At 37.7% G+C, this 144,179-nt stretch overlaps 5 protein-coding genes across 5 annotated transcripts; 4 read left to right on the top strand and 1 right to left on the bottom strand.

Annotated features, from left to right (window-relative positions):
* The first annotated feature begins 17,369 nt into the window (after positions 1–17,369).
* Positions 17,370–18,845, top strand: LOC139144119 (tripartite motif-containing protein 2-like). The gene has a single exon (XM_070714789.1). The coding sequence runs from the start codon at positions 17,370–17,372 to the stop codon at positions 18,843–18,845; it is 1,476 nt and encodes a 491-aa protein (XP_070570890.1).
* Positions 18,846–43,325: 24,480 nt separating this feature from the next.
* LOC139144108 (uncharacterized) lies at positions 43,326–48,842 on the top strand. The gene is made up of 4 exons (XM_070714781.1): positions 43,326–45,049; positions 45,605–45,871; positions 46,706–47,176; positions 48,718–48,842. Exons 1-4 carry the CDS (start codon positions 44,236–44,238, stop codon positions 48,840–48,842), a joined length of 1,677 nt encoding a protein of 558 aa, XP_070570882.1. The 5' UTR covers positions 43,326–44,235.
* Positions 48,843–58,203: 9,361 nt separating this feature from the next.
* LOC139135348 (tripartite motif-containing protein 2-like) lies at positions 58,204–77,423 on the top strand. The gene is made up of 4 exons (XM_070702699.1): positions 58,204–59,070; positions 59,584–59,769; positions 61,983–62,099; positions 75,294–77,423. The coding sequence occupies exons 2-4, from the start codon at positions 59,667–59,669 to the stop codon at positions 76,109–76,111; spliced, it is 1,038 nt and encodes a 345-aa protein (XP_070558800.1). The 5' UTR covers positions 58,204–59,070; positions 59,584–59,666; the 3' UTR covers positions 76,112–77,423.
* Positions 77,424–80,206: 2,783 nt separating this feature from the next.
* Positions 80,207–99,356, bottom strand: LOC139135340 (uncharacterized). Its single transcript, XM_070702686.1, has 8 exons — positions 99,017–99,356; positions 96,893–97,091; positions 89,831–90,022; positions 86,486–86,663; positions 85,948–86,081; positions 84,933–85,074; positions 83,549–83,715; positions 80,207–82,596 (listed from the first exon to the last, which is right to left on the bottom strand). The coding sequence occupies exons 1-8, from the start codon at positions 99,281–99,283 to the stop codon at positions 82,454–82,456; spliced, it is 1,422 nt and encodes a 473-aa protein (XP_070558787.1). The 5' UTR covers positions 99,284–99,356; the 3' UTR covers positions 80,207–82,453.
* A 9,303-nt stretch (positions 99,357–108,659) lies between these two features.
* LOC139144089 (tripartite motif-containing protein 2-like) lies at positions 108,660–111,628 on the top strand. The gene is made up of 3 exons (XM_070714764.1): positions 108,660–109,352; positions 110,504–110,605; positions 111,446–111,628. Exons 1-3 carry the CDS (start codon positions 108,660–108,662, stop codon positions 111,626–111,628), a joined length of 978 nt encoding a protein of 325 aa, XP_070570865.1.
* The last annotated feature ends 32,551 nt before the right edge of the window (positions 111,629–144,179 follow it).

Below are 144,179 nucleotides of genomic sequence, written 5' to 3'. Positions count from 1 at the left end.
ATTTACGAGTACTCAAAAAAAAAACATGGCGGCGCCCAATGAGAAAGAAGGGTACACTTCCGGTTACCTCGCATAGTATATTATGAATAAGCGCATGCGTAGTCAGTAAGCCGCTGGCGCGACTATTATGATCTGTTTCTCTCCTGATAATGCCTTCTATTTCATTTTCTATATCATCGGTCTAGTAATTTTTCACTAAATTGTGTGACTTTCTGTGTAAAATCGGTTTCGTTGTTGCATGTTCTGATGTATTGTAATGTTTCACCTTTTATCAGATCTTTGAATGTTGCTGCCGGATGGCATGAGTTTCTTTGTAAGAACTGGAATATATCTGTTGTTTTGTGTGTGTCTTGGTGTCGAGAATGTTCTGTTTGTTGTATCGACGACATTTGTCGATAGTCAGGTCTAAATATATGATTTCTTGAGAGGAGCTTTCAAACGAAAATTTGAAAGTAGGATGAATTTTGTTGATGTTTGATATAAATTCATTGAGGTCGTGTTGTGTTCCGATAAAAAATCAGAAAAACATCGTCCCTGAACCTCAGCCAGGTCGGTATTTGTTGTTTGTGTTTCTGTATTATTCTCATTTCTGTCTCGTGAAATGTAATATCTGCTATTTCCGGAGACGAGGGAGATCCCATAGAGCACCCCATATTTGCCGGTAGAGCTCATCGTTGAATTCAAATGCTTTTTAAGATTATTTGTAGCAGAGCTATCATGTATTTCGTTGGTGGCTGCTTGATTATGTAATTGTTTGATGATCTTTCCCGATTTAATGCTCTGTCGACTGATTCAACTGCCTCATTATTTGGTGTATTCTTGTACATTGAAATTCTAGTGTTACTAGTGTCACATTGGCCGGAACTTTGATTTTCTCAATTTTCCGTATAAAGCCTGTTGTATCTTTGATGTATGTTGGTAGTTTCTTGACGATTTGTTTGAGAAAGTGGTCAATGAATTCTGATATGTGAAATGTTGGACCGGAGCCGTCCTACGAGCTTAGTTCCTGGTGGCAGCATTTTATGTATTTTTGGTAGAAGGTACCAAAGTGGTGTTCTTATTTTGTATTGACTGGATTCAAATATTCATTATGGGTTAGTCAAAGTGTTTTCATTGTAACATTTCTGTTGTGAGATTGTGTATGTCTTCTATTGTAGTGTTTGTGTCATCTATTGCCAATTTTGTGTACATCGTTGATCGCTAAGTTGACATTGGCATTGATGTCTTATGTAATCATCAGTGTTTAAAACTGCTGTCCGCCATCCTTTATCAAACGGTTTAATGGTTATCTTCTTGCTTTTCGATAGCATTCCCAACGCTATTTGTTCTGCATGTGTCATGTTGTTTTTTTCCATTTCGAATAGGTGTGTTAACAATAGCCAATTTTGTCACTTCCAAATAATTTTCTAGTTTTAAATTCTCAGTTGTATGTGGGATCCATTTTGAGTTCATTTTGAATGGGTGTTGTACGGTTATCAAAGATCATCAAACAATTACATAATCAAGCAGCCACCAACGAAATACATGATAGCTCTGCTAAAAATAATCTTAAAAAACAAAACATTTGAATTCAACGACGAATCCTACCGGCAAATATGGGGTGCTCTATGGGGTCTCCCTCATCGCCGGAAATAGCAGATATTACATTTCACGAGACAGAAATGAGAATAATACAGAAACACAAACAACAAATACCGACCTGGCTGAGGTTCAGGGACGATGTTTTTCTGACTTTCATCGGAACACAACACGAACTCAATGAATTCATATCAAACATCAACAAAATGCATCCTACTTTCAAATTTTCGTTTGAAAGCTCCTCTCAAGAAATCATATATTTAGACCTGACTATCTACAAAGGTCGTCGATACAACAAAAAGAACATTCTCGACAACAAGACACACATAAAACCAACAGATACATTTCAGTTCTTACAAAGAAACTCATGCCATCCGGCAGCAACATTCAAAGGTCTGATCAAAGGTGAAACATTACGATACATCAGAACAACGCAACCGATTTTACACAGAAAAGCACACAGTTTAGTGAAATATTACAAGACCGACAATATAAAAATATCGCAATTATACGGTGTCGCTCACATTTGATCAGAATTGGTACATACCAGTATGGGTAACAAAGATCAACAATCAACATGTTTCTATCCGTTCAGTGCAGGAAAATTCTATGTTGATGTTATGACAATGATTTCTGTACAATACAACAAGAAAACACATTAAGAAATATGACGTCTGAAACTTTAGGTACTGGAGGTCAACTTTAGCAACATGCATAGCAGAAACAGCTAGTCCCTCTTAGTTTGAGCAGATCTGTTAATATGTAACAGTTCATAAACAATGACAGGAAATGACTCAAGGTCAGTGGAGTAGCCTGTTTCAGTCACTGGCATGCCACCACTCCTGCACATTTGCAGGATTTCCCTTTTTCTTACTCATTTGCACATTTTTGACACTGAATTGTTCATTTGAACGTCACATCTAAACCCTGCATCTACCTGTACACCAAATACTGAGATGGTAGCTTTGGCAGTATGGGAGCTTTTGCGTGTGACGGACATACATCCGCACATACATACCCACATACAGACATACAGACACCACCGACTCACCATATAAGCTCTTTTTGGTATTTATATACATACCAAATATGAGCTAAAAATGAAATAGAACGCATTATCAGAGAAACAGATCATAAAAGCAGAAAAAGACAGCTTGAACAACAAAAAGAAAGAAAGAACGCACCAACAATACAGTAGTCTTCATAACAACATATAGCCCGTACATCGAAACGACAAAAATCAAGCAAGCCCTGACAGAAAACTGGAGTGAACTTGAAAAAGACGAAACACTAAAAAACCTTTCCAAAATCGACTAACAATCACATATAGGAGGAACAGAAATATGGGCGATACACTTATAAGCGCCAGACTTCACAAAAGCGACAACAGCTCGAACTCAGGTTCACACAAACCTACACAAACACAACAAGACCAAACAGTAGATATTCTAGCTTCCCTACTTGAACAACAAACATATGTGGAACAACATACTGTACTACTAATCAAAACAATCAACCATTCAACACGTCTCACCAATCAAGAATGAACTTTAAGCGACTGATGAAGAAACTCTGTTTTCGAAACGTAGCGCAAAAGGATCACAGTGTCAAATTAGTCTCTCCGCTCCAGTGCGGAGTAACATCAAGGCACGTAGATTACGGGTACGTCTCGCCATGGCTAAGCAACATTTTACATAAAACAGCCAAACATGAGGTACACTTATATTATACACACTTTCATACACAAAACGCAAACAATCCAAATATGAACGATGTGTGGAGTTGCTTTCCCTTTACTACCTAACCTCGGAAATTGTGAAAATCCACATAAGCAACATGTTCCAGACGAAGAATGTGACAGTGATTATTTTTAATACATGTATAAATATGCATATTATGGGACTTATGATCACTTGCCTATAATCTAGATATGGTACGTGGATTCCTAAACCACTTAAACATGGGGGTAGACACAGACATCACCGGTCTAGATTTAATATTTAAGTAGTTATGGCCATTTTAAGTATATGGCGGCCATTTTGGACGCCATCTTGAAAATGACACGTTTCCGGTGGTCAGATTTTGGTAGACTTTTAGTATGTTATTAAGCACATTTGACTCTATAAAAACCGTTGAGAAACCTTTTGTAGCAATTTTTTAGGGTAAGGTCCTTTTTTTCATAAATGCAGCCGACTAATCTCGTATTCCCTTCCATGTTGGTCTGGCCTTGGGTATCTTCGGTGACGGTTTTTCCGGTCGCTTGAGTTTGTGTTGGTGAGTGTTGACGTCTGTGTGTTGTAATCCGGAAGATCTCAAGACGCCTTCTCTCTTGACCCCGTGCTACTTGAGTGAGCTAACCGTATAGAGCTAACAGTATAGAAAGAGTGTTACCCTGTGAAAGTTGCTGTGGGTGAGGACACTGAACGCCGAAACGTACGAAAGGTGTCTAGCCCTTAGCAATGCTGCTATTGTTAGTCGGCGTACTTGTAATGTGTAGCGGTATCGATAACCCCAGGTACCGTTGTGTCATATCGCGTCACAGTCTCCGACAATGTCCAGCTAATCATGCTAATAGGCAGTGCTCGCCACGCTCTGGCATGGCTCATGTTGTGAAACATTTCGTCACATTCTTCAGAAGAGCGCCACGTGTGGCCATTACTGGACAAGCTCCGACAGATTGAACCAAGTTGTACCACAGGGCAAAAAATCAGTCCCCTGGGGTGGGGAGGGACGTTTTTTGTGCAACGGTTTACCTTATTTGATTTTATAAATTTTGACAGTGATATTTCAAATAAAGAGTTCAACTCTAAACCGTCGGACTGCTTTCTTTATTACTACGAGTGGGTGTTGACTCAATCACTTAATCCGCCGATACGGACAGCGGATTAGCAAGTTATGGCGCGTAATGCATGCCAAAATTAACATCCGTTTTCTTACACCACTGACCGAATTTTTCCACTAGTCATCCACATTCGGCTTGCCGATTCAACCCACTCACTGAATTATTCAAGTGGTTAGCGATTTCTGAACCCACTTACTGCATCCTTCACGTGGTCAGCGATTTCTGAACCCACTCACTTACATTCAAGTGGTTAGCGATTTCTGAACCCACTCGCTGAATTCTTCATGTGGTCAGCGATTTCTGAACCCACTCACTGAATTCTTCATGTGGTCAGCGTTTTCTGAACCCACTCACTGAATCCTTCAACTGGTTAGCGATTTCTGAACCAACTCACTTACATTCAAGTGGTTAGCGATTTCTGAACCCACTCGCTGAATCCTTTAACTAGTTAGCGATTTCTGAACCCACTGACCGAATCCTTCAAGTGGTCAGCGATTGCTGAACCAACTCACCGAATTGCCTACATTCCGCTAGGCACCCCAGCAGACTTGATATTTTTTCTACCATAATCCGGTCACTCAAAAAGAGACCCGTCAAATTCACTCACGGATTCTGAAGGTGGCTGACCATTACGCTAGGGGGTCTTTATCAAAGCTTGTAAGATGTGACCCGGAAAGGAATCTTTACTGAGTAAGTAGCCTAATAGATACTGAATCGCATGGTTCGCATGCCCAGCCCGCCTCACAAAACGTGTACAATTAACAGTAAAAGGGGTGAAAAATGACTTATTGTCCGGACCAGAAGTCAGGCTTTCTTGACACACAAGACGAAACGTAATGACACCACCGTCAATCTACGCAAGCACAGTCCCTCTATGGATAGAGGGACTGTGACGCAAGTTTTGTTTTACTGTGGCGTCCATAGAAACCTATGCTCTTCGAAAAGGTCTGGTCAATCGAAACTGGAGACTCAGCCAAAGACGCGCAAAAGTTCGGCGAAATACTGGAAAGATATAAATATGTAAGTGTTTACAGATTGTTCCGACTATAATGAGCCGTGCAAACAAACGTCTTGAACAGCTAAACTAACGATGGAGGCAGTCGATTGTAAGCTTCATGCAACTTTGAGGCATTGCACGTTGTGACCGACGGTACGGAGATCAAGTTTGCTGAATGAATTGAGAGAGAAAAACATATATAAATAAAAATTCAATATTTCACCATCGTAATCATTGAATTAGTCGTTTCTTCCATTATGGAGTAGGCCTATTATGAAAATTTCGTTGAAAATAAATGACGGGACTGCTTCTGCTCCGTCTACTCAAACGAAGTTTGGTGTACGGCCGGGCTACGCTGTATGTACAGGATAGGCAATACATGTACAGCCCATCAACTTCGCATATCGTTGCCGTAATTGAAAATGCTCAGAAAGGAACAAATTATATCTTGAATACAGTATAAAAGTCTTACTTAGTAATTTAAAAGTATTTCCAAATAATATCAAACGTAACGGGTATCTAATCCTCATAAGGACTACCGTAGTACAATTACCGGCTAGATGCGAGCACAACATTTATGGCGCTCCAGGCATGGTAGAAGTTCGAACACAAGAGATCCCGGCCGGCCTCACTGCAAAGTCGACCCCGTGCACACCCGGCCCAACAGCAAACTAACCTCTTGGTGTGATTCTGTTGTTTACTTATTTTTTAAAGAATTCATGACACATATATCTGCACAATTTGCTTAGGCTGTAGTCTAGAGACGTTCGGAGTGAGCTATGGCGTACCGCTAAGCATGGACGTAGCCTAGTATTCGGTCCATGAGTAAGCCAGGCCCCAAATAACGTTCTGGCTATCGACACGATGATCGTGTTGGTAAGCAAGAAAAAGCACCTTATCGACACAATCATGATAACTTGCGATTAAATGCAAATTGTACACTTATGTCACCATTTTGCTGTATCAAGTGGTCTCAAATATATGGCTTTCGTGTTGAAAGAGTTTCCTCGTGTGACTAAAAGTGTGTTCTCCATAATTAGCCTTAGACCCACGTGTTCAATTGACAATTGAATTGCTGACATCCCTTGCTAAAATCCTATCGCTGTTTCATAATAAACAACCAATGAAATCGTGTTCGCGATCTCAATTTTGCACGTTTTCGAGACTCAAACTGCCCCCCTAAAATGAATTCGAGAACATATACAAACAAAATTGCAGCTTCAAACATACAACAACACGAGGTGTGCGGATGAATGCTCCCCCCCCCCCAGCAAGTGTGTTCGAATCCCACTCCAGATGAACATTTTTTTTTCTTTTTTCTCTTTCATTCTTTCCGTTATTTTGTAATTTTTCTCTTCTCTCACCCTCTTTTTTCCGATTTTTTCTCTTTTCTCGTTACTGTCATTGCATTTTGACAATGTCCGCTGATCTTTGATGAAGATTCAGAACTTTAAATTTACAAAGTATCATGCCTTTAGCTATAAGGAAGACAAGCATAGAGGCTCTAAAGACGTGTTTTCTTTGTTCAAATTATCGTCAACATTACCACATGATTTTATCATTTTTAATTATGAAATGAATTATCATATTTAGGCTTAATCTCCCAGGAAATTTGCTTTTATGATATGAACACAAATTGCCCTGGAACACTGCTGACTATTCCCCTGAAAATACTAGAAATTCAAGTGACTGTAAGCTGTAAAAAGTAAATTTTAGTTCATTTTTCAGGGTTTCCGGCCTTCGGTCGGGAGGGGGAACACCCCCTCCCGTACCTTCCCCCGACGACGACCGCTTTGTGGTCATGGCAGCTGCAAGTCGCCTACTTTTCCATTCTAGCCCCCTACTTCAAAACTTAATGAAACCCCTGATCACCACTGTCGATCACTTCACTGTCGCTGGTGCCATTGAGTACATGAACAACGATATCATTCTCATCATCACTATCTTCTGTATCATAATAAGTGTTGCTGGTAGTGGCAGCTACTTGCAATTTTTGCCCGGTTTCATGCAGTTCATATTTATTCTTCTGTAAAATATTTATTTGCTTTTTATTTAACATATATCAGAGTAATATATATATATATATATATATATATATATATATATATATATATATATATATATATATATATATATATATATATATATATATATCTTTCCCCATGAATCGCTTAATCAGATAATATCAATTAATTGATACGTTATTGCTTGTTTTGATGCGGTATTTGTTGACTTTTCTACGTTATCAATAGATTTAATCCGTTCTTGGTTCATTGACACGTTATCGGTAAATTTGTTGATACGTTATCGGTTAGGAAAAAATTACTACGTTATCGGTAAATTTTTACTACGTTATCGGTTAGAAAAATTTACTACGTTATCGGTTCGTTACTACGTTATCGGTAACTTTTTACTACGTTATCGGGTTTGATACGTTATTGGTTAGTTACTACGTTATCGAATGTAACATCAGGTCGTAAATAATGACGGTTTCCCTACTTTCTGCCAAAGGCCATCGCGTTCACTGGCATTCGATAGGCTGCCGTGCATTGCCAAAATATGTTGCTTCGATTTCGCAATCACCTTGCCGCTAATGCGGCAATCAGCTGAATTTTATTACTTTAAGTTACTCAATTTTGATAGTTATTTGCCTACAGAAGTGAGCCAAGTGCATATAGTGTCGTCTTGATTTTACATCGGTACCGGGAGTTCCTGTGTGACCTTGCGCAGGGTGCGCATCCGGCTCTGCCAACTTCAGTTGAATATCCGTATATAATGCACACATTGTACCAGAATAGAATGTCAGCCTCCTCTCCCAAAGTTCTGTATCCTCTGAAACACAGTAACAGTACGTTTTCGAACAGAGGAGAACAAAATAAAATCATTCGCAGGTTATTCAGCCAGCGACCGTGGACGTTTGCCCGGGCAGGGCGTGGCATGGCCCCAGGAATTTTTTGGGACTGTTGGCTGATCCGGGTGGCTGATGAGAGCCTCTATATACGACATTGACTATTCTAAGGTCTTAAAATATATTAGGCGAGAAAAAAAATTATCTGTTTAACGGGCCCGACCGACCCATATTTGGACCACTCTACATTTTTCTTTTTTTTTCCCGAAATCCTTACGAATCTAAAGAAACGCGGAGATGTTATTTAGTGAACATCTGTCTGTAAGATGAATGACCTTACCATTTTCGATGACATTGACTTGAGTGAGATTGATACAGGCTATGATTTGAAGAGTAAAGGTGGAAGCGCATCACAAACATTTGGTCAAGGTGAAGGGCAGGGTTAATACGCCGTGGAAAATAAACTATTACGCCACGTGTTCCGTATAGCTTAGACACTCTGTGCTGTATTGTTTCACCGGCATTTATTTCACGTCAGAGTGGTTGTACAGTCTATATTTTTAGTGTTCCTATTTTCAGTGTTCCTTAAAAATTCTTTATTGTTCTTTGAGTCATCACTCGTTCCGATTTTCGTCATGGCTTTCTCCTATCAAATGTGTGATTGTAAGCAGCAGTTCTCACTGCAGGACGGACATGATTTGTGTTTCCGTTGTCGAGAATGCACAAGGAGTCAACCTTGTGACATTTGTTTGACTTGACTTGGACACAGGACGAATGGTCTAATTTCGCCCCTCACTCGACGACGTCACCCCGGACATCCCCGGGGCTGACCCGTCAGTTTCTGAGTCGCGAGTTTTGGTTGTGTACCGTGCTCATATGGCTGGTGACACCAACACAGACATTCGCTCCGTTAGATTCAGGTGCCGCCAACGAAGCTGTTAGTGAAAAAGGTGTTCATGCGAAGTTTTTCAGCGGCGGGCAGATTTCAAAACTAATCAGCGGGCGGGGAGAAAATATCGATATTTACTGTGGGCAGGGAAGAAATTTCATTACTTTCAGCGGGCGGGGAGAAAACTTTTGACAGTGGGCACCGGAAAATACGTAGAGGGAGGGGAAGGGGAAAGGGCGTGCTTAATAGAACCTAACTTAGAGGGGAGCAATGTTCCAAGGTATACTGCTAACTGCTTGCATGGTTTTGTGTTGATCTGGGTTGCATAGTGGGCATCTAGTTGGCAATGGGGAATTTCAGTGGTAGGGAGAGGGCAGCGGGGAGCTTGAATTGTTGTGGGGGAGCGGGCAGACTGTAGATACCGGAGGGGCAGTGGGCATCAAAATTCAGTGGGAGAGCACATTTTCAGTGTATACCAGGGGGGGCAGTGACGAACAGCTCTCACTTTCCCCTCCAAATTTTAGGTCAGGGTCAAAAATAAGAAAAATCGGTATATCAGCCTTCAAAACAGGTTTTGTGATGATTTTGAGAAATTCATGAAATTTACCAGTTGGCGGCACCTGTAGATTGAACTGTAGAAGTGAAGGCAAAGAAGCTGTTGTGAGACAACCAACCCATATCAACAAAAAATTGAAAAAATCATGAACGTACTAAACAACATATCCAGTATATGTTATGTGACTAAGAAAAAGCATGAAACACACAAAAAGTGTTTATATTATATGTTCTGTTTAAGAAAAACCAAAAAAATCCAAAAAAAATCCGACCTACCTACCCAACTTTGAAGTCATCCCGCCCGTTGAACAGCTTTTTTTTGGCCTTAAGAACATTTTTCTTTTATCGTTTCCTAGGAACGTTCCTTGTCTACGATATTCAATTACCATATTGTCGTTTTTCTGAAACCGTACGATGACGAGAGCTGTACTTCCATGCGAGCGATCACTTGTGCCAGGCGTGCTGCAAGACGTATACATGTGCGTTGTCAACAAACCCGCGCGGCAATCCAACTCGATCGGGCAGTATTTAGCGTTTGTATGTCAGTACAGAAGCACAAATTTGGCTTATTTCTTCACTGAACAACATTTCAAGATGGATGAAAGGGAATAACATGTAATTTCGAACAAAAAAGGGTAAAAGTTAAAAAATAATGGGGCTTTAAGGCCAGGAAGAAAAAATAAAATAAAAATAATCCACTGACGGAGTGTGTTAGTTGACGTAAACGCACTTGTTGTCGACGTAAAACTCAGAGGTCAAAGCTAATTTCGACCCCTTAGCATTCTAGTAAAAATTGACACCACAATTTTTGTGACGACATTTGACGTAGGCATGACGCTGTGTGACGTAGGGGTCTTGTTTCGTGTCATAAATCGAAACCAATGAAGTTGAGCTTAGGGAGTTCAGTATTTGAAGAATTCAGTGACTTGGTTCAGAAATCGCCGACCACTTGAAGGATTCAGTGAGTTAGTTCAGAAATCGCTGACCAGTTGAAGGATTCAGTGAGTGGGTTCAGAAATCGCTAACTAGTTGAAGGATACAGTGAGTGGGTTCAGAAATCGCTGACCACATGAAGGATTCAGTGAGTGGGTTCAGAAATCGCCAATTGCAACTAGTTGAAGGATACAGTGAGTGGGTTCAGAAATCGCTGACCACATGAAGAATTCAGTGAGTGGGTTCAGAAATCGCTGACCACATGAAGAATTCAGCGAGTGGGTTCAGAAATCGCTAACCACTTGAATGTAAGTGAGTGGGTTCAGAAATCGCTGACCACGTGAAGGATGCAGTAAGTGGGTTCAGAAATCGCTAACCACTTGAATAATTCAGTGAGTGGGTTCAGAAATCGGCAAGCCGAATGTGGATGACTAGTGGAAAAATTCGGTCAGTGGTGTAAGAAAAGGATGTTAATTTTGGCATGCATTACGCGCCATAAGCAAGTTGCCAATGTTTCGGAGCAATTTCATAGTGGTTTGTACACAAGTTGGAGAGGAGATAAGGACTTGTCGGTAAATTATATAAAGCAGTCAAACGGTTTGGAGTTGAACTCTTTATTTGAAATATCACAGTCAAAATTAATAAAATCAAGTAAGGTAAACCGTTGCACAAAAAACCTCCCTCCCACTACAGGGGACTGATTTCTTTCCTCTGTGGTTGTAGGCAGGGTTACAGTGCAGTGCGCCACTGTCGACCGACATGCTCACTTCTAGCATTTAGTTGACAGTTACAGATAGATTCACTGTAGATTAAGTATATACTGCAAATTCGCTAGCAAAATATTTACTTATTTTTTGCATTCTTGAGTTTAAGGTTATCATTTTGAAGTATTGAACTGCACTATGTTCTGTAGGATTCGAAACTGGGTATTTTTATGTACATTGCAACAATACAAACGGTTTTAATGAGAATTTTTGCGTGAGAAGAATTTTACATAATTTTGGTGAGTTTGTTTCAGACGAGTTGAATTGGTATCGGGCGGGTTGGAATTGGATCTGGGCGGGTTTGAAAAGGTGCGAGTTAACTGGTAACCACCCCCCGAATTCGATTGTCCTTCGGAAATGTTTGGTCACTACGTCGACATCGACTTAAGGTAGTATGCGCCTCGAAAGTGAAAGACTTAAACTTTTGCTCAAACTTTTCTCAATGAAACTTTCAACCATTCTCTTACCAAAGCAAGAATAAAAATCAGGGGTCATCGTGCCAGCTTTGATACTAGAGAGACAAATTACTTGAAATTTCCCGATATTTGAAATTCAAAATGGCCGCAATCCCTGTGTTAACTCCATGGGGAAAAATAAAAAATTTCGATTTTCGAAAAACTAAGACGGTGAAAACTTTTCTTTCATCAAGAGCTTTAAAATGAGCCCCCACAAGTGGTAGATCAGAAGAGAATTGATAAAATTTAAAAGCCCGAATTTCTGTCCCCGAGGCGCGTTCTACCTTAATTTCAGCTGAAACAGAGAGATCAGAGATACCGTATAGCTCTAACTTTTAATTATCTGTTTGAAATGTTTTTTTCAATAAAACAAGTATACATTTTATGTGTTCTTTACAAATGTTCAACCTTTGCAACGACACAAGGTGCTGTATACAATTTGTAGATTAACGTTAATGCTGTTGGACAAAATAATTTTCGTCAAGACTTAGAAGTCAGTGATTACGACGTTTTTAAACTTAGCTCAAACCTTTGGTTTGTGATGTCTGACTAGGGTGAACGCGATAATTTTTGGTGTGTTTTCTTGTGAAACGTGTGAGTGGGGTGAACGCATGCACTGAGTGGAGTGAATGCTTTACAGGGGAGATTCTCTCCGAATCCGGCAGAAATTAACTGACTACCGCGCAGACTCAAGGGTAATGCGTTCAATTAATCACAAGGAAAATCTTGCCTGGGCTACCAAAGTCCAAATAGATTTGTATGAAATAGGAGAGACACAAGAGAAAGTATTACAAAATATTTTTATAGAAATTCACCGACTTAAACCAAGTCTACGACGTTTGTTACATGCCTCGTATATCGAACGTCACATGCTCGATAGGCTTCAATGGTAACTCGTCGATGATGTCGCGAGCCGCATAGTCATCAATGGACTGAAAGTAAACCGAGAACTTCAACTGGACAACTTCGGGATTTAAAAATGTTCAAATAATATATCTTACATGGGAAATCCAGATTTTAGAAAAGTAAGCGTGCAAAATCGATAAACTGTACAACAGCAATTTAAATATATCAATGCGCAGTGAATTCGACGATGAAAATCGTTCTATTTTATAATAGATTTTAGTCTAACGGGGAACTAAAGCATATGATTGCAAATAAACCCAAACATTTGGGGTGAAAACTGTGTAAGAGAAGCCCGTAGCAGAGACATTATAAAAGGGACAATGTACCCTCGAGGCAGGACACCATTTACCGGCCTGACGTCGAGCAAATGGTCACATCATGACTCGTTAGGATTCTCTTGCTTTATTCCATAAAATATTAAGTTGTTCCTTCGACTTCTGTTTTCTAAGTCGTCTTTTTCTCTTCGCAACTTTTCATTCTCCCTTTTGACTTGTATGAGTGATTCCTTAATGTCATCTAAACATTTCTGTTTCGTTTCAATCTCATTCATTTTGGATCGGTTTTGTTCTGCAAATTCTCTGATTTCGTGCATTTCATCTTCCACGTTGTTCATTCTGGTTTGTAGATTATCAAGTTTCGTATTCATCTTACTAGTGTCTCGTAGCAGCACATCAAGTTTTTCTACAATACCTGCTATATCTCGCTTAGTTGCAGCCTCTTGTCCTGTTTTTGCATCATCTGACCGTAGATTCGGGCCTGGATTACTTTCAATATTTCCGCCAAGTACCAAGAGGCTGAATAGGCAGAGCTTGACCATGATTGACAGCTTGCAGTTCACCAATGGAATGCGTAGGGCGGCCATCTTTGGTGGTTTTGATTGACGGGTCGGGTCGCCGCCAGCAAAGTTTCCAATTTTTGCCCTACACGTTTCACCATTTACACCCATCTTCGTAGAATTAGTTTCAGGGTCAGTTGCAGTCAATTGATAGTCTTAACAGATATAGTAGATAGTAGGAAGAAATTGTTAATTTGATTAGCATTTCCTTTTCAGCTTTAGTTACTAGCAATATGGTTTGGTTGATAATAATGGCTCTTGTTGTTAGATTTTTTTTCAGCCAGCTCTGATGAAAGTTTTTATTAACATTTCCAGTGTCCAGTGTAATTTGCTGCTCCTATTGTTTTTAGTGAGCCCCTGCTTTAAAAGGGTTGCAACAATAAATATATAAAAAAGTTAACAGCTGTCACAAAAAGAAATTTTCCAATTGTTTTGTGCATTTAAGGTTTCTGCTAATAGAATTGTCAGTTTTTAGAACTTATTCGTTGTCAGTTCCTGTTTCCACATTGCCAAGGTTCCATAACATAATCATCCTAATGACATCATTTTGACTGGCATGTCTTCGCCGAGTATCTGGGTGCCATACGTTGTGAATTCCAATACGATCGAAAATCTATTGAATTGTTCAGTCCTATAGGTGGATAGTTCTGCCGGTGAACAAAATTGTCTCCGGGGCCGTCTTTCGCCCAGTGAAGCGATGTATTCATTGCTCTGATAATGTTTGTGTGCGATGTTATGACAGCGAGTATGTGAATGCGAGTACTTCATGAACTCTACTGGTGGAGGGGATCGCAGTCAGAAAAGTTGTAACAACTTAGCTTCGTTATTGAACCGCTCTTTTTTCAGGAGAGGGGATTTAGCCAAGCGGATTTGCCTGTGGTTTCTTTGCTAGGTGACGTGTGCTGTATGTAATGAGTTGAAATCCGATCGAAAATCTATTGAATTTCATACATTGTTTCATTCATACAGACTATTTAAACTAAGGTGAAGACAGGGCCTTTCGACATTATTGAGGGAGTAGAATCAGAAAATATTTTTTTTATCACACGAAACAAATGAACAGGTGATAAGTCAGTAAATTTTCGATCGCAATTCGAACTCACAAGTAACGGCACCCAGTCATGTAGCGAATACACCGCAGTCAAAACTAACCCGCTCGGCTAAATCCCCACCCTGACAAATACTTCAATAACCGACCTAGATAAGTTGTTACAATTGAATTTATCACACATTACAGCCAAGATAGCTTTTTAGGAAACGGTTTTTTTTCTGCCATTGAATCCCACTAAGGGTCTTTATGGCTATGTATTTTTGAGTTCCTAATTTATTTTGTTATTTTCCAGAACTAAAAATTGTTTGTTTTCATGTGTCTTGGTCAATATTTTGCAACGTTCTGTTAGTTCACAATAGAGGTCCAAATCTGAGTATTGGATGAGATTTAGTTGCTTTAGTTATGGTCTTCTCAGGTCTGCGCTAGATTTTGCTGTATCATTCATAGTTCCTGCTCATCACCTACACAGCTCTGAGCAACAATTCCCCTGACAGTGCTTACATATCGGACCTGATGCACCTCAAAGATTCATCGTGAATTCTTCTATCTAATGATGACAATATGCTACATGACCTATCGGGGAGTAACCGAAAAACCTAAGGTAATCGTGCTTTCTCGCGCACTGCCCCACTGGAATAATGTTCCAGTAGAAGTGTGCCAGTCGCCCTCTCTTGATACTTTTAAGAATTAGAATTAGTCGCCCTCTCTTGATACTTTTCAGAATTAGAACATATGTTTAATAGAACATACTGAACAACTCTAACTGTGTCATTGGCGGTGACTAAATTTTAAAAGAATCCAAATGAAGCCTGCGATGCGGTGCGGACGGCTTTTGTAATTACGACAACCTATGAATGCCAGTAAATCAGCGAGGAAAGCTGCCTGATATAGCACTTACATGTAAACAGCTCAGCTGTCACATGACTCCTTGACTTACAACCTTTTAGACAACGAACTGCAGAGACAGCTGTACTTTGCCATCATTTTCAGACCCCGGCGGTGGCAGTCCCGGGTTGGTGGGTACCCATGCTTGTTACCCAAGTTTGAAAAGTATCCCCTTTCGTAGAATATTTCTGAGAAAAACACCCCTATTTGAGGCAAATCTGGGATAAATTAGCTGTAAAAAACATACCCTTATTTTCGAAATCTAGGAGGCTTAGTATATATGTTGACTTCCAGGGTTGACCCTGGAGGTAGGTTGACTTTGTATACATGTACATACATCACAAATGTCTGTCCTCACCTGATTTTAGTCACATTCATACACAATCATCTAGAGTGAGACTAGACCAGATTTAGTGTCCTAGGGAGATTATGAAAGGACTACCCCTAATCTCGGAGGTTACAGTGAAAAAGTACCCCTTTTTCTCGATTTCACGGACCTAGAATCTCCGAGATGACTGAAGAAAAACACCCCCTTTTCCGTGAATTTGGTAACGCGCATGGGTACCCACCAACCCGGGGACTGCCACCACCGGGTTTCAGACCAAGTAATAGTAATTGTAATTTTTTATATTAATCACATTTCGATTTCAACCTTTATCAAGAGATATTGTAAATAACGTTGACAAAACAAATAAAATTTAAAGAAAGACCAGGTTTTGCCATTCTTCCTCATGCCAAACACGCTGTCAGAGATGGTACACACAAAATCAATTGTTGTTAATGAAAATGGTAACCCATGTGGAAGTGAATTTACGCTTCGTATTGTATGATAATGATAGCCAATCGTTGAAATACAGGTTTTTCATCGAATAATATGAAATAAATATTTGTCGTCCAATTGAGTTTGATGGCAATATGATTTGCGTCGGATAAACGCACTGTTCTTTGGTATTTTCAAGGCCCTTCCAATCACCCAATATTTTATGCGCTCGAACCAGCTTAGTTGTTCTCATCCAATATTAAAACTAATGTTAGTTCGTCGCTTAAAACTTCGCAAAGCAAAATATGTACAGTACTTGTACTATATATTGTAAATATATACACGACACACTTCCCATTCCAGGTCGAGCGGCACACAAACGCAGAGGGCGTGATTTTGTTGTCCTCCGTGACATGATAGATCACAGGGGCTCATAAATGGCTATTTAAGTCAATATTACAGCGTTTTTCTTTCTTTTTCAATGTTGCAAATGAACCAGCTGAAGAGCACAGCACTTGTGTTGCTGTCTTTTGTGTAGCTTGTATTGGCATGTATAGTGCGTCCTCGTAAATGTGACCTTTAGTTCCGTGACCTCTAGCCATGCCTACTTCCTGCCCTGCCCTCGCTATGCTTACTGTACTATTAGTACAGTAAACACAGCGACGTCTGTTCGCATGGCCAGTAGGCATGGCCAAAGGAATTGGCTGGAGGTCACGGAACTAAAGGTCGTATTTACATATGATCACATTCCCCATTGAGGGCGCACTATACATGCCAATACAAGCTACACAAAAGACAGCTACACAAATGTTGTGCTCTTCAGCTAGTTTATTTGTAACATTGTAAAAGAAAGAAAAACGCTGTAATATTGACTTAAATAGCCATTTATGAGCCCCTGTGAATAGATGACAGATAGAGGGAGTACGCGCGTTAGGGAGTCCTGTCATCCGGTTGCAAATATGTCATAAAGGGCGTACGTCCTACTAGTACTCGTGTGACAGGCTTGCAACCACATGACATACTCCGGGTCGCGCGCGTACTGGTCTACAGAGATGAAGGATTCCCAATGCAATGGCGGAGAAACACTCAACGTTCCTGGAGGAAATGGACGGTAATTTTTTGTCCTGCGTTATTTGCTTGGAGCGTTATAAGAACGCCAAACTGCTGCAGTGTCTGCACAGCTTCTGTGAGCTGTGTCTTGATAAGCTGGCAGTGGAAGGGAAGACGATAACCTGTCCAATATGTCGGCGTCCACATCAGTTGCCCGATAGTGGCGTGACAGGTATTGGTGACAATTCATTTATCAACGAACAGGTTGAAATCGTCAGAAAACGAGAAGCTAGCTCTGCAGATGCGAGAATGTGTGAAGGATGTGCACAGGCAGAGAGTGTAAAACATTGTCTGGAGTGTGGTGTCAACTTGTGTAATATTTGTGCTACTGCTCATTCACGATTGCGCATTTTGAGATCTCACCATTTGATGACCTTAAAAGAGTACGAGGCTGCAAAGTCCGATGACCCCGCCTTAGTACAGCCTCCCGTCTATTGCACCAGCCATTCAGACGACCAGGTAGAATTCTATTGTGATACGTGTAACTTAGTAATTTGTTACAAATGTGCAGCCTTAGATCATCCAATCACAGAGCACCAATATAAACGCTTAAAAGACGCAGCCGCAGAATACTCCAAAGATCTGAAAGAAGAAATCGACAAAGTGAAAGTGAAAGAAATTGAAGCAAGTGACAGCAAAGCAGTTGTCATGGAAACTGTCAAATCACTAGAAAACTGTTACCAAGCTGAAGAAGTGAAAATTAAACTACACATCCAGAAGACAATCGATGATGTCACTCGAATGATACGTGAAAATGGTGATAAACTTCTCCAAGAATTGAAAGACGAGTATAACAAAAGGAAAGTAAATTTAAACGCACAGTTGAAAGAATTGGAGTGCCTAGAGAGTGACATGTCATATGCAAGGGAGTATGCTGAGAAACTGACGCATTATGGGAACGCTGCACAGTTGATGTCAGCCAAGAAAGGAATTTCATCTCAAATGGAAGAATTACTGAGAGTGGAAACAAAACTTGACCCGACTGAGACTGACTACATGGAGTTCAAACCATCTGATGATTTATGTCAAGCAAAAACTTTGGGTGTTTTGTATAGTAGTGACCTAGCCGATCGTTGTACGTTGGAAAACGTTCCTGAATATGTTAGAGTGAATGAAAATATCAGCATTACACTTGACGTGGCGACATTGCAGAAAGTACACAAGCAGTGTGAGTTTGAAGTGGGCGCAGTCCTGATGAAACCTGATAAAAGCCAGGAAACCGTTACAGCAACAGATAATGGTGACGGTAGGTGGAGTTTGAAAACCGTTGCCAAAATGGTTGGAAATCATGAAACCACAGTGTTTGTCTCCAAGAAACCGATCCCAGGCTCACCAGTGACAATCAAAGTCATTCCACAGAAAGGTTTGCCATTTGTAAATTTGGCAAGAAAGGGTCAGGTGATGGAGAGTTGGATGAGCCTTGGGGTGTCATGGTAACCAAAAATGGCAATATAAGGGTGTGTGATCAGGAAAACAAGAGGTTGCAGACATTCACATTAAACGGAGAACATAGAAGTATAACCACATTTAGTAATGTGTCCAATTCGGTTTGTCCCAATTTTTCGGTGGCATAATAGACGATGGTAGTATCGTTACAACTGATTCCACGAACAGTAAAGCAATCGTTCATGATGAAAATGGTAGAGTCTCACGATTATTTGGGAAAAACGAAATGAAATGGCCCTACGGAATTGCGGTTAGTCCTGTCAATGGCAAGGTATACGTTGCTGATAACTACAAAGACCACGTATGTATCTACCGCAGAGACTTTGCTTTAGAGAAGACTTTCGGATGCAGAGGTTCTGAACAAGGCTATATGTCTTATCCCACTGACGTTGCCGTGGATGCTGAGGGCAAAGTTTTTGTATCTGATCGGGACAATCACCGTATTCAAGTGTTCGATGCTGAGGGACGTTTTTTGTACAGCTTTGGAGAGAAGGGTCTGGTGATAATCAGATGAGACACCCAAAAGGGCTAGCACTCGACTCGAAGGCAATGTGTATGTGTGTGACAATGGTAATAGCAGAGTGATGAAGTATGAATCTGATGGTAAATTTATCCGTCGTATTGATAGCGAGGATAATAGGGTGGATGATCCTGGAGGTATCTGTGTGACCGATGACAAACCGTTTTGTAAAGTTGTCGTAGTCAGCGGTAAAGGATATGTGAAGGTGTTTTCACAGTGAAATGAGAATTAGCTGGTGATTGAACGAATGCAGGAGAACGGTAGAAATGAATGAAACAGTGATTTTTAAGAAGAAGAATCGCACAATCACTCAAAACATAAATATTTTGAAGCTGGTGTCATTAAAGTATTTGACCAAACGGCAAGATATACTGTGACAAGAGATAAGAAACCTTTGAAGATCGCACGAATAATTGCCGACATAATGCTATAAAAGTGTTCTTATCAACCCACCACTCTCGCCAGAATTGTGACGCTAAATGCCACTTACGTTCCGTAGTGGTTATGAATTGTAAATCCTATGTGCTTTATGTTTTTGTCACTTTGTCTGTTTAATTTCCGATATTTTCTTTGTAAATATTTCAACATACAAACGTATACCTTACTGTAATCGTATATCTTAATGGCTATAAACTTCTGTATATCGTCTTTAGATCTGTCGTCGTCAAAGCTTAAATTCACCTGCACAACAAAACCTACCGTAATTAAAAACAAATTGATACGTATGAACTTTGACCACAACAGCTTGTTTGCTGCAATTCCTCTTTGCGCCTACGCGACCCACAGACGTGTATATACACGTCACAGGTCTACGGGCCACGTAGGCGCAGAGCGGCATTGCAGCCAACAAGTGTACTGCGATTTTCACACATGTGAAACTGTAGACTGCGCGAGCAAGTCGCGCAAGGTTGTATTCTGACTTCCATCACCTTGTATATCAAGTCAGGTGTTGATTTGGTTGAGACTTGAAGGCGAATAAAGGGAAGCGTTACGATTGTAATTTTCAGGTAAAAGTCTTACACACGCTATATACTATAATTATGTTAATTACATGACGAACATTCAACTAGGTGGGTGGGAAAACAAACAATTGCAGTCGGTCAAACGTGGAAGCCCGGAAGCCCTTTCTAGTATCATTACCGGCATTTCTGTTGTTAACTTAAGTATCATTACCGATGTGTTGATTAACATACAATGCAAATACCGGTCGGCCAATTAAAAGAAACTGGAAAGCAACCAACAACTTTACTTTTTATTGAGTACGAACAAAAGATGTTTACTGACACTGACACTGGTATTTGAATGGACTCTAAGTTAAAACAAGTTGTGACAATAATATGGTTACGTCAATTAAGTCAACACGTGGTTAACTTTGGAATGTAACGATAGCTCATACATATATAATCAAATTATGGCTCCACAAATCTCGACCGTGTGATTTTAGTGTATACTATCATTAGGAGCTGGCATTTTATCACAAGAATAACATACAAACTAAAAAGCATCGGTTGCTATGCCGAGTCAGCAGAATAATATGTACATGTATGTCTGTAAGACATTCTCACAATCAAGTTTTTGAAATTTCGTTTCTTATACAATCATTGTACATTTCATACTTTTCAGCCAATCTACGAGTACTTCCCGTGATGTATTTTACATGATCAGATACGCCTTTAAAATTTGTCAATTTAATGTGAAATTTTGATGTTTGTAGGGAGACTTCGAGAGACTTTCAGGGACTTTTAGTACTTTCGGAGGCTTTTGGAGGCTCTTGGACTCCAGATTTTGACTCAATACTTTGTGGGGGAGGCTACGGTACTTTTCATACTTTTCAGCCAATGTACGATTACTTCCTGACTTTTGTCAGTCGAGGCGTCCCCTGGCCTCGGCAGACTTTTCGCTGGCCCCATCTGACTGCGTATCAATAAACTCCATTCACTTCAACTTTGCGGCGTCACTGTGTAGTAATATGCTAGTGGTACCTCTCGCCGAGCTAATTCCCTGACTCAAGTTGTCGATCGTAAAGAAAGCGGGCAACAGAAGCTTTTTTAAAATCTGTACTCCCAAACTGTCTCTTTTCAATCTCAGACAACTATACTGTGTGGCGTCGTAGTCGTCTGACCAATGAACCATCTACACGCTTTCCCCCCCCAATACGACACTTGTAGGACGAAGTGCGCCACCCACGACGGCTGGCTCTCTCCTCTTCTGACATGGAAAAATTGAAAGGTTGATGAGCAAGCCTCCATCCCAGACAGAACATATTATTATTGCTTTTTCCAAAGGTGACTTCATTGTAACTTACTCAGTAAGCTGTGCAGATTTTTTTAGGACTGTGACAGTTGTTCAACCGACATCAAATTCTGTAAAATATCAACACAAAAAATTTCGCTTCACGTCCAAATTTTCTTTCCCTACGGAAGCGGAGTCGAAGACATGTTTTTTTCAGCCGCTCTTTCAGTGTGTTTCAGGGTTTCATAATATAAAATTGTGACCAACTGCTCATATGTTCATCACCTATGGAGAATAAAGGGTATCAAATGGGTTCCCTTCAATTACTTTGAGTTATGCTCTGAAAATAAGGCTCAAATATAGTACGTCACAAAATCAAAAACACACATTTGAGAACAATACTGCATGTAAGAATTCAGTTTTCTCTGTCGCTTTTTAAAACTAACAGAAGCATATAGATATTATATTAACAAAGACCCCTATCCAATATAAAAAGTCAAAAAAATAAATTTGCATATCAAAAATTTGCTTATACATAATAATTCTAAAGTGAGCCGAAAGGATGAACGCAAAAAAGCACCAGAATCAATACAACTACGAATTACAGCATTCGTAATCCCAAGTAGACGTGCGCTAATGTTAAAAAGTGACTTGCGCTGGTGTAGCGAAGTTAAAAATATCCCTTTGTACACAAGTATTGCTGATACTGCAGACACCTTTGAGGTGAAAGGCTAATGGAATACACCTAATGAATCTCTACCATTTGGCAACCAAACATCTCTGTAAAGGAGTTAACACCTCTAATGTTTCCCCTCATTTCTCTTACCCTATTTTAAACATGTTTTCATGCAAAGCCTACTCAACGGTACGGTCGTACTATAAGCACAGAACAATAGCTTTATGGGAAAAGCAAGACAGGAATGTAACAGAGACATTATAGAAGGGACCATCGAAGCAGGAGACCATTTGCCCTCCTTATGTCTGGCAAATGGTCACCATATTTGGCCACATACCCTTGGGCACATTGTTCCTTATCTAGGTTGTAATATATGATTATCTGCGGCCCGGACAAGTCAAACACTAAGTATAGCTAGGGAATTGCAATAATACTGACACGCCGTGCCTGCATTTTGTCACTTCCAAAATGCGGCGTTTGGAACATACATTAGGACTCAAGTTGCATCAAGTCACGTGTACACCGGTACATACATGTACGGTCCAGACAATTCCTTAGGGAAAACACTCACTGGCGGTGCCGCTGTGTTTGTTTGTGCTTATGACCGCGAGAGACTACTTTAAGTAAACATAAAATGGTGCCATTGTTCCATCCTTTATACTATTTAGGCCCATATTCTGGGCCTAAGTAGTATAAAGGATGGATCAATGGCACTATTTTGCCAGGATGACATATATAATATATATATATATATATATATATATATATTATATATATATATATTATATATATATATATATATATATATATATATATATATATATATTATATATAACACAAATTACTTCAAGTACAAAGTGATAATATCTGTTACTTAAGTTTCAAGCATCCTGCAATCTTCAGACAAAAGTGAACGGATTCTTAGCTCTACACTCTCATTTATCTATTTTGGACGTACCACCTACAAATAGCATGGTACGCCAGACAAATCAATGAGAGCGTAATGCTAAGGATCCTTTCACTTTTGTCTGAAGATTGCAGGATGCATGAAACTTAAGTAACAGATATTGTACTTATAAGTAATTTGTGTTATTATATATGTATAATTCATTCTCACAAAAATCTTATTTGTAAGATTTCTGCGAAATAAGAGAGATTCTGATTTGTAAAGATATTTTACTTGATTATGAGTAGGTCGTGAATTTCAAATACCGACTTTTTAACTTGTTGAAATCATTACTGCAATTGCGCTGAACGATAACTACTGTAACAGTTTTTTTTTAAAATGAACTATGAATAACACATCTTTGTACGTAAGCTAGTTGATGCAGCGTGTGATAACTTCATCTTCATGAATTTAATAAAGCCTCTTTATCAGCCGAAATACCTTAACTCATCTATAATTGACAAAAGTTTCAGGCCACTGGGACTCTACCTGTACCTTTGCGTGATGCAGTTCGATTGTTATCCATTTTAATTTAGCATAGTTGCAAAACTGTTGCAAGGCATCTTAAGGCAACAGCTCTTCGCGGAGCAAAACAAAACTTTGGATAGCGACAATGATCGTAAGTGATCAAGAAATTTCATGTCAAAGTGACTTAAATCATGTTGTCTATGCTACAGAATTGCCAGATGTCTGCCGTCATTATTTACGGGCTGCCGAGGGGTGTCAGAGGAATTTCATCGGAAACTCTAAAATTTCGGGCAACCCCTTGCCAACCATGATGAATTTGGGTAGCCCACCCTCTCTGGTACAGAAATTTTAAATAACCCCCTCCCATGAGAAGTTAATGTCAATAATTGTCAAGACCTTACAAATCCTGTTGAGCTAAGTTATCATCGGTTATCTCATGACGGTTGAAAAAGGTGAAACCAATTTAATGAAATTCAAAGTCACAACAAATTATAGATAAAAAAGCTCACGCTATAACCAACATCCAACCATACAGTATTGTTAATTTGGATGGGTATCATGACACGGTTTTCACAAGGATAAGCTTATCTGACTGGGCAGAATTGAAGGTACAGGTGAAGAACACAGGAGAGGCTTAGAGCAAAAGCGTCAGAGGGGGTTTCCCCTATCTTGCATGGAAAATTTTGAAATATTGATGTGTGCAATGCTGCAATGTGGTGCAGTCGGAGAAGTGTTTTCACTCAGTTCTCTTTTTTATATAGTAAATCTGTTAGAACGCCCAAATGGGGAGGGAGGAACACGACAATTTGTTTCGCTAAGTATTGTGTTTCTCAGGTTCTGCGCAGAGGGCGTCATTCTTCGGGCACAGTGAATGATTTCGCAGAATTTACAGTCACCTGAACCTTACAATGAGCTGAGGGCATAGCAATGGCGGCAAAGGGGACAACGTTCCTGGAGGAAATCGATGATAACTTTCTTTCCTGCACTGTCTGTTCAGAGCCCTATAAGATTGCCAAACTGCTGCCGTGTCTTCACAGCTTTTGCGAGCTATGTCTTGTTAAACTGACAGAGGAAGGCACAGGGGCACAAGGCATTATCAGTCATAGCAAGAATGCCAAAAAATGATAATTTTATGATAATGAACACTGTTGAAAAAGAAATTAAATTTTTCTGTCATTTTTGTATACCTACAAAAGTGCCATACTGCATTCCAATCCTGAGTGATGACCAGTTTTCATGCCAAATTCGCCGTTGTTGTGTAGACCAGCTGTTATTAATAAATTTATGACCGTAATATTCGTGAAAAAAATTAATATTTCTGTCATTATTGTATGCTTACACTAAAGCACTCAAATCCTAAATGAAGATCAGTATTTATGTCGAATTCAGTTGTAGCACAGACCCTCAGTTACAGCAGAAGCATTGCTCAGTGACTTGATGCGCAGTCACAGTACTGACTTGGCAGACTCTCTAAACAGTAAATAACCTACTATTTACTGTTTAGAGAGTCTGCCGAGGCAGTACTGTGACTGCGCATCAAGTTACTGAGCAGTGCTGCGGCAGTGAAACGATATTGACCATATTTCTAAGTTTCTGTGCTACAACCATAAGGTATTTGGCATAAATATTGATCATAATTTATGATTAAAGTGCTTTAGGAAGTTAGGATACTTTTGTAAGTTCACAATAATGCAGATTATTAATTTTTTTTTATGAAGAATCAATATATTAATAAGAGTGACTTACTACAACTACGCAAATTTCGTATGAAAACTGGTCATCATTCAGGATTTGAGTGCAGTAGGGTAGTTTTGTAGGTATACAATAATGACAGAAATATTTAATTTTTATCAACAGTGTTCATAATCATCATTCAGGATTCCAGGACAGTTTTTAATTATATAAGTATACAATAATGACAAAAATATTAAATTTTAATCAATAACTTCATCATCATAAACTTATTAATAGTATATATTTTTACACGTTATTATGGCTGTGATAATGCCTATGGCAGTGTGGGTATTATGACTCACTTCAACATTTCTTTCCGATCGAGTAGACCTTTAAGTTGAAACAAAAGTCAAGTGCAAAATGCCAGGAGTTAAAGTCAAATAGGGTAAACTAATAATTGCTAATTCGACACATCTATAGCCGAATGGGAGAAAGCGTTGAACATTTTGTCTTTATCTGTAAGAGTTTACAAACTGAATCTCCAATGCCCTACAAACTCTTAAATTTCAAGTACGACTGCTCTACTATAAATAAGCGTATGGTCTTTTCATCTTTTTGATAAAGAATAGTATTACACGACCATTTGAACAAAATTTAATTAGTCTGAGTGTAATTAATTCACCGCCCATATCCCCCTGACAGTCAGGTTTAGCTGTAGTTTGTCATGCCAAAACATCGCGACTGTCAGAGATGGTGCACACAAACACAAGTCTACTTGTTGCAAATGTTAATAATGACCTATGTAGAGATAAAGGGAAACTCCGTTATATCATAATAATGATAGTCAATCATTGAAATATAGGTTTTTCGTTGTATGATATGAAATAAATGTTAGTCGTCCTTTTCAGTGCGATGACTGTGTGATTTGTATAGGATAAAACATTTGTGGGCTCTACTCGCTGTTCTTTGGTATTTTCAAGGCCCTTCCAATTACCCAAAATTTTATTCGCTCGACCAACTTTAATTGCTCTCATCCTATATGAAAGTCATGTTAGTTCGCCGCTTCATACGTCGTAACCATTGCCCATGCCTGGTAGTGCAGCACACGAACGCAGAGGGCGTGATTCTTGTGACCTTGGGGAAACTTTATAGTCACATGGTAGATTTGTTTTATTTGCGACCATGTTGAAATGAATTTATCTTTTTCAAAAAAAATATCTTTATAGTCACATGATGATTGCAAGTCACCTAGCTGCAATAGCTGTAGTCAGTTTGTTTGGCTACAATTATTGTACTTGCAGCTACATGTCAGCAACCTAAGAACCAGAAGCAGTGGGATTGGCGCACCAATGGCTGTGAAAATCAACGTTCCTTGAGGAAATAAACGACAATTTTCTGTCCTGAATTGTGGAAGTTGAATTCTACTGTGAAACGTGTGACTTCGTAATCTGTTACAAATGCACAACCTTAGATCATCCAATCACAGAGCACCAATATAAAGGCTTAAAAGACGCAGCCGCAGAATACTCCAAAGATCTGAAAGAAGAAATCGACAAAGTGAAAGTGAGAGAAATTGAAGCCACTGACAGCAAATCATTTGTCATGGAAAAAGGCCAAATCACTTGAATGTTGTTACAAAACTGAAGAAACGAATAACACATCCAGAAAAGAATCGATGACGTCATTCGAATCATCAGAAAAATGGCAACAAGCTTCTCGGAGAATTGAAAGACGAGTATGACAGAAGGAAAGTAAACTTAAACACACAGTGGAAAGAATTGGTGTGTATAGAGAGTGACATGTCATATGCAAGGGAGTATGCAGAGAAACTGATGCATTATGGAAATACTGCACAGTTGATGTGTGCCAAGAAAGGAATTTCATCTCAAATGGAAGAATTATTGAGAGTGGAAACAAAATTTGACCCGACTGAGACTGACTACATGGAGTTCAAAACATATGATGATTTCTGTCAAGCAAAAACTCTGGGTGTATTGCGTATTGGTTGGGTTTTTCTTGGTTTAATACCGTGAAGTATAGAATCCAAAATCAGCATGAACTCAAATCATACTGAAGATCATACATGGTGTGTGTCAAAGAGAACGTCGGTATATACCGTAGCGTACGAGCTTATATACAGGTTTTGATTACCGTCGTTCATCGCACATAAATATCTGTAAAACAACAGCGAGCCACGTCATCTTTCCCTGTTCTGCCCTCTCTTTAAGCAGAGTTAAAGGCATCATTTTTCAACCACTCTATCAGTACGTCTTAGGTCAATGATCAGGCAAGGTTTGAACAAATTATTGCTCAAACGGTCAAAATTGAGAGACAATAACACTTTCCTGTTTCGGAAAGTAAGACACCGTAATGGCTTTGTTTTAGGTTCGTATCAAGTTTGATAACGCATTACGTGTACTTCTGTCAGACCAATACTATGTAAAACTTCATTTTTCTCTTTCTGTTGATACGTAAACCTCTTCCTTTAGTGAAATAAAATGGATACCATTCAACTCTTTGATAACCAACCATCTCTGTGAAATAACTACTCAGATTTTCCCCCGTTTCCTTAAATACTTTCAAATGATATTTTAAACGTATTTTCAGGCAAGCCCTACTCGACGGTCTTGCCGAGCATAGAACTACCGTCTATTGACCAAGGATTTGGCTCGCACATGCAGCCAGTGTCTAGCGCGCTGTTGTCAAGCTAGCTGATCCAGACTAAGTTAGGCTGAAATTTCCAAAGACGGGAGAAGGTAATATGATTGTACGAATCATAACAGTATACCGCCACAATTACTGAAAGTGTTACGTTGGAAAGAATAAATATCGGGTATGATTTTAAAATTCTCAAAAGCGTATACATATTTTCTGGTTTCGTCATTTGTAGGCTCGATGCAACTCTTGCAGTGAAAATAAGGGCCTCGTAGTTTGTTTTTTATTCTTTTCACGAAACTTTCCCTTACCCACAGTGAAAAACAAAAACAAAAAACCCTAGGAAATTGGCTTTGTATGTTGCATCTGTAATTGACCCGCGAGGTATGGTGACAGACCGTTTGACAAAGTCGTCGTAATTAGTAGTAAAGGATAACTTGAATGTATTCTCACAAAATAAGAGTTAGCAGGTAATTGAAAGAAGTTAAGGCAGTGGAAACCGTAGAAATGAATGATACACATAGCGATTTTCAAAGATTGGAATCGCACAATTAACTCTAAAATTTCCTTTTTAAAAGCTGGAGTAATGCGCAAGTATTCGACCACAATGCTAAATATGCTGTGACGACGACATATCAGAAACTTCTGCAGATCAGACGAATAATTGTCTACATAATGTTATAAAAAGCATTGTCAACCCATAGTCGTTGTATGAATTGTAAATCCAATGTGCTTAACGTTTTTAACACTATGCCAGTTAGATCTCTAATTTTTCTTGGCATATATTGTAAACATATCCACGCATACCTTAGTGTACTCGTTAAATATTTTAATAGCTTTATGCTTTTCTGTTTTTTCAATGAACCATCCAGACAGCTCCTACGAAATGTCCAACGGCACTGATGGGACGAAGTGCGCCGCCTACGACGGCTGGCTCTCCCCTCTTGTGACATTGAAAAGTTGCAAGGTTTGTGAGTAAGCAAAGTTATTCGTATGACATGAAACTTCTCAGTATTCTGACTCTTTCCACCTTGTATGTCAAATAAAGTATTGGATTTGGTTGAATGCTTAAGGCCAATGCAGGTCAACTTTCTTACAATCAGTACTCCCAAACTGTATCTCTTTAATCTCAGACAACAACGAGGTATCTTAGTCATCTGACCTTCAATGAACCATTCAGAAAACCTCTACGAAATGCCCTATTTTTTTTGGAAAAAAGAGAGAAATTTATTTCAATACAGTCGCAAATAAAAGAAAGCTACATAAACTGTGAATGCGTTTAAATTACAATGCAACTTGTCTGAAAAAAAAATCAGTTAACTACAAAGATCATCATTTAAATGCATTCAGGATGCATTCTTCTCCTTCAAGTCTTACACGGCTTGAAAACTTTGTGATAAAATCCTCAGCTTTGTTCATCATCATGTAAGTGAGATATCATGTATTCATCCATGAGGAAAGGTAACATTTTAATTGCATAACATAGGATTGAAGGGAAACTTTAATCCCATCAAGAGCAATCGAATTTCGAATATTCCAAACTGTGTATTTTACAAAGGAAGTAATAAGTAAATAATGTCAGATGTTGCGTCATTATCAGTTTCGATTCCTGCAATTGCTAATCTAAGAAATGCCATGCGACACTCGTGGGACGAAAGTGCGCCACCTACGACAGCTGGCTCTCTCCTCTTCTGACACTGTAATATTCCAAGTTTGATGAGCAAGCATCTGTCCTGAACAGATCATGTCATTATTGTTTTGTGAAAATGTGACGTCATTGATACCACCCTGAAAGCAGTGCCTTTTTTGAGAACAGTTGTTAACCGGACATAAAATTCTGTAAAATATCAACAAATATATACTGAAGTCTCCCTTCACTGTCCGGATGTCCTCTCTGTAAGCAGAGTCTAAGCCACGCTTTTCCAACCGTTCTTTCAGTATGTTTCAAGGTCTGATAATATAAAATTGTGAACTATCTGCTCAAACTTCCAAAGTGTTGGGAGAATAAAGGGCCGAAAATATTTTTCTTTAATTACTTTGATTTTTGCTCAGAAAGTAAGGCACATATTTCTCTGAGGCCAATAATATATGTAAGATTTTAGCTTTCTCTGACGGTTCTGAGACAAACAGAAGCATATAAATATGAAATATACCAGAGGTCAAACTACAAAACGATGGAATCTAACTAGCGATATTGTCAGCCTACATGATTTGACGCTAGTCGGCGGAAAATTTTGACCTTCAGCTAAAACTCCTGGGTGTCGCTATGAACAAGCATGCAACATTTGAAGAGCGATAGCTTCACAAGGCGAAAATTAAGAACGGCAAAAATGGCAGATTTGATGGCCAGTTCATCAACCATCAGTTAAACGGTGAAAATATAGTGATTTAAATAGTAGGAGCGAGTAACACATAAAGTTTTCAAAGCCATGTAAGGAGGACTGGCTGTGTAAACTGGCCGCCTTCCCCTTTTATATACTTCTATTGTATACTTGATGCCGCGGCCTATCTTACAAGTAATTCACATAGTACCATGTTCAGTGATTTTATCAAGAGCTGCTCGGATCGATTATAGGAGCTCAACCCTAACGAAATACTAGCAAGTTTCATTGATATCAATATTTCATTATTTTTGAATAGTTACGAAAATAATATATTTCAGACAATTTACTGCTAGCTCTTCTGTTTTTTGCCTATAATACTTGTTTCTGTACAAGTGAAAACCAGGGTAGCTGTGGAAACGCAGCTCTGTGTGGCGTGATAGACGCGGCGGGGGTGACCTTTTGATAACCCGCAAAGACCCAGGTTTCGCAATCACGGATAGCTGCGTTTTCTCAGCTACAACCGGGGCTAAGGTATTTATTAGCACCGTTTGATCTAGCTGTGTGTCCATAGCTGTGGTGTTAGCAGACGTGATTCGTGCCTTTTACGGACTGGTTTCGACTTTTACGAGTTTAACCCCGTTACGGGTTAAAGTCGTAAATATCAAAACCAGCCCGCCAAAGGCAGGAATCCCGTCTGCAAACACTACAGCTATAGACCTACAGCTATGTTTGATCTAGTCGATGTGAATACAGAGAGTAATTTGAATCGAGTGCACCACAGTCACCTGTTTTCTACAAATCTGCTATGCGCCTTCGTGTGTAGGCGCAGAGCGGAATTTTACAAAACAGGTGACTGTGAGTGTACAAAGATCTTGAAAGAAATGTTCTGTCATGGGGAACCTATGCGCCTGATGGTGTGCAGAACCACATATTGATAATGGTATATGCCAGGAAATGTGTTGAATGTAAACAGCCTATAGAATTTCCGTATTACAGCTCAGGAATCTTCCCAACAGTCTGCTGTTACTGTACAGATAGCAGGTCAGCGGTTACTAGAGAAGCAGCCGCTGATGTATAACCGACTTTAAGCCATACCAAAGGATTCAAATTACTAAGCAACGGTTGCTAAGGGTAATTTCCGAAATCAATCAAAATGCAAAGTTTTCATGGTTTTCTTTGCATAATAAAGATTTACAGAACTATACGATTCTAAAAGACGCAGGTTTGTCGCGCGATTGGTCAGTGACGTCACACATATACAAATTTTCTCAGCTCTACTTTAAAACGTTTCAGCTCCTTCGAATTTGCACCAAATTTTCCAAAATTTCAGAATGTAACACATGAGATACCTGTTTAGAGCCCCTAGCATGGATTAGGTTATCTGTTTAAACGATTTTTGAACAGTAAATATCTACTGTGTCATTTTGTGAAATTTTGAAGGGTTTTACGGCGATATCTCATAAACGGTCCGGAATTTTTAGAAACGCATGCTTATCTATATTCTCATGTATGACTTCAATAAACCTACAAAAAGTCAGCTAAATTGGTTTACAATTGAGAGAGTTGAAAGATTGTGAGCATTTTCAAAATACTGTAGGAGTCGAAAATCCACAGAAAACAACGGAACGGTAAAATTTTGCACGTGCAAAAGTGCACGACTGGAACGTTGCCAGCGACAGCAACCAACGCGCGCTTTGAATCCTTCGGTATCGCCTTAAGGTAGAACGCACCTGGGGACAGACATTCGGACTCTCAAACTTTTACAATTCTTTTTGATATACCACATGTGGGGGTTCATTTAAAGCTCTTGGTGAAAGAAAACTTTTCACCGGCTTAGTTTTTTGAAATTCGAATTTTTTTATTTTTCGCCATAGAGTTAACACAGGGATGGCGGCCATTTTGAATTTCTAATATCGGTAAATCTTGGGTTATTTGTTTCTCTAGTACCAAAATTTGCACGGTGACCCCTATTTTTATTCTTGATTTTGAAAGAGAATGATTGAAAGATTCCTGAGGAAAGTTAGAGCAAAAGTTTAAGTCTTTCACTTTCGAGGTGATATTACCTTAAGGCACTAGCAATAGCAAAAAGCCAACGTACCTTAAAACTAAAGAGAAAGATGTTCTCAAAGAGGACAAATTGAACAGTTCATTCCGGTGCTTAAATAAACTTTGAATATTGTTCTCAACATGTAAAACTATAAACAGCTTATTGAACATTGAACTCCAGAGTCACAAGTGTAAAAATCATTGAGTTGTACAAAACATGAAGCTGCGCGCGCAAACCTTTGTCTCGTTGTTTTCATGTAGTCGGTTCTTGTGTGTTGCAGTTTAAAATCAGCAAAAGAAAGAAAAAGAAAATAAAAAACATTAAAAGTTCTAGGATCTAGAATGAGAGACAAATCTTTATTTTAGCCGAAAGGCTGCTAGCACGGTAACTTGACCTTTCACCTCCGACCTCCCAAAATCAACAGAGAACCCTTTACCTTTAACTCGTTCCCCCATAAAACAAGCTTATCGTTGACAGCGGGCAGTATTGTCGGCGTTATCAACTAAGGTTTGCCGATAAAGGTGACATTTGATTTTAGCCTTCACCAATTAAAATGACATTTTCGAATCGCTGCTATGAATTTATTCTTAGTCATGTAGCACGGTAAATACTACCTTAATCAAGCTTATCTAATGTAACTGAATTCTCGTTAGATTTCTGTTCCCCACTGAACATGTCCGCCTTTCAAAGTGGGCTGGATGTTATCGGCAGCCTAACCTGCCCATAAGTTGCTGCCGTTGAAAGTGACATTTTTCAGTTGTTTTTAAAGTAAAGTTGTGTTTGTGCGACCTGATAAAGGTGACATTTCTATAGGATTCTCGACCAAAGTAACGACCTGGCATATTTGAATTGCATTTGTAAATTATTTACTGTCATATATCACGGTAAATACAATAGCATTTTTGTGACTGAAGTCTCATTAGCTTCCCATTTCTCACTTTTGGTCAACACTGATGACAGGCAACGTTGTTATATATAAGTAGCTTCAGCTGCCGATAAAGGTGCCGCCGATAAACCTTACACTGCTTCGATCGTTTTGCAGGGGTGTTTGCCACATCAAATAGATTCATCGTTTGCTCCATAGATGGACTATTTCAGATTTTAAATAGGCCTACAATATATCAAATGCACAACGCACAAGTGTGTTTTTACTCACAGAAGGTATTTGTCTCAGACTAGTAGATGAGCTGTCTCATTAGGGCATCAAAATTAGAGTCTACGAGTTACAAACAAGAGCTTGCACTACAGGATTCTCGACAACAGAAAAGACCTGGCAGATTTGAATTTCACGTGTTATTAATTTCCGTCATATAGCACGCTAAATAGAAAAAACTACTGCTCCAGCAATTTTTTGTGATTTAAGTCTCGTTAGCTTCCGTATTACTGTTGGTCACCATTGACGGCAGGCAATGTTGTCGGCACCTTCGTGTGCACCTGCCGATACAGGTGCTGCAAATAAAGGGGCCATTTGTTTCAATCGTTTTGCAGTGGTATTTGCCACACCAATACGCAGGGATTTTAAGCCAGCACATCCTTGTATCATTGAAGGCACCGTTGCGTGGATGTGCACACAGCTGTACCAGCCCTGTGCAGCTACAGACAGTATACCACATATGTCAAAAATTTATCTGCTACAGCAGTGGTGAAAATGTGACAGCCATATCTACATTTCATACCGATGTGTCTTGCATTCTTGCAGTTATGTATAAGAGGTGTGAATGATATTACCAATACATTGGTTTGAACATGGTTAATCTGCCCCACAGAGTAACCGTGATTTTAAAGGTCTGGTGAAATGCCCATGTTGCAAAATCACAAAAATACAGTTGATGGTCTATAAAACAGTTGCATTCATTTCTTTTTTCGTTTAGCGCGCGTGATTATGAAATATGGCAAAAGAAAATGCAATGTGGGCGTGTCCCCGAGCCTCTCCAGTCGACTTTTTTCGGCTTTCCGAAGTTTGCCCGACGTCGTATCTCATAACGGGAAGTAAAGTATTTCACACCTCCATAAGCTCCCCACGGGGGGTAACTTCTAGGGTTTCCGCTTACATGATCAGGACAGTGTCCTCCTTCACTTGGGAAGACGTTGTTCTTTTGGTGGCTGTGACAGCGGCAAGAACATGAACGGCTCAACTGTAAACTTTTTCAAGTTCCCGTCAAGTGTGGAGTGTTTGAACCATAATGTGCTTGTCTCGGCTGGTTCGTACGATCGGCCACGGTCCCTCGGCTGAGCCTGCCTCGCTACTCGCTACACAGAAGGTTGGGACCGCAATGCAAGTCAACTGCATGAACACCAACACTGAACGTTGTGACTGCCATTAAAATGCACTAGTCTACAACACGGAACGTCGTGACCGCAATGCAAATCGACAGTAAAAAACGTAAATGGGACCGTGATTAAAATGCACTAGTACAACTACGACACGGAAGGCACCTCCATGGAACCACGATGCAAATCAGCTGCATGAACAGCAACACTGAACGTTGAGACTACCATTAAAAACGAACAACAACACGGAACGTAGAGATCGCGATACAAATCATGGAGGTAGAGTCCTCCATGATACAAATCGACAGCAACACGGAACGCGTCGTTGGGACGGCAATTACTGAGGCTAAATTGAAGAACAACGGGGAATACCGGACCACGAGGAACGCGATGCAACTCGACCACAACATGGAATGTTTAAGACCGTGATTAAAATGCACAACACAGAACATCTAGACCGCAATCAGTGTAAATCAACTTTAACACCGAACCTTGTTGCCTCGATTAAAATGCGTATGTCTGCTATGTATAGCAAAAGTTTCAATTCTCGCGAGCGAGCGTTCCTATGCCCGCTGTACACTGGACAAAATGACGTCAAATTTATCACAAGGGCTCGATTGCGTGTGTATAAGTTTCAATTCTCGCGTGCATGCTGTACACTAGACTAGATGACGTCAAATCTCTCGCGAGACTTGGCTCGATTGCAAATTCGTACGACGCGACGAAAGAACGCAATAATACGGAAGTAGACACAGTTTTTGCGAATCGCCGAGAGAGAAGCGCAGATTAAACAAAAGACAAAAAAACCCACGTTTTTTCTTTATTTTACCATATTTTTTAAACAAAAATCAGTTTCGCCACTGTGGCGAATTAGGATCGATTTTTTTTCGCCACTTCGGATTTCGATTCGCATTGGCGAACGTGGCGCATGGGCAGCGCGAAGCCTGTTTTGTTAGCGGATACCGCAGAGATAAGGCGGCGTTGGACCGCTATTCGATGTAAATGAACACACCTGTGACGTCACAGACGGCCAACCTTGACTCCCGCTGAGGGCGTGACCTGAGTGTCGCAAAATGACCCATGAAAGCCGCGCATAGAAATATCAAAAAAATTAACACTTGCGCGTACTTTTAGGTTGCAATTTTGTTGCGAGTATAATAGTATTGACCTCCTGGAAGATATTCTGTCACACGACCGGGACCATTTCACCAGACCTTTAACGTAAAGCAGGTGCAGGCTATTTTTGACTCAACCCTGTGCAACTCCATTTGCAGCAATCATGGAGCCTTTTTCACCTCATGCAGCAATGTAACAGACGTTGTTTTCAATATGCCTGTAACTGTCAGTTGTTCAGCAATGTGGAGAGGTATTTGGCACAGTCCTGTACCAGGGACAGTTTGTCACAGGTGATTCGTACCAAAACCACTGTGTGTCGACCCCTTTTAACTAGGGGTCAAAGGGCAGGGATCCCTATGAGATTGCTATATGATAAAATAAGACACTATGGCTGTTTTTCAGAAGTCATCGCAATGAAAGCTTCTATTATTGGAATTTTGTTTACATTTCTTGTATCTTACGACTGATTACTATTGATTAAATACCATTTATTTGTCTTATTTTGCCTTTTTCAATTTTTTTATCAGGCATCAAAATGTCATTTTCTGAACTGGTAATAAATTCATCAGCTTATAAGCTCTAAACTTTTGATTGAGTCTCATTGAATAATGATCAAGTGTATTATGAAAAAATGCATGGTGTTTTCATTATTTGTCGAAGAGCAAGGACAGACATTTCCTTTGAAGAATTGAACAACCATGATTCCATGGAGGAAGTGAAACACTTGCAGGTGTTTTGGTTCAGTAGAACGTTCATAAAAATTACACCACAACACATAGAACCACCCACATACAGATAAAGTAACCGTCATCATTGGTGTCAGAAATTTCCTTCACATTATAGCCTTTGCAGGTGAGTACTAAATATTTTATTTGGACTAAAACATTGGTAATAGAGCGTGATTAGGTCCTTATGTTTGTATTGACTTAGAAGCAAGAAGTAGTAGAACATGAACTTGAAGTTTTTATTTAACTCTTTACATGCAAATTTTAACAAACTCCAATTCTGTACATGAAATTTTTATAAACAAGGAATTGTTTAACAATTGGGAGGAGGGGAGGAGGTAAGCTATGTTCAAACGTAGCAACAAAGTGAGAATTTAAATCCCTTATTAACACGATTGGAACTAATTTGGGATGATTGGATGGTGAAGTAATGTCGATTTAATCTGCAAATGTAACCTCATCTGCTTTTCTTTTTAAGTTACACACTCGCTTTTATGAGTAATTTGTAACATCGCAACATTCAGCTATAGGGTACCTAACATTTTTGAGAGATTTGAAAAATATAAAGATCCAATTATTCCAAATTAGTTCCAATGGTGTTTATTATAAATTCAATTATGTTACAATTTATGAATTCAAGGGAAAGAGACAAAGGAGAAATCTTATAAAATTAATACGTCTTTTTTTATTTTGAGAAGTGTAAGTCCTTATTATAAGCCTCAGGGAGATTGGTAAATAACTGATGCTTTAAAGGACAGTGCCGTTTTCTTTTCAGATTATTTGGGTTATTTCTGAGAATTGAAAGTCCTTAAAGTCGTGGGGTTTGCTGTCATTGGGTTAGAAACTGATAATTTTGGTCTATAATAATTTGGTCAATCAAATGTTGGGGATAGGATATCTGACGGAGAACATGAAGGGAGGTCACTATCTCTTAACGGTGATGAATGATTGATTTACAAGACCTCATGCATGATAGCTTGGCTCCTCTCTTCTGAAAGATCATACAATTATGCTGCAATTGATAATTCTTAAATCTTCTTTAAAATCCTTTCTTGAAACTTCCTCTGAAGAAGTAAAAATATATGCAGGAGAATTGCTATCAGAAAATCAGGTAAAGAGTGATGATGGACCTGTCTTATTGTGTGAAGCAAAGACATCATACATCAGGGTAGCTTTCTTATCAAAATGAAATGCAGTTAGTGATTATTAGGAAGTGAAAAAATGGCACCTGATAATATTTAAATAGAATTCAGTTGTTATCATGGTCTCTCGCATTTGAGGAGGGACTATGTTAAAACAACCAACAACCAGATAAATGATAGTGAATGCATTTCTGTGTAATATCATGCACAGCACCTGAAAATGACGATTCCTTATAATATCTTTCTATTTCAGTAAGATTCTGATGCATAAATGTTATACTTTTGCAACATATACAGTTTTATTCATCAGCACTACACAGAAACATACTTTAGCATTTATTATGTACAGAATGATGACTGACTGCATGAGTCTACCATTATATGTGTAAAAGTCTTACCATTATTGTCAATTTTATCTTGTGCTGCTTGGTCTGGCTTAGACTTTTTGTATCTTGTATATTTGGTAAAAGTTCCTCTGTGTCAATTGCTTTATATTTTGCCATATATTGGTTTGTTCTTTGACCAGTATCTATAAACAGAATGAAAATTTTAATAACAAGTGTATTATATATTTCTAGTAACTATATTTTCTATGAAGGTTATTATCTTTATGGACCCCATTAAGTTACAAAAGCATAATTTTGTGATCGAAGTCTTGTAAGCTTCCTTCCCAATTCATTATTCAACATGATTATCTTTGAAGCCATGACTCAACTGATACAGATTGTAAAGATCTTCCATCTCAGATTTAAAGTTTACCTTCTTATAGGGGCACTGAAAATGCAGATTCAAATTTTTATAGTAGCCCTGCATATTCTACAATTTTAACACCATGCCAATCGCGTCCATGTCATTGGTAGGCATCATAGCTGGTGGCCAAGGTGTGGGTCCGTACTGTAGTTATGGTGTTTTCAGACAGAATTTCATTCCCTGCCTCATTTTGGCTCAAGTCAGTGATTTGTGCATGTTTGGGTCGGATGAAAACGATGATATCTGTGTTCCCTTTCCATATGGAACATGAGAGAGAGGTGAATATGATACGAGAGGGGTAAACCCGATACAAGGGAGTTCCACCCAGAATCAGACTTTGTTTTCTCGTACAATCTCAGTTGCTTTAATTATTCATGAGATGACGTTTGTATTTACTTAATATATATTATTCATTAGATGGCATAAATCATATTTTGCATATTGGGAGTAGTTACCTCTTGAATTTATGAATATGTACATTAAACTCACATGGCATTGTTGACAAAATGTTGAGTGCGACTGAGCAAAGTGAGCAAGATGTCTGTTGTATCACAAAATAGGTGAAAAATATCTGGCACTGCGTTGGTTGTTGGGCCCATGTGGCAAAATTAGATTACCATCGCCTGCTATTCAAGGATGGAAAGAACACTGTCCTGTGAAGAAATAGAGTTTGCTGATGGTGCAAGTCTTGACCCTTCTGCACAACATGTGTTGGAGATCGTTCAGCAATCGGGCAATGACTGAAGAGCCTCCTGCAGTTCCGTCAACAGTTTAATCTACATGGCGAACCATCAGAAACAAGAAATTATCAAGCGGCTTGTTACATGCAAATGCCACATTCTAGCAAAATAGTACAATTTTGACACCTCCAACACTGAGTTTATAGTGGTGCAGACTTGCTGGTGTTCTGGTGAGTTGTATGTGTCTATTGTCATCAGTTGTGTAGGTGTCCTTCATTGTTCATGCGCTAACAGCTCTTTGTGCTGACAAAATCTGAAATCCAATGTAGTGAGGGTCGGTCTTTTACATTATCGTATTATGGTCTTATTTCTTTGGTCCTCCCCTCACTAGTTTATAATCCCTATGGGAAACATAAGAAAAGAGAAAGTACAATGTTCCGAATGTAATGTCTGCTGCAGCACACCCGTACATCATTATTTCCATCAATAAAACTGATCTGGAAACTGTAAGGAGGTAGAATTCCATTGTGACGACAAAGGGTGGGCTCAAGAGGATGGCAAATCGAACAGCAGGCTGCACAGTATGTCTTTGTTGGTCTGGGTGTACAAGTCTCATGCTGGAATATCTTTGAAAGAAGCATGATGAGTTGCTACTGTCATGCGATAATTAGGTGGAATATTGGTCAAAGATGCAAGTTACAGGTGAAGACTTGACTGAGTTCCACAGTATTTGGCCCAAGAGGAAGAGCTGAAACAAATGAGAAGACAGCTGCACCCTGCCTGGGTACATAAAGATCACTATCTACCGGTATACAGTCAATAGTATCTAGTTGCCTACAAAAATCAGAGTTGCAGGTCATCATCTGTCAGATGGTAAACCCCTAGCAACTCCGTTGGCTGTCCCATTGAAGCAGTTTCTGCCAAGTGAAGACAACTTTAACTCCATGCTGGCGAAATTTGCCATGTACATGGAAGATACTGTTATACAACATTATTGAAAGTCATTAAGCATTTCCTTCCAAATTTGCATATTCAGTGAACTTTTCAAATTAGGAATATATATCTGGACTGACTGGATCAAATTGTTGAAACTTGCTCTATGCATTGAAACTATTATGACCAAAAGTCAGTTTAGATTTTTTAGAACATCTAATTACTAATTTTAGTATTCAACAAACTTTCTTAATTAGAGATATATTTCTTGATTGACTTAATCTTTAATCAAAGAAGACAAAATGTGCTATGTACATTCAAGATACTATGATTTCACATTATTGAAGTCATTGAGCATTTTGTTTTAGCTCATTACTAATTTGCATATTTAAGAACTTTCCTAATTGGGTTGTATATCTTGATTGACTTGACCAGAGGTGACGAACTTGCTATGTATTGTAGATATTATGATACTTTTAATTTTGTAAAATGACTCATTACTTATTTGCATATATAACATATATTTCTGTTAGGGATAAATCTTGACTGACTTAATGAAAGACAACGAAACCTGCTATGTACATTGAAAAATATGATAAAAATATTAATAAAAGTTGTTTTTCATTTTTACATTAGCAAGTTACTAATTTGCATATTCAACTCAGTGACTTCCGAATTAGGGTGTGCCAGTTCAAACATGGCCGCCATACAAAGCATCACAACATTATAAAATCACTTTGGTATTGTAGATTCGCTTGGTCAAGCTCATTTTAACATTACAGAAGTGGCCAAAAAAAGCTGGTAGCCATGACGCAGTATTACTAACAAAATACTGAGTGAGTCAGTAGGGAGATTGTAATTATCAGAATTTACTCAACTACAGGTTTTGGGTGATGACACGGATGCTGTAAGACTTAAGGCACATGAGATTCTCCTTTATTAATGTACATATAGGCCACAAATGTTGCATGTATTCAAATAATGCAGTTGATAAGCAATTAAAATTTGTAAAGTATTGTTGCACAAAAGGATAACGTGTTTAGAAAATCTCAACTCTTTATTTAATTGTTATCATTTTCGGTGTTTACAAACATCACAAACAAACAGGTACATGTATGTGTTGTATTTCAGTCAAATGAAATCGTCATTCACCTATTCTGCCATGCAGGCTAAGTCTGTTGGAAAAATTTTACTACTGTAATTGTGGTTATGTTAATTGTTAATGTTGGCTACTGAGAAGACCCCTTTTATGATGTCTAGATTTACAGCGCGGATAATGATTTTATCATGCTGGGTTCAAAATCTTCCCAATGAGTACTACATTACAGATATCGACAATGCCTCTAATTGTGAAAGGAACTTAGAAAAAATTAAAAACTGAAAAAAATGTGTGAAACCCTACAGTCATATGAAATGTTGAAAATACTTTACTTTGAAGGTTTTACTGGGCAAAGTTGAAATTTTTAACTCATCGAATCTTTACATTTCAATAGTAACTGTTACACTACCGTAGGTCACATAACCTTTCAAGCCATACAGGTCATGACATGGTTCCACAAGGGCTTCCATTGTATGAATATAGATGTACAAATATATCACATTGATATAGAATATTTAAGGTGTTTAATAACTTTCAACTTTGCTACAACTTTAAGTCAAAGCAGGGTCTAGTCAAACAATCAATAATCTTGATACAAGATAACACTGACAGGAACATTACCTACTACTAAACAGTTGATTGAGCTATGGTTCAATAACCTATGAAAATGCCATCTGTATCATAACTGAACTCTGTCCTTACCTTGTTAATAAGTTGCCAGGTAATAAATACTTAATCTGATTCCTAATCACGTGAGGTATGGTACTTTGTTGATGCATTAACAACAATCTTGCACTACAAGTCTGACTTCCTCTTGCCGTTTTACTGATTTTAGATCAGTTTCTCAGGTGTGAATTTGAGGACTTGGCGGTGAAAGTACAGATAATTATCCGAGACTTAGGTATGGTACACCTCGTTTCTTTGTTTCTATGTTGGAGCTTCAATCGATTATCATGACTTCTAGCTCAACTTAACCAGGTACTCTGATATGATATTAATGGCCAATGAAACCTTGACGGGCTCAGATAAAGTGATTTCACTTGTATATTAATGTAACAAGCAATTTAGTATAATATAGGTTATTCTTTCAAAAGTTCAAAACTTTAACTATGTACGTAAGTATGCCGTCTATTTTAAGCAATATTCACTATGAGTAATGGCAAAGCGTAAGTACAAAGGGCAAGCTTGTTTGACTTAAATGACTGTGTGACCTAAAATGACCTTTCTAAAACAACAAGAACACAGCAGCAAAATGGTACTGGAAATGCGGATTTAGTCATATACAGTTACTGTAATAGGTGATATATATTAACCTTTCTTCTCTGGCAGTTGCATTCACCTTGACTAAATCTATTAAATGATCTTCCTCTTGCATTCTAGCTGGTAGACCATTATTTTATATACTTTTTTATGACCAAGATGCATGAAAAAACAACATATCATCAGAAAATTGTATATATTGTATTCTGTTGCAAATTTTGCTAATTTGATTATGAAATACCATTCTTTTTTAAATAGTGTCAATAACACTCTCATTGAATAGAATACAAATAACATGACTTTTGCGTGGCTTAGACATGTGATGTGGAAGACATCTTTCAAAAATAATTAGTTCTTATCAGACAATTGGTTTCTGAAAATTCTGTTAGGTTGTTGACCAAAAGGGAAAACAAGACACTCACACTATTTGGAGATGAAATAAAGGTGTACATGGTTTCTTTACTGTTCACATTTTGCAGTCAGGAAATTCAATATACCAATGAATAGAGTATATTGACGCTACTCACTGTCGGCTAGTGTTGACACGCTTCATTTATTTATTATAAAGTGCTGTCCTCTTATGTCATAAAATGTCACCCTTAGCAAAATCAGGTGTATAAAAATGCCTTGCTAGACCGAGCTATTCAGTAACTGTAAAACTTATGCTCTGTAGACAATGTGTCTGCAAATATAATATTTGATCTACCATATTAATTCTGAAATGTGAGACGTTTTACAATGGTTTATCATGAACTGAGATGTGGGCAACAACTGGTTTTAAAATGAAATCAAAACATTGTTCCTGAACTGTCAACTCTACAAACAATATGATGCCAATATATTTTCTAAAGATCTTTTTCCTTGAACTTTAAAGCTTATTGGCCAACTGCTACCACTCTATAGATAGCATGTGACTTTAATGAAGATACTATTTTCAACTTATTTTCAGGAAGTTGATAATTCAACCTGGAATTTTACCAATAAACAAGATGGAAGGATCTGCAGCACTCTTTATAACATCATGGAAAAAAAATTCATATGGCCCAGCAAATTGGAACTGATCTCAGATTTCTGTGCAAACACACTGAAGAAGCCAGCTGATCTTTCCAAACTTCTCTGCACTGTCCTTGATGTTGATGTGGGTGACGAGGAAAAGGAAGATGCAGCAAGATATGGTGTAACTTTGATCCCCGCTTCCAGACCTGAATGGTCTGATCCTGTTGAAGATCCTCCTGCAATCACCTGGCTTCTCTTTCCTGAATCCTACTATCCAAATCTAGGAAAATTACAAAATGTAAACCATGTTGTTGCATTGTCTCCAAATGTCAAGAAGACAGCAGCCACACTTCAAGAAAGAGTTTTCCCTGTGCCAAGTTTCTTCCACCACCAGATCAACCCGCAGCAGCAGTATTCCTTTACGAAGCCTGGAACAAAGATGCCTTAGGTCTTACAGGATTTCACAGAACTCTTGTCCAAGATTTTTGTGAAAGGAAGGCCACAGAAGGAGAAACTCTAAAAGCTTATTCTACAGTACTTGATGTCAAAATCAGTGATGACCAGAAGAAAGATGCTGAAAGCTGTGGTGTAACCTTGATACCAGCACAGAGGAAAGAGAAAGCTGATCACAGAGATGATCCTCAAAAGTTAGAATGGTTGCTGAATCATGAAATCTACTATCCAGACCTGAGAGAAGTAGAAAATGTTCAATATGTAATTGGTTATGCTCCAAAGACAGGTCGTGCTGCAGCTGATATAAGGCGAAAACTCTTTCCTGGTGCAAAGCTGGTTCTTATTAATCATGCTCGTCCTGAAACAGCCTGCCTACAAGCTGAAGAGCATGGTCAGTTGGAATTTGAAGAAAAGATGCTGCAAATGGCAAGTGAGGCAGACATACTGTTTTCCATAGGACCCTGCATCTATGATTATTTTGAGAATGCATACAGGGCAGAAGTTCAGGATAGAGACTTATCAGCCATTCCACATGAGGAGATTCTTCCACGACCAGATACATGTTTCTGGGTGAAAGAACCGAGGGAAAAGCCGGTCACACAACACCACATACTAACATGTGGTCAGATGGATACACAGAATGCCATAGAAAGGTGCAAGTCTATTGCAGCTTCCATTGGTATAGCAGCTAATAGTCGAAAAGCACATTACAGCCGTCACCCAGAGTGGAAGATACAAGGAGTTTCTGAAAGAGCTGGCAAGACTGAACAGAATGTTTTAGCCAGTGCATTGGAAAGTCCATATGTGTACCCAAAACTCCAACCAGGGCACTCAACAAAATCTCTACTAACATCTCTACAACAGTCTCATCTCTGCCTACCTTCACCATGCTATTGGGATTACAGCTTTTATGGATTGGAAGCGATGGCTTTTGGTTTGCCTACTTCAGTCCATGATGATTCTCACCTAGCTCACTTTGTAATGAAACATTTAGAAATATGTACTGATTACTGTGTCATCAGAAATTGTGAAGTGAATCTGTCGAAGAAAATATTAGAACATTTAGAAAAGACATCTGACTCTTTCAAGAAGGCAAACGCTCTGAAAGCTGCTCTGACAAAGTGTGAAGCTATCACTGAAAGTTTTGCAAGATTTGCATCATTATTACACGAACCAATAAAAAATGAAAGGGAAGGTGACTGCGAAGGCCAGAAAGAAGTGAAATGCGGTACGCATTCATGTTCAAAATCACATATCTGAAAAGCTGTAAATCATACCAGGATAGCTGTTGGCATCATTTTAACAACTAGAACTTTAAAATATAAAATATAAATGTTTTTGATTATTTGCCTGTTTGCAAAGACAGGAACTTTATTCGGAGAAAATTGTTTCTGTCATTTTCTCCTCTACTGTATGATCCTTATATCATGATTTTCACAAAGAAATACCACATGAAAACAAATAGGCATAACTTCATCGTGTAAAGACTGGTCAATTTTGGAAACCAGTGCATAATGAAATTCAATATTGCATTTGTATCAGAAGTCAAAGTAATCAGAACATTTTAATTTTGCCTTTTATGGGATATCCACACTACAGGAAAATGACCAGATTATGAGGAATGGAAAACAAAGACATCCATTGTGACACTTCTTGTGGAAACTAATGAATTTAAAAATAAGCAGTTAAAAATAATATGCTATGAACACTTAGTTCGCATTAATATAAAGCATAATGAGAGTATGTTGACCATTTTTCTTTGTTTAATCTTATACTACACCAGCTGATGTAAAACCATCAAGCGACATTGGACAATCAAGCACACAATCAATAAAGCAAGTTCTGGAAACAGTGAATGGAAAAATATCAACACAAGCAGTGGCTAGAGATGGCAGTATTGGTAGCCAAGCAGTTGAAGAAACACATGGTGATGTGATGGATAAGGAAGACACAGAGTCTTGCCTAGCAGCGACCACACCGTCTGAGATGGAAAATGAAAACCCAAATACTGAGGAGGCAAAGGTCGGAAATCATAATGAAGAACAACAAGGTATTTTATCACCACATCCAAGTTTGCGTGATCATACCCTCCTTCAGTAGCTGAGCATTGCCTTGCAAACAGAACAGAGTGCTTATCACACAATGCCGTAGTTTGTAGACAGGTTACTATGTGTACTGTAATGGCAGTTTCAGTGACGCTATTAACATTCTACTTTATACACTGTCATGTCTACATAAGTCCTGAAATTTAGAGCTCTATCAATCAAGCCAACAATTTATGGTAATTTTAGTTGTTAGTTCTCTTCATTTTATTGTAGTAATCATTGTATTAAGCAGTTAAATTGTAATGCTGCACAAATTCTACAATATTCGGACAGTCTATATATATATGATAGCATTGCAAGTATCTTAATAAATTTGCAGCGGTGGATCAATTTTAATGTAAGTAATTTGGGTAATGTTTTGACCTCTGGCACACTATATGAAAATTAATGAAGAGCAAAAGCAATACATGACCAAGTCAACGACTACAGATATGCTTTCAATCATGGACATGTTTGCAGACTATTTACATGACAACATTTCTTCATCCTTTACATTCATCACTTTGCCACAAAAGCTTCAGGTAAGAAGAATCAGACATGTAAATTATTACCCTACAACATTGAATATTCAAAGTTATACATATTTAGGACTACTAACACCAGTTTGAGTTTAGGAATTGCTGGTATTGGTCATCAGTACAAATCTACCAAGTTATTAAATCCTTTAATTTGAGAACCTAAAATAAACAAAAAAGCCATGAATAACTTAAATGTATTATTATAATTTATCACCACAGTGTTTTCTGACTTTTTACACCATCTTTATTATCCTATTCCAGATTGCCTAGTTAAAGTAGCCTTGGATGAAAAGATACTCCAAAAACGTCTCAGAGAACTACAAGAAATAGAAGCCCTCTCTGTTCAACTTCAAAGGCTAAGGGAAAGGAAAAAGAATGAAGTGAAAGCAGCATGGGGAGAATGTAAACATAGACTGAAACGCAGCGTGCAAGCTGTGCTGGCAGATGATAGCAACTGCAACGAAGTAAAGAAAGTCTGCAAGGAGAAAGTTGGTCTGGATCCAACAACTGTTAAAGCAGAGTCTTTGGGAATCTTGCTGAAGATTTTAACACTTTATTATCTTTACAGGTTGAAGCAGACTTGTAGATCTAGAAATCTGGCCAAAGCACTAGAACCACTGCTAATAACAGAAGAAATGAGAGAGATAGCTGCCAAAGTTGGAATAACACTGCAGTTGAAAGCTACATATGACACAGTGAGGTTTGAAGAAATGGAACGTTTCTTCATCAACCGTAAGTTGTTTTATATTTTGCTCATTTAACCCTTTTCGTGCCAGACAGTATCACTTCCCCATCAGCCAAGTCGGTAAAAAGCGGCATTGAGCCAAAACATGACGTATTTTCACACACTTGGCTTGGTCTGTTATAGCATCTTTAGTCCAAAAAACTCACGTTTACAGTATTTATATTTTCAACAGCCTTCAAAAGTACAGTATTATGTTAAAATACACCATATTGAATATTGTGTTTCATTAATTTTAACCATCTTGACCTGATGGTGAAATATGGACTTGGCAGGAAAAGGGTTAAATCATCACAAAGGATGTTTGTTTGGCAATTTGCAATTTGTTTCTGTTAAATTTTATAACTTTTTTCGCAGATTTTATGTGATCTTTTTGTCAATCATAAAAAATTTTAAAGAGAAATTAACTTATTGTTTATTAATCATAAATCACATAGCCCCTCTTTATAATATACCATAATATACCATATATCCTAGTAAATGCAAGTCTAGGACACTGGTGAACAGTATTTTTGCTTATCTTCAGTTTTTTTTTTCATTTTAATGAGACACCTTTAGTACTGATATGACACAAATAGTTACATGACATGATTCTGATTACCTAAGAAACATACAATTCAATTAAAAGATAAAACAGCTAGCATCCCAATTTACTTAGACAAGGTGCATCCCAATTTATTTAGATAAGGAAAAGCTATATGTACCTGTACTTTTCCTTTGAATCTGGGCTGACATTATCTACTGGTACAGGAAACAAAAAGGTAAATACTGTAAAACTGTACAGATTATAATGTTAACATAAAGTTGCTATGGTGTAACCAGATTTTGACAGACAATGCTACAATGTATATGCAGTGAGCAAAATCATCTATAAATTGACACTTTTATTTTCTCTGACAATATGTCAAAATGTATTCTAATGATCAGACAAAAAATTACAAAATTTGGTGTAGCCACTTCTGGCACAACTATTTACAAGCAAAATTTCATAAATGCTTGTTAAATATGCACAGTACCAAATATCCAGGAACTGCAGTATGTCTTTCAGTGTATGGATATCTTGTTATTAGCAATATCTGTATCAAGGTTCATCAAATTTTATTTGATCACATCACCATAATTAAAATATAACGTCACTTAAAGTGATAGTATGAAATATAGAAATTAGCCATCAGCTCACAAGAAATCTAAATTTTACTATAACCCAAACGGAACTTCTTGAATATCACTTGCCACTGTCATGTCTTTGCATAGTCAATGAACAGAAAAAAAGTGTTATTGACTTTTTCAAAATCCTTCAAGGTATACATGTACCTCCCTTATTGTAAACTTTGTTAAAATGAGCATAAAACTGCTGCGACTTTGAAAACTGTCATATGATTTAAGGTTAGATCACATCACCTTAGCATATTTAAAAATGTCTTTGACCAAAAACAAATTTTTGCTGTCTTCCTAATTGTATACACTACATGAAGTTCAATGTCAGACAAATTTACAGTGTGCTAAAACAATTCATTTTTTTTCCTTTCAGGAGATGGTGGGGGAGTTCAGCCAGTTACATTTCATGGTGAAATAGAAGATGACGGTTATTGTAACATACCGGTAGATTCAGAGGTCAGAGAAAATACATCATGGATCTCAGACCTTCAAAGCTAATATAATGTGACCAAACCATAAGTACTTTTAAGGTTTATAATATTAGTTGGCCAAGAATGCTAAGTGTCCATTGCTGGTCGTGAAAGTTTATTGGCAGTGTTAAAAAAGACCTAAACTATTATTGAAGGTATATGGTGATGCTGCAATGCTATTAAAGCTCTGAGATAACACTAACAGGGAAAATTAAGAGTTAGAAAAAAATTAAAAATGATAATTAAAAGTCCATGTTTGGTATATTGCAAATTATTTCAAAGTGCACCAAGTGCGAACATGGGGCGCTTCACCATTCAAAGACTAATGTTTAGTTGTCTGCCAGAATGCTACTCTCATGGCTAAGCACACAATGTGATTTATATTATTATGTATTTTATACCCACTGTTCAGAATACTTGATACAAAGCATAAATTTTCATTCAATGACACTTGCTATATTCTGAAATCTGCATTCTCATTTTTGGTGCTCAATGTATATGAACAACCATTTTAAAATGCTGGAAGCCAACATATTGATATCATTTATAGTAGCTGTAAATTCCCCACAAGTGAATATGCCAGTACACAAAATTTGGGTAAATTCTCTTCATGTATAGCACTTCTTTGGGACACCTTGCCATACACATCATGCTCAAATATCATACTTGTCTGAATTAAGGGTTATTTGCTCAAGGAATACAGTGAGATTTTTTCCTTCAAGTCACCAAATCAGTAATATTAGAATGAATTGCAACAAACTACCATTTAGTTGAATGTATACATTCATTAGAATGCATGTAGACCTGGAAATGTTGTCCATAAATTGTGCTGTGCTGCATCGTATCATAGCCTAATATGCTACTGACTATCAGCAAGAATGTGTAAATGCTCATATCATTAAGGATTCTGAGGTGACATGTTCATTTGAATACCACATCATATTATGTCCATCATACATTTCAATGTGCTATCTGACAGACATATCGGCAACAATGGTTACAGTGATTCATGGGAAATGTGAAAGCCATGACAAACTGCTGTTACATCAGTACAGAAGAGAGTTTTGCATACATGTCTTTTCTGATATACCTGTATGTGATTTGTGTTTTAGGATGAAGAACCTCCCTTGTCACAGCAAACAAGTGATCAAGTTGCTGAACAAATATCCCAGACCAGCCTGGAACCAGGTGAGTATTCATTAGCGTTAGATAAAATCTTTGACCTAGCTGGCTTCTGAAAACTCACTTACGGTAGTCTTTACCAAATAATGTTACAGTATTGTTTAACCCTTTGCGCTCCAGTACGGCCTGAAACGGCCCAGCCAATCACAGTCCAGAATACCCGATTAGGCCTGATCCGGCTTCGTACGCACACGGTATTGAAATCCCAATCAGGCCTGAGACGGCCTGCACGTTGCTATGTTACACACAGAGTGATTACATCGTTATTTTTAGTCGTGACAAGTACTCAGAAATCACTGACGTTCTACAACATCTTATCTCGACGTCACCAATAATTGAATACATTTCCCGCCTCCCCTCATGAATAAACGATTAGTTTCCCGCCCCTTGACAGACGACCTCCTGACCTTATCTTTGAACACAGGCGCCAGATTTACATGTGTGAATATTCATTTAAAAGTTTGTTTTGAACTGCGGATGTCGACCCCGGAAGTACGAAACGATGGGTTTGGGACAGGTTTGGGACATTTTCTTTGGGGATTCCGATTCCGATAGTGATTTTGAAGGCTTCACCACAGAAGAAATAACGGAACAGCAACTGAGAACGGAAATTGCCCGGGAAGCCTATCAGCGTGAAAATGGAAGCGACATCGACCCAACCGAGCTTGCCGAACGCCTGTTGGAAGATCTTCACGCTGACGATATTGATGTGGCCGATCTGCAGTGGTCAGAAAATTCCGATGATGTGACTTTATTTAATTTTAACGGTGATGAGTCTGGGCCGTTCCACGATCTGGTTGTACAGGCGATCAGCTGGATTTTTTCCGGCTGTTCATGACAGATGATTTTCTGGATCACCTTGTCCGTGAGACCAATAAATACGCGCAGTTCAAGCAGATCGCTTACAGAAAGTTGATGCCGATTGGAGTCCGGTCGACAGAAATGAAATGAAGGCGTATTTTGGTGTCATTATCTTAATGGTATCCACTCTTTACCCGAGATACGCGACTTCTGGTCAACAGATGATCGTCTCCATGTACCTGGGGTAGCGAAAGTCATGTCGCGAAACTGGTTTATGAAGCTGAACCAGTATTTGCACGTCAATGATCCGTACGCTGAGCCTGACCGACAAGATCCCGGCAGAGATCGACTTTACAAAGTTCGCCCTATAATTGACGTAGTTCGTTCTAAATTTCCGATGAAGTTCATGCCTTTCCGGGAAATTTCAATCGATGAAGCCATGTGTAAATTTAGCGGACGGTCACCGATGATCCAGTATATGCCTGCGAAGCCCTGAAGAGGGGATTAAAATTTGGTCGGCTGCATGTCCACGGACTGGATATACGTTTGACATGATCCCATACGCCGGGAAAGGAGAGCAGATTCAACATGGTCTCGGCTACAGCGTCGTTGTCGATCTCACCAGCAGATATTTTGCATGGGACATCATCTTTATTATGACAACTTTCTTAGTTCTCTGCGTCTGGCCGTTGACTTGTTGAACAGACGTACGTACGTCTGCAGCACTGTTCGCAAAAACAGTAAAGGGCTTCCTCCTGCCGTGTCAAAGTCAGCGACAAAGTTGAAACCAGGCGACTATGTTTACCAGAAGAGTGGTGAAATCATAGCGACACTCTGGCATGACAAACGCGATGTAACACTGCTGAGTACCAACTGTAATCCCGGTGGAGTTGAAATTCAGCGAAAGGGAAAGGAGATGTTTGTACCAACTGTTAAGTCATTGATTCAGGCTGAAGCGTTGTGGAATGCGGTAGACTTATTTTAATCCGTCGTGTCCATCTAAACACCAACGTTTACAGAACACCAAACAACAAGATGGCTGCTCCGCCAAAAAGTGCGGGAACCAGAGAAACAGCTGATGAGGAGCTGGCCATAGAGGGCGCTCTAAGTAACCAACACTGATCATAACATCCCCCTCCCTTAGTTAGATAGCAACAGTTCGCTAAAAGTATATTTTGAACACCAAGTCTAAAGTTCCGACTTTGAACAATTAAGAACAACTTTTGTGACATGAAAACTTAAAACTTCTCAACTTGCAATGTACAAACAGGTAACAATGAACTGAACCAGAAACTGCTTGCTAGTCATCTAAGAGTCCTTGATAGGTAATCAGTTTAGTATGAAGTCATCATATTTTCTTGGAAGTCTGCTGTGTCACTTTGGTCGGCCTCCAGGGGACGGAACTTGAGTTTTCAGAGCAATGTCTGCTTCGTGTGTACTTCCTATTTCTGGTGGGTTGTCATCTGGCTTCTCTTTCGTTGCTGTATCCTGGCTTGGTTGATGTACAGGCTTAATGTGAATTAGGTCATGTTGATACTGGATTCCTTCAGGTGTCTGTATAGTATATCGGCGGTCAGAGGAGTGGTCCATAATTGTAGCTGGTTGCCAGGTTGATTTTGGGGTTTTCTGAAACCTACATGATGAGCCTGTCTTGAGTGGTAAACACTTGGTTTGTCCCCACCGTATGTGTGTGCTCTCTGCTCAATTCTTTCTTTGTAGATGTCATTAGCTGGTTGGTGTCCATATTGTATAAACGGCAGATTTGTCTTGATCTTTCTGCCTGGAAACATCAGTGAGAATGGAGATGGGATGTCTGCTGTGATGGGTGTATCCCGCAATGTTGTCAGGATCTCTCTCAAGGTTTCGTCACCCTTCTGAAGTGATTTCTTCAGCATGCTTTTGACTGTACCTATGTTTTCTCTCTGCCCTCCCATTGGCTTGTTGATGATGGGGTGCACTGGTAGAGTAGTTTATCTCATGGGATTGGCAATACTCTGGTATTCATCGCTTGTAAGTTGTGGACCGTTATCTGATATAAGTTTTTCTGGGTAGCCGAAATTAGAGAAGATGTTGTCCAATTTACTGATAACTGATGAACTCTTTGTATTATGTAGTTTGTCCGCCCAAACGAACCCTGTGTGGTAGTCAACAGCGAGTAGGTATTTAGACGATTCGAACTCAAATATGTCAATACCAATCATTTGCATGGCTTCAGAGCTGTGAATGGGCTGTACTGGAAGTTTGGTTTGGCTTCTCTGATGAGACTGGCACTGATTACAGTCACGTATCATATTTTCAATGTCTGCATTAAGCCCAGGCCAGTATACTGATTGTCGGGCTCGTAGTCTGGTTTTCTCCACACCTTGTGTGTGTTTGTGGAGTACGTGGAGTATCTTCTGTCTCAACATTGTCGGTATGACAATTCTGTGGCCCTTCAATACAACACCATTGTGGATAGCTAGTTCTGAGTGATGCTGCCAGTATGCATGGGCCATTTCATTGCATTGGTTTTTCTCTTGTGGCCATCCATTGGTGATGTACGTGGCTAAGGAGTGGAGAACTGGATCGGAAGCAGTAAGTTCTCTGATGCGATCAATGATGAATGGTTTCATTGTGGAGATATCATGAACATGTACATCAACATCAGGTATATGAAATGTCTGTCTAATGTCTATGCATCTGGAGAGGCAGTCGGCAAGTGGTACAACTTGACCTGGTACGTATTTGATGTCATAGTTGTTGTATTGTATTTGTAGGATAAACCTCTGAAGTCTGGCTGGCATCTTGAAGATTTGCTTCTTTGCTATGGCTTCTAGCGGTTTGTGATCAGTGTGAATGACAAAATGACTACCGAAGACGTAGTGTTTGAAGTACCTTGTTGCCCAGACGACAGCTAACATTTCTCGTTCTATGTTGCTGTAGTTAGACTCAGCAGTAGTTAGGGCCTTCAATGCGAAGTAAATGGCTTTACCGTCTTGCAGTATGACAGCACCAAGACCTTTGCTCGACGCATCACACTGAATCACAATTTCTTTGCTTGAATCGAAGTAAGCAAGTACTGGTGCTTTTGCAATGGCCCGTTTTATTCTAAGCAGCGCTTGGTCATGGCTCTCAGACCAGGTGAAGACAACATCTTTCTGAAGTAAGTCTTCGAAGGGGTTCAGTCAGTTGGCTCAGTTTTACAAACTTTGATTATTTGTTAACAAGTCCGAGGAGTGACTGCAGCTCTTGTTTGGTTTTTGGTGCTTCAAGCCTCTGAATAGCTTCCACCTTAGGTCAGTCAGGCGCTATACCATCTTTGCTGAAGATGCGTCCGAACAGTTTGACTCTGTCCTTGTTGAAGTGACACTTCTCTCCGTTTTGTTCTATCTGCATGCTGTCATAAGATTTTGAGTTGCCAAGTCATGCTGCTTTCTGGTTTCAGCAGCCACAAGTATATCATCTTTGATGCAGTTAACGTTGTCGATCGGTCCACAGATTTGATCAAGTTCAACTTGAAACACATCTTGAGCAGATATCATACCGAAAGGCAATCGTGTGAAACAGTATCTGCCATAGATAGTACTGAACGTTGTGAGAAGTTGCGATTCTTTGTCGAGTGGGATGTTCCAATATCCATTCCTGAGATCAAACGTTGAGAAGTATTTTGCATTCTTGAGATCTGGCAATATATCATCAAGGGTTTTTTGCATAGTATTGTGGTCTTTTAATGAACTTCTTCGGCTCACGAGGGTCAAGGCATATGCGTAGGGACCTGTTGGGTTTGGTGACAAGCACAACGTTGTTGACCCAGTCAGTTGGCTCCTGTACCACTTTGATGATACCAATTTTCATCAATGGGTCTAGCTCATGTCTGAGGGGTTCTTTTAATGCATCTGGCGTTCTTCTGGTTGCATTAATGGTGGGTGTTGCATCATTTGCCAGCTGGATTTTTTGTTCCTTTCGGATTTTTCCGACACCTTCAAATATATCGGCGTTGTCGTTGATGAGTTGCATCTTGCTGGTGTATGATATGATCTCCTCAATATCAAACTTCTCACAGCACTAATGCCTGTCACAAGGGAAACTGACAAGCCCTAGCTTGCAACACAAGTTTAGGCCAAGTAGATTGTTTCTGTGCTCTGATACGAAGAATTCAACATTGGCAGCACAAGTGTTTTGATGCTCAACAGTTGGCACTGTTACTCTTCCGTGGCACTGAAAGGGTTTGTCACCGTAACCACTAAGACGTACATCAGTTGTACTAGCCTTGTGATATTACCAAAAAGTGACTGATATGTGGCGTAATTCAGGATATTTGCTTGAGCGCCAGTGTCAACCTTTGCTTTTAGACGTCTCTTCCCTCCGGGTGTGGACAGCTTGATGACAGCAAATTTATCTTTCTCACCTTGAGTACATTCATCAAATCCATAGTGGTCTGGGTTGTCAGAATCACACTCTGTTCTAACTTCATGTGTTTTCTTGTCATGTTGCTTAGACGGTAGTGTGCTTGAGGCTGAAGATCGACATTTTCTTGCCCAGTGGTTGCGTTTTCCACATTTCCTGCAATCTTGGCCAAAAGCTGGACATTTTCTTGGCAGGTGGTTCAGACCACAATTTCTGCATTCACCAGATGTGCTTCCCTTTGGCTTACTTGGTTTGTTGTGTGTACTTGCCTCGGCTGAGTGCACAACTTCAACTGGTGTGGATGCAGGAGCTGGTTGTCCCATGGACTTCAATGCAGATACATGTGAGTTGGCAGCTTCATAATTTCTACCAAGGGCTATGGCTTTGTCGAGTTTGTATTCCTTTGCTTTTGCTAATAGCTCTTTCTGGAACTCTAGTATTGGTGTGGCTGCAATGATTAATTCTATAATTCTTTCTTGGAGTTCCTTTGGTTGGAATTCGCACTTCTTTGCCAGCAGTTTGCATTTGCTGACAAATAAGTCAGTCCAAGGATTCACCAGGTTTCTATTGCAGAGTACTTAGTTTTAGTCTGCTTATTCTGGAATGTTCTGAATGAAGGCTCAATGGATTCTCCGAATTTCTAGAAAATTACTACTAGGTCTTTTTTGTCGCTTGAGAAGTCCAGGCTGTTGAATTTTACGCAAATCTTTCCTCGCCTGTTGTTAATAAAATATTTGCAGCTTTTTCTTCTCTTTTTATATTTTAATAACGAAGTATAGCTCTATACATTTTTAAACAGTTTGAAGGATTCAGCTAAGTTATCCAATTCCCAGTTCATCACAGGTATTTTATCTGCCATGGCTGCTTTGAGATTTAGATCGTATATTGAGTCAGGCTGCAGTATTCAGAGCTATTTTACTGACTGTGCTGTGTTAACATCAGAGAAAACTTACGCCAATTCTTCTTGTTGGGTATCACTTGTCTTCTGATTTCAACATCCGGGGTCACCATGTTATGTTATTGATTCAGGCTGAAGTGTTGTGGAGTGCGGTAGACTTATTTTAATCAGTCGGGTCCATCTAAACACCAACGTTACAGAACACAACAAATATCAACCTGGCTGCTCCGCCAAAAAGTGCGGGAACCAGAGAACCAGCTGCCATAGAGGGCGCTCTAAGTTACCAACACTGATCATAACACCAACAGTGGTGAGAAAATATAACAGCTTCATGGGCGGCGTAGATTTGAGCGACCAGATGGCATCGTACTACCCGATCAACAACAAGTACATGAAGTTTTGGAAGTACCTGTTCTGGTTTTTCATCGATCGGATGATAATCAACGCCTTCATCCTGTACAGCATCGCCCATTCTCCAAATCCCAACCGAAGGTACAGACAGAAAGATTATCGACTCGATCTTTCAAGCCAGCTCATCGGTGGTTTCACAAGTCGTCGAAAGCGGGGTCCACAAAGCCAAGTTACGGAGCTTGAGAACAGCATCAACATCGACAACATCGCTAATCACAGCTGTGAGGTACTGTCTCCGAACGCCAAACGGAAGAAGAAATGCTGTCGTCAATGCAGTAAAACTGGCAAGAAAACACCAAAAGGCTATCCAGTTGAGACCACGTGGGCTGCAAGCAGTGTAACGTCTATCTGTGTAAGAACGAGTGTTTCTTACAGTACCATGCGTCAATTTTGCGACGTTGAGCGATTTCCGGTGTCCCGCGAAAAATGTAAACAATATTTGCAGTGAACGCGAACGGCTTTGAAATCTAATCTCTTGTTGTGACTTTTATTCACTCTGAACAGAACAGAATATTAATGAACAGCTGATCGGACACTGGCAATTTTTAGCCAAGACTTCTTCATAAACGTTTATGAGCTTTTCATCAATTTCACTTTGACTTTGTAATTTTCATAAGTTAGTACGCGCGGAGTGAGTTACCCTCCAGCCTAAGGTAAGAATTGAGCGTGTGCTGTTTGCATTGTGAGCACTCCAACTTAGAAAATAATTTATTCCATGATAAAATTGCCATCATAATTTATTTTTTTGGTCGAAAAAATTTTGTTTTGCACACTTTGAAGTTCAAACACTTCATTTTCAAACATTCAACTTAATCATTTCTGTCACACTAATTTCATCACCCATACAAAAAACTCAAACTCTAGTGTTATAAAAATTTTATTCAGCAGCTTCTAGGAATTCCTATCTTGCCTGTAAAAGAAATAATTTGGTTAAAATATGCACCGTATTCAATACTTATTTTCATGTGTGTACAGTGGCAGTGCAGTGCAAAATGCTGAAAAGTTTTGGTATTTTGGGACCCTGGTATGCAAATTTTCAGCTGGGCTTTGCAACAATGTTGCAACAAGGCTGCACTGGGTCGCAAAGGGTTAAGTAGATGCCCTATAGTGACACATAAATTGACAATATATCATATCAATATCTTAACATCATAAGTTTTCTGAAATATTCTTGTATACATTGGTCATGTGGAACTTTTGCTTTAAAATCAAAATGTCATTGTTCAAATTTTATTATACCTTAAACAGGAGAAGTATCAGGGTGTTTTAGTTAGGTGTATCAGCAGAAACTTTACCTCATCCACTTCTTTATTGCCATATTTTATCATTGGTAACAGACTGTGAAAGCTTTTTTTTATATTGTTGCTGTTTGATCCCAAACTTAAAACCCAGTCATTCACTAAGATTTGTGCCCCTTCAATGTTCAAAGCTGAGACATGTTTGCCTATTCAGTGTTCAAAGCTGAGACATATTGTATCCGACAGAAAGGAATGTAAATGAATATGCTTCAAGGAGTTATGATAGTGAAAATGAAGACACTGATAATATATTCTGTCCATTGGATCAAAAGTCTACACATTTGCCAGAATGAGATATTACCTGATTTTCTTGGTAGGAAGGATGAGAATTTGGTCTTCAATGATAAGAAATGATACATTCTTCACATCAAAGAACGGCATGTGAAATATGGCATGTATCATTTTCCATAGGCATCTGCAAAACATAAATTATCATCAAATTTGTTACATCATGAAATAATCCTTAAAAGCACTTGACAAAAAATTTGTAAAATAATATGCCATCTGTTTTATGCAGGATGTGTTGTCATGAACCTAACATGGTACACAAAATTGAACGTTGAAATTGGCAGATTATTATTCTTTGACAGAAAACTGATGTAATAGAACAGCAGTTGTCATACAATATTTTATTGCAGACTTTGAGGAAAACCCCATCGCTCAACATGGTGAACTAACTCAGCCAATCACAGCAGCACAAGAGTCACAGGCTAGAAGTTTGCTACCAATCAAACCCAGTGAACAACAACTTACAGATTCTGACATCAGATACTTGGCACTAGCTGAGTCTAAAGTTCAGTCTTTACAAAGTCATCTTGACAAATCAGAATCCAAGGTTCAGTCTTTACAAAGTCAACTTGACATATCAGAATCCAATGTTCAGTCTTTACAAAGTCAACTTGACATATCAGAATCCAATGTTCAGTCTTTACAAAGTCAATTTCAAAAAGCTTGCACAGAAAAGGAAATTCTGGAAACAAAATTGGCTGAAGCACTAAAGGAAAAATCACGGCTGGAAAAGCAGTGTCAGGAATACAAGCAGCGCTATCATACCGGTAGTGCTGAAAAAGTAGCACTTACAGCTAAACTGAAAAAGTTTGATCCCAAAAATATTGAAGATTTACAAACTCAGCTCAAAGAACAAAACAAAGTTATAACTGAACTGAAGGCCAAGCTATCTAAGTTATCAGATGCACAATCTGATATTGAACCGCAAAAGAAAACTGCAGAGAGTCTTCAGCTTGGTGAACAAATTATCACTTCTGGAATAGTACATAAGGGTGAGTATTTCTTTATTTATTTATTTGTTTGTTTTTCTGTTTATAAGCAGTGCCATCATTAATGACAATTATGACAAATTTGACTGTTTTCTGAAAACTACTCTTTACATTTTCATACTAATATGTGTAGTGTAAAACCTTTTCTTGGGCAAAAAAAAACGCTTTGAAGTCAATGTAATGTCAAATTGACGCACAGTGAATATTGTCCATTTAAGTTTCAATTATAGGATTATATTTATTACTACTGGATCAGGTTCAACACAGCAATGGAGAGACTTTGTTTTAATCTGTTTCAGTTGGTGTAATATTGTTGTGATTGTTTTCAAAGTGCAAAGGTAAAACAATGGAGGGACAGAAGGGACATTGCATTTTCATTTAATCGTCCAAAATCAAAAGCTGGTGGTTTTTAGATTCCTTTTAGAGTATTAATGCACTCATATCCAAGAAGCATTGTTCAATTTAAAAGTTTAAATTAATTCTTTTATGTTGTGAAATTCTATATTTCAAATTCAGAAACGATTGAGCCTTCAGCATATAATGTGTACATCAAACCTAAAATCACTGACATTGAGGATGATGAAAGACCAAAATCTGAGATGACTGTCATGGAGGGATGTGAGATGAAGACAGTCACAACAACACAATCTGAGATGACTGGCAGGGAGGGACAGCAAGGGGAGACAGCCATGGTCACTACTGGTACAGCAACAAAGCTTAAGAAATTTATTTTTTTACTATAACCCAAACGGAATTCGAACCCCCACACACTCACGGCAACATCGCCTACCTGCTAGGCCTCACACAAAACCAGTCGGCTACCGTTTCCAACCCAAAAGAGTTGGTCACAGCAACCGACTTAGATGTTACCAGTGTTTTTGTTAAGGCCGGTACCCTGGTAAATGTTACCGGGGTTCCCTGGTCAATTTACCGGGGTTCCCCTTGGTATATCAATGCAATCAGATTTGGGGACAGCAGAAATGTTACAGAGGTTCAAAAATAATTTATCAATGTTCCCCAACCTTAGCAAAAACACTGGTTACAATCCTTGCGCGACCGAGCAACGCAGTGTACATGGAGCAGACGACACACAGACACAGTACAAACACACATATAGTAATCGGAAAAGCACGAAGCTTTTTACTGAGCTATCAGACAGACTCGGGGACAAGTACTGGCAGAAACTGTCCACTCAGCTTAAAGAAATATATTTTTTTACTAGAACCCAAGCGGGATTCGAACCCCCACACACTCACGGCAACATCGCCTACCTGCTAGGCCTCACACAAAACCAGTCTGCTACCGTTTCCAACCCAAAAGAGTTGGTCACAGCAACGGACTTAGAAAGGTAACAGTAGTTAGCTTGGAATTTAAACAATGTTTGTTAAATGTTGGTATGTGAATAATGATATAGCTAAATTAATAGTGGATGAAAAAGCTAACTACAAATAATAAACAATGTTGTGGAAGTTGCCTAAGTGTTGGCTTTGAATTAGCAAAGTATAAAGCAAACACTTGGATGCCACGACTGAGTCTTTATGGCAGGTGAACAGCAACATGAATTCTTGGTATTTCACAGAAATTGATCACAATACTGTGTTTCCTCTGGGTCAATAGGGCATGTTCTCAAAAACATGAATGGTGTGCTAAAAAATTCTCATATTTTTTTAATTTTTCTGTAATTTTTTGATAATTTTGGACCAAATGGACATCACATTTCATTGGCTACAGCTTTTCCTCAAAATTTTCACAAAAATATAAGAAAAATTTACTTTGGTTTATTTTACAAAGGGGACAAAAATAGACTTTGGCACTCAAAGGGTTAAGACAATTAAAGCAATTCTTTTTCATCCTTGATCTCTTACAAAAATGATGCAGTGACATCCTTTTTTATTTTTATTGTCGTGGTTTTTTTTAACTTTAGATTATGCAAATTAGGTCATACATGTTGACCTTTGCTTTACCATCAATAGTACAGGGTGGATGGTTGACCCGCCATGATACTAGAAGTGAGACTGTCAAAGATTGCGTAAGTGGCACACCAAGAAGATGACAATTAAGTGGAAATGTCACTCATTGAAAACATATTACAAGTTAATAACAATTAAATTAATTCACAATAATGAAAAGACACAGGTGTAAACCAATTATAATGTTTAGACTCACCGAACAAAATAAAAAGGATGTCGAAGTAGACAAAAAATATCATCCAAACTTCTTAATCAACTAAAAGGAGTTTTTGAGCCAGATTTGACCACTGAAAATATCTACAGGCACAAGTCTTCAAGCTTTGAATCATATTACTGAGTGAGATTTTAATTACAGATTGAACTGATATGACCAGTTCTGGTCATACATGTATCAGGAAGGATTTTTTAAGCCAAATTTGACCATTGAAAATATCTACAGCCACAAGCCTTCAAGCTTCGAATCATATTACTGAGTGAGATTTTAATTACAGAACTGATAATGACTATCTTTAAAATGATTTTCGTACTTCAATTCCGTATGTACCGTACATAATTCTCTATGACATTCAAATCTGCTACGCAGAAACAAATTCATCTCACCGAGTACATTTGTACATACATTTCTGACAGTATTGGATGTGGATGAATTTAAACTATTTTTCCTACAGGGAATGATACTAACCTGCAATTTGTCAGCATTTGAGGGACACGAAAAAACTATTCCTACACATCAACCAGCTGAAATGCAATGTCTCACATTCGTTCAGTACTTTCTATAACTGGATAGAAATTTTCTAATTTGTATGAGACATTCAATTTTTGCCTGTTGGGGTGTGTGATTCTGGTAATCAGAGAGCCAGTACGTGTCAGTTTGGTGTGACTTGTAAAATGAAACCACAACATTGAGGTTACCTACCATTGACAGGGATTTTTATTCACTCACAGAGAAGGAAGAGTCTGGTGGCATTGTCAGCTGGATTATTAAATTCTTCTCTGGTGGTTCAGATGAAACAGGGAGCAGTGCAGTGATGTCTAGAAGTAAAAAGCAACAGCATGGTGCAGGTACTGCTCTGATTGATTCTTACAAATGAACGGCGAGTCTAGTTGATTATTACCAGTGAATGATTAGTATAATACATTATCAGTGTGAAAATTACCATTCTAACTGTTTTTGGTCTCACCAGTGAGAATCTGTTATCATACTTGATTCTCACCACGGAGTGCATTTCTCACCACTCACTGGTGAGAATTAAAAATTCTCACTTATGATAGTGGTGAGAATAACAAGAAATTCTCACCAATTGTGAGAAAGAGTCACTTTCTCCCTCCAGTCTCGCAATATTTTCCTATACCTGGTACACAGGATTTTCTGTACTTGCATTTATATTTCGTGGCTTGAAGCAAGTCTATTAAAAAGGTTTCTGACAAGCAAGTCTTCAAACCAAGCCCTGAATACATGTACTAATACTATCACAGTACAACGTTAATTAGTTATTCATCTCTACTATGAGGCAGTATTGTGATAATGTGTTTTGTAGGTTGTTTTAAGGTACTGTGGCACATAATCCAGACTAACCAGACTAACCTAGCATATACGGGTATTTACAGTACATAATCTACCAGACTAACGCAGCAAGGCATATTTTTTGAAAATGGCAGAAGAGCTAAAATTCGCTCCCCTGAAATCATCTAGGTGAGTGATAGGCGAGTGATTCAACAGCTCCCTTGAAAAGAGTAAGGCGAGTTAAAAACGATCAAACTTTTGATTAATACCATACCGGTATGTTTTGAATTAAGAGGAGACAAACCCAAATAATGTTTTCAGAATTACATGTTTGAAAAAGACAAGCTGATAAAAATATGATTTAAAAAATAAAGCATGAACCTGTAAGAGTTTACATGCTCAACAACTCATTTATGCCAAACAAAACAGCAATTTTTCATGGTAACCTTAACTACATGTACACTTAAATGATGATATAATTATTATTACTTGCTGGTGTACAGGTTGATTGGGGTCTACAGGAGTGGAAAAAAGCTCTCCAGGATTTTTGTTTGCGGGAGTGGTAGGCGAGCGGAGTGATCGCTCTCCTCAAAACACAAGGTCTGACACAGCATATACCTGTATTTAAATATTTACCAGCTATATGAATTAATCATAAGCAAAGGTCATTGAATAATATTTTCAAATCTTTATTTTTGATGTTTCTGAAATGGGGTTTCATACTCCTTTATCTAGGTGTCAATTTCGAAGGATTTAAATTTGCAATACTTGGGCCAAAAACTCACCTATAGACACATTAAGGCCTTGAAAGATGTTCTTTCCAGTGAGTTAACTGACCCTAGTTCAAACCCACTGAGTCTACAGATTTTTCTCTCTTTGAAAGAAATTCCGATGAATTTTTCAAGGTAATTATTTGAAATCAAGCATGATTTCAACCATGTGTTCCCACACAATTCAATATTTCTACTCTTTGTGACACGTGAAGATATCCCCTACAAACTAAGCTTCCTAGCATTTAAAGTGTGGCCATACTGTTACATTTGATGGTGCCAGAGAACTATCACAACAACAAGCTCAAAAAAATTTGGCCGCTCATGGCTAACAGATTTTACATGAATTAGCCAATAAGAAGCCAAAAGCGTCTGTCAACACTGACAGAATGCAGCTGAAAATATACTTGCAAAATACTTAGGGGTTATTACACGAAGTTTGGGCGCATACCGCGTCGTATTCGAGTGATGTGTCCGTATTTTGACGAGTTGCGCAGCAACGAGTCAAAATACGGACACATCACGTGAATACGACGCGGTTTGGGCCCAAACTTCGTGTAATAACCCCTTTATCATACATGCATCATGCTTTGGTTATGACTATTTTCCTACAGACGCTCCGAAATTAGCGACGAAATCAACTTGAAATCGACCTTGCTTCCTCCAGGCTGTACTTATAAAAAGTTGGTTGCTAAGGAGTGATGACAACCGTATCACTTCTTGATATTATTCCGCTATTGGGCCATTCCACTTCAAAGGAGGGTTTATGGAGCACTTTTAAAGCAAACAATTTAGATATTACAATGTCGACACTGGTTTTCACAATTTGAAGAAGATTTATTTTAGTTTAATGACAGTGGATGTTAAACATAGGCGGGAGTTTGTAAAATGGGTGTGTTTTCGTGTTTTGATACATAACCTCATCCCTGCGTGAAAGTTATGAGGTCGCCAAAATCGGGTCAAAATACTCACCCCACGCTCAAACTCTATCGAGTATGAACAGCTGAGAGCACAGAGAGCAAGCAGCTCTGCGACACCTATGAATGCACATACAGTGGATATAATACCCGTACCAGTCAGTTTATCTCGAAGAATTATACATGTTCCCAGACGTCAAATATGCCGAATTTACCATCTCAGCAAGCGGATAAGTGAAAACATGAAGTGAGTACACTGTAAGCTGTAGTGTCGTAACTCGTTCGTGATTTTGTTGCTGTACGAATAAAACATTTCAAAGGAATTTCCGTCGTCTGCTCGTATATTTTCGTTCCTGGCTTGCCTTAAAATAGAACTAAACATCCTTTAATAACCTAAGCGAAAGTTTGACTTTCCCTAGATGGTACATTGTATCTGAAACCCGCACCGCATCGGTGCCACCAGACACGATCATGACCTGTGAACTGACAGGTACAAATCGGAAATGTCATGTGTGCACCTTCAACTTTGTCTGTAGCGAGTATTTTCAGTGCGGTTTGATTTTCGTGGCTCATTTACGACTGTAAACGATGTAATTCACCGCCCAGATACTTTGAGCTCATCAACAGGAAACTTGTCGTAAAGCGATTCTATCATGATGCTCTGTCAACCGATATAATTATGTGTAATCATACATCCATGGTGTAATCTTCAGCAGCGTAGACGACATGAAAACACTGCACCGTGCACAACCACGGGACCGGCCGTGAATTGACAGGTGTCGGCAAATTATACAAATTTTCAATACGTTTGTTTGTATGTTTTTGGTACAACTGTACTTGACATGCCTAAGTGCAATGCCCATGAAGTGACTGCAAACAACAGAATTTTGACCATAATCATAATGACGTTTCGGATTGTCATTTGTCTTATTCGCTCAGCTCTTTTATATGTACATATACCAACGGAGGTCACGCGTACGCGTCGCTGTAAGTAGTTCGGTTACAGTGAAAATATAATTCTTATTTTCACTAGTTAAAATATGGGCTCATACCGGTATTAGTACCGTCTGAACAATAGAAGAATGGCAACACAGGCAAAGCATGTATGATAAACCCAGTTATCCCCTGTATCCATTCACTTCACATTGCCACTGGATTTTTCAGAATTGCCACCTGGGTTCCTTTCCAGCGGTAAAAGTTACCACTAGAAATTGAAAAAAAAATTCTTCCCCTTTACATTCAGATAACAGATATTTTTCTGAATTTTCCATATATATATATATATATATATATATATGTGTGTGTGTGTGTGTGTGTGTGTGTGTGTGTGTTTGCAGGTGTGGTGGGGACAAAAACAATCTGCATTCACTCAAATGATGATGTTTATGAAAGAGTGCTAGTAAAAACATAAAAATATCTGTGATATTATATATTATAGCCCAAACATGGGACTATCACTCAAAACATTTAGATTTATTTACAAATGATAATCCAATTGCTTTATTTTCATCTTAGACGAAAGTCCGTTAACAATGGAATGATTTTATCATCGAATGGTGCAATGATATATTTAAACTGTACTGTTATGTGGTTATCAATTGTTTTCTGCAAAATTTTCCCAAACCGGATTTCCTGTGCAAAACATGAAATTTCGACATTTTTATATAAAAAAGTTGTCAAGTTGAAAATAGTTCCGGTTCACTTTCAGTCCAGTGATGACTATGCGGCCCGCGACGTCATCGACAAGTTACCATTGAATCCTATGGAGTGTGCGACATTCGATATACGAGGCATGTAATAAATAACTGTTGTGACTGTATGTCAAATCAAAGAACACTCAGTGTTTGCGATAACTTTTTTCTCCTCACGTACGGCATACACATTAGTCTACGAAAATTGCATAATAGCTGTATTTGCATACGTAATTTCACTTCCGCACTCGATTGATGAAAAAAACGACTAGAAAATACGATGCGCCATTCAATAAATTTACACCACCAATTCAAATTGTACGCTGTACATTTTAATAATAACAGTTAGACGAACAACTTGAACAACTGGACTGTGTTTCAAACATAATGAAACGTAACAGCGAAGGGTATACGGTACATGCGACCGTCAAAACACATTGAAAATAGTAAGATCAGTGTGATAAATATTGATTTGAGAACACACTGATTTTAAGTGGATCACCACATAACACAGGAACTTCTTCTGCATTCTCTCAAAAGTAGAATTTGAATTTTACGTAAGTAAAGTGATTCAATTATTTACAAAATATCCAGCTTCAAATATGCAGTCTCATGCCATCACAATTGCTTGAAACTGTCATGTAACAGAGAGAAATGAATCACTGTAATAAAACAAATGATATATTGAAATACATCATTTCAAGTGATCTTCAATAACCAAAACAATTTCGGCAGTTTATAAGAAAGAAAACATCCAGCTGCAAAATTAGTATACAATATATGGTAACAGTATTTAATATTTTGGATTTGACAACATTTATAGTCTGAGGGCATGAGGGAATTGGCCGGCTCAAACCATGTAGGTAGACTAATCCCTTGAGCGCGGAAAAATTCCGCATTACCGAATTAACGGCTTATGACTCCCCAGAGAGTAAATAAACTACCGATCAAGTAGAACAAAAGATCACAATGTTTATGAATATGACATCACCCGTGATATTTGTAGAGCAATCACCGATTGACAGTCAGTTCACACCTCAAGTAAGGTATCTTTTCATATGGAAATGATTTCGAACCTACAGCATTTGTGCCGGGGAATCTTGGCATGGGGTTTGTTTTGGACACTGGCAATACATCACGCCAAAAAAACAATAGAAAATGTTTATCGTCCTTGGGTGGATTCAAAACTGATGCAGTCATCCGATTTCTTTTTCATTTCTTTCTATTTATTTTTTTTTTTGGCAAGGGGGGGGGGTTATTAAAAACGGCCAGGCCGCACTTTTGGAGGCATTCAAACATGGCTGCCATAAAGTACCAGATATGAACTGAAATGCTCGAGTGTTCCATTATATATTGTTACAGTATGTGTAAATTTGAACCTTTGCCACATGTTTGCAACTTCATTGAAAGTATTATGATCAACATAATCAGGGCTCGAAATTAACTTTTTACCCTAGTAGTCCACTTGGGCTACCATTTTCTGAAGTTGGTAGCCCAGTGACAATGGCTGGTAGTCCATGAATATTTTGGTTATTAAGGTACCGGTATATTGTACTCGCCCGAGTATAAGCCCCTGGTTCAGCAACACAAAATAGCAGTAAAACTAGGGGCTTCTACTCGAGAAACCCCTTATTATGTGTCACGAACGCTTAATTTATGCTAAGTTAAGTACATTTTTAACACTTTGTATCACTTACATCCAAAGAAATTGTAACTTGAGTAAAGAAAAACAAAAAATATTCTCGTGATCTTATGAACTGGCATGCCTTGTTACATCCAAGTCTCTCCATACAGAACGTAATACATTGATACTGATCGACAACCATAGATAAAAGACAGCAAAACACAATGTTTCTATTTCAAATCAAACTGATTACACATTCTCTAATCTCTGTATACAGAAGTGACAGTTTTGTGAATTCTTCATCAAAACCCCAAAACCTGACACAAGTAACGTCTTGTACCGGTATGCTGCCGATCAACAGCATAGTGTGAACTGGCATGCAAAGACTGCACACAGTAAAGCAACTCAACATTCTAGTATCAAACTCTCTGCATCTTGTGAAACAACATCATAGCAGTGAAAGTTGTAATAGTCACCAGAAAAACTCTTCACAGATGAAAGGATAAATGCTTCAAACAAATGAAACTGCATTTTGACTGCATTTAATAGCTCACCCCAAAGTGTCCGACATCGCACGCCAAGTATTTCATGTCCCAGGCTTTGGTAGTCCGTGTGGGCTGCCATTTCATGGACTTTGGTAGCCCCAGGGAAAAGTTGGTAGTCTGTGGACGCAGGACTACAGCTAATTTCGAGCACTGATAATGAACAATATTCACCACCGATTAATTCTAAAAGGTCATGAAGTATACAAATATGTAATTAGCTGAAATAAAAATATTAAAGTTCTTTGACTGCTGTCATAGCAAGTGTAATTACCTTTGGCCAAGTCCTTCAAGCCATATATGCCAAACTGTGAAAGCTCATTAGATATGCAAATTATAAATTAGCTGACATGAAAATGTGTAATGACTTTCGATATTGTTTTAACCTGGTATAATCATCAATGTACATAGCATGTTTTGCCAACTTTGATCAGGTAAATCCCAGTATATATATCAGTCATTAGAAAAGGTCATTGAAAATGCAAATTAGGAATTAGCAGGAAAAAAAATGCTTAATGACTTTCAATAATGTTGTATCATAGTATCTTTAATGTATATAGCAAGTTTCATTAACTTTGGTCAAGTCAATTCAAATATATATCCCTAATTAGGAAAGTTCATTAAATATGCAAATTAGGAATTGGCTGAAGTAAAAATGTCTTTTGACTTTCAATAATGTTATATCACAGTATCTTTGATGTATATAGCAAGTTTCAACAACTACAATCAAGTTAATTCAGATATATACCCTAATTAGGAAAGTTCATTAAATATGCAAATTAGGAATTGGCTGAAGTAAAAATGCTTAATGACTTTCAAGAATGTTGTATCATAGTAGCTTCAATACACTAGAAGGTTTCATCAACTTTGGTCCAGTCAATTCAGTTATATATCCCTAATTAGCAAAGTTCATTAAATATGCAAATTCGGAATTGGCTGAAGTAAAAATGCTTAATGACTTTCAAGAATGTTGTATCATAGTAGCTTCAATACATGTAGCAAGTTTCATCAACTTTGGTCCAGTCAATTCAAATATATATCCCTAATTAGCAAAGTTCATTAAATATGCAAATTGGGAATTGGGTGAAGTTAAAATGCTTAATGACTTTTAATAATGTTAAATCATAGAATCTTCAATATATATACCAAGTTTGGTCAATTTTGAACAAGTCAAATCAGATATATATCCCTAATTAGGAAAGTTCATTAAATATGCAAATTAGCAACTATCTTTCATGTCACCCGTTAATGGTTCCCACTGCTGATATATCTTGGTGTGATCAATATTTGTAGCAAACCTCATCAAATTGTATATCCGTTTCATGTATATCCGTTTTTTTCTAAAATAATTAATTATGCAAATGAGCAAAAAGTATGCAAGCCACACCCACCAAAAACTAATCAGTTCTTGTTATTTGCTAACTGAATCTATGTGCAAGATTTGATTCTGATCTGATTAGCAGTTTTTGAGATATTGGACCAACAGACAGACAGACAGACAGAAAGACAGACAGACATCGCTGTGACAGATGCTCACGTGTGTGAACACCTGAGCAAACCAGATATGAACTGAAAATGCTCACGTGTTTAATTATTATTGCAGTTATATGTAAATTTGAACCTTTGCCACATGTTTGCAACTTCATTGAAAGTATTATGATCAACATAATGAACAATATTCACAGCAGATTAACTCTTAAAGATCATGAAGTATACAAATATATAATTAGCTGAAACAACCAGATATGAACTGAAAATGCTCACGTGTTTAATTATATGTTGCAGTTATGTGTAAATTTGAACCTTTGCCACACGTTTGCAACTTCATTTAAAGTGTTATGATCAACATAATGAATAATATTCACCACAGCTTAATTTTAAATCCAAGTATATATCCCAAATCAGGAAAGTTCATTAAAATATGCAAATTAGGAATTGACTGAAATGTTCTCATTAAATATGCAAATTATGAATTGGCTGAAGTAAAAATGTTAAATGACTTTCAATAATGTCGTATCATAGTAACTTTAATGTACAAAGCAGTTCGTCAACTTTGGTCTAGTCAAGACAGATAAATATCCTTAATTAGGAAAAAATCATTAAATTTGCAAATACAGAATCGGCTAAAGTGCTGTATCACAGTATCTTTAATGTACATAGCAAGTTTTGTCAAATTTGGTCTAGTCAATACAGATAAATATCCCTAATTAGGAAAGTTCATTACATATGCAAATTAGGAATTGGCTGAAGTAAAAAAGTTTCATGACTTTTAATGTTGTTTTATAGTATCTTCAATATATGTTGCAAGATTCATTAACTTCGGTCGAATCAATTAAGATATATATCCCTAATTAGTGAAGTTCATTAAATATGCAAATACGTATTTGGCTGAAGTAAAACTGCTTAATGACTTTCAACAATGTTATATCATAGTATCTTCAATGTACATAGCAAGTTTCATCAATTTTGGTAAGGTCCATTCAGATTTATATTATACCTAATTAGGAAAGTTCATTAAATATGTAAATAAGGAATCGGCTGAAGTAAAACTGCTTAATGACTTTCAAAAATGTTATATCTTAGTATCTTCAATGTACGTAGCAAGTTTCATCAATTTTGGTAAAGTCCATTCAGTTTTATATATCTAATTAGGAAGTTTATTAAATATGCAAATAAGTATTTGGCTGAAGTGAAAATGCTTAATGACTTTCAACAATGTTATATCATAGTATCTTCAATGTACATAGCAAGTTTCATCAATTTTGGTCAAGTCAATTCAAATAAATATCCCTAATTTCAAAAGTTCATTAAATATGCAAATTAAGAGTTTGATGAAGTAAAAATGCTTAATGACTTTCAATAATGTTAAATCATAGTATCTTCAATATACATACCAAGTTTTGTCAATTTTGATCAAGTCAAATCAGATATATATCCCTAATTAGGAAAGTTCATTAAATATGCAAATTATCCATTATCTTTTATGTCACCCCTTAATATCTTTCACAGCTGATATATCTTGGTAAGATCAACATTTGTATCAAATCTCATCAAATTGTGTGCAGTCGTTGTCAATATATATCCGTTTTTTTTCTAAAATCACTAATTATGCAAATGAACTAACAGTAAGCAAGCCACACTACCAAAAACTAATCAGTTCTTGCCATTTGCAAACTGAATCTATGTACCAGATTTGATTCTGATCTGATGAGCTGTTTTTGAGATATTGAGTACACAGACAGACAGACAGACAGACACACAGACACACAGACAGACAGACAGACAGACAGACAGACAGACAGACAGACAGACAGACACACAGACAGACAGACAGACATCGCTGCGACATATGCTCACGTGTGTTAACACGTGAGCAAAAAATATTAAAGTTCTTTTACTGCTGTCATTGTATCACCACTTTATATAGCAAGTGTAATTACCTTTAGCCAAGTCCTTCAAGCCATATATGCCGAACTGTGAAAGCTCATTAGATATGCAAATTATAAAATTAGCTGATATGAAAATGTGAAATGACTTTCGATATTGTTTTAACCTCAAATAATCATCAATGTACATAGCATGTTTTGCCAACTTTGATCAAGTAAATCCCAGTATATATCCCTAATTAGAAAAGATCATTGAAAATGCAAATTAGGAAATGGCTGAAGAAAAAAATGCTTAATGACTTTCAATAATGTTGTATCATAGTATCTTTAATGTATATAGCAAGTTTAATCAACTTGGGTCCAGTCAATTCTGATATCTATCCCTAAGTAGCAGAGTTCATTAAATATGTAAATTAGGAATTGGCTGACAAAAAATAATGATTTTCAATAATGTTGTATCATAGTACAGCTCCAATATATGTAGCAAGTTTTGTCAACTTTGGTCAAGTCAATTCAGATATATATCCCTAATTAGGAAAGTTCATTAAATATGCAAATTAGGAATTGGCTGAAGAGAAAATGTTTAATCACTTTCTTGTATATTGTATTATAGTCTTTAACGTACATGGCAAGTTTCATCAATTTTGATCAAGTCAATTCAGATATATATCCCTAATTATGAAAATTTGTTTAATATGCAAATTAGGGATTGGCAAAAGTAAAATTGTCTTTTGACTTTCAATAATGTTATATCACAGTATCTTTGATCTATACAGCAAGTTTAAACAACTACAATCAAGTTCATTCAGATATATATCCCTAATTAGCAAAGTTCATTAAATATGCAAATTTGGAATTGGCTGAAGTTAAACTGCTTAACGACTTTCAAAAATGTTGTATGATAGTATCTTTAATGTATATAGCAAGTTTCGTCTACTTTGGTCCAGTCAATTCAAATATACGGTATATCCCCAATTAGCAAAGTTCATTAAATATGCAAATTAGGAATTGGCTGAAGTTAAAATGCTTAATGACTTTCAATAATGTTAAATCATAGTATCTTCAATATAGATACCAAGTTTGGTCAATTTTGATCAAGTCAAATCAGATATATATCCCAAATTAGGAAAGTTCATTAAATATGCAAATTAGCAACTATCTTTCATGTCACCCCTTAATGGTTCCCACTGATGATATATCTTGGTGTGATCAATATTTGTAGCAAAATCTCATCAAATTGTGTGCAGTTGTTTTCAATTTATATCCGTTTTTTCTAAAATCATTAATTATGCAAATGAGCAAAAAGTATGCAAGCCACACCTACCAAAAAATAATCAGTTCTTGTCATTTGCTAACTGAATCTATGAACCAGATTTGATTCTGATCTGATCAGTCGTTTTTGAGATATCGGACCAACAGACAGACAGACAGACAGACAGACAGACAGACAGACATCGCTGCGACATATGAAATGGCTGCCACAGAAAGAAACAAACATGAGGAAAATTTCAGAACATTTGTTTAACATAACAAATGATCCACAACATGACTTCACTTCACATGTCGATATTGTGTTTCTGCTGGTTCCATTTTCACAATTCAATGTACATTAGTGCAGATACTATATCCCGGCATTGAAAATCTGGACATGTCCAAGTTCACATTTAGTTTAATATGTACGTGTTCTATTTTCATGATTTTTCAGAATTAAAAAAAGTTGTGACGCGCATATGACAGCATGATGACAGGGAAACAATATACTTTTTTTCAGTAATGGCAAAAATGTATTTTTTAATGACAAACTGTACTTTGTTATCAACTGAGACAATCAATCAGTTTGCTGATGAAACACAGTACTTGCTGATAAACATGTGTATTTTGAAAAAAATTCACTCAGGCTGAACCAACAAAGAATACAAATAGAATTTTTGAACCAATATCAAAAAAGTGCTGCTATGGCAACATAACTTTTTCCCAATGCAATCATTCAGAGCATGTCACCAACTGTTCACCACAGTGACATGATATAAACAAGTAAAATTTATAAAAGACAAAAATTTCATGATGTTACTGGCCTCTGGGAATTAACTTTTTAGAAAGATAGGGATGACTGAAGATTTGTGGACACACCTTAGGTTGTAAACAGTGTGCCCTCTAAGCCAATATGATGCGCCATGACGCAAAAAAATTCTCTGTGAAACAAGAAAATTTTGAGTTGAATAGGAAATAATACATGGTGACTCAAGAAAAATTAGCAAATTTTCAAATTGACTCAAAAGTTTTCTGTAATCCTGTTAGTTAGAGGGCACACTGCTTACAAACTATAAAAGGGATGCTGTAGGGGGCTCTAAATAACCCTAACACTAGGTTACTAACAATTCAAATAAACTTTCTTCACGTCCACCAATGTTTCATTTTGCTGAAAGGCAGACAATTTTTTAATCACCACAGTGAAGGCATTAAAATTAAGTTATCATCTTACTTTTTGATGCAGTTAAATTTGTAGTGAATGACTGTTCTCATTTCAAGGTATAAGAGCTACTAAAGGTGTTATCCTGTCTTTCATCTATGACCTTTGACCTTTCATGGCATTGGTCAATAAATATTCTAGAATAATGAACTAAAATTGCAAAAAGTATTCTCATGGCCACATGAAGTTCTCCGATTCAAAGGTAACAGTATCTTTCAGAGAGACAACCACAGCATTATGGGAACATTATTTTTGGAAAACATTGGTGACAACCAGTATTATACTATAATTTATGATCTATAATTTTACAAATATATAATTATGAAATAGAGAGTGACTTGAAAGTTTCATGGCATAATAGCAGAAATATCATTTTTTCACCAAAAGACTATTTTATTACCATTTATCATTTGTAGAGACAGCAATTTGGCTTGTAGAACAGTGCACTTGCTTTATCCAAAATACATTTTCAAAGAATTTTTGATGTGACCAAACACGTAGCAGATATACAAAGATGAGAACTTTTGAATCATAGTCTTCAAATGTGTTGCTATGGCATCATGGCTTTTACTTGATTAATTTTTACTAAATTAAACATTCAAGTATGTTTAGGATACAGCAGCACAAGTATGATCAACAACACACGTCTACGAGCTGCATTGTTTTACACTATAAAATATTCGGAAAAGGTCATTTGTTGACAAAAACTTGTATTCATTGTGTTGCCATGGTAATATGGCATTAAAACACCAAGGGAGGAGCTTGGCTGTGTAATTATCATGATGGTGCAATTGAATTTGTGTCAATATTTGTTCATATTTCACAGGTATTTGAATTACTGTACAGTCAGATTGTCTACACATCTCTGTTGCTTATTCTGTGATCTTGCCTTGACCTTTGACCTATCAGGTCAAAACACACAAGATCAAGTGACAAATTTTGAACCAAAATCTAAAAAAAGTATTGCTATGGCAGCAAGGTTGTCATCAAATCAAGTACACCAGACAAAGTAATCTTCATTACAATAATATGTTAATAATCAAATATGGTCAATAAACTACCAGGGGGTTCACATGAAAAGCTGTGTTGTTGATGAAATTTGGAAATGACTATCTTCGACAGAACATGCACTTATTGTGTTGCCATAGTAAAAATTGTATTTATGAGATGATGATAATAAATAAACTAAAAAGTTTAGGTAAATGATTGACTTTTTGATTTAGTTTAATGTGAATCCATATCTGCTTTCATCTTCAGTGTATATCTATCAGTTCTGGTACAGCCTATTATCACTATGTCAGTGCATTTCTATCTCAGTTCTATTTATGCTCTTTTGACCTTTGACCTTTCAGGGCGATGGTCAAGAAGAACTCTGAAGGGTCATCAAGGACACAAGTTCAAAGATGTGAGAGGTCTGGCATTCCACAATGATAAACTTTTGGTGTGTGACAGCGACAACAATATTGTACACATACTGAACCAAGATTACACTTGTGAAAAGGAGTTGGGCAGTTTCAGTGGTCAGTTTGCCAAGCCATTCAAGCCATGGTCAATAGCTGTCTCTCAGGACAACCTCTACTTCATCCTTGATGAGAGTAATGTGCAATTAGTTGTTTGTGATCAAAATAATAAAGTTATCAGAATAATCACCCTACCTGCAAACTCAGATCCATGGTGCATAGCTCTTGTGAAGGGGTTTGTTATTGTAACAGATGTCAATGGTCATCGCGTCCTGAAGTACAGCCTGGACGGAATGTACATTGGAGAGTTTGGTCGTCGACGAGATGGTCATACAAAATTCAACCTCCCCTACTTTGTCGCTGTCAACAGTAGGGATGTCATCATGGTGTCTGACAATGGCAATCACTGCATCAAGTGTTTCGACACTCAGTTCAATTACCTGTACAAATACGGTCACCGCAGTACCGGCAATGCTCAGCTGTGGTCCCCACAAAGCATTGCCGTTGATGGCGCTGACAATGTTTATGTTTGTGATGAAGGCAATGATAGGATTTCGATTTGGAGTGAAGATACAACGTGGCTACATCATCTTTTCCATCGTGAATTGAGATGGCCCAGGTACATTGCAGTGACCGCCGACGGTGATAGAATTGCTGGTGTTAGTGGATCGTCCAGGTCCTGGAATGAAATCGTAGTATTTTCTAAGTAGACAGAAACACCAAGATGATGTGTAAATGTCTAAATTTCATCAAAATATTGAAATTTGTTCAAAAGTTTTGACGGGCTAATTTTAATCGTCACTCAAGCGTGACGAAACGATCGGCCTGCACTGTTTACATCACCCTCCAAACTGATAATCGGTTATTTCTCGCATTTAGCACCGATATTCTGGGGACAATATCTTAAAAGTTGTTGTCGCTACATCTCTAGATTTTGAATGTGATGAAATTTGATAATTTCAGACACATTTTCATTGAAAAAATTGAGGAAATTTGACAAGAAGTGTTTGACAATCGACGGTGATTTGTCAACATCACAACACATGACTCATGTCAACAAATCAATATGGGGTTAATTTCTGCATTTCCAAACAAAATTTTGATCTGGAATTTCACTTCATGCTTCGATACAAATATACCAAAAATGAGTTGTTTTGGAGAATTTGTACTGAAATATTTGAGTCAATTTGTCAAGAGGTGTGTTCTGCAATGCAATCTTACTGATCACACAACCAATCCCATCACATCCCAACTCGTAGAGAATGGCGAATCAACAGTTGTGTGTGCAAAATAATGTTTTAAAAATTACCTGCATATCCTCTGTTATCTCTGTCATGTATGTTTCAAGTTTTTCAATCGATGAACCAAAATAACGCCGACATAAGTCATTATATCCAACGTTTGTGCGGACACGATGTTGACCCGACGCCATCGCGATGTACTATGACAGAGCTTGCGCAGAGGGCGCTGTGGCACTGCTGCATTCAGCTGAGACTAGCCAAGACGAGTATACACATCATGGAGGTATTAAAGTTGCCGATGAACAGAATGATTCCATGTCAGCTTTCAACAGTTGTTTAATTCATATGTTGACATTCGTATCGTCACAAGAGCATTTCTTTCCAGTATATTTTATCCGTTCAGTGTTTGTCATGATAGGCCTAAATAAAATCTAGTAGAGGGACTGCTATGAGTCAACTCACAAGTAAGCTTCAAATTAACATTTTTTTCCTGTGGCATGACGCCGAGAGGGTCCGTCTGCACCATATATTTTCCCTGACTTCATTTTTTGTGATTCTAAGGAGGATGGCAAAATTTGGTAAATACACACGGTAGCTCTATATCCACAACAAAATGTTCAGGGTAGGGTTGTTTAGAATCCCGGTATTCACAGTGTACATAAGCTTATATGAGCCTTAATTTTCCAAGAGAATGTGAAACTACTTTTGAGAAATCTTGGTCAATATGGAAAGTCTACATTTTTCATTTGTGATAAATAAACCAAGATCACTCTAATTTTAATTTTTATTCAAATTTCATATATTTGTATACTTTTAATCTTTGTCTTGAATTTGTTTTACCACATTGTGAAGTTTTTCTTGTGTTTTCTCATTTAATTTTCTGTAGCCATTCAACTTTCCATCGACACGTTCAATCTTATTCGTTTTGACATATTAGTTTTTACCCTGAGGAAGGCAATCTGTGCATTGCCGAAATGTCGGTTTTAAAATAAAGATCGTTTGAAGATTGAAGAAACTGGTTTAGTAAGCCTATCATTTATCCTAAATTTGTCAAGACTTTGGTGTACTCCAACTCTTTCCTGATAACTTCAATCGTTGCAGTTGGACTGAGTCTATTTCTTGGAATAATTTATAAGTGGTATGTTTACCATGCAGCCATATCTGACAGGTGAACGGGGTGGCACGTTTTGCAACTGATTTTTGAGACGGGGAGGACATATTGTAGAAAAATAATGTGGAGGGGTCGCCTTTTGCATTTCATTTAGTTTATGTTCAACCGACCAATTTGTATCAATTTGCGTTTGAATAATGGTATAGTACATTTACAATCGACTGTGCGTCTGGGCTCAGGTGTATAGCGCCCTCAATGTCGAATTCTTGCAAGTGCTTTCGTTGATACATTAACTCCGATATAAACTTCAAAGCTTGAGTTTCTGATTCAGTTTAAAGCTATGACACTAAGACACGAAGACATATTTTTCAGCATAAACCACAAATAAAGTGGTAAAGAATATGAAATTTCATAAATGGGAAATTCTGATAATGATTTAACAATGCTACCATCCAGAACTGTGTAAATAATTATCAATATATGCTTTGAAAATTGTGACCAAAAAGGGGCTATTCCATCAAAACACACAGTTTGTAGGATAGAAAACACAACAATAGTAGGATAAAAACAAATTTATTTTGTCGGATAAACACAAATTTTGTTTTCCAAAAAAAAGTCGTCGAATAAAAAAACAAATTTTGTCAAATAAAAAATACAAATGTTATCCGATACAAAGCACACATTTTGACGATTAATAGTACACAACACAACTGGAACAATTCATGATTTTTTTCATTTTCTGAAGGTTAGATAGATAGATAGATAGATATATGCTAGTGTTGATATTGCTAATCGTAGCGAAAGTGAAACTGAACTTTCTACGGGCTGTCAGAGTGACGGTAGCACTCATTTTGACGCTGCAAAGTTTCACGGTCACGTTGACAGAGCTACGTGGCAGGATTGGCAGTGAAATGACGGTAGAGTGGACAAACATAGCAGTATAACTCCTCGTTCTGATCAACAGTTCAAAGGAGCATTTCACCACAAAGTTAACACAACACTTTTCTAGCAGTATGACCACAGACGTGCCACGGTAACTGTACAGCAGTTACATGTAACTGTACAGCATTTCGTACACACACTAATACATGTACCATGAAATAGCTTCCCGTTGCTGTGTATGGAGATAATTTTGAATTATACAGTAAATGGTAGCTCAAATTCCTCACATTCTCATAGAGGGACGCAGTGAAGGTATTTGATGTACGCATATCTTTAGTATGATGCAATTTGAAAGCCATGGTGCTAATCTAAAATCCCTCGAATTGTAACTATCCGTTTTATAGCTTTACGGCAAAACTGACCTCCTCCTCTCCGTCTAGAATTCTCTTATTCCCTTTGGCCTTCCCAGAAAAGTTACACATAGATGCATACAATTACATGGCTTCCCCATTTTGAAATATGGTTGAAAGTTTATTAGAGGAAAGTTTCGGCAAAAGTTTAAGTCTTCATTTTCGAGGCGCGAACCACCTTAAATAACAAACAGTATCAGTCAATTCGAAAGAGTGTAAGCTAAGCTTACTGAAGAATTTATTAAGACGTTCAAACTTCCAGAGCAACTATTTTTTGGGGGGAGGGAGGGGGTTGACTAAAGCAGATTCCAGAATCAGATGTCTGAACCGGCTCCTAGTTGCACTTGTCAGAAAGCAAACATTTGTGCAATTTTTTGACTGCTTTTGAAAATTAGAGACTTTCAGTGACGATGAAGCGACACATTACCATGCAGAGTTTAGCCGCGTTTTCCCTCGTTATTGCATATTCATGTTCCTCCTTTAGAGAATTTTTCATTTACACCAAGAGCCGTTGAGGGCGCACATAAGAGAATTGCTCTTTTTACGCAAATACAATCGATATATTTCTTTTCTCATCTTTAAACCTCTGACTGCTGTAATTTTTCCGACCAAAATTTTAGTTCAACATTTTTTACCAATTTTTAGGATTTTTTTTGTATTTTCTTACTAATTTTGGATCAAACGGATATCATAATTCATTGGCTACAACATTTTTATTAAAATGTATGCAAAAATGAGAAAAAGTTACTGGTTATGAAAAGGTACAAAATTGACCTCAAGTGGTTAAAGTTAAATGTCTTTTTGTGACCAATTCTTCGTTATTTTGTTTGCTGTACATATTTACATTTATGTAGATTGCACTTTCTTTGTAGTTGATGCTGGAATAACTTTATCTCTCAAAATAAAAAAGTAAAACAGTTCCTCCACAGTATGGTCGCCCATGTAAGCTTTCATTATGTATTTTGACCAGGTATAGGCCGTTGTTAATGTGAGTCTTGCCATCACAACACCATCACACAACTGCACCACTATCAATGCTACATAGTTTACCGAACGTTATTTCTTCAATTCATATGTTAAAGGCATTCATAAGTCCATATAGTTGAGATAAAAGTAGTTGTAGCCACTTAACAAATCTGTAGTCATTGAAAAAGAGACAGGTTGACTTGATTCAATCAAATTTATTTCATGTTTATCACTGATACATAGTGCAGGCCGCATAGCCATCATTTGACATAAAGTGACCCGGAACTATTTTTAACTTGGCAACTTCAGCATTTTGAAAAAAATATTAAATTACATGTTTTGTGAAGATTATTCTGTTGTTCAAAATTATGCATATAAATTGATAATATGCATACTATGTAAATAAATAAATACATTTACATATATATCAACAAATAAATATATTTAAATATATCAATAGACTGTTCCATGATGAAAATCAATCTATTTTTATCAGAGTTGTGTCTGTCATGGAAGAGAGCATATGATCATATGTTTCAAGAAAGCCAGGCATCTAATAGTTAATGTAACAACCTTAACAAGGAGCTATGTTCCCTCGAGGCAGGAGACGTCAGGAAAATGGTCACCCATCAAAAGGCACACACTTTGGTTTAAAACACATAATTCAATTTCTCAGCAATTTTCAGCATTTACACCCAGTGCTTTACCTTGTCACCAGCAAATACAAAATGAATCTGCTTTTCCTGTCAAAATCATACATATTACCATTCGTTGCTTGCAAAAGAGTGCCGAAGTACATCAATTTCACAAAACACACTATTCATAATTCTGTGTACATAAACCTAGGATAGACTGTCAAACTTGTAGGAACAAAGAATCAAATTTATATCAACATTTGATAAAGCTGTTCTATCACCTTAATTTGCTGAAATTAATGCAAAATAGATACATACAAGTTTATTAAATCTTTGCATCATAAAATATATACATATAATACTATGTAAAGTAGATCTCTTGAATAAATGGTGAATAGATTAACATAATTTACTGCTGAAAATATACACATCTTTTTGTGTTAACCTTAAAAATTTATCAGCCAAAATGTGCTGAAATATCTCTACACTAATCTTATTTAGAAACTTTCTTATTTATACATTTTATGTAATCTGAATACATTCTTTCACTTGTTCTATATACTGACACTTTTGGTTCGTAATTGCTATTTCAAAATAACTGGCAGCATATGTCAGTTTGTAAATATCATCCAAATACATTTTTGTCTATTTCTGTATACCGACACATTAAAATTTACATCAATTTTCCTGTCAAAATTATACATATTACTGCTAGTCTTGCAAAAGGGTGCAAAAGTACATCAATTTCACAAAACACACCATTCATAATTCTGTGGAGATAAACCTGCAATAGACTGTCACACTTGCAGCAACAAAATATTAAAATTACATCATAAATTTGACAAAGCTATTCTAACACCATTAATTTGGTGGAATTAATGCAAAATAGAAAAGCTAGGCATCGTAAAATTGATACATGTACATATCATACAATGCAAAGTAGATCTCTTGAATGAATGGTGAATAGATGAACATAATTTACTGCTGAATATATACATATCTATTTGTTTTACCTTCAGAATTTACCAACCAAAATGTGCTTACATAAGATATTTCTACATTGATCTTATTTAAGACTTTCTTATTCATAAATTTCATGTAATCTGAATACATTATTTCATCTGCTCTTTACACTGGCACTTTTGATTCATAATTGCTATTTCAAAATAAGTGGCAGCATATTTCACTTCATAAATATCATTGGAATATGTTGCTTACATCTTCTGTATACTGGCACATTTGAGGTATGTATTACTTTACCCTGTTTCACAATGGCTGACATGATACTTTAATTCTCAACATCAGACCTTAACATCAAAGATCAGCTCACTTGTTATTTCAAAGTTTTCTGCTGATCTTGTCATAAACTGAGTTGAAATCCAAAAAATACGTATCAGCTATACATTTATTATATATATTGCAACATTGTTGTAGTTAGATCTAAAAGGTCAGCATTTACTGACATAGGGACTAAAAAAAGAATTATTATGGGTACTGTGAAGTGATCTTTCACATCACTGTTACTGCAAACATTATAATGACTCTATGAAAGCATAATTTATAAACTGTGACCCTATGACTAATCAGTTACAGGGCTGCATTCAGCTCCTGTGATGTGACACAATTACATCACAGTAGCTACAAAGTGACCCTGTGTCAACATAGTTAGTGAGCACAAACTCTATGACAGCAAACTATTTGTACAGTGACCTTATGACAGTACAGTTACTGTGCACAGACTCAGGTGACAGAACACTATTTGCATAGTAACCTTATGACAGCACAGTTACTGTGCTGTGACCCCCTGTCAGCTGCTTCCCATGCCAGCTGTACATCCAAAGCAGTGATTGTCTGTTGCAATTCTGACATTATTGAGGTCATCAGCTGATTCAATGTCCCACAATGATGAGAACCTTGACCTCACGGGACCATCATCCGCAGTGATTCTTGCTGAAAGATAAAAAGTGCTCATGAATTAAGTCAACCTTTGAGGCAATAACAGCAGACTTCAATACATTCTATGATTACAATTTCCTTTACAAAGAAGCTTTGTCATTATTATAATTTGCTGATGCCATTGGAAGCCGTTTAGAAACTGCAAGACTAAAACTTTTGCTCAAATGTTCCTAAAGGAAACTTAGTATAGAATGTTTTAAGACAGAAGTAACATTAGGATTGTATATTTCAAGTATAAGTCTTTTCAAGTATCAACAAGCCTTGGCAATATTTAGATGTGAAAACCATTGATTAGAAGTAGAAACTGGACATCATAGAGGATTGAATAAAGAATTCAGGATTTGTCAACTACATGTAGGTCACAAAGAAATAGAGGATGAATATCACTTTTATTCAAATATGCTGAATTGAACTATTTAGAAACTATGGGGAAAGTACCTTCGAAGTTATTTTTACAGATGACCATCATTATATACTTTGATTACAATTATGATAACAAAAGATGATAAAATCAAAGTATAAATTTAGCTTTATTCATTCACAAAACTTTCAGAGTTGAAGAGAAACTGTACTTATTGACGTTTTTTCCGCTCTCTCACTGTAATATTTCAATATATCAAGCAACGTTTTTTTGTTGACAGTGTGTCTCTGGAAGACATATATTGTAATTCATATACAGTAGGGGGCCTATTATACAAAAATAAAGTAATGGAGAATAAATCGAAAAAAGTTGGCAAAAGTAAGAATTAAACTGACACGACATTTTGATTGCAAACATTGAGGATTTTCCTGGAGCCTCCAGCTTTATAACCTATCTTTCACCCTCATGACTCCCTAGGTTTCTAAGAATTAATGCAAAACACAGTCTCTGCATGTTCAATGAGTTTAAGATTCACTTATCTCCTTCTTCTGATCAGAAAAAATCACTTTAGAAGGGTACACTTACTTGGCAGTCGCTTGGCACTGATGCCAATATCAAGCTGTTGATTCAGATCACAGTCAAAGAGCCTGCCGTCATAGTTTACACTCAGGGTGTTGTAACACATCAAAGCAGGGACAGTATCCGGGTTGAAATTACGCACCAACAGATCCATGTAATTCTGTAGTTCATTTCTGCAAAGCAATACATTGTGACGTATGGGCTCATTTCTCTGACAAAAAAAACACTAGAAAAGTCTCACAAAAGCAGTATATACCCTGCAAATTAAATGAGAGTTAATTTCCTGGACAGGGAGAAAACAATGATATCAAATAGGAAAACACTTTCAGAGTGGATATGAAATTTCAGTATACTGGAAATTCATTATCCTTGATTCAAAGTTCTATTTATCATTCAACAGTTAATTGTCGACCAACATTTTCAACATTTCTATTTTAACACTACATGTACACCTCATGACTTAATTTCATCAAACATGAAAATAACTATATCTAGAGAATCGAAACCTTCACATATGCTGGTATACACGACGCTTGTCTCCAAAGCTTGGCCATGAAATACTCACAGACCATGCAAAATGTATGGCCACACGACAGATGGCTGCCAAAAAAGGCTTCACACGCACATTGTGAGGGCATTGACACCTGCTCTAGTATCTTAAAGTGGACGTTGGTGGCGCTGTTGAAAACATAGCCTACCAGGGCAGACAGTGCACACTGTGTATAGTCTAGTTCCCTGATCCATTTCTACCGTTGGCTTCACGGCTAACGTAAATATAGTCAAGTATGGGCTAATGTTTCAGTCAGAATTTGGAATGCATATTAAAGAGCACAGTCATCTGACAAGATCATGTGATCAGCACATCTGTACAGTGGTATTTAGCTCAGGAATTAGATGATGAAACATCGAATGTTAAAGTTGTTTGCATGGCTTCACTTTTATGTCTCCGACTTTGTTCTTCTATGATGGTATTTAGAGGTGAAATGGCAATTATCGTCTATGATTTTTATCTCAGACATGACCTGGTGACCATGGTGACCTTTGGCATGTACGACAATTACTCAACATAAAACGATTTTTTTTGTTTTTCATTCAATGTTGACATACATGTAGGATGCTTGGTTTGGGAAACTGGAGGTAAAATGACTCCATGGGCACACTAAATCTAACTTCGAAGGTAGCTCCCAGTTGGAAATAGATTCAACGTAATGCACTGCACTCATACTATTGATGAATGATAGCCATGCTTACAATAGTCCATACCTGACCCTATTTTCATTAGCAGTGCAGCCAGCAGTAGAAATGGGTCAGGGAATAAGTTTAGCAAAGAAAATTATAATTTATTTCTTATCCTTCAACGTTTCTTAGGTTTTCACAAAGTTTTGCTTACCTTCTGTACAAAAAATCAGCAAATCTCTTGATAGGCACGTTGGTCAGAGTATAGAGTTTGTTGAAGACAATGCCAAACGTTTCCATCAGCTCTTCCTTGTATTTATCCTCTAATTCCTTCTGCGGTGGCGGAAGAAACCCACCTGTCACAGAAATCATATTATAATCGGTAAGGTCGATTCAAGCTTCAGTATTCCATGGTATCACAGCTTCACTCATGTGCTTTTGTCTACATTGAATTTTTTTTTGAAGTCAGCTTAAATTTTTTAAGTGGTACCATTTTCCTTTGGTAAACCAAGACTCATGCCTTTCAAAACATCACAGGTCCTGTGTAGTCTTGCATAATGGATTCCTTTACAGTAGTTTGGCTATAGCTACAGTGTATACAACATTTACTGGAGGCAGTGATAAGTCAGCGGCCGGCCACATGGCAAGAAGACTATCAAAACAGCAAGTCATTTGTAATGGTTTTAACTTTGAAGGACATGAGGGTGAAAGAGACATCTGGTGATAAGGTGTAGATGAGCCACCTTGTTACTTGAATTTTGTTGAGTTGTGCCTGACTAGTGAAATTGAAGTGGATGCATTATCTCAGTTGTAAACGATCTTTTGGTTGTACACTGTTTTGTTACTTTGCAATGCGAGGTTTTCTAGGTACAGCTAACTAAATCACATTACAAAAACTGGTAAAAGTATGCAATCTAACAACTGTCCATGCAACCACATGAGTGGCCAATTCCGCAGCTCAAATTACGCATGTTGTAAACACACCACGCTACCCCGAAACTTATTTGTTTAGTTCAGAAATTTATAAAGTAAAAAATTTGCCAACACCAAATGAGATGCAACAATCATTTCATGTAGAAAGAAAATGCAAAATGAAATGTAAATAAGGCTGACAGATGAACTCAAAGTAACAAACTGATAGGATGTTAAAGGTCACGGGAGACTATCTGTTAGGAATAAAGGTCATCAAGGGTCACCCACTAGGGTCAAAGTTCATGCAGATAACTTACCTAATGGATTGTAGACTAGATTCAGCTGAAGACCACTACCCTCTTTACCGTATCCAAGTGAATTCAGTATGAGAAGTGCTTGGATGCTTTTGTCAAAGACACCCTGCCCTCTCTGTAAATTGACATTCTTTTTACTGGAATAAAAATTCAACAAACAAACATTTACAAGTGTTTTTTGTTTCATGTACTGATAATGACGTTGTTTGTGTTAATTTTTGACAGGATGTGTAAAAACATTATCTGCACTACTTGGATAATCATGCATCATGAACAAGTATGTGCATTCATTGAATATTTATTTAATGTTATGAAGGTGTTACGAAAATACTGCAAAGGATGCACGAGGACACAGCGTATCTCCCGACGTGAAGCGGAGGGCAATACGCGGCGCCAATGTCCGAATACATCCTTTGCAGTATTTTCTTTCTATCCTTATTATTATACATCTGCCATTCCTGACTGGGGCATCAAATTGTCAGAGTAGTGACCATTTTCAGAGATATTTTTCAATTCTATCGTCCCCGTGTGTTCACAATACCTGTAGCAGGGAAGTGATGCAAACACCTGGATCTGATTCTCAGCCAGGAATTCTGCCGTGTCTTCCTGCCCTGGTTCAAGTAATGCCGTCAAGTTACACCTGTCAATCACCTGCCTTCCAAGTTCTCTTCCAGCCTTGGCCAAGTAACGGAATTCCTGGCAGAGTTCCGGAGCCCCACCTGGAACACAGACAAAATTAAATAAACATGTTTTCATTATCATTACTCTACTGGTATTTGCTATTTCATCAGTTCCTCAATATACCGGTACACTGGCACAAACACGTTCCATCATGTTACTACATGTATGTCCCATTGTTATTGATGTGTATATTTACTATATCTTTAACAAATAATCTGAACTATAGTTTCACTCATTGAACTTTTCCGATAAAATCTGCAACATGAAGATTAATCAGAAGTAAGAAAATTCTCTAGCTGAAGCTCATGACGTTGGCAATTTTGACCATGTTGGTTGCTTTTTTTGTGCCTTGTGCTTATACCAGGTAATAATCAACTGTGGCTGATTATTGTCTTTGGCCACTGGGTTTGTGGATCTGAATGTGTATAATGTGCCTATACAACTTCAACTGTTGTCGTGAATAGCCTGAATATAACATCAATTTGGCAACACTTTTGCTATATTTGTCGTTGAAAACTTTTGAGGTTTGCTGATTTTATAACAGTACAAACAGTATCTTCACTGTAGCAAAATGTATTTTGACAAGTGTGTGAACAGTACTGTACAAGGTTCCCTATTAAATATCAGTAAAACTGACAGATGGTACAATTTCTCATCTGACATGTTCATTTCTATTTCTGTTTGTTGCATGTTACTCATGGTCCCTGTTCTATTTTGGATTATAATGCATCTCTATCGAAATTCCTGCAGCCATTATATGCTATATGTATTGGTGGAAATAAATGTGAGTGAATCTAAAAATTTTGCCGATACATTGTGTGCTACTCATGGATAGGGTTACTTTGCAACTGAAATTTGTAATTTGCATAATTATACCACTTTGTGATGTCACAGAGTATATTTACATATCACATTTGCATACCATGGCACAACATGTCCTGGGCCCGACAGGCTAAGTGGACTCAGTGTCAGCACATGGCATGAAAACATCAAGTAGTCTGGATTTAGCTAAGGCAGGGCGTTTCTTTGCAACTTTTCTTTAGTGGGGTCACAGTTACTCTACCCCACTGTGGTGGGGCCCTGCTCATTGCTGCTATTGCATGATGGGAGGTTTGATGCTTTGAACCCTGACCTCCTAGTGACCTGTGACATCATGGACTTTTATAAGTGTGTGAAGATATGATTTCGCAAAACTTCAAAATAGAAATAAGTCTACTGTTTTACCTATAAGAAAAGAATACAGCAAAGTTTACTAGGCAATGCTTCAGTGATAATGGTACAGAGCTAAAGGGACATACCTCCTAATTCATATTTTATCAAAGAGATTATATTTGAGTTGAAGTATTTCATGTCTTAGAATAAATCATTTTAGAAATTTGATATTATATAAAATAAATAGAAGCTCATTCTGCAAATTAACTGTACAAAAAAATCAATTCTAATTTCAGGTTTTTTGGTCTTTTCTCTGGTCTTTAAATTCAAAGTTTTGTCCTTTTTGCTCTAGATTGCTGCCATTGGACATTGAAATGACCCATGTCAGTTGTTGATGTGATGAATTTTCATTTGAAAGTTTGGATATACTACAGTTTTAAATAGACACTTTGAACCTGGCTTGGACATAAATGTCTGAAGATGTCATAGCTAGAGTACCAGGGGGTCAGGGTGCATAGGGTTATAAATGGAGGTTGGCTATACTACTGCAGTGTTGCTGGGTGCATGCAATGAAACTCCTTATGTGCCCAGATCTCACATGAGTTGGTTTCACGCTTCACAGATTATTGCTGTGAAAGTCAATAATCCTAAGAAATATTATATGAGTTTTCTCTCAGCCAAAGCTGCCAATACAGCTAAGTAACTTGTCATCAAGGAGTGTTGCATGCATTACTGTACCTTGCAAAATAAAACATGTCTTTGAACTTGCTGGGAAGATTGACCTTTGAACTTCAAAGAGGATGCAAGGAAATGTAGGTCTAGCATTTTAACAATTCAGTTTTGCTATAGGTGTAAATTTGTCAATCAACAGAAATGTCCTTGAGATGTCCTCTCCATAACACTGCAATCAAGCATTGCTGCATAATGGTCCTACTCTAAAAATAGAGTTCTATCAGCATGTGATAGCTAGCAGTATACAAACAACATCTGTATGTCAAAATGAGTATGGGCAGAGAAGTGCATTTCTCTGTGTGTCTTTCTTCACTAAGTTTTGTTTGTACTGCCGTTCACTCAGATTCAAACTTTCAAAGATTCATATATGTGACTGACGTTTGACCCAGTGAGCGATTGACTCAATATCTACCGTATATATATTGGTTTCTCACAAGGGATTACAATGGACTTATTAGTTTGAATTCAGTTCAAAATTTGGACGATTTCACAGTGAACTTGTACTTCAAAATGCCATATTTTTCACTGGATCTGTTATGATTGATTTGTCAACCGTCCAATCCCTTTTGGCAATTAACATGATACTCCGTGTATCATCTTAAAACCTTTCTGTAGTTTAAGTGTGAATAAATGCCCTACACTTATCATTCCAAAACTACTGAGAGGTTCTTGCCAATATTCATAAAATTGAATGGGATCTGATGTCTATTATTTGATATGATATTTGATATGATAACACAATTGTTTTCATTTTGATGTAAGGGGATAGTTTGATCCCTGGATGTGTGTTCAGTGAGATTCAACTTGATCCAGACTGATCCAGCTGACTGAATCTGTAATTAGTTATTCTTTCGTATACTGTCATTAGGTATATGAGTATTTGAAACTGCATGCTTGTCTACGGATTTTCCAAGCTCTTGTGATTACTGAGTGACTGTTATGGTTTTCACTGTGAGTAGGTATACAAATATATTTTGAGCAATACAATAACAGTTTTGTTATGGCATGCTTGTCCGTGGGTTTTCTAAGCTTTAGTGTTTACCGAGTGACTGTGAAACTTGGTTTTCATTGCTGACAAAAGATTTGCTTGGCTTTTAATGTCATCCCAGCGAGCTAAAATCATTCAATTTTTGGCAGGCCATGTCATATGCTTGTATAATTATAGGCTAGAGGAGTCTGCAACAGTTATGTGGTTTGGATCTAGAGGTTGGCATAGGCACTGAACAGGACACGCATTGCATAACCATGGATGTCTGACTGTACATGCATTTCATGTTTTTTGTTTGAAAAACAATGCAACAGAAAAAAGCCATAATATCACCTGTCAGGTCCAGTGTGTGGATTGAGGGACTTTTCTGCAGGAGGTCAATGCACTTCTCGGCTGTCCGTCGGTTCATCATTTCTTTCCTCTTGGGGGATGATTCCACATGGCAGTGGTTGCAGGCCTGGTTGCAGTACAGTCCTATGTTCAGCTGCAGTATGTCAGTTTGCTTCCTTTTCAACAGACCTTCCACTATAGACAATTAAACCTAATATACTTATTATAATTATTATAATTTAGATATGTATATGGTGCTAATAATGCTTCTTTTATCTCTTTTTCATCCTTTTTGTACGCATGACTCATAGCCGTGGCTCCAAGTCTTTGACAGAAATCAGTCACGCAAAAACATGGTGGCTGATAGATAAAAATTCTACTGTGAAAACTGCCTAGATTTATCGAGTACTGGTACACGTTGCTATTAGATCTCATTAGCTTCCCTTCTCTGATTTCAATCAATCATCGACTTGATTCCGCTGAATATCAAAATGCAATATGCCTCTAATACACTTTTTCAACCTCCAACAAAGTTCTGAAAACACATAGATGTTTACTCACATGGTATGCAGGGCTCGAAATTAACATTTTATCCTGGTAGTCATTTTGACCACCACATTTTAATTTGGGGTCATTTTAAGGAAACTGGCAGTCAATATTTTTTTTTAACTGAATCATATTATCAGGCTTTTTGTATTCACGAAAAGAGAGGTCAATGTTATGGTGGGTCTTTGAACATGGCTGTACCCAAAATGTACATGTCTGTACAGTGGATAAAAAAAAAAATACCGTCAATGACGCTGTACCTTCTCTAATGTGTGGCCAGGTCAGGTATTGGTTGTTGGCATGGAGTTGTTGGTAAATAGTTGATGATGTAGTGGCATGAGGTGGGATATGGACCCAAAGAACCCAAAAGATGATTAAATACATCAATCAAAAAAATTCTAAGCTACAGTATAAACTGCCTAAAGATAGTTCAATATGGAAAAAAGTTAACAATTCAGAAATAAGAATTAACAGTCCAAAATAGTAATGACGCACTTCCTTACTGACCTGAGTGTATGTGAAATACACAACCTGGCATCTGTAAATTAAATGTATACCAAGTGATCATTTCCAGTCACTTTTAACTGTTTTTAATGGATTTTCCAAAGAGTCCTGTGGAAATGATGAAAAACGCTTATCTGGTCTTGTGTTTGTATAACCTCATGGCTGATAATTGTCATAGTATTGAAAAAAAATTGAAAGTGAAGAAATTACTGTTTTTAATAGGCATATTTTCCTTGAAATACATGACCGTGTAAAGAATATATGCTAAAAGTGTTTAAGAGTAATTTCTTTTCAAAAAATAATTTAATTTGTGACCAAAGGATTTTTATTCTTTGAGTTTACAAATTCCAACATTGCAATTTGTTCAATCATCTTGTGCAGTGCAAAATTTATAAAATGACTGAAAAACAAAAAAAATTGGCAGAATTACAGTCTTTGTGATGTAAAATTATGGGTTGACATCACGATAACTGTTAATCTGTTTGAAGTACTAATATACTATAATTTAAAAAAGAAAAATTCATGCAGAAACGGTAAAATATATTGTCAGCAATGTAGTGTTAATTTTGACTTTACATCAAAATATGCCTTTGCTGGATACCAAATATATAGGGCGAAATATCAGCCATGTTCAGCAAAATCCACACAACAGCATTGATCCTTTTCTAATTTGATTTGATTTGCTTATGTTATCCTTGTATGACAGTCAGTCAATATGGAACTTGAACACAACACAGTGAATAAGTATGCTGTAAATGAAATGGTGTGGCTGCATCCACATGCAGCAATAGGTGTGCCTTTGTCTCTCACCCCTCATTTCCCACCTGTCCCATCCCTGAAAAATAGTTTTGTCTTATATTTATAATGTTAATAATTTCTGTATTTGTTAAAATGTGCGCATCTCAAAAACTTTTGATCATAAACATTTTCATTGTTTTTTTATAGCTGACCAATCAGTTAACCTGTTTATTTTGAATATTTGCGCATTTTTCCTCAGTATTTGACATTTTCTGAATACCTTTTTATTCAGTTTGTCATTTTCTAAAAGTTTAAATGCTCCATTGTGTGGTCAAGCTTTCCACAAGCATCAAATGTGGTACTTCATATAGGAGGGTCTGCCTCTAGAGGGCGGGCATCATGAACACTCCTGTGTTTGTTGGTTAATTCCTCCACGTAAACTTCTGATTGTACTGTAAACATTGAACATGGCCGACGTCCGATTTTCCTGTCTAAAACTTTCACTCATTTTCGTTCATATGACTCTGAAACTCCAGGAACGATTGGGAAGAAAGGGTTATCTTGAAATATTGAGGTACTCGCCGATATTTTGCAAATTAAATGAGAAAAAATGCAAGGAAAATGCCGACAGGCTTACACAATGACAGTTTTTACACAATGACAGTTTTCAGACTCGAAGGCATATGATCATCTCTGCAGATTATGCAACAGGCCCAGATCACGTGAGGCCATGAGAGGATATCCACGCAACTCAGTACCAAACACTAGCGCTCACAGAGTGAGCAAACACAAAGTGAGTACCCCTAACGTCAGCTCAGTAGTCTGTAATAGATTGTAGTCAACTAAGAAACCTTGGAGAAAGGCTTAACACTGTGGCTATGCCGCTAAGTCCCTTTTGATTTTTGTCATAGCTCAAAATCGTTCTCCCCACACCTCAACCTGAGCCATGAACACCCCCACCAGTTTATGATATGACCCATCACAATGGCATGACGTCAACGGATCTTGACAGACGGAAGTCTTGACAGACGGAAGTTCTTGACAGCAGCATATTGGTTTTCAACTCTAATACCTTCTCTGTCTATAAATAGACACGAGAAGGTAAAAAATACCTATGTTGGATGGAAAAAAATAGCGTCAATGACACTGTAGCTCCCATCCTGGACTATTTAGCGTTTGTTCTCTGGTCAGATATTTGAACATGTGTGAAAGGGATAAAGTGCATGAAGTGAAAATACTTAAATGAAATGTACTGGAGACAGTGAAATATGTTTAATGTAATTATTCAGAATATAAAATGGAAAAAATACAGAATGAGATATATCGAATACTGTGATACAACCATTAACTCAACAAGTCATTTACAATGACATAGTCCCCACTTGTAATAGGAGTATTAGTCTTGATGGGGCAGGAAATATGGTCATTAAGAAGTATCACTGGAGTGTATATGTTGAGATCTATGGGCACATAGGTCTATGTCGTTGTTCCAATTTGAAACACATGAGGCATGTCTAAGTTATGGTTCTAAATCGGGAAAAAAGATCAGACCTCTAGCAGTATTGGCCAGCCAAGAAATACATATGTGCATTATAATGAGGTACAAGATGTGACATCTTAAGGTCTAATATCCTATCAAAATTGGAGGGTATAGAACTTGTGGTTACTGAGATATGCATATATATGTATAATCAAGGTCAAAGGTCATCGAGGTCACATGACATTTTGAAAAAAAAAATTATATTGCTAATTAATCCCTATATGCAAAAAAATCAGATCTCTAGCTCTATTCGCTTGCCCAGAATTAGATGTGTACATAATTAATGAGGTAAAGCGTGTGTTGTCATAAGGTCTCCCATCCTACTAAATACAAAGGACATAGCACTTGTGGTTACTTATTTATTGACATAAACATATATTTTAGGTAAAAGGTCTCGAGGTCACATGACATTTGTCAAAATATTTTCTCTCCTATAGTTATCCCTATATACCAAAAATCAGACATCCAGCTCTATTGGCTCGCTCAGAATGAGATATGCGCATAATTATTGAGGTACAGTATGTGGCGTCATAAGGTGTCCCATCATACCAAACATGAAGGGTGTCGCACTTGTGGTTACCGAGTTATGGAAAAATATGTATATTTGAGGTCAAAGGTCACCTAGGTCACGTGACATTTTGTCAAAAAAATTGTTTTGCTAAGTTATCCCTACATACCAAAAATCAGACCTCTAGCTCTATTGGCTCGCTCAAAATTAGATATGTGCATAATTAATGAGGTACAATATGTGGCGTCATAAGCTGTCCCATCATACCATACATGAAGGGTGTAGCACTTGTGGTTACTGAGTTATGGACAAATATGTATATTTGAGGTCAAAGGTCATCCAGGTCACGTGACATTTTGTCAAAAAATTGTATTGCTAAGTTATCCCTATATACCGAAAATCAGAACCTCTAGCTCTATTGGCTCGCTCAAAATTAGATATGCGCATAATTAATGAGGTACAATATGTGGCGTCATAAGGTGACCCATCATACCATACATGAAGGCTATAGCACTTGTGGTTACTGAGTTATGGACAAATATGTATATTTGAGGTCAAAGGTCACCGAGGTCACGTGACATTTTGTCAAAAAAATTGTATTGCTAAGTTATCCCTATATACCAAAAATCAGACCTCTAGCTCTATTGGCTCGCTCAAAATTAGATATGTGCATAATTAATGAGGTACAATATGTGGCGTCATAAGGTGTCCCATCATACCATACATGAAGGCTGTAGCACTTGTGGTTACTGAGTTATGGACAAATATGTATATTTGAGGTCAAAGGTCACCGAGGTCACGTGACATTTTGTCAAAAAAATTGTTTTGCTAAGTTATCCCTATATACCAAAAATCAGACCTCTAGCTCTATTGGCTCGCTCAAAATTAGATATGTGCATAATTAATGAGGTACAATATGTGGCGTCATAAGGTGTCCCATCATACCATACATGAAGGCTGTAGCACTTGTGGTTACTGAGTTATGGACAAATATGTATATTTGAGATCAAAGGTCATCAAGGTCACATGACATTTTGTCAAAATATCCGAGATATATGCGTGAACGGATGGACTTACGGATGGACGAACAGACGGACATGACCCAATCTATAAGCTCACTGGACTTCATCTGTGGGGACTAAACATTGTGTCACTGCATCCTTTTTGCAATATGAATACGATGAGAAACTAAATTTTTATTTTTCGTGGCCTTATACATGGGAGTCTATGGACGTGTAAACTAAAAATATGCAAATTTCACCACGATTTGCCCAAATTTGGCAAAGGTCACTCCTATGCACTTCCATACCAAGTTTCAAATCAATCGGACTTGTGGTTTCAGAGCAGGAGATTTTTTGACCAAAAATGGGAGAAAATTACAAAAAAATTCATGAAAAATAGCAAGTCCAAGATACTGACCCAAGATGTGCACAATCATTTCATGTCAGCCCAAAGTACTTACATGCTAATTTTTCATGTAATCTGCTCAGTGGTTATTGAGTTTTTTCAATTTTGACTGTTTTTTACATTTTTTTCACTTAATTTGCATATTTTTGGCAATGACAACTTCATTTGAACAAAATCTCATCTACAGCCCATCATCCATGTACACACCAAATATCAAGATGAAATGTACAGCGGTTTTGGAGTTTTTGATGTTGACGGACAGACATACAGACATACAGACATACAGACGTACAGACATACAGACATACAGACATTTCCCTAGCCTATAAGAATAGCTTCCATTGCCATATATACATATGGCTATGGGAGCTAAAAAAAACCTGATAATGATTTTGCCAACAACTTCTCATCTACTGACTCGTGCTAATGTTTTGTAATGATAAGTAGAAGGATTTTGAATTTTTTTTTTCTGATGCGAGAAATATTTGCATAAATGTCGCAAAATGAAATTTAGTTTATTAGCACCTGTGAAGGCCCTGCGCCACAAAAAGGAATGAAACGTTATGTGTAACAATTTCTTCAAGGCCGATTGCAATGTTGTATTGATGAAACGGTACCCTCGCCATCAGACAAAGCGGCAATCGCTGAAATACTAAATGTTTTACATGGTGGTCAAAATGACCACCAGTTACAGAATTTGGAGGTCAAGCACGGAAAAATGGTGGTCATTTGACGCAAGACCACCGCTAATTTCGAGCCCTGGTATGTCCTTACTCAGCTCTAAATGTACCTCATCAAATTGTCATTAACAGAAGACAGGGCCTGGCTTACATGTACTTTGGGCAGTTAATGATATACTTTATATAATACCATAAAACGAGTACTCCCACCTCACGTAATAAAACGAGTACTTCCACCTCATGCCCCCTAGCCCTAAACCTGCCAGTGTACTTTGCTGTTGGCCGGTAAACCATAGTGACAGCTGCTATACATTTGATCCAAAATGAAATTATATTGATACATTTCAATCTATTTTCAAATTCTAAAGTTATCATAGTCACTATATAACTTTACCAATTGCAAATCCTCATCAAAGTAAAAAAATATTGAAGCTGTGGCTTTGACATGCTCTGGCACACCCACAAACATAGTGGGATTGCAATGGGGTGACTATGCAGTCAGGAATTTTTATTCTCATCGTATTTCCGTAACTCACGTGTATCAGTTAGGTGCTTGCGCAAGCTATTATTACAATAAAATTATTCAAGAATGCTCAAAGAAGGCGTTTAATTGTCAAATTTTATGTTTAGATTGGCATATTCATTTAAATATTCGGAAAAAAGCAAATACATGTATTGTGTTCCAATATTCAACAATATCCTAATTCCCTATTTCAGTGCTTACCGTAAAAACCCTATCATTTTGACCAGAAAAAAATAATAACCATTATAAATTGTTGAAAGCCAAAATAATTTTAGTGGTCGAATTATTATGGATTTCAACTTTTTTGACAGTTCATAAGTGATATGCTTACCACCTTGGATGATTGAAACATATAAAGGTGGCTTTCCTGAAGTCCAAACTTAGACATTCTGTGCTGTACATTGTATTGTTTTCTGTATTTTATCAAAAATCAAATGTTCAAAACAGCTTGTCATCATTTGTTGGTCGAATTATTAGAGATTGAGAATGTTCCAATTTCCATTGGTGGTCCAATTGATATGGATGAAATAAAATTACTTTTGAGAAAAAATAGGGTGGTCGAATTAATAGGGTTTTATGGTAAGTTTCAACTCTCACTTTGACAATAGAGTGTACATACCTGATCTGTCATGAGCCTTCAATTGCTGCTTGACAAAGTCTCGAAAATGGGGTATTCCTAAATTATGTAGCGCCCTCTGTCTTTTCTTACGCTCCTCCCTCGTGAGTTGAGCCTGTCCAAGTTTTCTGAGATTTTCCGCCGTGATTTTGAATTCTTCATTTTCTTCCATATGCTTCAGGGTATCTGGAATCAGAGAAACCTGGCGGGAAAAATATAAAAATCTGGAGTGAGCAAATCGGTGGAGCACAGCCTCAGGGCTATTGGTTTTTTGTGAAGAGAAAATTTGAAATTCCAGAGGTTTCTAGGACAATAATTGTATGGCACCAAATCCTGTACAGTATATATTGGTAGATTAAAAACACACAACAATGGGATTATGATCTCAGCCGATTACCTCAAAAGGTATGATAGCTTTAACACTTTAAAGTTTAATCCTGCCAAGTTCATATGTCACCGTCAGGTCAAGTTCTTTAATTGAAGTGCAGCATAATATTATGTTGAATTTTTACAAAAACTGGACATTTGAAGACCGCTGAAAACAACACCGCAAACATGATTTCCACAGACTAAAGCTGCAATTACAGACCAACGCAAGTGGGTGAAAATGTGTATGGCTAAGACTCAATCAATACTGTTTTTTTTAGTGACTCAGCAGATAGGGAAATTTCATACACTCTAACAGGAAATAGGCTCACTTTTGTCAAGATTTTCATCAATTTTGTTCTCTCAAAACTAGTTCACTTTATTCTTCTCCTCTGTTTGTGTTAAAGTAGAAAAAAATTCAAGCCACTTTCCTTTTCTCACCAACTTGATCCAAGCCGATGGATATAATATTTACCAGATTGGCAGAAAACAAGCACCACTATGATTGGGGGAAGGGTTCAGGGCCTGCAGTATGTTGCATTAAAGCTTTCAGTAGAAGTGCCCTGCATCAAAATGAATTGCAGCCAAATTTTACAATGGCCGAGACCAAAATTACGATAAAAATTATAGGCAGTTGAATATATGCTGGTTGCCTTTTTTTAGATGTGGACAAAATTTGCATCAAAATAGTATACCTGCATGTTTTGTTATACCCAATATGAATTATATTTTACATAATTCTTTTAAACATGAAATTGTTTTGAAAGACTCATTATCATACAAAGCAAAGAAACCTAATACTGCTTATTGTGTGATCCTACCCTATGGACTGTTTACGTTTACTCTTGTCTTGAAAAATTTACAGACAATACGTTGTAGATATGTTGACAATGTTTTAATCCTCTTTCTGCCAAGTTGTTTTTATTTCTATGGTTTTTGTTTATAGAGCCTGGTAGGAAGGATCCACTACAGCAAATCATTGCTGCAATCGCCGACTGAATCATAAAGGTTGAACAGATATAGAGAATGAATTCTCAAGCCACGCATACAGACCTACATGTTATAAATATCAGTGACTCCAGTTATTTCTACGGTTGTTGGCAAATGACATTTGATACCCCTTTAGGCTTTACTGCAACAAAGCAAGATCCAAAATGCTCTTGTAGGCGTTGTGACGCGAGCAAACTCCTGCAAATATTCATGGGTTGGTTGTTTTGGTATCATAGCTCAGCCCCAAATATCGCCGTTTAACTTTTTCATCGAGATTTCTCGATACGCGGTTGATTTATCAGTGAAATGCTGTACAACCTGTGCCACAGGCGCTTCAGTCGTCGCTTCGTGAGGCCTAGCCCTATGTACGGCATTACAAAGTTGCGTGTACATGTTCCCGGCGTTGTTCGCGTACCACCACAGACCATACATTGCCGGGAACATAGCATCGTACGCAGCGCGCAGGGCTATGCGAGGCCTTATAGTATTGACACTTTGGTATTGAGGATTAAAACATTGTCAACATATCTACAAAGTGTTGACACTTTATGCTACATAATCAAAGGGGCATAGCAAAGCCACGATCAAAGCGCCTGTGTGGACTGCGGTTTCAGTTCCTTTCGACCTCAGCCAGTGAAAACATAATCAGCGTCCCAGTGACCGGGTCAACGCACCCGCTAGCACAATATCACATGATTAGGCCTACACGACGTGAAAGCTGTCATATTTGCATGATTTGAGAACACTATGTTACTTGCGTGCTCTTCTTACCTTAGCCCTTGCCTCGAGATCTCGTATTCCCTTCCATGTTGGTCTTGCCTTGGGTACCTTCGGTGGCGGTTTTTCCGGTCGCTTGAGTTTGTGTTGGTGAGTGTTTACGTCTGTGTTGTAATCCGGAAGATCCCAAGACGCCTTCTCTTTTGACCCCGTGGAGTGAGCTAACCGTAGAGAGAGTGTTTCCTTGCAAATGTTGCTGTGGGTGCGGACACTGAACGCAGAAACGTACGAAAGATGGCTAGACCTTAGCAATGCTGTCATTGTCAGTCGGCGTACCTGTAATGTGTGGTGGTATCGACAAGTTCAGGTACCATTGCGTCTATCGCGTCATAGCCTCCGAAAGCAGTGTCCAGCAAATGGGCGGTGCTAGCTCTGCGAGTCTGCATACTGTGGCACGGCATGCGTACAATCTGTGTTTTGTCAAACGTTACGTCACATTCTTCAGAAGAGCGCCACGTGTGGCCATTACTGGACAAGCTCCGACAGTCTGAACTTGCACGTAGTTCAATTCAGTGTCACAGTGCGCCACTGTCGACCGACTAGCTGCAATAATTGTAGCCCTTGGTTGGTGGGGATTGGGCTTCTGTCGTGCGGCTCGCGCCTTGCCCCAACCAGGGCTACAATTTCTTCCTATACCTGCTAGTGTAAAAGCTGCAGTGGCGGATCTACACTGCATGGTCAAGGCACACACGGGGCCGCATTATTAGAGAATCTCGCCTTACCGTGTGCAAATTTCACTATAATCCTGCTCCCGGATAATGTTAGAGCCCTTGTAACTCCTATCGATGGTCAACTTTACTCCTTGCAGCTGAAAAATGACAGTTTAATGACTCTGGCGCGAAGTCAATTCGAACTGGACCGCCGTCGTTGAACTCTGTACCCAGCCGACTTGTACCATTACATTTTAGGGGTGGCCGACAGGTGTGAGGGAGCTGAATGAGCATGCTTACGGGTAGCCCTTCACTGCCTCCGGAGCCAAAGCCGGACACTCTTGCCATACTCGTAGGACTAGTTTATGGGATTGAAAGGGGTGGGTAATTTTCATGACAATATATAACTCTTGGTGAATAAAGAGAGATACTTTTGCCGAAGTTCAACTACGCATTTTAATTAGTTCAATAAATCCTGTGCTCTATCTTCCGAACTTTCTCAAATATGTTACGTACTAGTTCAATAAATCCTACACGGGAACGGGTCATTTGAAGCAGTTATAGAACTTTGTGTCCATGTACATTGTTCAGAGGCGTGTGCCTAAGTTAAACTCCATATAACTAGTTCAACTTTCACAACTAAGTTCAACCATCCACCTCCATGGTACAACTACATTTACAAGATGCCGCTGTTGTTCAATGTGGAAAGAGTGGTTCCAAGCAAAATCTGTTAGACTAAAAAGGTCACAATGTGTGAAGTGGGGTGCCAAAACGGCATTCTTGTCCATGACGGCGTGACTTTTGAACATTTTTTTTTTAAATCGGATATTTTCCATCTAGTATCAAAGTTTGACATATCGACGATTTCGGGATTACTGTGAAATCGCCGATCGACACTGGACTCAGCACTCTGCGTCTGTGAAATCGCCTATACTTACAGAATATTTATCGGCAATTTCCGGACTCTAGACGATACTACAATGACTAGCCTTGTGCCACGGCACGCCGGGTCTGTGAAATCGCCGATATTTATTTATAGTTACTTATAGTGCAGCTTTGCCAAATACTTTGCTATTTGTATACAACACGTAGGTATTTTACTGTTTTTGTAGGGTCGTAGCATTTCTTAACTCATTACACAAACGCGGATTACATTCCAGGTTAATTTTCTCACAGGACATTTATGTAGTCTCGCTTCGAACCATAGTGAACTTTACAGTGTGCATGATGAACTCAGTATGGAAATAGCCTAATATAGGAACGACTTCCTCCAATCTGATTAAAATCAGAAGTAGAGTACGGCGACGTCTTCTTATGCGTACGCGGTATTCTCTCGCTGTCGCGTAGTGAGAGGCGACAGCGACTCGGAGAGAATACCGCGTACGCATAAGAAGACGTCGCCGTACTCTACACCTGATTTTAATCAGATGGACTTCCTCCATCCGTTTGCTCATGACTACTTCAATAATGCAGTGTTTATCAATTTAAAATTTCGGCATTTTCTTGTCTGTCAACATACATCTTAATGATGAAGTAGGCCGGGTTGTATGAGGATTTCTTTACATCATTTTCACATCTGTGCTTTTTCATGGATACATCTTTCTTTTTGTAACAAATTCCTTGTAATCAGCATGTTTTACATACATGCTTTGATATTGACCTCAGCAGTTTTTGAATAAATCTGATAAAATTTGAAGCACCGAAGTAGTAGTAGTCACAGTAGTAGTAGTATCTATTTAAAGCTTCCCATTTTTACACAAAGTTGAGAATGTTCCAGACTAATTAAACTCATGTCATGATGAGTGTGGGGGAAAATGACATACATAACATGATCCGAAGTGGACCAAAATGGACTCCTGAGATACACCGCACCAATCGACAAAACATGAGCGTGTACACCTAAATAGCTAACATTGACTTCTTCCTGTAAGGTCTGATCGAAACCACTTCAGTGACAAATCAGAAAACATGTACACAGAAAGTTCGCTCAGCAAAATGTTATGATCAACGATGAAAAAATCTTTAAGTATATCTAAAAACAATTATCTTCATCTATATTCTGTAAAAGTATAGACCCTGGTCAGTTAACTTGACTAAAGCAATGTGACAAGAGTGATGTTGTCTGATGATTGTGAGTTGTAACAAAAAAGATTAAATGCATAAAACTGTAAAAACTAATATAAACATGTTTTTCTAGTATTTTAGATAGAACTGGTAGAAGGGAGATAGGCCTATAGTTGTTAACATCACTTTTAGAGCCTCCCTTATGAATCGGAACTATTTCATCACATTTGAAACAGTCGGAAAATGTACCACTATAAGCTTCAAGATTAAAAAGAGTTGCGAATATTTGTCAGACATTTCACCACTTTACAGCTCTGGCCAAGCGCTAGTCTGGCTCGAACTTCGCTACTAGATGATACTAGAGTTTGTTAATTAGGCGGGTAAATATCCGATATATATCGAAGATTTTATAGCCTTAGAGATCCATATCGTATAGTATATTAGCCGTAAATATCGATTGGATATTTTATAATTATATCGCGGTGTCCTCTTGTTGTCAGAGCATCTGTATAAAATGGCAAAGACGAGACGACAGACTTTGCATGGCGTGAATATCTCTTTCACTTCTCAGGAAATAAAGATGGCAAGTTCTTCAATGGTCACTGGTCTCTCTTTGCTTTCAGCGATAGTGGTATTCTAGCAGTAATTGAAAAGGAGCAAACAGTCCTATGACCTTTTTCAATCCTCCGAAAAGATAGCGTTAAAATAACAACAACTATACTGCCACTAGCGCGCTACTGTACTGCTGGTGTCACCGTTTTCATTAGTCCCTCACACCTATCGGCCACCCCTAAAATGTAATGGTACAAGTCGGCTGGGTACAGAGTTCAACGACGGCGGTCCAGTTCGAATTGACTTCGCGCCAGAGTCATTAAACTGTCATTTTTCAGCTGCAAGGAGTAAAGTTGACCATCGATAGGAGTTACAAGGGCTCTAACATTATCCGGGAGCAGGATTATAGTGAATTTGCACACGGTAAGGCGAGATTCTCTAATAATGCGGCCCCGTGTGTGCCTTGACCATGCAGTGTAGATCCGCACTGCAGCTTTTACACTAGCAGGTATAGGAAGAAATTGTAGCCCTGGTTGGGGCTGTAACCTCACAAATGTAATAATCTCCACAAATGTAATATCAACCACAATTGTAATAAAATCAACCACAAATGTAATAAAATAGTCAACTATTAATGTAACAACCCGCAACCACAAATGTAATAAACAAATTAACCATAAATGTAATAAAACTCAACCATAAATGTAATAAACTTGAACTTGCATATGTGATCATTTGTTTATCAATGCCCTGAGTAAATAATAACTTTAATAAGACTAATGTAATGTTATTGCATACTTTCGCGAAACTAGGTTTCATTTCCGAAACACAGAATAGAATACTTTGAGAACGCTATCAGAAAACGGCGAGGTACTGATCGAACCGTTAGATAATGGAAGTAGAACAGCAGTTCTAGACACTGATAATTACATAATAAGGAAGCGTCAAAATAACTCGTCAACCAGTGATACCACACAAAGTTTATGACAGATGACTCAGAACAAATAACAGAGAAATATAAAACCTTATAACAGAAACTTACGACACAAAAAATGTTAACGAGAACATATATTTCAATCTAGTAAAAAACAATACGAAAACTATCTTGAACACAGTAGAACAAAATTAGACATCCTGGCATCCCTAGTGAAGGAACAAACTTCAAGTGGGACAACATAGGAATACAGACAATCTATCGATTATTCCACACAATTTATCCACTGAAGACGAATTTGAGGAGATTGATTAAGAAAGTATGGCAATTTTCGAAAAAACGGCGTTAAAGGATCGAAGTGTTATACAGTCTTCCCCACTCTGGAGTAGAGACTGCACTGACACTCAGATTACAGCTGTGTCTAGCCATGGCCAGTCAGTTCTGTACACAAAACAGGGAAACGTAAAATACACTTTCAAATATGCAAAACACACTAAACGCAAACAATTAAGAAATGAATAATGTGTGGAGTTGCTTTCCTTATTACATAGATCAATATTTAAGGGCTAATTCCTCAATTGCAACGACAAAATAGATTTATTACATTTATGGTTGACAAGTATTACATTTATGGGTGATTTTTTTATTACATTTATGGTTACCATTTATTACATTTGTGGTTGGTGTTTTTATTACATTTATGGTTGATTTTTGTTACATTTATGGGCGATATTACATTTATGGGTGCATTTTATTACAATTGTGGTTGATATTACATTTGTGGAGATTATTACATTTGTGGAGGTTACAGGGGCAAGGCGCGAGCCGCACGACAGAAGCCCAATCCCCACCAACCAAGGGCTACAATTATTGCAGCTATCGACCGACATGCTCACTTCTAGCATTTCGTTGAAAGTTCTAAATCGATTCAGTGTAGATTCAGTACATACTGCAAATTCGTTGGAAAAATAATTTCTTATTTGTTTTTGGTGCGAGTTAACTGGTACCTCCCGAATTCGATTGTCCTTTGGAAATTTTTGGTCACTACGTTTTCAATTTTTTTCTCCGCTGAGTGTCGACATCGACTTAACTTCTGCTGTGCACTGAAAACAGAGAGATCAGAGATACAATTATATAGCTCTAACCTTCAATTGTATGTTTGAAACATTTTTTTTTCAATAAAACAAGTATATACATTTTATATGTCCCTTACAAATGTTGAATTAAAGGTATTATGAACCTTGGCAACGACACAAGGTGTTGTGTACAGTTTGTAGATTAACGTTACTGTTGTTGGACAAAATAATTTTCGTCAAAACTTAAAAATCACAAATCAGTCATTAACGACGTTTGTTATATGCTCCTATATCGAACGTCATGCGCTCCACAGGACTCATTGGTAACTTGTTGATGACCTCGCGGGCCGCGCAGTCATCATTTGACTGAAAGTGGACCGGAAATATTTGACAGCTTCAGGATTTAAAAATGTTAAAATAATATATCTTACATGGGAAATCCAGATTTCAGAAAAGTACGCATGAAAAATCGATAAACTGTAAACAGTGATTTAAATATATCAATGCGCAGTTCGACGATGGAAATCGTTCTATTTTATGATGGATTTTCGTATAACGTGGCAGTAAAGCATATGATTGTCAATTGCAAATAAACCCAAACATTTGGGGTGAAAACTCGGTAAGACAAGCATGTATAGAGACATAGAAAGGACTATGTACCCTCGAGGCAGGACACCATTTACCCGCCTGATGTCGAGCAAATGGTCACATAGTACTACCTCGGCACAAATCAGATGTAGAGTACGGTGAGAAAATGATGTGTGCCATGGTTCAATCTGAGATGTGTGTAAATTTATTTTGCACCAAAAATTGAGTAACCCCTTCCCCTTCTTTCTTTCAACCTTTTTAGCAACCCCTTGCGTAAACTTTAAATCAAATTTTCCTAAGGCAAGTTTAAGTTCAAAATGGCCGCCAGCCCTTTCATAGTGTTAACTGTAAAGCGAAAAAGAAAAGTTTTTCGATTTTCACAAAAATAACTCTATGAAAATATTTATTTTCTCAATGAGCTTCATAATAATCATACAAAAGTTGTAGACCAAAATGATACTGTAAAAGAGTCCCAATATCAGTCCCCGAGGCCCATTCTACCTTATGTAAGCATTGGTTTCCTTATATTACGGTCTTCTCAAGACAGAATCAAAGTTTGCTGTATTGACTCAAAGATGCCTATAAGTCAGTGAAGAGGAACTACTTCTTAGATATCGTATCTGAGAAATGATATCGTACGGTGGTAAGCAATTATCATTAGGATGTAGCTTCTTATCGAATTTACAATGGTCCCTCTCTCTGGCGAAACCAGTAAGTTATAAATTTGTTGCAAGTCAAAAGGGCCAAGCGAAGGTACTCCCATCATGCCGAAGTACACAGTTAACGAGAATTTCACAGTTATAAAATTGTCCCACTGAAAACCAACCAACAGCAAACCAGCTGAGTTTTAGAAATCGGGAATTTGAACATAGGGATGTGCTATTCTTTCGTATTTTGAACAACGAGAATTTCCGGCGAGGAGAAAATGAAAACTTTTCGTAATTGCTCTGGTCTCGCGTAATAATTTTATAAGTTTCCCATTCTGCTTGATATTTTACCCTCTCCCTACCAGCACATCTCGCAGCTTTCAGTTTCGATTCTCAAGTCTCAACTCTCGCCTTATTGCAAAAGTGTCAATTCAACGGCCGTCTCTTTGCCCGTTACTTTCTCAGTGCCAATCTGTAAGCTCTCGAAAACAACAGAATCACAGTTCCTGCCTGCCCATCGTTTCATTTTTTGAGAGAATAAAATTCATCGCCCGCTTACTGGTTAAAATACCCATCCGCTTACCAAGAAATCTATTGCCATAACGTTTTTAAACACGCGGAGCTCTTTTGCTACTATTCCGAGAATTAACCGGCAGGTGATCGAAGATATTGGATATTCGCGCCAACAGATCTGATATGAAAGGCTACGGATAGCCCCTAACATGAAGGTCGTGCACAGACAGCTGTACTTTTTCATCGCCGGTTATCAGACCATCTTATGGTAATATTTATAATTGTTATGAAATCGTATTTCGATTGCATCCCTTGCCATGCAATACGACAATTCTGCTAAAGAACACTAACAAACAAATAAAATGTAACAATGTGGGTAGTCAAGCTATACACAAATAAGAAATTCAGATATTTGCTTTTCAGCATGTTTCGTCTTTATGTTAAAGCGTGGATAGGATTATTTTCGTCGTTTACAAGATATTGAACTGTCTGCTGTTGACAGAGTGCGTTTCCGGGTTTAGCGTAGAGGGCGTGATCCTGTGGGCCCAGAGAAAGACTTCGTTCTGAGACATTGAAGAAAAAATTAATGCACTCCAATTAAAGTGGCTTATGAAATTATTTGAGAAAAATCCAGATAAAGGGACTCCTAAATGGGCCAGCTTATCAAAATATTTCATAGCGAATTATGACAATAAACTGAATAGTGATTATCACTACCTCCATCTCAATTTCAAAGTCAACAACAAACGAACCCAAATGGTGTATGGGGATATGTTTAATACCTGGAAGTCACTTAGACTTACAAGAGTGAATCTACCAATTCAACATCAAAACAGAATCTTCTTAGAGAAGTTCTGTGGTATAATGACAATATTAAGAATGAAGGAAGTGTCCTCTTTTATGAAAAATGGTCAAAGAGTGGAATTTTAAGGCTTAAGGACATCTGGAATGATGACAGAAATGACTGGCTTCAACAATGGGAAATAATTGCAAAAATTAGAGGAGGTACAAATAGACATGTGCAAGAGGAAATCAAGACAGAGTATGAAACACTCCTCAATGCTATCCCAGATTCCTGGAAACAAATCATCTCTTCAAACATCCAAAATGAAGAAAACTATGATATTTTAGACTTAGAGAATTATGGTCTGACAAAAAGTGATGTCAAAACCAAGTCACTTTATTGGAAATTAGTTGATAAGAAATGGCATGCAGTCAAAGGTCAGATTGGTCAAAAATGGGCTGAGAATCTAAGTCTCACTGACAGTTACAAAGCTACTCTATTCAGCCGTCTTAATTCAACAGGAATTGTCAGCAATTCAGTAAATGATTTAAATTGGAAGATTTTCCATAGAGGCCTAGTCACAGGAAGCTTGGCCAAAACTTTCAATTTAAGTGATGGAAAATGCCATATTTGTGGCCAAGAAGAAACACTGGAACACATCTTATTTGAGTGTAAATATGTTAAAGAAATCTGGCAGAAATGTATTTCTTTCTTTGTCAGAAAACACAACTTTGATAATAATATCAATATCAAAAGATTAGCAATTGCAGGAATCGAAAATGATAATAATGCAACATCTGACATTATTTACTGTATTACTTCCTTTGTAAATACATAGTTTGGAATATTCGAAATTCGGTTACTCTTGATGGGATTGAAGTTTCCGTTCAATCATTTGTTATACAATTAAAATGTTATCTTTCCTCATGGATGAATACATCTATTTCACTTATAAGATGGTGAACAAAACTGAGAATTTTATCACGTAGTTTTCAAGCCTTGTAAGATTCGAAGGAGAAGAATGCATCCTGAATGCATTTATATGATGATCTTTTGTAATTAAACAGCTAATAATTATTTGTTTTTTCAGACAAGACGCATTGTAATTTTAATGCATTTACAGTTATGTAGATTTGTTTTATTTGTGACTATGTTGAAATAAATTTATCTTTTTCACACAAAAAAAGACTTCGTTCTGGGACTGGACCTGCATTGCTTGAGATATCAATGGCGGCTAAAGAGGCACCGTTAATGGAGGAAATTGACGATAATTTTTTGTCTTGCATTATTTGCTGAGAACGTTACAAGAATGCAAAACTACTGCCGTGTCTTTACAGCTTCTGTGAGCCGTGCCTTGGTAAGCTGGCAGAGGAAGGAGGGACGATAATCTGTTTATTATGTCGACGTTCACACCAACATCAGGGTACCGGGCGTGGCAAGTATTGGTGCACAGGCGCTCCTCAGCTGGTAGTCTGCTAAGGAGATCAATTTTCGGATCGATCTATTGATCCCGTAGTCGCTATACCCGCCACTGCAACCTAAATACTGTTTAGGTTGCAGTGGCGGGCATATCGACTACGGGATCAATAGATCGATCCGAAAATTGATCTCCTTAGCAGACTACCAACTAAGGAGCGCCTGTGTATTGGTGGCAATTTGTTTATCAACGAATTGGTTTGAAATTGTCAGAAAACGAGAAGAGACTTTTGCAAAGACCAGAAACTGTGAAGGATGTGAACAGGCAGAGAGCGTGAAACATTGGTGTAGACACGTGTAATAACTGCGCTATTCCCCATTCACGATTACGTATTTCACGATCTCACCATTTGATGACCTTACAAGAATATGAGGTAGCAAAGTCCGATGACCCAGCCTCTCTGCAGCCTCCGGTGTACTGCACCCGTCACTCAGACGATCAGGTGATAGACTTGTACTGTGATACGTGTGAGATAGCAATCTGTTATAAGTGTGCAGCATTACATCATGCGAGACCAGAACACAGCTACATATATTTAAAAGATGCTGCCCGTGGATTCAAAGAATATTTGGAGGATATGATCGAGCGAGTGAAAGCGAAAGAAGTTGCACTCAATGAAGGCAGAGCTGTCGTCATGAAAGTGGTGAAATCACTCGATGGCTGCTACCAAGCAGAAGAAGAGAGCATGAAACAGCACATCCAGAAAACAATCGATGACGTCACTCGAATGATACGTGAAAATGGTGATAAACTTCTCCAAGAATTGAAAGACGAGTATGACAAAAGGAAAGTAAACTTAAACGCACAGTTGAAAGAATTGGAGTGCAGAGAAAGTGACATGTCATATGCAAGAGAGTATGCAGAAAGACTGGTGCATTATGGGAATGCTGCACAGTTGATGTCGGCCAAGAAAGGAATTTCAGCTCAAATGGAAGAATTACTGAGAGTGGAAACAAAAACGGATCCTGTCGAGACTGACAACATGGAGTTTCAACCATCTGCTGATTTCTGTAAAACGAAGACCATTGGTGTTGTCCATACATCTGTACGCAAAGTGGTCAATAATTGTGAGTATTTTCGCATGAAAGAAGATTTAAACATCACTTCAAAAAACAGAGATAACGACATACATGACTTAATAGTTAATGCTGTAATAACTAATCCTGATAAAACCTAAGAGTATATAATACCAAAAGATAATAGTGATGGCAAATTTCATTTTAAAACATGAGCCAAGATTACAATAAATCATTTTCGGTGTCAAAAAACTAGCGTTAGATTGACAAATCACATTCGACACAATTCTGTATATGTGTGTGTGTGTGTGTATGTGTGTGTGTGTTTATGTATCTGTCATCTAATAGATGGTCATGAATTTAGCAAATCCAATCAGTGCCAGTGCTATAGTTCACACATTTCATATTTCCTGCCACCTTTCTTGGTATCTGTCAGTCATCATGTCAGTCAGACATGACATCCTTTCACACCATTCACAAAGCAATTGATTTCGAAATGCCAAGTTTCGTCAAGCGATGGGAAAGGCTAGCTATTTATATCGAAAGGTGGTCCTGCAAGGTGATTGGACATTTGTGTGCATGTATTGCATAATTGTTACAGAAATGCAGCTTAATATAGTTAATATATATCTTGATATATTAGTTTGACTATATCAAATAAAGATATTCAATATCTTACTAAATAATAGCTGAAACTTTGCTCTGTCAGTTGAAGGTGTCAGTGAAGAAAAATAATGTCAGCTGTTTTGAAGTATGTTTGTATGTGTATTCACTGTTTTTAAGTTGTTACAAACTTTGAGGCAATTAATTCCTTAAATCATTTTGATTCGGTTTCTTTGAGAATTATTAATATTATCTTCAGAATATTATAATCAAATCAGACTGATATATTTATGACTCTCAAATGTGATCTTCATCTTTCATAGTATATTCCTGATTGTTTGCTCAAAATGACAGCAAAACTATATTAAATTGACTATATCCTATAAAGATATTCAAACTTGACTTTTCAGTAAGACACAAGGTCTCTCATACTTACTGACTTTGCTCAATAAAGATATAGGTCATATCTATACAGTTTATGGTGATCAAATAGGATCGCAGTATCATTGACAATTTTTTTTTAATATTCTCCAGCATATACTCATACAAGAACTCTCTCCTTTGTCCCACCTTTTAGGCCCTTCATCTCAATTTAAGGGAGCAGGCAGGTGGATACTGTACAAGGAATGTCTTTCTGATTTTGCTGGCCTGCCCAACAGTGACCAATACGAGCAATGAGGTATGTTTATACATGATACAATTTCTCCTGAAAGTGTTCGATGTTCACACAGCATCGCGGCCAATGGATATGTCATTTAGGGTATCGTCAACCATGATATCCTTCTTCAAAATTTTCCTAAAGTTTGTTATTATCAAACTTTACAAAGTTTTTGTTTTCCTCATTAATCCTTTCTATTGAGATCTGTGGGCATACATCTGCAACTTTCGTGTTTGCAGCACGAACGTAACAGTTCCACACAACATAACATTCCACAAAACATAATACTCTGTACGCTGTCTCAAAGCATTGGAATTCCTCACCTAAGTAAAACAATAACATATAATATACACTGCAAAATTCTAACTCAGAAGTTATTTCTTAAATTGCATTAAGAGTGTATTATTATTCAGCTTCAATTACACTTGAATATTTATTGTGTTACAATTGATCCATGGGCCATGGACTCGACTCGTTCTGCTGGACTATTTTAATGGTTCTTATCCTACTCTCTTTTATTCTTACCACCCACCTTAATTCCACTGATATGTATACCTGATACACTGATATATTTACCTTTGTAAATATCCTCAGTTATAATTATCAGTATCAGGTAAGCGGTGAAAACAAACTAAGGCCATTTAAAGAAAATTTTTCGTTTGCCGTCCGTGGGTTTTTGAAAAACCTACCAGCCAGCCAGCCAGCCAGTCAGGAAAAAAACAAACACAGACAAAAAACACAAGTGTATTAACATTAGCTTAAGTTTTGTTTGAGTTCTCGTGGAAAAATAATATTTTTATTTGTTATAGCGTTAACATTGTGCTTGTTATCTTAATATAATTTTATCTGAAAATCTACCAGCACGCGGATGGCAGCCAGTTGTTAGGATCTCCTTCCCAAATAAAGGATTCCACGGATGAAGACGGAGCAGTTGGTCCAAGTGATATCGTCCACTGCAAGCCAATTGCACCATGCCAAAAGAAGGTGAACGTAATAACTGGTGAAGAGGAGAAGGTGAACTATATTCTGCATAGGCCATGTTGAGCTGGTTAGATAAGGCTACATCACCGATAAAAGATCATTGCTGTGGCAAAATTAAAATGTTGAAACACAAAGAGACATGTAGAATAAGAATACTCATGAGAAAGGAGCCGGTATTGACAGTCTGTGTCAATCTTTACCTAACTGCTGAAATGAAGCTTCATCCAATCACAGGATCAGGCAGTGCCTTGCTGTGGGAGCCCCGTAGCGAACCTCTTGCAGTGAAGTTCGAAACTCTAGAAACAAAATTTGAAGAATTCCAAAGGATGCTCAGTAAAGCGCGTGCTGGTAGATTTTCAGATAAAATTATTAAGAAAACAAGCACAATGTTAACGCTATTACAAATAAAAATATTATTTTTCCACGAGAACCCAACAAAACTTAAGCTAATGTTAATACACTTGTATTTTTTGTCTGTGTTTGTTTTTAACCTGGCTGGCTGGCTGGCTGGCTGGTAGGTTTTTCAAAAACCCACGGACGGCAAACGAAAAATTTCTTTAAATGGCCTTAGTTTGTTTTCACCGCGTACCTGATACTGATAATTATAACCGAGGATATTTACCAAAGGTAATATATCAGTGTATCAGGTATACATATCAGTGGAATTAAGGTGGGTGGTAAGAATAAAAGAGAGTAGGATAAGAACCATTAAAATAGTCCAGCAGAACGAGTCGAGTCCATGGCCCATGGATCAATTGTAACACAATAAATATTCAAATGTAATTGAAGCTGAATAATAATACACTCTTTATGCAATTTAAGAAATAACTTCTGAGTTAGAATTTGCAGTGTATATTATATGTTATTGTTTTACTTAGGTGAGGAATTCCAATGCTTTGAGACAGCGTACTAAATATTATGTTGTGTGGAACTGTTACGTTCGTGCTGCAAACACGAAAGTTGCAGATGTATGCCCACAGATCTCAATAGAAAGGATTAATGAGGAAAACAAAAACTTGTAAAGTTTGATAATAACAAACTTTAGGAAAATTTTTGAAGAAGGATATCATGGTTGACGATACCCTAAATGACATATCCATTGGCCACGATGCTACATCGAACACGTTCAAGAGAAATTGTATCATGTATAAACATACCTCATTGCTCGTATTGGTCACTGTTGGGCAGGTCAGCAAAATCAGAAAGACATTCCTTGCACAGTATCCACCTCATTTATGTAGTCAGTGGTCACCTGAAAAAGCTCTGATGTTCTGTAACGGTACACTGTTAACGTTTATGATATAACGACACTGTGGTTACATATTATGATTGGGAGAAGCGTTTTATTTGGATAAAATTTGTATAATTCCATGTCGGTTTCGTTTAAGAAAAGTGATATCACACTTTTGCCGTTTTTTGGCATTTAGGTTGCTAATAGACTGGTCTTTTCTCATATTTACCATATATTGCACCTTCTATCCACATAGATGTCTCTTCTCATGATGCTAGAAAGTAAACTGTGTACACATGTTTGACAGTGTCTTTTACAATTTCAGACCGCTTGTCAAATATTCCTGCTTTTGCATGTCCTTGAGATGATTATTAAATTGCTATGTACGCTGACACGGGTATAAATTATGATGGAAGAGATGAAGAAGCAATGTTGTACTATTACCATGATGTGTTAGAATATCTATCACAACTCAGTCTATTCATAACTCTGTCTTTTATGTGTATAGCACATTAAACACGATTGGAACTAATTTTGGGTAATTGGATGGTGAAGTAATATCGATTTCATCTAAAATTGTACCCTCATCTGCTCTTCTTTTTACGTTACACACTTGTTTTTAGAAGTAATGTCTAATATTGCAAGATTGAACTATAGGGCACCTAACACTTTTGAGAAATTTTAAAAATATGAAAATCAAACTATCCTAAAAAAGTTCCAATCGTATTATTATTTAGTACTATAATTGTTAAATTTCCATAATCCTAAACACCATGTATCTCGTACTGTAGGACTGTCTACGCCATGAAACATTCACAGTACTTACTGTAGAATATCTAGATCACTATATATTACCTAATACTTCTTGTACACATTCTATATCTTGTAAACCTTATGTATAACTTACAATTGCATGTCTATGCTACGATACACTTTGTAAAATACTTATTGTAAAATCATAGTAGTACGGCTTGTTGTGGGTTGAATTAATATCACAGATTCTTATCATTAATGGCATATGAAGGGGTTATGTATACCAGGATGCTGCTTTTCGCGTCTGAAGGAGATTTTATTAAACGATTGCCCCTCTCAGATATGGCGGTTTGGATTACCCTATACTAGTATATGTAAAATATGATGGACGTGTTGCATAATGTGTGTTAGAATCTTAAAGCAAACTACTTGGTGTCATAGATCGCAACCAATGACACCGAATACCATCCACAGTGACTCTGCTTTGTATTCAATATGAACGTACCGTTTTTTTTTAAATGGAGGAACATTTTTAATTGAAGTGAAAACCATTACTTTCACATGCCCGTTCGAATATTGTTGAGAATCAGTAAAGGAGTTATTTCATTAGGCGTTTAAAATTGCGACAATACTGGAAAAAAATTGGAAAATATTTGGAGATGAACAATATACAAAGAATTGCAACAAATGTACCCCCTGTACATTAAATAATATCTATCTGCAACTATTGTAAACTGCTCAATCAAGTCTAGTTTAATAAGCGACAAGGTCAGGTTAACCTTGGTTATCACACAATTTTGCATTCTACAATTTGCTCTTAGGGAGCCGTCATTATTTATGGCCGGGGGGTCGGGGGAATCTGAGGGGGGTCACTCAACCAACAATAATAGTAAAGAAGACCAATATGTATGCTTGAGATATGTATGTTCATACCCGGTATATGTACACACACACACACACACACACACACACACACACAGAAATATATATATATATATATATATATATATATATATATATATATATATAATATATATATATATATATATATATATATATATAATCTTAATACAGGTGGTTTCAAGTAGAAACTAAAATCTCATTACACTATGTGTTTCAAGTTATTGTGATCTTCAGACGAGAGTGATCAGCTATTTGACGTGGCATGCCTTATGTTAGAGGCTAGTGCTGAGTACATTTTTCAGTATTTCCTGATTAAAGATTGATACACTTGCCCGATCATTCATGAGAAACGTCTGCCTTCTATATCTATATTGTATAGGTTACCGATAGGGGGAAATGTGTAAAGCAAGCTAATTTTGATTCTATAAAGTTTAAAACCAGTGGAAAGCCTGACAACAAACCCCATCTTTATTGCAGGAAAATAATAATAAATAATAAATGTGAATAAATGTATGTCTGTCGCTACATTTTCGTTTTCAAAAAATGTAATTGAAATCAGTGAACTGGAATATAAGTTTGGAATACTGTCTCAGATTTCTGTTCCTTTGAGTTTTTTATACAAAAAAAAATCTAAAAAAAATACTCCGCAAGTGCCACCAAATAACACCATTTCAATCTCACATCTTCGCCCCTCTTGTAAAAAAATCCCACGGAGAACAATGCATGTCATCAGAGCACTGGATACAGACCTGTACATCAGCCCCTGTCACAGCAATGAAACCTCTTTCCGACACAGACCTGTACCACAGGGTCTGTACAGGGCCTGTCGTAGCAGCAATCCATTTTAGGCCTACTGTATAGACATTTAACTTTCCCATTTTTTTATGGGGGGGGGGGTCACTCAAACTTTCTTTAGCAGAGAGGGGGGTTACTGAAACACGTCATGATTGGCATGGGGATTACTCGAAATTTTGGAGTTTTTAAAGTAATTATTCCTCCGACCCCCAGGCCGTAAATAATGACGGCTCCCTTATTGCTAGAGGCCGTGTTCCATCCTGCTAATATCAAAATTCAAGTCGACGGAAACGTAGTTAGTCAAAGAAATTTTCCCCTAATATGACTTTAACTATCTGCTGTTGACAATTTATTTTGCTAAGGGGTGGCCAATTTGATTTCGCGCAAGGGGGCAGGAGGAAATGGTATGGAGAATTTTTTTTTTACTCACCCTGGCAGGAGTTTTTCTGCAGGGGTTGCTTCAAAGCGATTTTTACTAGTAGAGTCAAAGCAATTTTTTTTCCCGAAATACAAAATCATTCAAACACAATCTTGTAAAATCAAGTCGCTTTTAATATTTAATTCTGTGGAAATATCAGCCTCGTCACATGCACATCATTGAACATAAATCCAACTTATGCAATATTTCCAATGTTACTGTCTTATGTAAAGCACATGACTTGTAACAAATTCAGAAGGTGCTGAATTGTCTGTGCACTGCTGCAAACCACTGCTTTCTCTTGAGCTTCCCTTCAACTCATCCCAGTAGGTCCACCAACTGCGTATCAAAATCTTGCAGGTATAATGAGTCATGTTCCAAAATGTCACAGCATGAAGAACATGTTATTTTTAGACACCACTGTTTTAATTGGAAAACGAGTTTAAAGTTAATATCTAACAGGCAGACATCAGTGAACTGTTAGAAAAGTGTTTCACAGAGATTTAAATGCTTATTTAAAAGTAGTTAAAATTTTCAGTGAGAATGTTTGTAAAATTGTTTGAGTATAACACAGTTAATTGTTTATCCTTTGATACTTTTTTACGAAGGATATTTGTATGAAAAATGGGTACGAAAACAAGGAAGGGGGCATGACAAGGAAAAAATGAAAGGCAACACAATGAAATATGTAGAAGCACATGTACACATACACAGTGAAAAGAAAACAAGCAAAATAAATCTTGCTGTTTGAATACTAAATGATATGTATGCTTGATTATTTCAAAGCGTTACATCAGAATCAAATTGCATACTCATTTCTTTCAATTACTTTATACAGACATATAGTTTGCTCTTCACTTTCATGATTTCATTGCTGTTCATTTTGTTTTTTATCTACTTCCCGAGGCTGTTGAATTGCGCACTGTTTTATTGTTTTATTATGCATAGACCTTTGTTTTCTAGGGTCTCTTATTTATGTAAGTTTATAGATATGCATGATTGTTTTTTATTTATATATAGTTTATTAATGTCTTGTATTGACTGCACTCCTATTTTCTAAAGTATTTTATCTGTCAGTATTTTCTATTTGGCCAAAGACCATAGTGCTGCCACAAACATTTTTTGTGTGTGCTGCATATACAGCTGTAGTGGCTCACTGCTGGTGCTGCATTGAAACTTTTACAGCCAAACAAACAAGCATCGTCTTGCAGATTCTACCTCTTTCCTAACGTATCTTTGTCAAAATTCTATCAAAAAGTAACGTCACATTCAAATAATAGAAATCATGTTTACGTTTCCATGTTGGACTACGGCTGAAAAACGATCATGGATACGCACGATAAAATGCTTTGAGGGTCAACTCAATCCGTAAAAGTAAAAATGCAAGTTTGATCATCATAAATCCGGTTTGTTTAGCATGAATGTTAATTCTTTTACCCTCCACGGTCATCGGTTCGAAAATAGGCAAGATGGATAGACTCTGGTTAGGTATATATAGTCTAGGGAAAAAACATCACCAAACATGAATTTTCGGCCACAGCCGGTAATGAATCCCCATCAATCATCAGACTGCCAGCCGTGGAGTAACGTCGCGCCCAACATCTACGGCTGCAGAGTGAGGCTTGCACTGAACTGCAAGCGAGTTTTGTTTTTTTCAACAAGACATATGCGTCCTTTCGTCGTTGTCGCCCCGAAGAATACAATGCTGGATATCGCTTATGTGAAAGTGTCGTGGAAAGTATTAACGTACATGTAGACTCAACAGCGTAACGCCCTTGCCGTATAAGCAACAACACATAAGCTTTTCCCAACATAGGCAGCAGCGGAAAACTGATACTTCGCACATATGTCGTCAAGAAATTATAACCATTTATCGAAAAATCAGAATGCCGCGAGTCCTGGATCCTGGCCAAAGCTTTGTGATCGGCATATTATTTCAGGCGTTCTACAACAGTTTCTAATCGCTAAAAGTTGCTGAAGTTCACTCGGTCCATTTGTAAGCCACACGCCAAGTTCCCGTTCTCGTTTGAAAATATCGCTGCGTGACGTTGCATTTATTGCGTTCTCAGTCACGTGAGGAGCTCCTGGAAATGGCGGCCGATTTGAAAACTCCGCGAAGATCCCAAAACTTATTCAACGAATCCGTCACCAATAGGAGACAAATGAATGTAAATGCAGGTAATATGGCTTAATGGGGGTGATTTAAAATATATTGGAGAAGATTAGAACAATTTGCCAGGGAAAAATTAATGCTAAAGTTCCAGCTTTAGGGGCTTAAAATATAGTAATGCCTTGTTTAGTTTGATCCTATCAGGAAGTTTACAAATTCTCATCCTTTATATTTCATGTCATTGTTTAAAGCACACTATCAAGGCGATGTCAACAAATGCGACTGAAGACTTGACTTAAAGCAATACACACCAAATGAATATAAAAAATCATACATATTTACTGAGATATAAATGGCAGATTAATATTCTTTTCTCCATAATGAAATATCTGATCAGATGACACACAGAATGACATTCACCAGTTTTGTTTTCTAGTAATATTTAATAAAAAACATATATGTATTAATAAAGTGTTACCGCTTTACAATGATTTATTTGTTTATTTCATTTTTTTAGGCTTGACAAACATTCGTACATTTATTCTAACACTGGCAGCAAGTGCCACTAAATAACACCATTTTAATCTCTATTTTTCAAAAGCTCCAACGGCAGGAGGAGGAACACCCCCTCCAGACACACCCCCCCCCCCCCCGCGACAGCTTGCGCACTGGCAGTCGCTTTTGGTGCTTTTGCACCACATCTTCACCCCTCTTGTAAAAAAAAAATCCTACGGAGAACACTGCATGTCATCAGAGCACTGGATACAGACCTGTACATCAGCCCCTGTCACAGCAATGAAACTTCTTTCGACACAGACCTGTACCACAGTATTTAATCAGGGTCTGTACAGGGCCTGTCGCAGCAGCAATCCATTTTACTTTAGAGATATTTAACGTTCCTAATTTCTTTTTTTTGGGGGGGCGTCACTCAAAATTTCTGTAGCAGAGAGGGGGGGTTACTCAACATGTCATGGTTGGCAGGTGGGTTGTTCGAAATTTTGGAGTTTCGAAAGCAATTCTCCGACCCCCAGGCCGTAAATAATGATGGCTCCCTAATGCACGTGCCACATGCCGCGTGCTACGCGTCACGTGCCGTGAGCCAGGAGTAGGTGCATTTTCACTCCAATTTAATTCATTGATTCATTTGCATGGGTAAACGAAAATTCGGGCTTCAACGCTCGCCTTCTAAATGCTGGACTGGGGACCAGCGAATGACCAGCAAATTCTGTGCATATACAGAAAGGGACTCGAGAGAAATTATAGGGAGGAGGGCCAGTATTTTCAAAATCACACTGCACGTAAATTTGTAAAATTAAAAATTGATCAATCAAAATTCTGTACATTAATTTTGTAGACCATATGTTAAGGTTGCTATATTGCAAATATCTAGGTCCTATGGTGTCTATCGAACTGTGACTGGTATTGCGTAAGCCTAATTCAAGCACCAAAAAAGCCGTGTGCTAATTGCCGAGCGATTCAGGGGCCGCTTGCGCGTTCCACGAATCAAGCAATTAGAACTAGATTCACATTTGTCGATTCACCCAAGCTGATCAATTGTCGTAAACGGTGTGTATGTATTTCACATAAAACAATAGGATAGTTTCGATTTCAGAGCTCAAATTATAGTGACATCATCTAAAGCACCCTGCGTGTGATTGGTGCATATTAGTTACGCCATGGCTTTTTAATTCGATTATGATGGCCAACTGACATAGTCTAACAATGATCATGAGAATAAGCTCTGGTGGTTCAGGTTGGGATTATGCCACAGCCACAGCCTTGTCGCGAAGATGAATGGTAATTTGTACTGGGTGCGACGCGCATTCTTGTTTCAACTGTTACGGGTTAATTGTCCAGCATCAAACCCCTAACTTGGTATTAAGGGAGCCGTCATTATTTACGGCGTAGCGGGGGGTCCGAGGAATTGCTTTCGAAACTACAAAATTTCGAGTAACCCCCCGCTACCATGACGTGCTTGAGTAATCCCCTCTCTGCTACAGAAATTTTGAGTGACCCCTCTCAAAAATTTGGAAAGTTAAATATCTATAAAGTAAAATGGATTGCTGCTGTGACAGGCCCTGTACAGACCCTGATTAAAAACTGTGGTACAGGTCTGTGTCGGAAAGAGGTTCCATTGCTGTGACAGGGGCTGATGTACAGGTCTGTATCCAGTGCTCTGATGACATGCAGTGTTCTCCGTAGGATTTGTTTACAAGAGGGGGAAGATGTGGTGCGAAAGCACTACAAGCGAACGCAAAATGCGGGGGGGGGGGAGGTCAGGAGGGGGTGTCCCCCCTCCTGCCATTGGAGCATTTGAAAAGTAGAGATTAAAATGGTGTTATTTGGTGGCACTTGGGGAGTATTTTTCAGATTTTTTTCATATAAAAACTCAAAGGAAAAGAAATCTGAGACAGTATTCCAAAACCTATATTCCAGTTCACTGATTTCAATTACAGTTTTTGAAAAAAAAATACATTTATTCACATTTATTATTTGTTATTATTTTCCTGCAATAAAAGATGGGTATGTTGTCAAGGCATCCCACTGGTTTTAAACTTTATAGAATCAGAATTAGCTTGCTTTACACATTTTCCCCTATCGGTAACCTATACAATGTAGAATATAGAAAGCAGACGTTTCTCATGAATGATCAGGCAAGTATATCAATCTTTAATCAGGAAATACTGAAAATGTACTCAGTACTAGCCTCTAACATAAGGCTTGCCATGTCGAATAGCTGATCATTCTCGTCTGAAGATCACAATAACGTGGAACACATAGTGTAATGAGATGTTAGTTTCTACTTGAAACCACCTGTATTATGATATATATATATATATATATATATATATATATATATATATATATATATATATATATATATATATTATATATATATATATATATATACCGGTATGAAATACCTATCTTTACTATTATTGTTGTATTATTCGTAACTCCACTATATGCTTCATTACATATCAACAAAATTGAGTAGCCCCCCCCCTTTCTTGTTCTCCTCTTTTGAGCAACCCCCCCCTTGTAGCGCTTGGTTTTTTGAGTGACCCCCCCCCTCAGATTCCTCCAACCCCCCAGGCCATAAATAATGACTGCAGTTGATATATTTTCTAGTTGGTCAAATAGCATCTATTCTTTCTGTAGTGGCCAATCAATTTCACGAAGTGAACTTTACTATTGACAGGTATCAATCAAAACGTTGCAAACAGGTTTATTTTGTGGGCAAGTCCACCATCCTGCCAACTTGTATCAATCAAAATGTTACCAAAATGCTGTATTTCGCACGTGTGCAAGTAAACCACAGACCCACCTCAACACGTAGGCTGTGGGCAGGCCTACCATGAACGCGATAGGCATACACTTGTGTCAGGCCAGGTCAACATTGATTTTCAAAACACGATACAGGTCTTGGCCAGTCTTGGTGTCCTAATCACGGGCAAAAGACGTCTCTCTCTTTATACCTCCATGCGTCATGCGTAAACAAATGCATTTCCAGTTAGCCACTGTGACCCTAACCAGAGACTTTCCTTTCTTGTTCAACGAATTTCAGGCTGGAACCACGGTCCCTCCACAAACGTACATGTGACTGAAGGGCCAACTCTCGGTGATAAAAGCCTGTCGATTCGATGCATTGTGCAGGATCAGGACTCTGCCTTGGTGCTTGTGGCTTTAAAACATATTACGATGCATGAAGATTAAATAAATGTAGGAGAGGTGGGTGCATATCTGATGTTCCTCGTGACACCGCATAGGCTGTGCTTGCGGGTTTTATTTCTTCATTCCAAAACATTTTTTTGAGGGAGAGGCAACTCATATTTACAAACTTTTATTTCTTTCTTAATTTAGCATATGATATTGTACTGGAATTTCAAATTTTAAGTGAAACTTTAAACATCAAATTTCTTAATGATAAATTGATACGAAACCAGCATGCAGTCCGGTTACATTCAGTCTCTAAAGATTTTATTCCATCTAATTAATTTCAATCCCCGACTTTTGTGAGTTTGGCGTGACAAAGGTAGTGTTGAGATGGGTATTGTGGTGTTGCCTGAATATACTCTGGGCATGTATAAACTAACGCAATTCCTAGATTCCGTATACTCTAGGCCCTCCCTCCCTCCCTATAATTTTCCTCGAGTCCCTGGCACGCGACCGCGGCACGTGAATTAGGCTTACCCCTCACTTTGGCCACGCACTCGTCGATTTCCGGCACCCTTATATACCTGGAGGGGATGTGAGCTGATCTGCTTTCCTGTCCCCTTTTCGACCGTTGGCTCACAAAAATAGTTGGTCTGCCGGCAAGGGCAGAGTATAGGTTAGACAGGGAACGACACAATGACAGTACTACAACTGTTGTGGCGCCCTCAAGCGAACATCCCGACTCGACCGGAAAGAGAAAGCGATTCAGAGGTCAACTAACACTTAAGAACAAGGAGTATGTATGAAATGTGAGGGAATTCGCGCTGGATCCTGTCTATTGAGACATCTTCTAACGTTGGAAACATGGTTCACGTGCATCCAGCTCAAGGTAGATTTTTAAGTCACTTACGTTATCTTCCCATGCTCCCCTTGGCAGGCGAATCGACTGAAAAGAACGTAACAACAAAAATTTCAATATTGATTAAATACACGATAAAAGTGGCTACTGAATGATGAAAATAGATTTGAGGAATCGATTTGAGGGATAGAATTTTTCCCTTTTATAATTTTTATAAATTTATTTTTGTCTTAGAGAAACGTTGGTGAAAGTAATGTTTGTTTCATCATCATCTCATATACCACAACCAAATAATATCGTCTTTTGTACATCCCCGTCTAACTCTAGCACAGAATGATGACAATAGCTTGTTCTGGTAGACTCAGAAAAAAGACAAAAATCGGACTAGGTACCAAAAGGCCACCCATATGCTCTCTTGTTTGACAATCTGTATACGTTCAACTACACCATTAAAAAAGAGGAACTTCATGCTACTCATGACTGCAGCTGAAAAACACCACTGCAATTTACTTGTCTAATTCGATCGACTTATTTGTGCCTAGTGTCTTTATGTTGACAGTTTGATAGTTTTGTATATTGCATTTCGATGGCAATCATAAAATTGAAACAATATATCGAATGAAAACACGATATGTCTTACAGTTTCCGAGTATTAACTCAGCTTACTGATAAAATCACATAAGAACTGCACTGTCTGACTGGAAATAAAATTTAATGGTAACCTTTCACTGATGAGTGGTCAATAAATCAAAATTATAGCCAAATTTAAGGAGGTCTTTCGAAAACCGAGTTTCGGAAGGTTAATTTTGCACTGATGGAATCTTTGATCTTCAATCTACATAAACATGATGTGAAAGCGATTAAAGTGAAAATAAATTCATTTTTGAATATTATTGGCTAGCCGAACTCCGGATGATCGTAACAAGCGCTAGTAAGTTTGATAACTTTCATGACTATCACAACGTGATCAACAGCGAGTGTAAGAGAGAAAGGCACTGCGCAATCCACGCAATTTATATAGTAATGGCAGATGGAAGTGGAAATTCTCAGCTTGGCTGCAGAATCTGTACTGTTCGTTCAGGTCTCTGTAAACTCTTGCCCTAGGAATTTGAACTTCAAGTCGAGGTGAGAATTTCATTAATGTGCATGTAGCTTCTCAACTAGTCTTAGAAAATTAAGAGCGTGATGCTACTATTCGGGTATTTTGAGATCGAAATGAATGTTTAGATACCATACTGCCTGACCTTTACTATAATTTACATTTGATTGAAAGTTTTATTGACTATAATTTGATGTATGGAAGTACCAGTCGGACCTTATGGGACCAGGCGCTGTCCGTCGTCTGTCTGTCTGCCTTCCTTCCTGCCTGCTTGTGTGTATGAATGTACGTACGTACGTACGTAAGTATATGGTAGGTAGGTAGGAAGGTGGGTACATAAGTATATGCATGTCAAATCTGTTTGCCTACCTACATATCTATTTTATTTGAATATCTCTAATAGCCTGCGAATCTCGCAGTAACCTACTTTATTGGGAATAAACCTACTTATGAACGCCCGATTTCCTTACTTCCTTGGATACCAGCCTGATGATGAAGTTAGACAAAAACGTGCCCAATGTAGTCAAATAACTAAGACATACAAAAGATGGAAGAGACGGCTCTGAAATATTTCTTTTCGGTATTAAATAATTCACAGCTAAACCTCCATATAAGCGATGCACGTCGCTGATAAGCATGGCAATATACTGACATCAGTGTGACGACGACCAAACCTATGAAAATGCCAAAATTTCATTGGCGACCTATCACTGTACCTTTACAAAGCAAAACACGGGGGCAATAGTTGTAACGTGTGTTTCAGTTATTCTGGTAGCTAGTGGTAAATTTAAAATTTTGTATACAATATTAACAAAAGGTCTCCTCTTACTTTTGTTCAAAATTACAAACGTTGTCCGCAGAACACCATAACATTACTCAGTGGCTTCAAAACTCAAATGGTCGGCATCAAACCAAATTTTTTCGACTTAAGTCTGACAACAATGCAAGTGGACAACAAAAGCTTTGTTTATGATTGTGGTTAACCGTTTCAAACCATTGTTTCTAGATGTATATTTAGGGAGAATGCGCCAAGCAAGTGAGCGACTTAAACTTTTTCTCAAACTTTTCTAATTAAATTGAAACTTGACAATTTTCTCCTAAGGGGCATTCAGTAATTACAGGGGGTGGACCGGGGGAATCTAGTGAGAGTCACGTTTTAGAAAACTGTCCTAGTGGGAGGGTCTCTTTTTATAACCTATCGGGGGGGGGGGCATTCTACAGAAGCTGATTTTACGGCCTAACTTTTGACTGTCCAATTGATATTTCCTAAACAGGAAATCACCAACGAAATAGACCGATTCTTGTTAATACATACACATTATCAACAAGTTTCACGAGTAAAGAAGTGTCCTACATTAAACACTTTGGATGGTTAAAAGTGATGAAAGATATGGGACAAGAACCATGTGGGACGGCTTGTAAAGTGTACTAGTTTATCAATTATCAAACGTCTATACATGCACAGACATTGTTCAAGGCCGAGAAAACAATGTGCTCTTCCGATAACCCGATCTACCCGATATTTACTTGCCGACCCACGTGAACACAGAAGTAAAAAATCAAATTTAAAGAAAATCAATAAAATCTCGCATTCATTACCTGGCATTTGATTTTTGTTGAATGGGCATGTCTTTTATGTTTAATATATGTGTGATACGTTTTTCTGAGAATGTTGTGGCCAGTGTTTGATCGCCCTGAACACCTGAAAAATTCATGCTTAAATTAAAAAAAAATAAAGAAAAAAAACCTGCCGACCTATCTACCTATTTAAAAAAAACATATATATATATATATATATATATATATATATATATATATATATATATATATATATATATATATATATATATATATATATATATATATATTTTTTGTTTATTTTTGCCTTATATCGGAAAAAATCATAGTTCTCTCATAGACTACCATGTATAGTGAATCAACATTTAGGAGAAATTCCACAATCAAATTTTTTGCACACACAATGGCATTGACTTGTAACCACTCTAGTAACTATTTAAGCGTACATTAATACACAGATTTACCGAGGTTTGTATTGGAAAAAAAATATTCAGTTTCGTCACAGAATACCCATGTATAGTGGATCAATATTTCAGTGAAATCCAAAAATCAATTTCTTGCACAAATATGGACTTGTATCCGCCCTTGTCTAATCAAGAACATTTAATATAAATAATTAAGCGTACAAGAAGACACAAATTTACCAAGTTCTGTATTGGGAAATGCTATTCATAGTTTCCTGATAGACTACCATGTTAAATCAACATTTCAAATTTTTTGTACACAAATGTACCTTTTTTCCTACTTCAAGCAAAGTATATCTTATCAAACATATAAAATGTACATATATAGCTTGTTTTGTAGGGGAAATTTGTGAATAGTTTGCCTGATAGACTCCATGTATTATGATTTGATATTTTTGGGTGAAGCACTATGTCAGCCACATCTTCACCTTCGATTCCCTCAAATGCATGAAATATCACGCCCCTTCAAAAATTCTTGCTTGGTAAATTGCGAATTCTTTCCAAAACTCCAGCCCTTCCCCCGTTATTTGTCCCAAATTTACATAACAATCAAATCATGTATTAGCTAAAACTGTTTCAGTTATTCCTAGGTAGAATACTGCAGTAGTCAGGGGGTCAGGTTTTGATGTCGGGAAGGGGGGAGGTCACATTTTAGACAGGAGGATAGGGGAGGGTCACATTTTACAGTACAGTTGTACATGGAATTCTCCAGGCCCATCGCTGTATTTCCTGAAGGCTCCCATACCAAATCAAGAATAAAATTTGGGACACTATGTAAAATTGAGTACTAGAGAAACAAATTAACAAATATTTACTGACACTTCAAATTTAAGATGGCCACCATACCAGCGTTAATCCAATGGAAAACATGAAATTTTCGTTTTTCAAAAATTATTGAGACTGTGAAATTATTTCTTACCAAAGGCGCTGAATATATTTTTTACTCCAAGGGTATTAAGATGTGCCTAACAAATTGTAGAATTGTACAAAGAATTGTAAGTCATAATTCTAGATTTACATTTCAAAACAATTATTTCCAAGGCATCTTTTTGCGAAGGATGAAAAAATAGACAAAGGGAAAATGTGAAGAGTGACAGCATTTATAATGGGTATTGAAGAGTTACAGACCTTTTTTACTACATGCATTTATGGTGAATGGTGGCCCAAGTGAAGAGAAGAGGACATTGCAATTTATACAAATTGCCAATAACCTATGGATTCCATACAATAAAGGACAGCGTGCTAGTAAGAGTCCCTGAAATCATCTTTAGCTGGCATGGTATCAAGGTTGTGTGTACACTCTTCTAACAGGGTTAACCCATATCTTCGGCAACGCTATATGCAATATCCACTCACCAAAATTGAAAATGCTTGACTATAGACAGGCGTGCCCTCTGGATCTTTATTACCATACCGTACATTGCTAGATAAGGTCAGAGTACTCGGTTTGTGACTTTTATTACCACATGTTTATTGATTCGCTGGGTAAAGAATTAGAAATGTAAACTTATAAAAATATGACTTGGTACTCTGAAAATAATTTGCATAGACTATTTGTTTGCAAATGAGTAATGATTATTAGAATTAAAGAAGTGATTTTTGTTGTTAGTTTTGAATAAGGCAAAAAATTAAGTAAGACCATCTCTGTCCCCGCTAACACGTGTGCAAATTACAATGACTGGCCTCTATTTACAATAATAACTCTAGTATTTGTTCATACATGCCTATGTACACTGTGTTTGTGAGGTTGAAATATTAATGTCACAGTTGCAGGGTTATATCTTTTTATTGGTCGAGTTGTTATAGTTCAGAGGGTTTTTCCATCTTGCAGTAGAATATGATGAAGAATTTTAAAGCATTGAAACAGGTTTTATGATAATCACCTACCACATTTTTGTTGTCTGTGTTGGAACAGAATGAATCAACATGAAACTTATGAAACTTATGAATACCATATCACTCATGGTCTCAAGTAACGCATGTAGTTAACAGAGTCGGACCAAGTTTCGGTGGATATTTAGCTCCAAATGAAATATGCTGACACCTTTGCACGGTACTATGGGATAAAAATGCTGTTTACCTCTACCATCTGGACATACACCAGCATCAAGCTATGATTGTTTTTCACAATCTAAAGTATACGCAATTTCTTTCTATTCAACGACATCCAACAAAATATCTAAATAATACTTAAATTAAAATATTGCATCTATTTTATGATATTAGCAATCCTAAGGCCTTGAAATCTGATACAAGATACCTCAATAGCTAGAGTATATTTTATGTTGATGGGTATTTTCAGTCAAATTTGTTGTTTTTACATCGATTACCAGGGAGCATTATAAGACACTGCTGTGTAATTATAAATCTGATTAAAATCAAATGTAGAGTACGGTGACGTCTACTTAGCGTATGCGGTATTCTCTTGTGGTTGCCTGTAGTGTGAGGCGACAGCTAGAGAATACCGCGTACGCTAAGTAGACATCGCCGTACCGGTACTCTACATCTGATTTTAATCAGATTGTGTGATTATATGTTTCAGTTAAATCCATAGCCCAAACACAGAAAATCACACAAAAATATACCTGCCATGCTGACAAATGGTAAAAAAGGGGTCGACAACTACACTGTAACCATGGCAATGATTATACATATATGTGGCTTACAATTCTATCTATAACGTTTGTTGGAATGAACAATGAGAACGATTTGGGCAATCATACATGCATGTAAAAAGTACAAACGACCTCAAAAAGGGATAAAACTGCAGCAAGTAAAAATGAATACAGTAAAATATTGGCTGACCAGCGAGAGATACACTACTTGTTAGAAGGAAGAGGATAAAAACTGCAACAAGTTAAAGCAAATTTAGTAAATTACTAATTGACCAGCGGGAAATAAAACACTTGCAAATTGCAGAGGCTATTTGCAAATGTTTTATTTCCCGCTGGTCAGTCAATATTTTACTAGGTTTGCTTTAACTTGTTGCAGTATTTATCCCCTGGCCTTTTAACAAGTATTGTATCTCCTGTTCGTTGGCCAATTTTTTACTGTAATCATACACGTAGCTTGTTGTCTTAGGAATATCTTTGAAATCACTTGACTATATATGTGTGTGGAAAGTTTGCCTAGGAGTAGACCTATCAAAAATATTGCAGTAAAGCTACACCGTTTGAAGCCAAAGTTCATCAAATTGAAAATATTCAATCAGTCCATTGTGAACCATGATTCCTTGGGGAGAGCAGCTTCAGTTCACTAGCACAAAAAAACATGGAAGAAATGTTTCAAGTCTCTGAGCTTTTTTTTCAAAATAAGTTCTCAGATCGTTCGCAAGTTTGAAGCGAATAGATGCTGGGGAAATTCTATTCTCGGTGCATATCTTCCGACATCGTAGACAATAGAATTCATCCCGGCTTGCACGCCTTCACACAAGTCTGTGTCCTCCGAATGGACTTGACTTGCTGGTACGATGCTGTCATTGACGTAATCTTTTAGTTCCTTGTCGGAGAATTTATCAATCAGGGAGATTTCAAGGAAGAAATCGTAGACGAACTAAGCGGTGTCGTGCCCCTTCGGTACAACGATATTGGTTTCAAACCAGGAACCATATTGACTGACCATGAAGTTTTGGTAGATGTGTGTGTACGTTGGCCATCTTCCAACTCTCTCAACAGCATAATATATATGCATTGTCAGCTTTGACATCCACAGTCTGCGTGGAAAAATCCTCATTGCCGAGGATCATCTTTACGGTACTAAAAAATCATAGAAACTCGAGTTACTTTTAATGGGGACGTCTTTCTTTGGAGAAATCCATATTTCTTTGGAACGTATCCAGATTCGGTCAACATATCAGTGATAGGTTTCAGATGTTCAATTTCCGTGTGTGCATCCTCTTGGCCAGGTACCAAGCGAACCAACACCAGAGCACCCTAATATGTCACTGGCATTGGAATGAGTCCAAAGTCTTTAGCCTTGAAGTCCTGGATCCCCCTGAGTTTCCTCGCCTTGGTCAGCCTGCCATCCAAAGCGTAGGTCCAACCGTGGTACGGACATTCAAAGTGGGTCAGTTTGCCTTCACCCTTTGCCACTGGCATCGCATGATGAATACAAACGTTTGAAAAATGCTCGGAGTTTCTGGTTGTCATCTCTGCACACGGTAAATGACTCATCTGCAAACTGTCCTGAATGAATGAAAACAAATTTACATGATATTAATAAAATATCACACAATATCAAAGCCCAATAGAACCGCTTTCAGTCAATGGTGCCATATGCATATGAAGCAGTATCTTACAACAATCGCCCAATATGATCGACTTCATCAAACAGTGATGAGTTCTGTGCTTCATGTTCCAATTTGCAATGAACATTGTGAGTTCAATCATTTCTCAACACTTCAACCTATTTAGATGTACCGAAAGACCCTCCACCAGGAATGTGATGTACCTTTGCAACCTATGCAGTACTCAGCTGGCAACGTCAACAGACAAACCATTGTCTGTAGTGAAGGAGTCTTACAATGTGTCAGATGTTAAAGCTTTACATGTACCACTGAGTCACCTTCACCTAAAGCCGTAGTCTGAATGAATGAAATGGGTCTTGATTGCATGACAGGGACAAATAGAAAGAGGATTCCCCACAACACCACAATGACATTATTGTGAGTTGATAAAGAAGCGCAAGGTATGTTAAGATACAAATGTAAACATAACTCACACATGTACATGCACATGTAGAGAAACCACAAGTACATGTACGGTAGTCTCAAGGGAAGATCAAAGGTGTCGATAGTTGTTTTTCGCAACAATAATTACTTTTTGTTTCCCGGGATATTCTTGTTTGTTTTCATGTACTCTCTCTGAATAAATTTTGTACAGATATTTTACATGCATGTACTCTATTGTACGTCGCAGCTGCTATAGTGTTTTTCCTCCTGTTGTCAGGAAGTCTTTTCCTCCTGTGACAGGAAGTCTTTATGAATTTTGATGAAATATCTGGAGAAGTGGAAATGTTGATACTGTTACAATCATGTCAAAACTAATACTGATTGAGAATGAGATCATCTCAAAGGATGCAAAACGAAGTAGAGAAAGGTATTTTGGGTAATTAGTTTCGGGTGGGGAGTAGTAAAGTCATGAAAATACCAAAGAAACACTTTATTTATATCTCCATGTTTTTTATTGTGAATCTGCAACTCTTTTCATGGATATCTGATTCTATATTACTACAGTATGACTGTGATGTACATGTACTTGTATTGAGGGACAATTGATAATGAATACATGTACAAATGGACGTCCTTAAAATTGACTTCACGCTGCTTTATCTTCTCCTAAATACAAGTTTGGAAGTGAGAAAATCTGACAACCAATGAGTTTGCATTTCTCTGGGTAGAACAAAGTGTTGAAAGAGGCTATTGGAAGTCTATATTTATGACCAGTTTTTTAACTACAACCATTTACTAACAAAACATGTTGTAGGTCCATGTATTAAAGGTTCTGTGAATATACACATTTTCAAAGGTGCAGCAGTGGCATACAGTACACAATGTACACGTATTTGTGTATAAAAATTGACAGTAAATATAGCTACATGTATGCCACCTGCTCCTAAATGTGATGAGTTTCATTTTGCAATATCAGAGAGAATCGGAGAATATAAGCTGTAGCAGTAAGCCACATGTACTACATGCAGCGTGTAGTTTTGTCAATCAAGAGCAAAATGCAGCCAAACATAAAAAAAAATTGCAATAACACTTTTCATGTAGACTCTGCTTAAGGAACTCATTTCATGGTATAGATAAGCGTGAAAAACATTGTTTCTTTCAATTGACAACATGCCTTCAGGAAATTGGGTACATGCAGGTACCATCAGGAACCTTTTTGATTTTTTAAAATTTTTAATGGGGTGTGTGACTGATAAAAAAAAATTCAAAATTAAAAAACTTGGGGTAAAAGTGCATGTTCATGTAGGTTGGGTCACCGGAAATACAATTATTTCTTACCTAACATATAGTGAAGTATTCCTACAGCATTGAAATTTGACTTTTAGCAGGAGTACCTGTCATTGACACTATTTCTGGTCAATAGATAACTTAGTGAAGTAAAGACTTTAATGCGACATTGTGAATTTGTGAAAGTATCAAAATCATATCCATCTCACTGTAAACTTAGATGATATTTAATAATAATGTGATAATGTTAGCTGGAAGTCCATTGCAACTTCTTGTTGTAATCACAGAACCCTTGAAACACTAAGCCTTTAGCTTATCAACACAGCATCTATATGATTAAAATGCACTGCTTTTGTCTACAATTGAATTGAATTCTAATACTAGTAGACCAGAATTCACTTGTGAACAACAACAATCGGGCAATTTACATGCCTACACTGTACAGACCAAGCTCAATGTACTGTGTACCAGTTTCTCAACATGATTGGGGAATTCAAACAAGAAAAGGCAGGGCAGGTGCAGTTGAAATAAAATACAAAAATAATTTAAAAAATTATCAAAAGATACAGCACAGAGTACAGAACTGACCCTGTCACATTGCTGCGCATGCACATTTACATGTAACACCGTATATGTACAGGTACATATTTGTAAGCTGTGAATGTTAGGCATACTGACTAGGCTCCTTCATAGAACTGTACTACATGTACTTATGGGATCTTCTGGGGGTCATCATGGCCCTACCAGATGCTGACAGATAACTGCCACAACTGCAATATTACTGCAATAGAAATGGTGATCAAATGACTGAAAAGGACTTGAAGTTTGAATAATCCGATTGCCGGACTTAGTGTAAACCAGTCAGTAATTTACATATTTGCCTTGCAGGATGGCTGTCACTAGCACATATATCCTTCTGCTGAGAGCTGATTTTAAATTTTAATTCTTAAATCCATAAAGTGAGGGACAAGTTCTTCATTTCATTTCCTTCTTTGTAATTCTAGTAATGGTGGCTCTCATAAAACTTATTGACTGTTGATTGGCTGTACCTGTATATCATTAACACTCACTACGGAATATTTCAAAATAGCAAATCAGCTACCCCTTCAATTTTCAATACTTCCATGTTGCTGCACTCTATACAGGGCTCGAAATTCACTTTCTTCCCTGGTAGTCCACTTGGGCTACCATTTTCTGAAGTTGGTATCCCGGTGACAATGGCTGGTAGTGCATGCATATTTTAGTTCAGGAGGCAGACAAGAAAATGCTATTTTCCATGATTCTGCCCATGAAGTGAATTTCTATTCTTTTGATGTGAATACTTGCACACCTATTAGGCGATACAGAAGGATTCAATGCGCGTGCGATTGCTAAGGCTGGCAGTGTTCCAAATACAAACTATTGCACGTGAAAATCATTATATAGTTCCTAGGCACTATTGCCTTCTGCTCTTGTTACAAATGTTTGAAAGCTTTCAAGTAGGCCAATTTTCCATCTATTGAAATGAATTCGGCAGAATTTTAGACACCGCCTAGATAAATAAGGTTAAGCAGGTGTTTGAGAAAATTCTCAATATTTTTCGTGACATGGAAAGAATAGGATTAAAAATTGTACGAATTACAAAGCAGACATTTGTCTTTTCAAAAGAGTGTTTTTTTCTCGGTCGACCAAATCCATGCCCGCGCTGTAAAGGAGTATATCAAGTATCACTACGTAAAATTTCAGGGGATTTTGAACAACTTTGGAGTAGCTGAATCTTTTCACAAACATACAGTGTTAATCTGTGTGTCTATGACGTCACGCATTTCACGACCGACAACCATGTGTCTGCTCAAATTTGGTGTAATTGTTTTGTATCTTCGGGTCAATAAATGCACAAAAAGTCATATGTTGTGATGATTTTGCGATGTATTGTGACGATTTTGCGAAATTGATTAAATTTACCAGTTGGCGGCAACTGAGTTGTGGGTGCTATAGCTCTGCGTACAGGTCTGTGTGTTCCCGGCGTTATACGGCCGCCACCCCAGCCCTGCAACGGTCCATACAGATAACACAGGGGGAAGAAAACAGTCCCTTTGGGTGGGAGGAAGGGTTTTTGTGCAACGGTTTACCTTATTTGATTTTATTAATTTTGACTGTGATATTTCAAATAAAGAGTTCAACACCACACCGTCTGACTGCTTTATATATTACCGACAAGTCCTTATCTCCTCTCCAACTTGTGCATACACCACTACAAATGCTAGGTAAACATTGCCAGTCCCACTCGCATTAGAATAAGGAAAGGGTTGAAGATCACAGACACAGTGTCAAGATATCGTCAGTAAAACTAGTGGACGCTTAAAATATTCATGAATTCGTAAATAAACAGGAAGGTATACAACTTGTTATTCATAAATATATTGTAAATTGTCTATTCTCATTCTTACGCGGCAGGGGTGGAAAGACTGACATTCAAGAAAATGATTAAAATCATGATAAGCAAAATTATGATGACTTTTATGGAAAACGTAAGAATTCTATTTCCAAACAAAATAATCTTTTTGTTATTTAGCATTAAGACGCTTAATGTAAAGAATTTACACAATATGATCCTGCCAGAATGGAGTTAGATCTTTGAAATGTTGAAAATTGGAGAAAAAGAAGCTAGAAAATCGGGTGACTTGTATACATTTGCATAGATGTAAACTTTTTCTAACCCACCATACAGTTGCTTGTCGTGCTTAAAAGTGAACCTTACCATATCTTAATCATGGTCAACATTACAATGAAAGATGAATGGATCATTGTAAAAACTAAAAAAGAGGTTTTGAGCAACATACGCCATGTTATATGCAATGAAAATTCTCAAGATCAATCTTTTTTGCATCTAGTTCTTTACTATTTAGATTAGATATCGGCAGGATATAAATGCCAGGACTACGCTTAACGTTTTTGCCTGCAACCTGGACGCAAACTTTATTCAGGGCATACCGAGAACTCGGTATTTCCACGCTTTTAGGTATAATTTAAGGTATGGCAAGCCTGCGTAGACTTGCCAGTCCAAGATGTTAACCATAAGTATTTTATATGCAATTTTACTCTAATTATAGAGATATGACTTCATATGCAATTTTATGGAGAAACTTCTCTGTTTCCAATTTTTTTAGTATTCTCAGAAAAGGTATTTTGACAGGTTAAGAGATCCTGTTCGTGATCCACACAAGCGACGTTCTCTTGGGATTCTCTGAGCGTGTACCAACCAGGGTGACTCTCGTATCAACATTTGTGACGGGAATTAAACAAAGCGCAGGGTGACGTGACAACTGAATGCATGCTTTCTTCGACATGGCCCTTAATACAAATACCACTTCAATCTGAACCCTTTAGAGTTACATTGTTGTTACATGCTCACTTTGACCTGAAGAAAACTGAACGGCAAATTAACTTGTTATTGCTGAACTTAAAACACTCGACCCAATATTGCGTATAAACCTGATTGGCGTAAGCACTTGGTTGACCAGCGTAGACTGTGGAAGCACATTTCGTGAATTTGGCCAAGTGTCACGGCCAAGGAAATGCAGCAAGATCAATGCAGCAAATACATAAGGCTTTGTTGGCATTCAAGTTAAACTTTGGGTATTTCGGCGTGGTTTTGGGAATTTCCAGAAATCGGATTAAAACAAAGTATTCTATAATACATTAATAGTTACAGCCATTCAGCTTTCCATCCAACTATAATTACATTCATTGTCATTGTCCGTTTTCAACTTCGACGGTAATAAACTGAAAAAAAACGACAAATATTTATGCAATATTTGATCATTCAGCGCTGTTACCATGTATAGGACCGAAATACGTATTATATTTTAACTTTCTATGCACTATAAAAAGTTAATAGTTTTGCCCTGCCTTCAGTTTTGTCTCTCATATGACAATCTATCATGACCAGTTCTTGAAAGTCTGCCTACGCCAATTATGACCCTTGTTTTGGAATTTCATTTGAGGCAAGTGCAGAGATCTGACCGTCAATTCTTTTTTCATGACATATTTCAACATTCCCTGATATGACTGATAATCATTTTGTTTTGTATTGTTATAAAGAAACGTGAGTGCTCGCAATGCTGAAATATTTGATTTGGTCATTCATTATTTTATCACAGTTACAATTTAATGTTCTCGATATATCAATTTAACACATTTGAAATATTGCAGTAACGTTTTTCTTTTTTGCAAAAATATCTCATATACATAGAAATTCAACAACTCTACAAGTATATGCTTTTGGCTCACTGTTAGGAAATCGTCAGAATAATTTCAAACACTCTTGTTGAAAAACTCAGGTTGAATTTCACTGAAAGCCATTTTCTGTCTATGGATTGGAATCTCAAAAGCATTTCAAGTTCAATTTCAAAACAATTAAAGAATAACAGTAAATGTAATTCTGGTATTGTAAAAACACCCAGACATTAATGCTTCTGTGTGATGAGAATTAAATGGATGATGTCAAATCACATGAAACTACACCGTTTGAAGCCAAAGTTCACCAAATTTGAAAATATTCAATCAGTCCATTGTGAACCATGATTCCTTGGGGAAAGCAGCTTCAGTTCACTAGCACAAGAAAAACATGGAAGAAATGTTTCAAGTCTCTGAGCTTTTTTCAAAATAACTTCTCAGATCTTTCGCAAGTTTGACGTGGAATATATGCTTGGGAAATTCTCTTCTCTGTGCATATCTGCCGACATCGTAGACAATAGAATTCATCCCGGCTTGCACGCCTTCACAAAAGTCTGTGTCCTCCCAATGGACTTGACTTGCTGGTACGATGCTGTCATTGACGTAATCTTCTAGTTCTTTGTCGGAGAATTTATCAATCAGAGAGTTTTCAAGGAAGAAATCGTAGACGAACTAAGCGGTGTCGCGGTGTCGTGCCCCTTCTGTACAACGATATTGGTTTCAAACCAGGAACTATATTGACTGACCATGAAGTTTTGGTAGATGTGTGTGTACGTTGGCCATCTTCCAACTCTCTCAACAGCATAATATATATGCATTGTCAGCTTTGACATCCACAGTCTGCGTGGAAAAAATCCTCATTGCCGAGGATCATCTTTACGGTACTAAAAATCATAGAAACTCGAGTTACGTTTAATTGGGGACGTCTTTCTTCGGAGAAATCCATATTTCTTTGGAACGTATCCAGATTCGGTCAACATATCAGTGATAGGTTTCAGATGTTCAATTTCCGTGTGTGCATCCTCTTGGCCAGGTACCAAGCGAACCAACACCAAAGGTGCCTAATATGTCACTGGCATTGGAATGAGTCCAAAGTCTTTAGCCTTGAAGTCCTGGATTCCCCTGAGTTTCCTCGCCTTGGTCAGCCTTTCATCCAAAGCGTAGGTCCAACCGTGGTACGGACTTTCAAAGTGCGTCAGTTTGTCTTCACGCTTTGCCACTGTCATGTAATGATGACGACAAACGTTGAAAAATGCTCAGAGTTTCTGGTTGTCATCTCTGCACACGATAAATGACTCACCTGCAAACTGTCCTGAATATATAAAAAAAAAATTACATGATGTTAATAAAATTCTCACACAACATTAAAGCCTAATAGAACCGCTTTCAGTCAATGGTGCCATATGAAATACTGTCTTACAAAAATCGCCAAATATGATCAACTTGATCAAACTGTGATGAGTTCTGTGTTTCATGTTCCAATTTTGCAATGAACAATTATGAGTTCAATTATTTCTCAACACTTCAACCTATTTAGATGTTACCACAGACCCTCCACCAGGACTGTGATATACCTTTGCAACCTATGCAGTGCTCAGCTGCCAACGTCAACAGACAAACCTTTGTCTGTAGTGAAGGAGTCTTTCAATGTGTCAGATGTTAAAGCTTTACATGTACCACTGAGTCACCTTCACGTAAAGCCGTAGTCTGAATAAAATGGGTCTTGATTGCATGACAGGGACAAATAGAAAGAGGATTCCCCACAACACCACAATGACATTATTGTGAGTTGATAAGAAGCGCAAGGTATGTTAAGATACAAATGTAAACATAACTCACACATGTACATGTACATGTAGAGAAACCACAAGTACATGTACGGTAGTCTCAAGGGAAGATCAAGGTGTCGATAGTTCTTTTCGCAACAATAATTACTTTTTGTTTCCCGGGATATTCTTGTTTGTTTTCATGTACTGTCTCTGAATGCTTTTTTACAGATATTTTACATGCATGTACTCTATTGTACGTCGCAGCTGCTATAGTTTTTTTCCTCCTGTTGTCAGGAAGTCTTTTTCCTCCTGTGACAGGAAGTCTTTATGAATTTTGAATGAAATACCTGGAGAAGTGGAAATGATGATACTGTTACAATCATGTCAAAACTAATACTGATTGAGAATGAGATCATCTCAGAGGATGCAAAACGAAGTAGAGAAAGGCATTTTGGGTAATTAGTTTTGTGATTGGGAGTAGTAAAGTCATGAATATACCAATGCAATCACTTTATTTATATCTCCATGTTTTTTATTGTAAAGCTGCAACTCTCTTCATGGATATCTGATTCTATATTACTACAGTATGACTGTGATGTACATGTACTTGTATTGAGGGACAATTGATAATGAATACATGTACAAATGGACGTCCTTAAAATGGACTTCACGCTGCTCTATCTTCTCCTAAATACAAGTTTGGAAGTGAGAAAATCTGACAACCAATGAATTTGCATTTCTCTTTGTAGAACAAAGTGTTGAAAGAGGCTATTGGAAGTCTCTATTTATGACCAGTTTTTTAACTACAACCATTTTACTAACAAAACATGTTGTAGGTCCATGTATTAAAGGTTCTGTGAATATACACATTTCAAAGGTGCAGCAGTGGCATACAGTACACAATGTACATGTGAATTTGTGTATAAAAATTGACAGTAAACATAGCTACATGTATGCCACCTGCTCCTAAATGTGATGAGCATCATTTGCCATATCAGAGAGAATCGGAGAATATAGCTGTAGCAGTAAGCCACATGTACTACATGTAGCGTGTAGTTTTGTCAATCAAGAGCAAAATGCAGCCAAACATACAAAAATTTGCAATAACACTTTTCATGTAGACTCCTGCTTAAGGAACACATTTCATGGTATAGATAAGAGTGAAAAACATTGTTTCTCTCAATTAACAACATGCCTTCAGGAAATAGGGTATATGCAGGTACCATCAGGAACCTTTTTGATTTTTAAAATTTTTAATGGGGTGTGTGACTGATAAAAAAAAATTCAAAATTCAAAAACCTTGGGGTAAAAGTACATGTACATGTAGGTTGGGTCACCGGAAATACAATTATTCCTTACCTAACATACAGTGAAGTATTCCTACAGCATTGAAATTTGACTTTTCGCAGGAGTACCTGTCATTGACACTATTACTGGTCAATATCTAAAACATAACTTGGTGAAGTAAAGACTTTAATGCGACATAGTGAATTTGTGAAAGTATCAAAAATCATATCCATCTAACTGTAAACTTAGATGATATTTAATAATAATGTGATAATGTTAGCTGGAAGTCCATTCCAACTTCTTGTTGTAATCACAGAACCTTGAAACACTAAGCCTTTAGCTTATCAACACAGCATCTATATGATTAAAATGCACTGCCTTTGTCTACAATTGAATTGAATTCTAATACTAGTAGACCAGAATTCACTTGTGAACAACAAAAATCGGGCAATTTACATGCCTACACTGTACAGACCAAGCTCAATGTACTGTGTACCAGTTTCTCAACATGATTGGGGAATTCAAACAAGAAAAGGCAGGGCATGTGCAGTTGACATAAAATACAAAAATAATAAAAAAAATTATCAAAAGATACAGCACCAGTGTACAGAACTGACCCTTTCACATTACTGCGCATGCACATTTACATGTAACACTGTATATGTACAGGTACATATTTGTAAGCTGTGAATGTGAGGTATAATGATTAGGCTCCTTCATACAACTGTACTACATGTACTTATGGGATCTTCTAGGGGTTATCATGGCCCTACCAGATGCTGTCAGATAACTGCCACAACTGCAATATTACTGTAATACAAATGGTGAACCAATGACTGAAAATGACTTGAAGTTTGAATAATCCGATTGGAGGACTTAGTGTAAACCAGTCAGTAAATTTACATATTTGCCTTGCAGGATGGCTGTCACTAGCACATATATCCTTCGGCTGAGAGCTAATTTCAAAGTTTAATTCTTAAATCCATAAAGTGAGGGACAATTTCTTCATTTCATTTCCCTCTTTGTAATTCTAGTTATGGTGGCTCTCATAAAACTTATTGACTGTTGATTGGCTGTACCTGTATATCATTAACACTCACTACGGAATATTTCAAAATAGCAAGGCAGCTACCCCTTACAATTTTCAATACTTCCATGTTGCTGCACTCTATGCAGGGCTCGAAATTCACTTTCTTCCCTGGTAGTCCACTTGGGATACCATTTTCTGAAGTTGGTAGCCCGGTGACAATGGCTGGTAGCCCATGCATATTTTAGTTCAGGGGCAGACAAGACAATGCTATGATTTTGCCCATGAAGTAACTTTTCTATTCTTTTGATGTGAATACTTGCACACCTTTTAAGGCGATAGAGAAGGATTCAATGCGCGTGCGATTGTTAAGGCTGGCAGTGTTCCAAATGCGCACTTTTGCACGTGAAAATCATTATATAGTTTCTAGGCACTATTGCCTTCTGCTCTTGTGCAAATGTTTGAAAGCATTCAAGTCGGCCAATTTTCCATCTATTTAAATGAATTTCGGCAGAATTTTAGACACCGCCTAGATAATAAGGTTAAACATGCGTTTTAGACATTTTCTCCTGCATTTTTTGTGCCATGGAAAGAATAGGATTGAAAATTGTTCGAAATTACAAAGTAGATATTTGTCATTTCAAAAGTGTTTTTTTTCACAGTCGACCAAATCCATGCCCGGGACTGTCAAGGAGTATATCAAGTATCACTATGTAAAATTTCAGGGGATTTTGAGCAAATTTGGAGTAGCTGAATCATTTCAAAAACATACAGTGTTAATCTGTGTGTCTATGACGTCACGCATTTCACGACCGACAATCATGCGTCTGCTCAAATTTGGTGTAATTGTTTTACATCTTCGGGTCAATAAATGCACAAAAAGTCATATGTTGTGATGATTTTGCAATGTATTATGACGATTTTGCGAAATTGATTAATTTACCAGTTGGCGGCAACTGAGTTGTGGGTGCTATAGCTCTGCGTACAGGTCTGTGTGTTCCCGGCGTTATAGGGCCGCCACCACAGCCCTGCAACGGTCCATAGAGATAAACACAGGGGGAAGAAAACAGTCCCCTGGGGTGGGGAGGGAGGGTTTTTTGTGCAACGGTTTACCTTATTTGATTTTATTAATTTTGACTGTGATATTTCAAATAAAGAGTTCAACACCACACTTCTGACTGCTTTATACATATCCGACAAGTCCTTATCTCCTCTCCAACTTGTGCATACACCACTACAAATGCTACGAAAACATTGCCAGTCCCACACGCATTAGAATAAGGAAAGGGTTGAAGATCACAGACACAGTGTCACGATGTCGTCAGTAAAACTAGTGGACGCTTAAAATATTCATGAATTCGTAAATAAACAGGAAGGTACACAACTTGTTATTCATAAATATATTGTAAATTGTCTATTCTCATTCTTACGCGACAGTGGTGGAAAGACTGACATTCAAAAATGATTAAAATCATGATAAGCACAATTGTAATGACTTTTATTGAAAACGTAAGAATTCTATTTCCATAACAAGTAATCTTTTTGTTATTTAGCATTTAAGACGCTTAATGTAAAGAATTCACACGATATGACCAAGCCAGAGTGGAATTAGATTTTTGAAATGTTGAAAATGCGAGAACAAGAAGCTAGAATATCGAGTGACTTGTAAACATTTGCATAGGTGTACACTCTTTCTTACCCACCATACAGTTGCATGTCATGCTTAAAAGTGAACCCTACCAATATTTTAATCAAGGTCAACATTACAATGAAAGGTGAATGGATCATTGCAAAAAATAGAAAAGTGGTTTTGAGCAACATACGCCATGTTATATGCAATGAAATTTCTCAAGATCAATATTTTTGCATCGAGTTCTTTACTATAAATTATTAGATATCGGCAGTATAAAAATGCCAGGACTACGCTTAACGTTTTTGCCTGCAACCTGGACACAAACTTCATTCAAAGCATACCGAGAACTCGGTATTTTCACTCTTTAGGTATAATTTAAGGTATGGCAAGCCTGCGTAGACTTGCCAGTCCAAGATGTTAACCATAAGTATTTTATATGCAATTGTACTCTAGTTATGGAAAGATTACGTCATATGCTATTTTATGGAGAATCTTCTCTGTTTTCAATTTTTTTAGTATTCTCAGAAAAGGGATTTTGACAGGTTAAGAGATCTTGTTCGTGCTTCACACAAGCGACGCTGTCTTCGGATTCTCTGAGCGTGTACCAACCAGGGTGACTCTCGTATCAGCATTTGTGACGGGAATTAAACAAAGCGTAGGGTGACGTGACAACTGAATGCATGCTTTCTTCGACATGGCCCTTAAAGGGACATTATTTGTATCTTTTGACCTCATATTGTTGCAAACAAGCAGTTGATAATGTTATTCGACTTACTGAAAGATGTCTACAAAAGGGTCGACCATAGACAACTTACATCCCGTTTGCGTACACCGTATAGAGAAATCTTGGGTCTGAGGTTAATGGAGGGTACTGTTAACCTCAGAGTTGGCAGGTTGACCTGCGATCAGACCACACTGCTAACTGCGATCTAGGCCGCTGTAAGCATATGTGTGTAAAAAAATAAACCACAAGAAGTGACAGTCGAAAGCGCAGTATTGCAGTTTCGGGATTCCCTATTACCGGTCCCGTTTGCTCAGTTACATTTTGACGGTCAGTTTTCTTATGGAGATCTTGACGGCCAATCCTGCTCTTAGATACACCATTCTTTGCTGCTACAGAGCACATTTAGAATGGCCATTTCAAATGCCTACCAGTACCAGCTGACGACGACAAGGCCTATAATTGCGGATCTTTTTCATCTCGTTTGTTCCTCCATATGCATATGTAGACTTGCCCAAAGTCTTTGGGCATAGAAATGTGAAAAGTTAACAGAGTAAAATGAAGGGATATTTAACTTCAGTAGACAGTCACGTTATTGTCAGCGTGATCGCGAAATTGAGCAATGTACTTTGGCGACTAGCCTAGATTCCTTTTCCGTCCGCTTGCCTCCGTATCTCCGTCCCCACTACCGTAGTGGGGACGGAGTTACGGGGGCAAGCGGACGGAAAAGGAATCTAGGCTATTTGGCGACTGACACGTACATTATGTACATTGTAGGGTGAAAGCTAACTCTGCGTGGCAGGGCTGTGCCAAACCGCTGGCAGTACCTCGGTTGCGGCGTGCTGTTTCTCCACCAAAAAACAACCCATTTTTAATCCAAACTTGCATTGAGTTTCGTTTTCAAGCACATCCACATCGCCTGGGTACACGATTAGCCCTGCGTACAGGTCTGTGTGTTCCCGGCGTTACACGGCGTGGAGGCCGTATACGCAGGGCTTTAGGTACACGATGTGCTCAGCTGCACTCAACTGTCATTGCGATGTACTCACTTTTGGTTCGAAATGCGATTCAACTGATACAAATAATTACACGATGCACAGAGAATAACAACATTCAAACAGATCTCGTGTGTCGAGAAGTGACTCCAATCGCGAGCAGTATCAATGACAGTACTCGCCCGGCGCTGTGTCACAATGTCACCGATGCTACACAACGTGCAGTGTTCAGTCCGAGTGCGATGTTTCCAGGTTCAACAAGTGATCATGTCGTGTTTGTAAAACGATCGAACCAACGTAATGGCAAGAAAATGCCCTAAAAATTTTAAAAGTTGACGAAGATTTGCTAACGATCAAATGCACAGGAAATGCATTACTCTGTACCTGTTTCACTATCACCACAGCAATCTGACATCGTTTTAGTTTTACCATTGACCCAATTGCGTCTATGGTTTTATTTTTTTCACAGTCCGTGTCATCGATACTAAAATCAAACTTACGAGCAAATGCCCTGCTCAGTTTCACTATTTGACAGTAGTTTGTGATACGTGCATTTGTTTATGCGCCGTGTACTCCTCGATATATAAGCCTTTCACGCTACAGCTGTACTTTGATGGTTGACGTATGCGTAGTGATATTGGTCATGTGCAGGGGTTCAATCATGGCAGTTGGTTCAAATCGCGCGGACGCCCTTACCAACATTGAACCTTGCCGTAAAGAGCAAGAAGGTGGTTTTACATATCCTTGAAGCCGTCCATAGTCACAATTTAGGTCTCCCATTGATTTGACCGGGGATTTCAGTCATCGAAAAAATGAAAAAAAAAGTCAAAAGATACAAATAATGTCCCTTTAATACAAATACCACGTCAATCTGAACCCTTTAGAGTTACATTGTTGTTACATGCTCACTTTGACCTGAAGAAAACTGAACGGCAAATTAACTTGTTATTGCTGAACTTAAAACACTCAACCCAATATTGCGTATAAACCTGATTGGCGTAAGCACTTAGTTGACCAGCGTAGACTGTGGAAGTACATTTCGTGAATTTGGCCAAGTGTCATGACCAAGGATATGCAGCAAGATCAATGCAGCAAATACATGAGGCTTTGTTGGCATTCAAGTTAAACTTAGGATATTTCG

This window comes from Ptychodera flava, chromosome 1, assembly GCF_041260155.1.
Source record: "Ptychodera flava strain L36383 chromosome 1, AS_Pfla_20210202, whole genome shotgun sequence".
Classification (NCBI taxonomy): domain Eukaryota; kingdom Metazoa; phylum Hemichordata; class Enteropneusta; family Ptychoderidae; genus Ptychodera; species Ptychodera flava.
This window is presented reverse-complemented; position numbering and strand designations above follow the sequence as displayed.

Excerpts from the sequence above, each read along its gene's own strand:
- LOC139144108 (XM_070714781.1), top strand. The coding sequence starts at position 44,236 with ATGCTGCAAATGGCAAGTGAGGCAGACATACTGTTTTCCATAGGACCC. Across the intron at positions 45,050-45,604 it reads CCAGAAAGAAGTGAAATGCG|CTGATGTAAAACCATCAAGC; the intron begins GTACGCATTCAT and ends ATACTACACCAG. Across the intron at positions 47,177-48,717 it reads GGAACGTTTCTTCATCAACC|GAGATGGTGGGGGAGTTCAG; the intron begins GTAAGTTGTTTT and ends TTTTCCTTTCAG.
- LOC139135348 (XM_070702699.1), top strand. The coding sequence starts at position 59,667 with ATGACTGTCATGGAGGGATGTGAGATGAAGACAGTCACAACAACACAA. Across the intron at positions 59,770-61,982 it reads GACAGCCATGGTCACTACTG|AGAAGGAAGAGTCTGGTGGC; the intron begins GTACAGCAACAA and ends ATTCACTCACAG. Across the intron at positions 62,100-75,293 it reads AAAGCAACAGCATGGTGCAG|GGCGATGGTCAAGAAGAACT; the intron begins GTACTGCTCTGA and ends TTGACCTTTCAG.
- LOC139144119 (XM_070714789.1), top strand. The coding sequence starts at position 17,370 with ATGGCGGAGAAACACTCAACGTTCCTGGAGGAAATGGACGGTAATTTT.
- LOC139135340 (XM_070702686.1), bottom strand. The coding sequence starts at position 99,283 with ATGACAGCATTGCTAAGGTCTAGCCATCTTTCGTACGTTTCTGCGTTC. Across the intron at positions 90,023-96,892 it reads GAAGGCTCATGACAGATCAG|TGGAAGGTCTGTTGAAAAGG; the intron begins GTATGTACACTC and ends AATTGTCTATAG. Across the intron at positions 86,082-86,485 it reads GCATCACTTCCCTGCTACAG|TAAAAAGAATGTCAATTTAC; the intron begins GTATTGTGAACA and ends TTTTTATTCCAG.
- LOC139144089 (XM_070714764.1), top strand. The coding sequence starts at position 108,660 with ATGACCTTACAAGAATATGAGGTAGCAAAGTCCGATGACCCAGCCTCT. Across the intron at positions 109,353-110,503 it reads TTGGTGTTGTCCATACATCT|GCCCTTCATCTCAATTTAAG; the intron begins GTACGCAAAGTG and ends CCCACCTTTTAG. Across the intron at positions 110,606-111,445 it reads TGACCAATACGAGCAATGAG|CACGCGGATGGCAGCCAGTT; the intron begins GTATGTTTATAC and ends AAAATCTACCAG.